This window comes from Cornus florida, unplaced genomic scaffold, assembly GCF_030987335.1.
Source record: "Cornus florida cultivar Cherokee Brave unplaced genomic scaffold, ASM3098733v1 CherokeeBrave_3.0.0_Hap2_Chr05, whole genome shotgun sequence".
Classification (NCBI taxonomy): domain Eukaryota; kingdom Viridiplantae; phylum Streptophyta; class Magnoliopsida; order Cornales; family Cornaceae; genus Cornus; species Cornus florida.
The window spans coordinates 97,741,246-97,859,649 of NW_026775575.1; the positions used below are offsets into that span (position 1 = coordinate 97,741,246).

A 118,404-nucleotide genomic window follows, 5' to 3' on the forward strand; every position below is an offset into this window, starting at 1 on the left:
CAGAGGGAAAGGTCCTTCCCTTTTGGTCCGGTTGTTGGCGAGGAGGGATTTGGACCCCCAACACCATGGTAGGCAGCCACCTGTTATAATCGTCTTAAGTACAGGCCCAACCATCTCAAATGGATCTGTTCTAGTTGTTTTATTTTCCTAACAATTATATCATGATATTATACTACAAAAATGCTGGTTTAAAATGTTAAATATATGTTGTACACATGTCCAAGAGTATCTGAGAAGTAATCGGTATGTGGGGTGAAATTAAAACATTTATTTCAAGTAATGGATTTCTTTAAGAAGTATTGAACACAAATAAGCCTACCCAGGAGCATCCGCGTACGAGACATATAATATATTAATATGACTCCCTTTCAAAAGTATACATGCTTAATAGGATGTAATGGATATGCAACTACATCTCTAGTATCAAATCTATTATATTCGTTAATAGTACACCAAGACATCAGTATAAGTTCGCACACAAACACAAAGGAACCACGCACATTTTCTTAATTACTGAAGAAATAATGCCCAAAATTTTGAAAAATCCAAATCAAATTACTGGAACACTTGCTGAATCTTGAGAATAACAATCCCAATTATACAAAGCCACACAAGACCTGATAAGATAGATCAGTCATTTAACTTTCCAGAACAAAAAATATAAAATATCCTGAAGACCACAAGCTTCAGCACTACACGAGGTAACCATTTTGTCCCTCATCCTCTGATCTTGATTGCGAACAACTTCGCTACCTAAAACTTTGTTCCAACCGAAAGGGGTTGGTTGGGGGGACAGTATGAAGTCTGCTGTCTTAAATCTTAAAATGAGGAGAAAATTCTCACCTTCCATCAATCACAAGATCTTACCTGAATCACTTAGTAATGCAAAGTGCCAAAATATGGAAAAAGATAGTTCAAATTTACCATGACTCACTCATTGACAATTGAAAACTTCCTGCTGAATCCGAGACCACTTAATCCGAAGGACTTCAACATCTCGTTGCCTGTCATATGGACATTTTAAGGTAAGCATATTGATTTCAAAGAAACCCACGTCTACTTCAAGAAAGAGTGATTAAGATGTAGGAAAACAATCTCTAGAAATTTTAGGATGTCAAACAGCTACAGAAGGTTATAAATATCAATGTCTGTCTTCTTCCAGGATTACATTGAAAAAGTAAAATTCTCAACATGTGGTGGATCCATTCAAGTCATATCCTCTATTGCTCATTCAGTATAATCCATGGCAAGCTTTACATTTCCAATTGGCTATCCCACTCCAACTTACAACATTGAGATAGATAGCTTATAGATAAATGGATGGATAGACGTGCGCGCGCGTGTACACATGCATATCTAATGACACTACTATATGTTATGAAAATCTAAAACTCTAACAAAAGAGTCTGAAATTTACTTTTATGCATCTATTTGGTCAGTTATGTTACATTAAATAGGAATCTGATGTTATTTTAGTTGTAGTAGTAAATACAGATATGTAGTTGCTTTGATGGCCATGGCCCCAGAACATTCTTCAGATGTAGGCACCTATGTCACCTTTTAGCGGGTTACAAAGCTGGATGTTTCATTAATATGATAAGTGTACAAAAGTAGCTCAATTTCACGTATAATTTCAAAGTCAGTCAGTAGGATTGCTGCTAATTATACTTCTTCTAAATGACATTTGTTTTTGGCTTATTCATGTGAAAAATAAAGGGGGAATTCGGAATTGACTGCAATATTGATGAAAAAGCAAAGGAGGGTGCAGATCTCTCATTGGCCACTGCTCATAGAAAGTTCAGGAATCGTTTGAAAGATCATTTTAACAAGTACGAGACAGAAGAGAGTGCACGCCGCAACCCACATCCTCGTGTACTTTACGAGGACTGGCAAATCATGTGCGATAGGTGGATGACAGACAAATTTCAGGTTAATATAGACTACCTAGTTACTTGTTTTTTTTTTAAATGTTTCTTTCTTTTCCTCATTTTTTTATTTTTTAAATTACATTGTAGGAAATTAGTGCTAGAAACAAAGAAAACAGGGGAAATGTAGAAATGTTACATTCTGCTGGGTCAAAGTCTTTTGCCAAAATTCATTATGAGTTGGTAATATATAACACAATACTTTATTTTTATTTGTGTATTTTGTTCTCATTCTACAACCATACCTTGTAATGTATTAAAAAAATAAAAAAATTACAGAAAGAAGCTGATGAAGATGATGAACATAGCGATGAAGACAATGAACATCATCTCGAAGGACCTGCCATCAAAATGTACAAGAAAACACATTACAAGGAAGATGGTGGATGGATTCATGATGATGCTCGCAAAACATATGTAAGTTATGATTTTTTTACCCCATAGAAATAATTGTCGGGTTTTAAGAACACTTTAATGTATATGTTTCAAAAGCAAAGAACTTTAATGTATCTGAGTTTACTTTATGTAGTTAATTCTATTTTTCTTTCTACTCTTTTTCCATCCATCCAATAACTTTAGGGGATTCAATATATATATATATATATATATATATATATATATATATATATTTACCCCAAATGGTAAGCTTGCAATTATGTGACTAAGAACACAAATAACATCATTTTTTCATATAATGCCTACAGTATTTATTTCTGGAGTCCGGTCTCATTATGTGAAAATCATCTTTTTCATGTGCTGGTGTGCTTAATTTGCTTATATGTGTTATGTTTCTTTTGTTGTTTGTTTCATTTTAAAGGAAGTGAGTTTGTTGAGATTACCTTATAAGATTTTGATTTTATTAGGTAATTGCCCGATGAAGACTTTTAACACTTGTATAATTATAGTTGCAACATTTCATGCTACTGTCCCCAACTTTTTGTATGGAGCACACTAAACAAATTATTATTGATGTCTTTCCAAATTAATCATGAACTTTGGGGATAATGCATGAATAATAGATCTTGAATATAGAGCTGTCATTGAGAAAAATATGTAGTAGAGTGAAAATATAATCTTCTCGCGTTTTGACAAGATAAACACAAAGGTTGTACTCTAAACCTAACCTTTGAACTTATTTTTTACTAATCTTACCTATTTTTCTTTATGCCTCTGTAGGATTATATATATATATATATATATATATATATGTTGTACCCAATGTTCCAGTTTTAAGGGTTTGTAAGGATTATAAATTATTGTTGCTAGTTGGTTGATTTGCTATATCTTGCTACTTGGAGATAAGCAAACAAAATTTCCCCCTCTAAAGCATGTGATTGTGATAAAGTTTCAGAATATCGAACAGTTAATGTGGCATTCCAAATGGAAATATTCTGGAACACAATTTTATTTCTGTAATATTGGCTGTTTCTTGTCAAATGTCCTATTTTTTGTGAAAGAATATTTGGTTGGAGTTGTTAAATGGCTGTTACTTAGTTGCTCGGATCATCTAGCTAGAACGGTGATTATCCATGTTACTAAGCTCCTTTAACTCTTGCTTTTATATGCGCTGTTGGTTTTGCTTTTCTTTTATAATTGTTTTCGTCTTCTGGGTTTGGGAGGTATGTGATTGATTCTGTTTACGTACTCCAGACTGAATGACATGGTTGAGCTATGAGACAGCCTGGTATGCTGCGTGTACATTAGATTGTTTGCTAATTTGTGTGCCATTTCACTGGAATTCTCTTTTTGTGATGTTTTAATGGCCAAAAGTAATTATTTATTTATTTATTTTTGCTTGAATGGGTTCTCTATGGAATCTTGATGTTGGTAATTCCTACGTACGTAAATGGAGCTTTTGTCTGCATAACTGAAAGAGGATGATAGGAGTTCTGTTGCAGCAAGATGATCAGTCCTAGAGTGCTGGAGAGAAGAGAAACCTATACATTAGAGAATTAGAAAAAAAAGGGAAAGGTTTAATTAGAGAATTAGAAAAAAGGCAATAACAAATTTACCAAAAAAGAACTTTTCTAGGACAAGAAGTGGGGATGAAACTAGAACAACAAAAGCATGTTTAACCCGTCATCTATAATTGTTGGTCTTTAGCTAGCAAAATCTAGTATGAATATGTGCAAATTTGTTGTGATATTTTAGTGGTCCAAGTGTTTGGACACTTTATGGAAATTAATGGTTCGCCTTTATGGGATTTTGATGCAATCATCTTTTATTTTTCATGATGAGTCTGTTTTTTTTCTGGAGTAATTTGGTTATGATGTTAGTTGTTTCTAGAGTAAATTAGATTTGTTTGGGTTGGTTCATCCAGCTGTTGGTCATTGTTAGCAGTCGTAGTTGAAGCAGATGGTTGCATATGATTAGTTTTGGAAGCTTCCTCAAATTTGTATATATGCTGCACTGATTGTATGTAAATTTCCTATAAGAGTTGCGTGTTTCTCTTTGTTTTATATGCGTACTACTGAATTTCAATAGCATGATGTGTATGGAGATGGCTAATAATTGTTCTTCATTTAATTTACTTCATTGATTTTGCAAAATGCAGGAGAAAATGGTGGCCCAATCCTTAGATCCATCTGTTTATGTGGATGGTAATAGTTCAGTCCCGGTGGATGAGCAGATTTTAGTGAACTGTCTTGGAACAGGAAAGGGTACATATTTTCGTGGCTTCGGTTATGGAAAGAAGGCTTCAGCATCCTCAAGTCGTAAGAGGAAGACAAATGCAGAGTGGGAGGCAGAGTTGGAGGCTGAAAGGAGGAACTCTAATAGAGCAGAACAAAAATATGATGAATTGATGGAGTCCGTAAATGAATTGAAGGCAACTGTGAAAGGTATGTTGGAGAATCAAAGGGTGTCTTCTCCTCAATTCATGTTCACACCATTCGGCGGATATCGTCCTGCACTTGGCAGCCCGCAGCAGCAGCAGCCTACTTATGGACCTTTTGGTAGCCTATTAAATAATTCGCAGCCACCAATGTTTGGCCCATTTGGTCTGAATGATGAATGATTCCAACTATGTTATTGATATTTACATATTATGCTATTAGGTACTGATATGACCATAATTGATATCACTTTTTTTTTAAAAAAATTAATGGTTATTAAATTTAACTTTTTTGTATTCATTTTTACTTTACATTTACTGTCTTTATAGTTTTAATGAATATATAAGATATAACAAGCAGGCAAAAAAAGATTTGGACTACTGAAATACTAGCCGGCATACCACTACCATTAAAATAATAATAATAAAATGGAATAATAATAATAATAATAAAATGAAATTCCCAAATACTTAATTGGGACAGAAAAACATCCGTCCCAAATACTTAATTGGGACAGAAAAACAACCGTCCCAAATATTTAGTTGGGACAGAAAAACATCCGTCCCAAATACTTAATTGGGACAGAAAAACATCCGTCCCAAATACTTATTTGGGACGGAAGATTCGCTTCCGTCCCAAATAAGTATTTGGGACGGATTTTTATTCTGTCCCAATTAGTCCGTCCCTAAAACCCTTTTGGGACGCAATTAATTGAGACGGTCACATTAACTGTCCCTAAAAGGTAATAGGGACAATTTTAGTACTTTTAGGGACGATTTTTTTTGTCCCTAATAACTAAAATTCTTGTAGTGAAAGTGCAAGAGAAATTAAATAAAGAAATTGGCGCTCCTGGAAAGGTCACACTTGCAAAAGAAATTGGCGCTCTTGAAGAGGTCACACTTGCAAAAGGAACAACGAAAATGATTAATCAATCTAAATTTTATAAGCTAGCCCCAGAAGATATGTATGCCCCGGAAATGGCATATGCCCCGGAAGTGGCACAAGCCCCTGAAGAGGCACTGGTACCTGAAAATAATGAGATCTCAATAAACTATAGAGAATTGTGGGATAGAAATACAGTTATTATTAACGATATATTCTCCTTTGCAGTTGCTCTTGATATTGTAGGTGATAATGAAGATCCTGAATCTCAAAACATCGAAGAGTGTCGATGTAGAAATGATTGACGAAAATGGAAAGAAGCAATACAGGTAGAGCTAAACTCATTGGCAAAACGTGAAGTATTTGGACCTATAGTCCAGACACCTGAAGATGTCATGCCTGTAAGGTACAAATGGGTATTTGTAAGGAAATATAATGAGAAAAATGAAATTGTAAGATACAAAGCCTGACTTGTAGCCCAAGGTTTCTCGCAGAGACCTGGTATTGATTATGAAGAGACATACTCTCTTGTGATGGATGCAATCACATTTCGCTTCTTGATCAGTTTGACAGTCTCAGAAGGACTGGATATGCGTCTGATGGACATGGTTACAGCTTATTTATATAGATCACTAGATAGTGATATATATATATGAAAATCCCTGAAGGATTTAAAATGCCTGAAGCAAATAGCTTGAAACCACGTACCATGTATTCCATCAAGTTACAACGATCCTTGTACGGATTGAAACAATCCGGACGCATGTGGTACAATCGACTCAGCGAATATTTACTCAAAGAAGGATATGTGAATAATCAAGTTTGTCTATGCATTTTCATCAAGAAATCAAAATCTGGATTTGCCATTATAGCTGTATATGTTGATGATCTAAATCTTGTGGGAACTCCTGAAGAGCTTACCACAACTGCTAATTATTTAAAGAAAGAATTTGAAATGAAAGATCTTGGTAGAACAAAATTTTGTTTCGGCCTGCAGATCGAACATTTACCAAGTGGAATTCTTGTCTATCAGTCAACATACACTGAAAAAGTTCTGAAGCGCTTTTATATAGATAAAGCTCACCCCTTGAGTTCTCCAATGATTGTCCGATCACTTGATGTTAAGAAAGATCATTTTCGTCCTCTGGAAGAAGGCGAAGAAGTTCTTGGTTCTGAAGTACCATATCTTAGTGCAATCGGTGCTTTAATGTACCTTGCAAATTGTACCAGACCTGATATAGCATTTGCAGTCAACTTACTAGCACGGTATAGTTCTGCACCAACTCGAAGACATTGGAATGGGGTCAAACACATTATACGTTACCTTCGGGGAACGACTGATATGGGATTGTTTTATTCAAGACAATTAAAGCCCCAATTGATCGAATATGCAGATGCAGGTTATCTTTCTGACCCACATACAGCCCGATCACAAACAGGGTACTTGTTTACTTGTGGTGGTACTGCTATATCATGGCAATCTATGAAACAGACCATGACTACAACTTCCTCAAATCACTCTGAGATACTCGTAATTCATGAAGCAGGTAGAGAGTGTGTTTGGTTGAGATCTGTTATACAACATATTCGAGAATCATGTGGACTCTCCTCAATCAAAGATAGTCCAACAATATTATATGAAGATAATACAGCATGTATTGCACAGGTAAGAGGAGGATACATAAAAAGTGACAGAATCAAGCACATTTCACCAAAATTCTTTTCCACACACGAGCTCCAGAAGAGCCGTGATATTGATGTTAGGCAGATACGCTCGAGTGATAATCTAGCAGATTTATTCACTAAAGCGCTTCCAACTACAACATTCAAGAAGCTAGTGCACAACATTGGAATGCGTCAACTAAAGGATCTTCAGGGTTGAACTAATGAGGGGGAGCAATTGATCGAAGAGGTGTTGGCATACTGTACTCTTTTTCCTTCGTCCAGGTTTTATCCCACTGGGTTTTCCTGGCAAGGTTTTAATGAGGTAGTTTTAACCTATGCAATACCATTTTCAATGACACAAGGATATTATACTATTTTTCCTTCGCTGGGTTTTTATCCCACTGGGTTTTTCCTAGCAAGATTTTAACGAGGCATATTCTTAGTGTAGTATAGTGGATCCCAAGGGAGAGTGTTGTGAACGTGGGCTCCACACCTTGCATCATTGCTTACATCATCTCTTGGAGTAGTGAGCAAGTTTATTGCATTGGCTTATACTGGAAGCTAACCCACGAATTGAATGCCTATAAATAGGCATCATGTGTATGAACTGAAGGGGTAATAAGAAATGATCTCTCTTTCTCTCATTGCACAAGTTAATTTACATTTCTATATTACTGATTACTCAATAGATAGACATATATATTCATCACAAAAAGAAGTTTTAGAGCTCACCAAGTATCTTCTATGTTTACTAGAAGGTTTCAAAAAATGAAAAAAATTAAAATAAAATAAAATTTAACATTGGAATTTAAGTGAGTGGACTAAAAGGTCAAATGGTTGAAAATCATATAAAATTGATAAGAACTTAGTTCAATAGTTTTGTTTTTTTTTTTTTATTTTTTTTTTTATGATGCAAGAACCCTCACAATCATTGGCTCTCTGAACTTATAGTTGTCAGGTAAACTCTCGTAATTGCCCATAAGGTACATTTATCGGTTAAATCCGAATTCACTCTCTTAGTGAGAGTCGAATACAATACCTTCTCTTATGTGTGAAACTCTTATGTTCAGCTCCTAAATCATTAGAATTAGCCCGTACATAGTAACCTAATTTAATAGTTCACCATTCAATTCAGAATACTACCCACCATAATCCTTGGAATCGTGTCACAAAATGATACAAAACAGATCTTAAAATATTCAACACAATAAAGTTGATAACAGGTAAACGGTTGTCCATAAACCAGTCAAACAGGCACAGATGATATAACATGTTAAATACCATATGTTTAAAAGCTTACTTTTAACAATGGGCTAACCTAAAAGGACTACTCAGTACCACACCCAATAAAAGGACTGGTCACTTGTGGGATTCCTCACATCTATTTGTTAATCACAAGATCATTATTATTAAAGTATCAATTGAAACATCTTCTTAGGACGTTGGAGCGCGATTAAAAGATTACAGTGCCTTTATATAACTAAAAAAATGTGAACAACAAAGTAAATATAAAATGACTAAAATATCTAACCCTAAGTATAAAAGATAGAGGTGTGATATACCCAAAACGTAAACATTAAGGGTATTTTTCTCACTTTGCCCTTGAAATCAATAAGGTTTTGGAGCACCGAGAGACCATGAAAAAAGAGAGAATTTAGGAGTAGAGAGAGAGAGAGAAGCCAAAGAAAGAGGGAGATGGGTTTATAAATAGAGAGGGAAATGTAATTTATAAGTATATAAAATGGTATGAGGGGCATTTTGAAGAGAGCAAAAGGGTGTTTTAGAAATTTTATAACTTAAAATAGTCAAGCATATGACTTCTTAAAGTCATTTTCTGACATAATATAATATAGACATTAAGTCATTTTTTGCCATATTCTACGAACTTAACAGACTTATATACCCAAAATAAAGAATAAGGGTGTTATTTCTCCAAAATGTAATCATAAAGGTGTTTTTCTCACTTTGCCTTTAATTAAATATAGTTGAATAATATCTTCATCCTAATAATCAATCTCTAATTATGACATTGTGCATGGTTGACATGAATTTGAGGCTGATTGAAATTAGAATGTAAGTTTTACTAAACTAAGAATATGATTAGATTGTAAAGTAGTATATCAAAAGTTGAAAAATATAAAAAAGAGAACAATTTATTGTTCACAAACATAGAAAACATTACAAAGCAGATCTTAATAGTATGTTATATATCTGACTTTTTATGGAAGTCCTTTTATATGTCACAAAAACGCTTGACGAGAATGAAATATTATTAAAAGAATGACATTTTTAAGGCTGGTTCTTCTATTTCCACTACAGTAGTGAAGCATAAACAACAAACTCATATTGTAAACATAACAAGATAGAACAGTTGGCACCAGAGCTATAGAGGAGGAGTCTGCAAAGTCCCAAAACAAAATTCCTAATAGCTTAAGATTAACCGCTGCTTTGTTCTTAACACAACAAATTAGCGAGCACTACTAAGTCCTAAAAAAAAACAGGTATATACCAAAAAAAATACCAATCCTTTATCTCTTCTCAACTGTCCAATTGTTATTATATATATACATCACAACTACCCTTCAATCATGTCTCCAACCATAACCATGAAACATTGCATAGGCCAGACAATCGTGAAAACCAACACAAACAGTACTCTCTCTCTATATATATGTGTGGTGTTGATGCAATTATAGAGAGCACTAGCATTATCTATTATGGAAAACAAATTGTTGCCAAACATGGCTTTCATTTTCACACTCACTTTCATTTGCATGTATAATTTATATCCCACCATGGGTCATGGAGTGGGATATTTCTCATCATTAATGACGGTAGAGAATGATGCAAATGAGCAAAGCAATTTAGAAATATACATTGTTCACCTAAAGCTGCCCGAAGGCCGAGATTTTTCTCAATCAGAAGACTTGGAGAGCTGGTATCAGTCCTTCTTGCCAGCTACCACGACAAGCTCGAATGAACCCTCGTCGCGGATGGTTCACTCATATCGTAACGTGATCACTGGATTTGCTGCAAGACTGTCACTAGATGAAGTGAAAGCCATGGAAAAGAAGGATGGGTTTGTATCAGCTCGGCCCCAGAAAGTACTGCCTCTACACACAACTCATAGCCCAAACTTCTTGGGTTTGAACCGGAATTTAGGGTTTTGGAATAGCTCAAATTATGGGAAGGGTGTCATAATTGGACTTTTGGACACTGGAATCACCCCTAACCATCCCTCATTTAGCGACCAAGGAATGGGTCCTCCTCCTCCTAAATGGAAAGGCAAGTGTGAAAGTGGGATATCATGTAATAACAAGCTCATCGGTGCCAGGAACTTCCTCAGTGGACAGACACCCGAGCCGCCACTCGACAAAGGTGGTCACGGCACACACACCGCGAGCACAGCTGCCGGGAACTTCGTGGAAGGTGCCAATCTGTTCGGCCAGGCCAATGGCACAGCAGTTGGCATGGCGCCTCTCGCTCATTTAGCCATCTACAAAGTATGCGCAGGGGGTTGTCCCGAGAGCGCAATATTGGCAGGAATGGACACTGCTGTTGAGGATGGAGTGGACGTGCTTTCTCTCTCCCTCGGGGGGCCATCTTTACCTTTCTATTCTGACATAATTGCCCTAGGAGCATTTGGTGCAATCCAAAAGGGCATTTTTGTCAGTTGCGCCGCTGGTAACTCAGGCCCGTTTAATACTTCATTATCAAATGAGGCACCATGGATTCTAACGGTTGGAGCAAGTACTATTGATAGAAGCATAGTGGCAACTGCAGTACTTGGAAACGAGGAGACATTCGACGGTCAGTCCCTATTCCAGCCAAGCAATTTCCCACCAGAGTTATTGCCTCTTGTTTACCCTAGCATCAATGGCACTGCATCGTGCAGTAGCGAAGCACTGAACAACAGTGACGTAACAGGAAAAATAGTGTTGTGTGAGAGAGGTAGTGGCCAAACAGTGAAGGATGCGGGCGGTGCTGCCATGATACTCATGAACCAGCAGACATCCGGCTATATAACCTTTCCTAGAATGTATGTTCTTCCAGCAACGCAGGTGAGTTATGATGCAGGAATGAAGATCAAAGCCTATATAAACTCATCCTCAACGCCTACTGCTACTATCTTGTTCAAAGGAACTGTAATTGGAGTAAAGTCTGCTCCTATGGTTTCCTTTTTTTCATCCAGAGGTCCTAGCTTTGCAAGCCCTGGAATTTTGAAACCAGACATTATTGGTCCCGGTGTGAACATTTTAGCTGCATGGCCGTTCTCTATTGAAAACAATACCAACACAACATCAACATTTAACATCATCTCTGGCACATCAATGTCTTGTCCTCATTTGAGTGGCATTGCAGCATTGCTCAAAAGCGCACACCCGGATTGGTCACCGGCTGCCATTAAGTCAGCGATCATGACCACTGCTGATCACTATAACCTTGATGACAAGCCCATTGTGGACGAGAGAATGCTTCCAGCTGACGTCTTCGCGACTGGGGCGGGCCATGTGAACCCATCAAAAGCGAGTGATCCAGGACTTGTGTATGACCTCAAACCGGATGATTACATACCTTACTTATGTGGTCTGGGTTACACAGACAAACAGGTTGGAATCATCTTACAACGCACAGTAAACTGCTCTGAAGAGTCAAGTATACCGGAAGCTCAGCTAAATTATCCTTCATTTTCAGTTGTGCTCGGGTTTAATGCTAGTACATACACGAGGACAGTGACAAATGTGGGTGAGGCTAGTTCATCCTACACTGTTGACATTGTCTCACCTCCTGGCGTTTATGTGACTGTCAACCCCATTAGGCTCGACTTCACTCAGGTCAACCAGCAGATGACATATAGTGTGACATTTACTCGATCAACTGTCAATGATACCCCCAAAATTGTTCAACCATTTCTGCAATGGGTCTCTACTACGCATGTTGTTAGAAGTCCGATCACGGTTAAGTTGGAGTGAGAAAGTTGAAGTGGTTCCGGCAAACACATGGGTAACAATTTGTTTGAGCACGGTGACTTTGTGATGTGAACTGTCTGAAGTTTCCTGGCCAATCAAACTGTTATACATATATTAATGAAGGAACAAGCAACCTCGTCACTTGAATTGTCAATACAAGTGGACTTCAGCAAAATTACGTACTATTTTTCTTTTTGGCTTGAATAATGGAATAATCGGGCAAGCTTTCATTCGACTTGAGGATCCGAGTTCTATAATTTATCCCTTGGTTAGACATCATTAATTACAAATTTCATTTTATGCATGGGTAGGTGTTTGTCTTCAATATGAGATTTGCTTACTGAGAACTAAGGAGGTGTTGGTATCAAGGACTTGTGCTCTTAGAACCAACAAGCATCTTTTTTTATTATTATTATTATTTTTCCCACTGCTCTTTCACCTACACTAATACTGATGTTTAATAGCTACCAAATAATGTACCCTAAAATTACCTTCCCAAGCTTGTATAATATTATTAAGTTAGGTGCATATAATTTGAGGGGTAAATAACAAACTAAAGCTATTATAAAATTTTCTCTTGTTGCAGTCACTTATTCTATCTGTGGATTAGTCGATTCAAAAAAGAAGTTTTGGAGCTCAACGGATATCTTCTATCCGTGGATTGGATTGGACGTCTTCAGCTAGTGGAATGGATCTCTGTTTTCAGGTTTTGGGACTCCTTTTTTTTCTTTTTTTTCTTTTTTACATTTTCATATAAAAAAAAAATAATAATAAAAAAAAAGAAAGTTTACCCGTGAAATTTAAGTGAATGGACTAGAAGGACAAATGGTTTAAAAGCTTATAACTGAAATAACTTAAAATAGTATGTTATACATCTTATTATTTTTATGAAAGTCCTTATTATATGTCAATAGTATGTATATATCTGATTTTTAAAGTAGTACTCGCCATATGTCACAAAAAAATGGTTGACGAAAACGAAATATTATTAAAGAATGGTCCTCTCAAAAAATTTATAGGTATATATCTGTTTGTTCCTAAACAACAAACAAATTTTGGGCCCCCGGCGGGCTAGCAGTGATGATGGGGCTTGGGACTGCCACACAGGATGCCAGGGTTCGAGTCCTCTACCAAGCCTCTAGTTTCGTCGACTTACCCGGTATTGCAGCTGTGGGGCAGGCTGTCGTATCCCCAGTTTGGTGCTTCAGGGTGGGGTCCGTAAAGGTCGTGTCTTAGGGAGTTCTAGGTTATCAAAAAAAAAAAAAAAAAAACAAACTCATTTTGTAAACATAACATGATAGAACAGAGTGGCACCAGAGCTAATAGAGTCGGCTTCAAAGTCCGAAAACAAATTTTCAAATAGCTTAAGAGTAACCGTCATTTTGTTCTAAACAGCATAGATTAGCGGGTACTACACAGTGACCCTTCACTCACATCTCCAACCATAAGTAAGAAACTTTGCAGATGTCGGCCATCGTGAAAACCAACACAAACATTACTCTCTTTATATATGTGTTGTTGGTGGTGTAGTTACAGAGAGCACCAGCATTCTCTATTCTTTTACTATCATGGAAAACAAGAGGGGTGAAATGTTGCCAAACATGGCTTTCATTTACACAATCACTCTCACTTGCATGTTTAATTTCCACCCCACCATGGCTCATGGAGTAGGATATTTCCCATCAGTAACGACTGTGGAGAATGAAAGTGAGCCAAAAAGCAATGTGAATGAGCAAAGTAAATTAGAAACATACATTGTTCACCTAAAACTGCCCGAAAGCCGAGTTTTTTTCTCAATCAGAAGACTGGGGGAGCTGGTATCAGTCATTCTTGCCAGCTAGCACCACAAGCTCAAATGAACCCTCGTCACTGATGTATTTGCATCGGCTTAGCCCAGAAAGTATTGCCTTTACACACAACTCACAGCCCTAACTTCTTGGGTTTGCACCAAAATTTAGGATTTTGACCAACGGCTAGTGGTCTAGCAGTATCAACCTCTTACTTCCCAAAGGAAAATCAAGGGTTTAAGTCTCAAAAGAGACGTGTGTGTGTGAGTACCAATAAGTAAAAAAAATAATTTAGGGTTTTGGAATGGCTCAAATTATGGGAAGGGTATCCTAATTGGAGTTTTGGACACTGGAATTACCCTGAACCATCCCTCATTCAACGACGAAGGAATGACACCTCTTCCTAAATAGAAAGGTAAGTGTGAAAATGGGATATCATGTAATAACAAACTCATCGGTGCCAGGACCTTCTTCAGTGGACCGTCGCCGCTTGACAATGGGGGTCACAGCACAAACGCCGCAAGCACAGCTGCCGAGAACTTTATGGAAGGTGCCAATGTGTTCGGCCAGGCCAGTGGCACTGCGGTTGGCATGGTGCCTCTCGCTCATTTAGCCATCTACAAGGTATGCACCTGGCATGTTCCGAAAGCGCAATATTGGCAGTAATGGACTCAGTTGTTGAGGATGGAGTGAATGTGCTTTCTCTCTCCTTCAACAGAGCATCTTCTCCTTTCTATTCTGACAGTATTGCCCTATAAGCATTTGGTGCAATCCAAAAGGGCATTTTTGTAAGCTGTTTCCCGGTAACTCTGGCCCGGTGAATGCTTCATTATCAAATGAAGCACCATGGATTCTAACTGTTGAGCAAGTACTATTGACATAATCATAAAAGCAACAGCAGTACTTGGAAACGAGGAGGCATTCGATGGTGAGTCCCTATTACAGCCAAGCAATTTCCCACCGAAGTTATTGCCCCTTGTTTACCCGGCATGATTGGCATATGGGCAATGCATGGTGCAGTCGCGGATCACTGAACAACGTGACAGGAAAAATAGTTTTGTGTGAGGAAGGTGGTGGCATAGAAAAAATTGCCAAAGGCCAAGCAGTGAAAGATGCAGGTGGCGCCGTCATGATACTCATGAACGAGCAGCCAGATGGCTATAGTACCTTTCCCAATGTTCATGTTCTTCCAGCAATGCATGTGAGTTACGTACAATGCGGGAATGAAGATTGAAGCCTATATATACTCATCTTAAACGTCTGCTGCTACTATCGTGTTCAAAGAAACTGTAATTGGAGTAAAGTCTGCCCCTATGGTTACTTTATTCTCATCCAGAAGTCCTAGCTTGGCAAGCCCTGGAATTTTGAAACCTGACATTATTGGTCCTGGGTAAGTATTTTAGCTGCATGGCCGTTCTCTGTTGAATACACTACCAACACAATATCCACACTTTAACATCATATCTGGCACATCAATGGCTTGTCTTCATCTCAGTGGCGTCGCGGCATTACTGAAAATCACTCTCCCAGATTGGTCACTGGCTGCCATTAAATCAGCTATCATGACTACTGCTGATCACTATAACCTCAAAGACAAGCCCATTGTGGATGAGAGAATGCTATCAGCTGACATCTTCGCGACCGGGGCAGGCTATGTGAACTCATCAAAAGCAAGTGATACGGAGCTTGTGTATGACCCTCAAACCGAATGATTACATACCTTACTTGTGTGGTTTGGGCTACACAAACAAAGAGGTTAGAATCATCGCACAACGCGCATTGAACTTGTAACAACCCTAAACTGATGCCAATTTAAAAAAAATTCAGCATGACCTTTGCTAAAAAAGGGCCTACGCCAACCTGCTTAAATGCATAAAAAAATACAATGGCCTCTCTTGAACCTTCAAAATTTATCTAACCTTTCCGAATTCACGGCAAAATGTACCACATTACACAGATATAACCATTACTAATTTCTCAAAGATATAACATCATCCTCCCATTCAACATAAGCATTTACAGAGTCTCAATTTATATCAAAAGTAATCAAGTATCTTAGTTAAGTTACATAGCCATGATTTGCAAAAATGAATACCTTTTTCCACAGTTTGTGACTTCACAAAAGATTAACTAATACGCAAAAGGTGCCAAAATAGATCTCTAGTCCTCTTCATGGTTGAGAAGGATCGACATCCACTATTTCCTTTTTCGGCCCTGAAAAATGTCAAATAAAAGGAGGTGAGCAATTTGCTCAGTAGGTGGTGCCTAAGACACATCTCTTATAACCCCATGAATCCAAACAATGAATAGGACAATAGGGAACGGGATCATACTAAGTTGAGGGAAGTCACAAAATCTAATTTTATTTTATTTTATTTTTTAAAGTTCAAAACAAGCAAATGCCGTGCCATGGATGCAATGCCATGTATGTCACTCCCCATTTTCAAAATCATTCATCACTTTTCAAATTATTAATATAACCCGTCCGTTGGTGACTCTGCAGCGACACAAGAGAAGGATTGGTTACTGTCTCTAACCCTTGGTACCTCTGCGGCGTCATTTGGGCCTAGCTAACTCAACCACGCTAAGGTATTTTCCTTTAATTCTCTCTAGGTTACATTAACACATCGGCTCTTTGGTGACTCCGCAACGACCGGGTTTTCTCAAAATTATTTAATCAAAACTTCTTCCCAAAGTTTTCCTTTTTTTCATTTCAAACAAATTATTCCCATTTTCCTCCCAATGCTTATGCATGGATGTGTCATGCCATACATGTGTATTCATCATTCTTCAACAATTTTAACTTAAACTACACAAGAAAATTTCACATGCTCTCACATAACATTTCTAGCAAATTAACAACATAATGAGCATGGAAAAATTAATACTTAAACATGTTTTCCATCCAAATAAAGTATACACATAATTACATGCTTCATATACACAAAGTAATACACATAATTACATATTTCATATACACATTTCTAGCAAGTTAACACCCAATAGACATAAAGAATCAACACTTAGGCATGTTTTCTATGTAAATCAACAGATACACATCGTTGCATGCTTTATATACACAATTAAATCATTTAAGAGACAACTAACTCAAATTAAGCATGCATAACAACAATTTTAATAGAAAAACTCACAAAGGTGCAAGAAAGTGGGAATTAGAGACTCCTACCTCCAAAAATGATAAAAACCCCCGAATTGAGCCGTAGAATTTCGAAAATCCTATGGTTGGCCAAATGATGAATTGCTTACATCAATGTGTAGATATTGATGTGTTTTCCGTTTTGCCCAAACGGCACCAAAAATCTCCAAAATGATTGAGAAGTAATCAAAGATTGAAGTTTTGAAATGAAAAAGAAAAATAGAAAAACAGAGAGGAAAAAGGGAAGCAACCGCGGGGAAAGAGAAAGAAGCTGAGGTCTGGTAATGACCTCTTTGGCTTATTACATAAAATGTAATAAGGTGGGTCCTACTCAATTTAAAATATCTTTTCTTTTTCCTTTTTTTTTTTTTTTTTCTACCACCAATATATACATACATATATACATAATAATTCACAACCACACAAAACATATAAAATAAAATAAATGAGGTGCAACTGGACCCAAACAAAACTCCCGTACGCAACAATTCCGGTAGCGGGTCCCACACGGGACTTTTCGAATGGAAAAACTAAAAAATGCCGAAATAGCAACCCTTACATTTCAAAGAGTCCTGAACTCAATGAAATGCCCCAATCAATTCCCGGATACACCTGACACACCCCATGGTGTCCGGCACGTAAAACAAGAAAAGACAGAAATACCCTCGAAAAATCTAAAAATTCCAAAAAATGAAAATTGGCAAAAATCGAAAACATTACATTCTACCCTCCTTAAAAGATTTCGTCCTCGAAATCTACCCTCCTTAAAGAAGGAGACCCACAGCCACACCTTCCCGAGAAACACTTCATAAGATCACAAGACTACGAACTCGCCATCCTTATTGTCTCTGACAGTGGACATCAATGGGTAATCACATACCACTACCACTAAAACACAATGTTCACCGCCCTATGAGGGTACTCATCACTCATAACATTAGAACACAAGACTAGCTAGTATGCCCTACGCTATACCACGACTCAAAAAGGACATCGGTCCACTCTACACTGCCACAAAAGGCTCCAAAGCCCGATAGAAGAACGGTCACCAGATCACCGAATAAGACAACATCCAACCTCAGCTCATCCTTCAAAGGACACACTAAATCCCAATTTTATACATCTCTGTTAGACCAAGTACTCGTTATCTAACACGTAACTACACCATTACATAATCACACCAACGACTACTAATCGCACTTTACGATGATCACTATACTTATCAACCTCAAGATGACCAAACAACAATTATTCCAATAACTGCATAAACATTAGTCACCAAATTAGTAAAACGCACCATCCTGTACCCAGGACACAAATCCTTAAAACAAGATCTTCAATAATCAATGATCATACCACAAACCTTTTATCGGATACTTGGTGCTACCTAACACACCTCATCACCCGAGATCGACCACCTGAATTCACACTATTATACCGACACAACGCGCAAAACCATGCTCTCACCGTCACTAACAAGTCAGAATAATCCTTGAACTTTGACCCGACATTGTGCTAAAGATGGACTGACTCGGGAGAAATGGTTAGCCAGGACATTCTCATCATCGATTTGATCTCAACATAGACATCGTTCCTGTCCTCAATTCTAAACCTCAAACACAACCCCACATAGTTCTCAAAGTAACCACGAGATCCACTCACTATCCATCCATCGCTATACGGAACCTCAACAACTATGCAATTACATAACAACTCTAAAAATCCCAATCATGCCTTAATCACACAATCATAACAAACTAAAAGCGACACGACACCAAACGTCATAATCAACCAGTATAAGGATCTTTAATCTATTCTAAACACCGATCCATGGTAGACGACTCCATAACATCATTCGGTTCAATTCCTACTTCCTCATAACACACAATACGACTGTCTCATGTCTGAAACCTCAAAACCAAGGTCAATCATTCCTACAGTTCTTCAACAGAATCCCATAATCACGCTCTAGTTGCAAAACATTCAAACAATACCAACATTTGTCCTCAAGACAAATGTTGGAATCAATCACTTCTACAAATACATGAGTCACATCACATCACCTAATTATCCTCAAGCTACGATTCACGGCATATTTCCTAGCCATCACCGCTAGTACTAAACATCGAAAACACAACCCCTATTCAACAACCCATGCCTCACATCCTACCAGCCAAACCACTCTCAAAATAAACACTACAAAAACTCAAGACTCCACCTCCCTCCGTGGGAATGAGTCGACCTATACAACCAAACCTTACCGGTGAACTCTAACAACATAACTAACTACACACAGGCCCGTCCACCCACTGGCGCGCACAACTCTTAAACGGAGAACAAGACTCATGACAAACGACGGCCTTGCCAAGACTAGAACAACGGAAAAGGGTAACAAACCCCACTCTCACAAGAGTCTGATGACTCACACCTAAATGCACCCGACAACCTGTCACACGCTACTCATCGTTCATCCAACCATAGACACCCAATCTCTCCTGAGATGAAATGAACTCCTTATACACAAGGAGAAGAACTAACTTGGAAGCACATATGAGACCACGAACACCAATCTAAGCGACCTCGCCATTAACAGACTGTCCGACACAATCAACACAGAAACCTAGCCACACTTCTCCGCAATACTATGCTAACTGAAACCAATCAGATAAAAGCACTAACGCCCTCAACATACTAACACTAGTAACCATCACTGTACGTTGGACACCGCGTCCCATCCTACCCAATAATCTCTCAATGAGAAACTCTATGAAATACAACGACACATAATCATTTGTTCCACCTCTACCCTTTGAAGGCAACGTTGGCTCAATCACTGTGTACACAAAACCCGTGACCTTAATCACAACGACCCACTGACTTGTCAAAAGAAAAGGGTGCTTATCTGGCAACGTCGTCCTTATTGGCTCTAATGACCAAACCGTCCACAATCGCCTCAACTGGCGTACAATCCATCACCTACCTGACAACACACAATAAACAACTCGTAATTTCTAAACCGCATTTGGATCATACCTTAAACCACTCTGATCATCAGCACTAAGCATCACACTACAACACCATAACACTTCTACTGCCACTCATTCCAACCACAATTCTATCCTACCATCCCACCGTACCATCAAGCCACTACTAAAGGATTTTTCCTCGAATATCCTTGTGATAACATCATCGTAACAAAAGAACAAGCATTACTCTCGATACTCCCCACAACGATCACTGCATACTACTAGAAAAGAACCTCAATACGACAATACCATACCGATAAATCCTCAAAACAAAAATGAGCATAAGGCCCATAATGCTCAACACCCAATTATTACCTCAATACCATCAATGATGTCATTAATCATTAACGCTTAACCGACAACTTAATCTACTCGTTCTAAGGCTGTCTACATGCCTAAATGAGAAAACCTCATACTTTAGGTTCAACGTCACTACCTCCCTTCATCAATGTTCCTTAGAACACTATTGACCTCGACAAAATCAAATGGCCTACCAACTAAACCTACAAGATCAACCTCATTCCACTCATTTTTATTATCAGTCTACCTTTCCGGATCCTCAAACACCAAGTACTATCTCTTGATACATCAGACACAATTGAAATACAACTTGAATCCACATCTTTCAAATTCTAAAACATAATTCATTTGATAACACCATACTCACCAGCTATCACTTCATCCATAAACAACCAAGCACTCCAATGACTCCATACTACCTGCCTTATAGTGCAATCCTACTATACAGAACTAAAACTAACCACTATACATCACCTCGAGACTCTCTAGACAACCGTACTAACCCAGAACTCCGCTCATCGACCGAGCCATGCAATCGACTCACCGAGAGTCAATTACCCATAGCACACTCTTGTAGTTCTCCAATACAAGGATCACCCCTCAATAAACCAGTCTCCGTGACAGCCTGAACCAACATGTTTCCTAGACCATACCAAATGATTCATATCTACAACTCACAAACTACATTTGTGACTTAAACAATCTCTATCACACCTACCACGTCTGGTTCGTTAAGAACCTCCGCACTAAACTGTGACCCAAGTCACTAACACTAACTTTCTATAGTCATACCAAAACCCTCACTCGCACACCTGACCTCCACAGTCACTAGAACCCATACACCAAAGCATGAAACTCTCACACAACGCAATTACGATGCCTTGAAATGCAACCCGTTCGAAGTCGTGCTCTAAGCACCACACAAAATGCAACAAGAGGATAAAAAATAGCTACAAACCAAATAGCTCAATCCATGAGCTAAAACACCAAGCCATCCGTTCGATAAGAACTGACACCCAACTACCCTGGAGCAACCGAGCTCCTCGCTAACTCAGGTCAAAACTCACACAACCATCCCATACTCGACCGCATAAACACATAAAAATATAGATATACACGTATACAAAATGGACGAAACCACAATACCATGCTCATTACTTGTCACATTAACATAAAAGAAAATTGCACGGACCGTGCCTACTTCTCGCCACTATCGTATATCTCATACTTTCCGCCCCATCATATATGGCATGCTTACAATTAACATAAATACTTTATTTACATGTATCACAATTTAAACATGTCTGCACTTAGCAAATAGGCATGCCTTTCAAAACAATAAACATTTAAATAGGTAACAAGTAAGCATGCTTCTTAAACAGTTAAGCACTTTAACACATGCACATAAACGATGCAAGTCAACTCTCTACCCCTTCAAGGTAAGCCACTACCCGTCATCCGAAAGGTATTCGAACCTAAAACTCTAATACTAAATTTGTAACGACCGTAAACTGATGCCAATTTAAAAAATAAAAAAATAAAAAAAATAAAAAATAAAAAAATTAGTATGACCTTTGCTAAAAAGGGGCCTACGCTAACCTGCTTAAATGCATAAAAAAAATGCAATGGCCTCTCTTGGACCTTCAAAATTTATTTAACATTTCCGAATTCACGGCAAAATGTACCACATTACACATATATAACCATTACTAATTTCTCAAAGATATAACATCATCCTCTCATTCAACATAAGCATTTACATAGTCTTAATTTACATCGAAAGTAATCAAGTATCTTAGTTAAGTTACATGGCCATGATTTGCAAAAATGAATACATTTTTCCATAGTTTGTGACTTTACAAAAGATTAACTAATACGCAAAAGGTGCCAAAATAGATCTCTAGTCCTCTTCATGGTTGAGATGGATCGGCATCCACTATTTTCTTTTCTGGCCCTGAAAAATGTTAAATAAAATGAAGTGAGCAATTTACTCAGTAAGTGGTGCCTAAGACACACCTCTTGTAACCCCGTGAATCCAAACAATGAATAGGACAAAATCTAATTTTATTATTATTATTTTTTTTCAAGTTTAAAACAAGCAAATGCCATGCCATGGATGCAATGCCATGTATGTCACTCCCCATTTTCAAAATCATTCATCACTTTTCAAACTGTTAATATAACCCGTCCGTTGGTGACTCCACAGCAACACGAGAGAAGGATTGGCTACTGTCCCTGACCCTTGGTACCTCTGCGGCATCATTTGGGCCCAGCTAGCTCAACCACATTAAGGTATTTTCCCCTAGTTCTCTCTAGGTTAATTAACACACCGGCCTTTTGGTGACTCCGCAGCGACCGGGTTTTCTCAAAATCATTTAATCAAAACTTCTTCCCAAAGTTTTCCTTTTTTCATTTCAAACAAATTATTCCCATTTTCCTCCCAATGCTCATGCATGGATGTGTTATGCCATACATGTGTATTCATCATTCTTCAACAATTTTAACTTAAACTACACACAAAAATTTCACATGCTCTCACATAACATTTCTAGCAAATTAACGACATAATGAGTATGGAAAAATTAACACTTAAACATACTTTCCACCCAAATAAAGTAATACACATAATTATATGTTTCATATACACAAAGTAATACACATAATTGTATGTTTCAAATACATATTTCTAGTAAGTTAATACCCAATACACATAAGGAATCAACACTTAGGCATGTTTTCTATGTAAATCAACAAATATACATCGTTGCATGCTTTATATACACAATTAAATCATTTAAGAGACAACTAACTCAAATTAAGCATGCATAACAACAATTTTAATAGAAAAACTCACAAAGGTGCAAGAAAGTGGGAATTAGAGACCCCTACCTCTAAAAATGAGAAAACCCCCAAATTGAGCCCTAGAATTTTGAAAATCCTATGGTTGGCCAAATGATGAATTGCTTACATCAATGTGTAGATCTTGATGTACTCTCAGTTTTGCCGCAAACAGTACCAAAAATCTCCAAATGATTGAGAAGTAATCAAAGATTGAAGTTATGAAATGAAAAAGAAAAATAGAAAAACAGAGAGGAAAAAGGGAAGCAACCGCGGGGAGAGAGAAAGAAGCTAAGGTCTGGTAACGACCTCTTTGGTTTATTACATAAAATGTAATAAGGTGGGTCCCACTCAATTTAAAATATCTTTTCTTTTTCCTTTTTTTTTTTTTTTTTTTCTACCAACAATATATATATATACATACATATGTATATATATATATACATAATAATTCGCAACCACACAAAACATAAAAAATAAAATAAAATAAATGAGGTGCAACTGGACCCAAACAAAACTCCCATACGCAACAATTTCGGTAGCGGGTCCCACACGGGACTTTTCGGTCCGAAAAACTAAAAAATGTCAAAATAGCAACCCTTGCATTTCAAAGAGTCCTGAACTCAATAAAATGCCCCAATAAACTCTCGGATACACCTGACACACCCCACGATATCCGACACGTAAAACGAGAAAAGACGAAAAGACCCTCGAAAAATCTAAAAATTCCAAAAAATGAAAAATGGCAAAAATCGGAAACATTACAGAACTGCTCTGAAGAGTCAAGTATACCGGAAGCGCAGCTAAATTATCCTTCATTTTCAGTTGTGCTCGGGTCTAATGCTAGGACATACACAAGGATAGTGATAAATGTGGGAAACGCTAGTTCATCCTACACTTATAGACATTGTTTCACCTCCTGGTGTATATATAACTATCAACCCTACTAGGCTCGACTTCAGTGAGGTCAACCAGCAGATGGCATATAGTGTGACATTTACCCAATCAACTGTCCGAGATGATAGCCCCAAAATTATTCAAGCATTTCTACAATGGGTTTCTGCTAAGCATGTTGTTAGAAGTTCGATCACGGTTAAGTTGGAGTGAGAAAGTGAAAGTGGTTCTGGCAAACAATTACGTAGGCCCAAAATTTTCTAAAGCGTAACCATTTGTTTGAGCATTGTGATTTTGTGATGTGAACTGTCTGAAGTTTCCTGGCCAATCATTCTCATTAGGGAAAACCAACATTTAGAAAATTAAAGTATTGTTATACATATATTAATTAAGGAACAAGCAACCTCATCACTTAAATTGTCAATTCAAATGGACTTTATCAAAATAACGTACTATTTTTCTTTGTTTACTTGATTAATCGAATGGTCTAGCAAGCTTTCATTTGACTTGAAGACCCTGAGTTCTATAATTTGTCTCCAATTAGACATTTATGTATTCATGAGTCAATCACCACATTGATTAGATAATCAATAATATGTTAGACATGATTAATTACAAGTTTTATATGTTAAGACTCATGGTAGTGTGGAATCTGATAAATACTCTACAATTTAGTCCAACTTCATGAATACAACTTGTTATATTGGGTATTTAGTTATTTTTCATACTTATTATGTTATTCTAGTGCACGAGGGCATGGAATATATTCATTCTAAATCCCTTGTATTGTGGGCAGTTTTTCGAACATAGTGAAATTCCTATTAACTCGTGGGTCTTATTCTAATTTTTGGGTGAGCCACGTAAATCTGTATTTTGATGTGTTTGATCTATTTTTCTTTTCATTTTCGCAATATAAACAATCATTAAAACTTAGGGAGGTTGCATATAAGGAATGTTATTGGTAATGGGTTGCATACTGTAACAACCCACTCTACCACATGGTATGATATTGTCCGCTTTGGGCCTGAGCCCGCACGGTTTTGCTTTTCGGCTTTACCCCAAAAGGCCTCATACCAATTGGAGGTGACACACTTACATATAAGTACTTCACCTTTCCTCTACCCAGGCGATGTGGGACTGTGCACCCGTAGCTTGCCAGTGTGGTAGCCTGACAGTGTCTCTCGCACCCGCCCACGGCACACCCGCCCACAGGGTCATCACAATCACCCCCCCTTTGGGGCCCAACGTCCTCGTTGGCCACACTTCCGGCTGGGTCAGGCTCTGATACCATTTGTAACAACCCACTCTACCACATGGTATGATATTGTCCGCTTTGGGCCTGAGCCCGCACGGTTTTGCTTTTCGGCTTTACCCCAAAAGGCCTCATACCAATTGGAGGTGACACACTTACATATAAGTACTTCACCTTTCCTCTACCCAGGCGATGTGGGACTGTGCACCCGTAGCTTGCCAGTGTGGTAGCCTGACAGTGTCTCTCGCACCCGCCCACGGCACACCCGCCCACAGGGTCATCACACATACCTCCTTGTGATTTTTGGAATAATATTTGGTAGTTTAAAGGCTTCATTTATTCCTTGGCACTCCTCCTTTATATTGTGGCTGGCTTTGGAAGGGAGGCTGAAAACTCAAATATAAACGTCTGAAATATGATCTGATTGATTTCATGAGTTGGGTATTATACACACAAAATTTAGGACCACAAGCATCTTTTCTTTTCTTTTTTTCCCACCGCTCTTTCACTTACACTAGAACAGTAGAACTGATGTTTTATAGCTACTAAATAATATACCCTACAATTACCTACCTAAGCTTGAATAATATTATTAAGATGGGTGCATATAATTTTAGGGGTAAATAACAAACTAAAGCTATTACCAAAATTTCTCAGTTAGAGACTTGCAGTCACTTATTCTATGTGGAGGGAGAGGAATAATAGGCTGCAGTACAATAACTACAGAGACATTTAGTCAATTCAAACAGAAGTTTTGGAGCTCAACAGGTATCTTCTATGTTCACTAGGAATTTTAAAAAATGTTAAAAAAAAAAATTAAAAAAAAAAGGTCTCAAAGCTCAGCAAACCACGTATTTTTGGCTTAAACCACTTTCTCACTCGTGAGTTCAATAGTTCTCCATTCAATTCACAGGACATGAATACAAATACTAGCTTCATATCCACAGATTAGTGTCAAAATCATAAAAACGGTTCCATAAATAAAAATAAAAAAATCAACTAAGTAATACAATAAAGTTGATAACTGCTAAATGGTTGTCCATAAACCAATCAAACAGACATATGACATGTTAAATACCGTGTTTAAAAGCTTAATGTTACAATAGGCTAACCTAAAAGGACTACTCAGTGCCACACCCAACAAAAGGACTGGTTAGTTGTGGGATCCCTCACACCTATTAGTTAATCATAAGATCATTACTATTAAAGAAATAATTGAAACATCTTCTTGCCTCAACATATTGCAGTGAGTTAATAAATCACAATTCAAGTGAGACACATTTACAGAATAAAGTACCTATTCTCGGTTCCATATGAATCTCAATACGATTAAAAATTGTGCATGATTATGAGATGGTGCATCGTAGACATGAATTTGAGGCTGATTGAAATTAGAATGTAAGTTTTACAAAACTAAGAATATGATTAGATTGTATTGTATAACAAAAGTTGAAAAATATAAAAAAGAGAACAATTTGAAAAATATAAAAAAGAGAACAATTTCATTATTGTTCACAAACATAGAAAACATTACACTGAAGATCTTAATAGTATATTATAATCTGACTTTTTATGAAAGTCCTCTTATATGTCATAAAAACACTTGACGAAAATGAAAAATTATTAAAGAATGACCCTATTCGCGCGGTTTTTACGCCGGTCGATGGACTCTTGCGGGCGCGCCAAAGTATTTGTATAAAACACCCAAAATTATGAAATGAACACCAGCCTATCCCTTTTTCCGATGGCTGACTTTCAGACGAATGTGTGGGAGAGAGATTATTAAGAACTCCTAGCAAAGTTCTTTTATGCCTTGATGCAAGGAATTTTTATCTAGGTGCTAAAAGAAATAAAAATGCAATGACTGAAGAAAATTTGAATGAAAAGGGCTGAATTAAAATAGACTGTAAAGAAAATGGCTGAATGAAAATGAATGACAAGAATTTAATCGATTGCCATTGAATTGAAAACACTTTGAATTGAAATATGCATAATTAAAACTGACAGAATGGAAATTGACTGAAAGAAATGCAGTAAAACAAAATACAATGGCAAGAATTTAATCAATTGCCAACAAAATACAATGACAAGAGTTTAATCAATTGCCATTGGATTGAAAACATTTTGAATTAAAATAGCATAATTAAAACTGGCAGAATGGAAATTGCATGGAAAGTGAAGGAATGAAAGCAAAATGCAGTGGCAAGAATTTAATTGATTGCCATTGAATTGAAAACATTTTGAATTGAAATAGCGTAATTAAAGCATTGCAAAAGAAGAGTAAGCTACTGGAACTTAAATTCTTTGAATGAAAATTGCCATAAAGAAATTGATAAAATGACGTAGAGTCAACTGAATAAGAAGTTCATATTTTGTGAGTGGTGCAGGACAAATTGGAATAGGATTACAACTTTCCTATTTATAGAATTTTTCTCTCAACTTATTTTCCTAATTTCTTGCTAAAATATCTCCTTCCTTGATTTTCTCTCCTTTGTAATTCAAATTGGGTTTGATGTTGACTAGGTCTCTTTCTTCAAATGAACTTCCCCTCTCCAGCTATAATATACGAATTCATCTCCATCATGGCTTTCCCTTTGAATTAGTCAAAACCCATATTCCTTATTTGCCTTAAGTCTGCAAATATGCTATGAAGTAGTCAACTATCTATTGCTAAAATTCAGCAACCTTCCATTTAGCTTGGCAACCAAACAATATATCAAATATAATTCCATGGGTCACCTCCTTTTTCTCCAATAATTTCCATATAGCCAATCCTCATGGTGCCATGTCGAAAATATTTGTCACCTTGTCATTGGTCCACATCATCGCTGAGATGGCTGCCAAGTTTTGGTGCCAACAGACCCCTCTAAAATTTTGTTGGTATATATCTGTTTGTTCCTAAACAAGATACTCTTTTTGTTAAGTCAACACAATAGAACAGAGTGGCACCGGAGCTAATAGAGGATTCTCCAAAGTCCCAAATCAAATTTTCAAAGAGCTTAAGAATGACCACCATTTTGTTCTTAACAACATCGATTAGCGGGAACTACTATATCCTAATCCAAAAATCTCGTTTCTATCTTTCTTGTCAACTGTCCAGTTGTTATTTTATGTATAAATTACAACTACCATCCACTCATGTCTCCAACCATAACTATGAAACTTTGCAGAAGCCGGCCGTCGTGAAAACCAACACAAACAGCACTCTCTATATTTGTGTGTGTGTGTGTGTGTATATATATATATATATATATATATGTTAGTGGTGGTATAGAGAGCATTAGCATTCTCTATTTCTTTTACTATCATGAAAAACAAGAGGTGTGGAATGTTGCCAAACATGGCCATCATTTTCACCCTCACCCTCATTTGTATGTCTAATTTTTTTCCCACCATAGCTTTTGAAATTGGATATTTCTCATCAGTAATGACGATAAAGAAAGAAAGTGAGCCAAAAAGCGATGCAAATGAACAAAGCAATCTAAAAACATACATTATTCACGTAAAGCTGCCCGATGGCTGAGTTTTCTCCGAGTCAGAAGATTTAGGGAGCTAGTATCACTCATTCTTGCCAGCTAGCACAGTAAGCTCGAATGAGCCCAAATCAAGGATGGTTCATTCATATCGTCACGTGATCACTGGTTTCACAGCAAGACTATCACGAGAGGAGGAGAAAGCCATGGAAAAGAAGGATGGGTTTGTATTGGCTCGACCCCATAAAGTACTGCCTCTACACACAGCTCATAACCCTAACTTCTTGGGTTTGCACTGAAATTTAGGGGTTTGGAATGGCTCAAATTATGGGAAGGGTGTCGTTATTGGTGTTTTGGACACCGGAATTACCCCGAACCATCCGTCATTTAGCGACGAAGGAATGGCTCCACCGCCTTCTAAATGGAAAGGCAAGTGTGAAAATGGGAAATCATGTAATAACAAGCTCATTGGTGCGAGGAATTTCCTCAGTGGATTGACACCCCAGCCGCCACTCAACTATGCAGGTCACGGCACGCATACCGCGAGCACGGCTGCTGGGAACTTCGTGGAAGGTGCCAATGTGTTCAAACAGGCCAATGGCACTGCGATTGGCATGACACCTCTTGCTCATATGGCCATCTACAAAGTCTGCAGCGAGGGTTGCCTGGACAGTGCAATATTGGCAGCAATGGACACTGCTATTGAGGATGAAGTGGATGTGTTTTCTCTTTCCCCTGGGGGATTGTCTCTTCATTTCTACGATGACAGCATTGCCCTAGGAGCATTTGGTGCAATGCAAAAGGGCATTTTTGTTAGCTGCTCCGCTGGTAACTTTGGCCAAGATAATCCTTCATTATCAAATGAGGCACAATGGATTCTAACGGTTGGAGCAAGTACTATTAACAGAAGCATAATCGCAACAGCAGTACTTGGAAACGATGAAGCATTCGACGATGAGTCCCTATTCTAGCCAAACAATTTCCCACCGGAGTTATTGCCCCTTGTTTACCCTGGCATGAATGGCAATGTGGATACTGCCTCATGCCATCCCGGATTACTGAACGACACTGACATGACAGGAAAAATAGTGTTGTGTGAGACAGGTGGTGGCATTGGAAGAATTGCCAAAGGCCAAACAGTGAAGGATGTCGGTGGCGTCGCTATGATACTCATGAATGAGCAGCCAGATGGTTATAGTACCTTTGCCAATGCACATGTTCTTCCAGCAACACATGTGAGTCACGATATAGGAATGAAGATCAAAGCCTATATAAATTCGTCCCCAACGCCTACTGCTACTATCTTATTCAAAGGAACTGTAATTGGAGTAAAGTCTGCTCCTATGGTTACTTCATTCTCATCCAGAGGTCCAAGCTTGGCAAGCCTCGGAATTTTGAAACCGGACATTATTGGACCCGGTGTGAGAATTCTAGCTGCATGGTCGTTCTGTTGAAAACAAACCAACACAATATCCACATTTAACATCATCTCTGGCACATCAATGTCTTGTCCTCATCTTAGTGGCATCGCGACATTGCTGAAAAGCATATACCCAGATTGGTCACCGGCTGCCATTGAGTCCGCAATAATGACTACTGTTGATCAGTATAACCTCGAAAACAATCCCATTGTCGATGAGAGAATGCTTCTAACTGACATCTTTGCAACCGGGGCAGGCCATGTCAACCCATCAAGAGCGAGTGATCCGGGGCTCGTGTATGACCTCAAACCGGACGATTACATACCTTACTTGTGTGGTTTGGGTTACACATATAAAGAGGTTGGAATCATCACATAATGCCCACTAAACTGCTCTAAAGAGTCGAGTATACCAGAAGCACAGCTAAATTATCCTTCATTTTCAGTTGTGCTCGAGTCTTATGCTAAGTTATACACGAGGACAGTGACAAATGTGGGAGAGGCTAGTTCATCCTAAACTGTTGATATTGTTCCACCTCCTAGTGTTTATGTGAGTGGCAGTCCCTCTAGGCTCGACTTCACTGAGGTCAACCAACAGATGACAAATAGTGTGTCATTTTGTAACATTTATGGCATGTTATATATATATATATATATATATATATATATATATATATATATATATATATAATGTTGATTAAATTATACATTTTGTAAATTGTAAAAGTTGGTGGACCCACTCTTGTCAATTACTATCACATGTGACAAAAAGGCATTTACAGACCCATCTTTTTTTCCTCAACCAGTTTTCTGTCTCGCCAGTTCTCTCTCCCGCTGCTTGTTTTCTTTTTTTCTTTTGCAACCTTCAACTTTTGATTAGTCCTTCATCTCTTAGTGTTTTTAAGTGCCATTTGAGGCAAAACGAAGCCTACGACGAGCTCTACGCGGTTGTACCAATAATTTTAGTTTTGGTGCTCATTTGTGCATTCGAGTTTAGAAACACACTTTCAAGGGTTTTGTTCAATTTAGAGGTAAGGGCTCTTAATCCATGTTTTTCTTGCTCCATTGTGAATTATATCTCTCTTGGTGTGACAAACATGTTTAATTTGGAAGTTAATTGTTTCAATGATTATATAAATGATGTTTAGGAAAATTCATTATGAATATGAGTTGAAAAGCATGCTTAGAGGTTGTCTTGTTGTGTTTAATGTGTTGATAATTTATTTGGAGATGTTGAACATGATGTATGCTTAATTTTATGGTGTAAAATTCTATGTTGTCTTGTTGTGTTTAATGTGTTGATAATTCATTTGGAGATGTTAAATATGATGTATGCTTAATTGTGTGGTGTAAAATTCTAAATGCCATAATATTGAAAGCATGGGACATATATACATGTACATACCATTGGGTTTGCATGAAATAGGAGAATTTACTTGAAAGAAAAAGGGAAATTTTGGGAAAAGAGTTTTCACGAAATGGTTTTATGAAAACGCGGTCGCCGCGAGGGTACCAAAGGGCCAAAGTGTTAATATAGCTTAGAGGGGACTAGGGAGTCGCCCTAGCGTGGTTGAGCTAGCTGGGCCCCATAATGACGCCGCGGGGGTACCAAGGGTCAGGGACACTAGCCAATCCTCCTCTCGTGCCGCTGCGGGGTCACCAAAGGGCGGGTTGTATTAACAGTTTGAAAGTGATGGTTTTGAAATGTGAAAATGGGGAGCGACATCGGCATGCATTTGCATTCTATGTCATTGCATTGTTTGCAATTGAGTTTGGTTGAAATGTTGTATTATCCCGACATTGTATGATCCCTATTCCTATTGATTTATTCTTTGTATGGATTCACAAGGACACAAGATACGTATCTTAAGTGCTACCTACTGAGCTTTATGCTCACCCTATTATTTAATAATTTTTTTTAGGAAACGGGAAAGAAGTGGCGGATGACTTTCCACCACAGACCTAATTTAGATTAAAAGACTTCTTTTTGCTATTTTTGTATTAAGTCCCATATTTTTGTAAAATCTTAGCTTGTTATATTTGGTATAGAGATTTGTGAACTTTTGTTATTGTAACTATATTTTGGGACTGTAATTATGATAATTTAGATTAAACGGTATGTAGATGTTCCATCATGAGATGAGCCATGTTGAGATATAATGAACAGATGGATGGGATGTTGGAGTATGTTAATTGTATTATGTGTTGGGACAGGTTGGAGGTGTTTTGAAAGGCCAGGAAGGGCCATCGCGTTTTTTTTTTATATTATTTGAGCAGGTGGTTGTAGTCCCCTTTTTAGGGGAGGTCATGCCAAATTTTTTTTTAAAAAAAATGGTATCAGTTTAGGGTCGTTACAAATTTGGTATCAGAACCTTGGTTCGAAAACCATTAGGACGACGGGTAGAAGCCTACATAGAGGTTGCATAGGAAGTCATTCGCATAGTTTATGTGATTAATTGTTAAAGTGTTTTGCTATGTGCAAAAACATGCTTAACTGTTTACATGCTTACGTGTTTATGTGCTTATTTGTTTATATTAATGTGTTCATTGCCTAGTCTTGCATGCTAAGTGTTAGTATAACATCCTTTTATGTTGAGTTGTTCACGGTTGGACCTTAGTGTTATCGTTATTGAATTATTTTCTTTGTTTTATAGAACGATGTCACGGAGTGAGGAAACCAGGGAAGTTGGCCCTAGACCGACTAGGGGTGATGTTGGCAAGAGCTCCAGCTCCAATCCAGAGGAGCTAAATGATGAGGACACACTTCTTAGAGATTTGATTCCCCCAAGAGTTGTCCCCATAAGGAGGGATAATGTTGAAGCACCCGTAGAAGTGGGTGAAGGTTTTGTGGCGCTGAAGTTGAATCGTTTGTTGCAAAATGCCGTGAGGGCAACGATTGCTGCTCAGCCGCAGTCGGTACCACAACATGTAGTCCAGATAGAGGAGACGCCAGCTCAGAAGCGTCTCAAGATCATTAAGGGGTTTTCCCAGTTAATGCCAGTTATGTTTGAAGGCGGTGCGGATCCAATGGTAGCAGATGACTACCTGGATCAAGTTGAGACTCAACTAATTTCAATGGATGTGACGGAGGATCATTTGAAGATCATCCTAGCTACTTCTAAGTTTGCTAAGGATGCCAAACTATGGTGGAAGTCGGTTACGAGCCAATACAAGGTGGAGGAGATGAGTTGGGATAAGTTCAAGGAATTGTTTTATGAAAAGTATTTTCCGATTTCTAAAAGATGGGAGCTAAAGGACTAGTTTCATAACCTTATCCAGGGCAATATGTTGGTGGCGGAATATGAGAACAAGTTTACTTCACTTTTTCGCTTTGCTCCAGAAATGGTGAGAGATGAAGTTGACAACACTCGGAAGTTTGTTTCCAGTTTTAATGATCGAAAGAGACTGTTGATCACAACACAGTTCATTAAGGTTTATTCTGAAGCAGTGGAAAGGGCTTTAATGCTGGAGGCTGACATTAAAGATAAGGATGCGAGAAGAGAACAGTGGAAGCAAAAAAGGGGTGCAGGGCCATCTTCAAAAGGATCTTCTTGGAAAAGGAACAGGGGCGGTCCATCTCAGTTTCAGGGGCAGCAGTCTGCACGATCCGCTCCTACCACTCCTTTGCCAGCTGGGTCTGATAGGAGTGGAGTTATTTGTTTTCAGTGACAGCAGCCTGGACATTATAAGTCCAGATGTCCTATGAACTCGACCACAGTTTCTGCGCCATCAAGAGCTTGTTATGGGTGTGGCCAGCAGGGCCATCTGATCCGGGATTGTCCTACTTGAGGAGCAGGCACCGGTAGTGGCAGGGGGTCACAGCAGAGGCCGTCATAATCGGCTACAGTTCAGTCAGGTTTCAGACCGCCACTACCACAGCCTGCCATGTCTTCTCAGGGTTTACGGCCAGTTAGAAGGGATACTTCTACTATGTCAGTGCAGCAGTCAGGCGTTCAGGTTAGCAGTCCTCAGGCTCAGGCACCACAGGGACGTGTTTTTGCATTTACTCAGGCCGATGCATCTTCTGGTCCATCAGTTCTTCGAGGTATATTTCTAGTGTTTGGTTGTTGGGCCCGTGTTTTGTTTAACTATGGTGCATCTCATTCCTTTATATCATCATCATTTACACTTGCATCGGGGTTAGAGGTCAGTTTCATCGATCGGGCATTGTATGTTGATACGCCAGTTGGGGTTTCAGTGTCTTTGAGCCGAGTTATGAGGGATTGTTCCATTGTGATAGCTGGACGAACTTTTGTGTTTGACCTTATCCTCCTGAAGATGACCAGCTTTGATGTCATTCTCGGGATGGATTGGTTAGCTTCATTTCGTGCCACGATCGACTGTTTTAGAGGTAGAGTTACAGTTTGCACTTCTGAGGGAGATTGTTTCTTTTTCGTGGGAGATCGAAGTGATTCCCACATTTCATCATTTTATGGAGTTCGTGGACGGAGTCGTTATGATTATTTCTTGGCTAGTCTTCTAACCGAAGAAGATGATATTGTGAAAGAGAGTTACCCTATAGTTGTTCGCAATTTTCTGGATGTGTTTCTAGATGATTTGACAGATTTGCCTCCATACCGAGAAGTAGAGTTTACTACTGATTTGATGCCCGGTACCGCGCCGATTTCTATGGCACCATATCGTATGGCACCAGTTAAATTGGAAGAATTGAAGAAGCAGCTTGATGATTTGAGGATGAAAGGTTTTATCAGACCAAGTGTGTCGCCGTGGGGCGACCGGTCTTGTTTGCTAAGAAGAAAGATGGTTCTTTGAGGTTGTGCATTGATTACCAGAAGTTGAATCATGCCACCATCAAGAGCAAGTATCCTTTGCCAAGGATAGATGATTTATTTGATCAGTTGAGGGGAGCCAGTTGTTTCTCGAAGATTGAATTGAGGTCTGCCTATTATCAGTTGCGGGTTAGGGATGAGGATATCTCGAAGACAGCATTCCCTACACGGTATGGACACTATGAGTTCCTTGTTATGCCTTTTAGCTTGACTAATGCGTCAGCGGTATTCATGGACTTAATGAACCGCGTCTTTCACGATTACTTGGACCAGTTTGTGGTAGTTTTCGTGGATGACATTCTTGTGTACTCACGGACTCGAGAGGAGCACGAGGTCCATTTAAGTATTGTTTTACAGATTTTGCGGGAGCACCGATTGTATGCCAAATATGAAAAATGTGAGTTTTGGTTACAGGAGGTTAAATTTTTGGGGCATGTTGTTTCAGAAGGTGGAGTGTCAGTGGATCCATCAAAAGTTGAAGCAGTTTTGAATTTGGAGCAACCCAAGAATGTGTTTGAGATCTGCAGTTTTCTTGGTTTAGCGGGTTACTATCGGAGATTTGTGAAGGATTTCTCCCGTTTGGCACCTCCTATGACCCATTTGACCCAAAAAGGGATCAAGTTTGTCTAGAATGAAGCTTGTGAGTTATCTTTTCAAGAGTTGAAGACAAGATTGACTACAGCTCCAGTGTTGGTGATACCTGAGCGTGGCTTGGGTTATGTGATTTATTGTGATACTTCACGTGATGGTTTGGGATGTGTGTTGATGCAGGATGGTAGAGTAGTAACTTATGGGTCTCGACAGTTGAAGAGTCACAAGCTTAACTACCCTACTCATGATGTGGAGTTAGCGGCAATTGTATTTGCCTTGAAGTGTTGGAGACATTACTTGTATGGTGAGAGATTCGAGGTGTACTCGGATCATAAAAGTCTCAAGTACCTTTTCTCCCAAAAAGACTTGAACAACAGACAGAGGCGATTGGTTAAATTTTTGGAAGATTACAATTTTGACTTGCAGTATCATCCGGGGCAAGGCAAATGTGGTAGCAGATGCCTTAAGCCGGAAATCTCATGGAACTTTGGCTAGTCTGGCCATTCGGAAGTGGAAGATGTTTGAAGATTTAGCAGAGATGGGATTACAGTGTTTTGATGGTGATGTTTACAATGAGTCGGCATTCTTATTTATTCTTATGGCTCAGCCCACTCTTATCAGACGAGTACTGATTGAGTCGCAGAGATAGGATCCGGATTTGGATGTTAATCACGCTTTGATCTCCAGTGGTAAGATAGTGAAAGATTGGGCCTTGCATGTAGATGGGGGTCTACGGTTCAGGGGCTTGTTGGTAGTTTCCACAGGTTGTCGTGAGGACATCTTACGGGAGTTTCATACTTCCCGTTTTGCAGTTCATCCAGGTGGTACCAAAACGTATCACAATTTGAGACGTCAATATTGGTGGAACGGGATGAAGAAAGATGTTGCACAGTTTGTGGCTAGATGCCTTACCTGTCAACAGGTAAAGGCCGAGCATCAGAGACCAGCTAGTTTGTTGTAACCATTACCTGTAGCGCAATGGAAATGGGAGCATATTGCTATGGATTTTGTGACATGTCTTCCAAGGTCATGGAGAGGCAATGAAGCCGTATGGGTCATCGTTGATAGATTGACCAAAACGGCTCACTTTTTGCCTATTAAGGTAACAGATGATGCAGAGAAGCTTGGTGTACTCTATATGAAGGAGATTGTAAGGTTACATGGAGTTCCAGTAACCATTGTCTCAGATAGGGATGTCAAGTTCACTTCGAAGTTCTGTGAAGAACTTCAAGCAGGGTTTGGTTCAGCATTGCATCTTAGTACGGCATTCCATCCACAGACAGACGGCCAGTCGGAGCGTATTATCCAGATCTTGGATGATATGCTTCGGGCATGTGTGTTTGACTTGGGTGGTAGTTGGGAGGATCACCTTCCACTTATTGAGTTTGCCTACAACAATAGTTATCAGGCGAGCATTCAGATGGCTCCATTTAAGGCGTTGTATAGTAGACCTTGTAGGTCTCCTGTATGTTGGACTGAGGTGGGGGAGACAGGCGCCTTAGGACCCGACATAGTACTTGAGACTACCGAGAAAATTAAGCTAATAAGACAAAGGTTGCTCACAGCTCAGAGTCGACAGAAGAGCTATGCGGATAGGCGAAGATGACCGCTATCTTTTAAGGTAGGAGACCATGTTTTTCTGCTGGTTTCTCCACGGAAAAGATTGATGAGATTCGGGAAAAGTGGCAAGTTGTCGCCACGATTCATTGGACTGTTTGAAATTTTGGACCGTGTAGGAGAGGTTGCCTATAGACTTGCTTTGCCACCACAGGTGGACAAAGTTCACAATGTTTTCCATGTATCGATGTTATGGAAGTACGAGTCGGATCCATCTCACATTTTGAGTTGGGTTGATGTGGACATTGATGAGAATGTTTCCTACGAGGAAGGAGTTCAGATTCTTGACACACAACAGAAGGTGTTGAGGAACAAGACGATACTAATGGTAAAAGTACTTTGGAGACACCACGGAGTCGAGGAATCTACTTGGGAGCTTGAACAGGAGGTTCGCTCCAAGTATCCAGAGTTGTTTTCTTCCTCGGGTATGTCTTGATTTCGGGGACGAAATCTTTTAAAGTTGGGGAGAATGTAACATTTATGGCATGTTATATATATATATATATATATATATATATATATATATATATATATATATATATAATGTTGATTAAATTATACATTTTGTAAATTGTAAAAGTTAGTGGACCCACTCTTGTCAATTACTATCACATGTGACAAAAAGGCATTTACAGACCCATCTTTTTTTCCTCAACCAGTTTTCTCTCTCGGCAGTTCTCTCTCCCGCTGCTTGTTTTCTTTTTTTCTTTTACAACCTTCAACTTTTGATTAGTCCCTCATCTCTTAGTGTTTTTAAGTGCCATTTGAGGCAAAACGAAGCCCACGACGAGCTCGAAGCCCACGATGAGCTCTACGTGGTTGTACCAACAATTTTAGTTTTGGTGCTCATTTGTGCATTCGAGTTTAAAGACCCACTTTCAAGGGTTTTGTTCAATTTAGAGGTAGGGGCACTTAATCCATGTTTTTCTTGCTCCATTGTGAATTATATCTCTCTTGTTGTGACAAGCATGTTTAATTTGGAAGTTAATTATTTCAATAATTATATAAATGATGTTTAGGAAAATTCATGATTATGAATATGAGTTGAAAAGCATGCTTAGAGGTTGTCTTGTTGTGTTTAATGTGTTAATAATTCATTTGGAGATGTTGAACATGATGTATACTTAATTTTGTGGTGTAAAATTCTGTGTTGTCTTGTTGTGTTTAATGTGTTGATAATTCATTTGGAGATGTTGAATATGATGTATGCTTAATTGTGTGGTATAAAATTCTAAATGCCATAATATTGAAAGCATGGGACATATATACATGTACATACCATTGGGTTTGCATGAAATGGGAGAATTTACTTGAAAGAAAAAGGGAAATTTTGGGAAAAGAGTTTTTACGAAATGGTTTTATGAAAACCCGGTCGCCGCGAGGGTACCAAAGGATCGGAGTGTTAATATAGCCTAGAGGGGACTAGGGAGTCGCCCTAGCGTGGTTGAGCTAGCTGGGCCCATAATGACGCCGCGGGGATACCAAGGGTCAGGGACACTAGCCAATCCTCCTCTCGTGCCGCTGCGGGGTCACCAAAGGGTGGGTTGTATTAACAGTTTAAAAGTGATGGTTTTGAATGTGAAAATGGGGAGTGACATCGGCATGCATTTGCATTCCATGTCATTGCATTGTTTGCAATTGAGTTTGGTTGAAATGTTGTATTATCCCGACATTATATGATCCCCATTCCTATTGATCTATTCTTTGTATGGATTCACAAGGACACAAGATGCGTGTCTTAAGTGCTACCTACTGAGCTTTATGCTCACCCTATTATTTAATAATTTTTTTAGGGAAACGGGAAAGAAGTGGCGGATGACTTTCCACCACAGGCCTAATTTGGATTAGAAGACTTCTTTTTGCTATTTTTGTATTAAGTCCCATATTTTTGTAAAATCTTAGTTTGTTATATATGGTATAGAGATTTGTAAACTCTTGTTATTGTAACTATATTTTGGGACTGTAGTTATGATAATTTGGATTAAATGGTATGTAGATGTTCCACCATGAGATGAGCCATGTTGAGGTATAATGAACGAATGGATGGGATGTTGGAGTATGTTAATTGTATTATGTGTTGGGATAGGTTAGAGGTGTTTTGAAAGGCCAGGAAGGGCCATTGCGTTTTTTTAATTATTTGAGCACGTGGTTGTAGTCCCCTTTTTAGGAGAGGTCATGCCAAAAAAAATTTTAAAAATGGTATCAGTTTAGGGTCGTTACACATTTGGCCGAGCATCTGGCTACGGTGATAGCCCTAATATAATTCAAGGATTTCTGCAATGGGTTTCTGCTAAGCATGTTGTTAGAAGTCCAATCACGGTTAAGTTTGAGTGAGAAGGTGGAAGTGGTTCCGGCAAACAAGAAGGCTCAAGATTTTCTAAAGCTTAACAATTTGTTTGAGCATTGTTATTTGACAAAATTACTGAAATTGGTAATCAAATCAATTGACTAAAGAATTGGAAATACACTCTTATATATACATCCGAATAATGCTATTCTAGGAAGCTAATAAAAACTGATCCCTAGAAATCAGGGATTGCAATAACTAATAAATCTCTAGCTATTAACAGCCTGTAGCCTGTAAATCTCTAGCTATTAACAGCAGCCTGTACACAACCAATAAATCCCTAGCTATTAACAGCCTGTACACAACTAATAAATCTTATTTTCCCACACTCCCCCTCAAGCTGGTGAATGGATGTCATCCATTCCAAGCTTGCTGGTTATTCTCTGAAAAATGGTACAAGGCAATCCTTTGGTAATTACGTCTGCTAGCTGTTCTCCAATATAAACAAAAGGAGTACAAATGAGGCCACTATCCAACTTCTCTTTAATAAAATGCCTATCCACTTCAATGTGTTTTGTGCGGTCATGTTGCACAGGATTGTGTGCAATATTGATGGCTGATTTATTATCACATTAAAGCTTCATTGGACCTTCCCATCTGACTCTCAAATCTTCTAGGATTATCCTTAGCCATAGTAGTTCACATATCCCGAGTGCCATCGTTTTAAATTCAGCTTCTTCGCTGGACCTTGCAACCACATTCTGTTTTTTGCTTCTCCAAGTAACGAGATTACCACCAAGGAAGGTGCAATAGCCCGAGGTTGATCTTCTGTCAATCACGGATCCTGCATAATCTGCATCTGTGTAGGCTTCAAGAGTCAGTCCTTTCCTTTTCTTAAACAGAATTCCTCTTCTTGGCGTACTCTTCAAGTACTGCAGAATTCTATACACAGCTTTGAGATGTGATTCTTTAGGATTGTGCATGAATTGACTCACAACACTCACAGCATAAGCTATATCTGGCCTGGTATGTGACAAATAAATTAACTTCCCCACAAGTCTCTGAAAAGAGCCTTCATCCACGGCCATGTCTTCTGGAGCATCACAAAGTTTGTGGTTTGACTCCATAAGTGTCTCAACTGGCTTACATCCCAGCTTGCCTGTATCAGTAAATAAGTCTAACACATATTTTTGTTGTGATATAAAAATCCCTTGCCGAGAGTGGGCTACTTCAATACCAAGAAAGTACTTTAGTTTTCCTAGCTCTTTGATCTCGAATTCCTTCACTAACTATTTCTTCAAACTCTCAATTCCTTCCAAGTCATCTCCTGTTACTATGATGTCATCCACATAGACCAACAATACTGTCACTCCCCCTGATGCTGAGTGTTTTACAAACAATGTATGATCACCTTGACTTTGCTTATATCCCATACTCACCATCACTTTGGTAAATCTCCCAAACCAAGCTCTTGGGGATTGTTTCAATCCATACAAAGCTTTTTAAAGCTTGCATACCATTCATTCCTTTTCATTTGAGCCAAACCCAGGCGGAATCTCCATATATATCTCCTCCTTAAGATCGCCATGTAAGAAGGCGTTCTTGACATCAAATTGCTGTAATCTCCAGCCAAAATTTGCAGCCACTGATAACAGAATTCTCACAGTATTCATCTTAGCAACTGGAGCAAAAGTCTCAAGATAATCTATACCGTAGGTTTGTGTATACCCTTTGGTAACTAATCTTACCTTATACCTTTCCAAAGAGCCATCTGAGTTGTATTTGGTTGTGAACACCCATTTACACCTAACCGGCTTCTTCCCTCTAGGCAGTCTCACCAAGTCTCAAGTCTTGTTTTTCTCAAGTGGTTCTATTTCAACCTTCATAGCATTTTCCCAATTCTCATTTCCTAATGCATCAGATAAAGTTTTGGGAATAGGGACTGTATTTAAGCTAGTAAGAAAGGCCCTATGGTTATGAGAAAGATTCTTATATGACATGAATAGATAAAGAGGGTGTTTGGTACAAGTTCGAGTTCCTTTTCTATTTGCAATAAGGACATCATAATCATTTTGTTCAGAGGTTTCATTAGTGTTATCATTGGGTTGAGTAATTACCTCGACATTGTCAGTAACAGATTTTGGTGATTGAACTTGCACAGGTTGAGAGATTGGTACTCTTTTCCTTGAGTAAATCTGCAATGGATGAGTAGAGTCTCGAGTTTGATTCCCATGTAACACTCCTTGTGATTTGGGTGTATGAGGCTCGGCTTCTAATCGTGTGTTTGGCTCGGACTGTATGTTTGGGAGTATGTTTGACTCGGATTGATGAGAGATAAGGGCTGGAAACTCAAGGAGAAAAAAATCCTTATCCTTATCTTCTATGAAGGATATCTTCCCTTGAAGATAAGGACCGTTAAAGTACTGGTCTTGTTCGACAAAAGTAACATCAGCAGACACATAAAATCTCCTTGTCGGAGGATGATAGCATTTGTAGCCCTTTTGGGTGGAGGAATAACCAAGAAAGACACATTTGAGAGCTCGAGGATCAAGTTTTCCCCTGTTTTGAGAATGCACATGAACAAAGGCAACACAACCAAATATCTTTGGAACAAGATTATTAGATGCGTTAAAATTGGGAAAGAACTGTGTAAGGACCTGCATTGGACTTTTAAAACCAAGGACTCTTGTAGGAAGCCGATTGATGAGATGAGCAGCGGTTAAAACAACCTCCCCCCCAGTGTTGTTTTGGAACAAGAAAGCTCTTGTAATATCAAGAAGGTGGCCATTCTTTCGTTCGGCCACCCCATTTTGTTGAGGTGTGCTAACACAAGAGGATTCATGTATTATGCCCTATTTTTGGAAATACGGAGAGAGAATTTGATTAAAGTAGTCCTTAGCATTGTTAAATCGGAATCTCTTTATCACCACACCAAACTGAGTTTTGACCATATTGAAAAAAATTGGAAACACAGAACTCACATCCGATTTATTTTTTAACAGAAAAATCCAAGACAAACGAGTGCAATCATCAATAAATGAGACAAACCACCTTGCCCCAGAAATATTAGTAACAGTGGAAGGTCCCCAAATGTCACTGTGAATCAAGGTAAATGGAACAGAAGTTCTTTTATTGCTGATTTGAAAAGAAGTACGTTTGTGCTTTGCAAGTTCACATACGTCGCAATGAAAATTTTCAATGGATAAACTTTTGAACAATGAAGGAAACATTATTTTGAGAACACTAAATGATGGGTGACCAAGACGAAGGTGTTGAAGCTATATCTTATCTTTATTGGATTTGAATGACTCGGAAAGAAATGATAATGGTGACAAACGCTCAACTCTATTTTGTCCATTTGATTCTTCAAGGTAGTATAGACCATCCCTCTCCCTAACATGTCCAATCATCCTATTCGTGCCCTGTTCCTGAAATATACAATGGAGAGGATAAAATGTCACACTGCAATTAGAATATGTAGTGAGTTTCTAGATTGACACAAGATTGGTGCATAGTTTTGGGACATAGAGGACATTCTTAAGTGTAAGGTGATCATTCAAAAAAATATCTCCTTGACCAGCCACGGTTGTCACTGAACCATCAGCTATTATTATTTTCCTATTGCTAGGACAAGGGGTATATGAAATAAATTTTTTTGAGGAATGGGTCATGTGATCTGTAACTCCTGCGTCAATGACCCAGGAGCTTGAGGAGACTATATCCGAAGCACTAAAAACATGAAAAGAGGGGGAAGGAGAGGAAATACCTGAGAACACCAAAGAACAAGTACCTGCTGTAGACGGTTTCTCCAACGTTCCCAATAGGCTCCTTAATTTCTCTATCTCTTCTTTATTGAATTCAGCAGATGGGATTGAAAGATTGTCTTCACTGTTGGATTGTGTGGTTGCCACACGTGCCTGTCCCTGTCCTCTTGGCTGTCCACTCTTTTCTGACCAAGCTTTGTTCACAATTTGACGCTTGCCATGGAGCTTCCAACACTTCTCCTTAGTATGGCGGGATTTTTTACAGTATGTACACCACAGAGAATCCTTGTTGAATGGTTTTGACATATCAATTCGCCCATTGCCTTATCCAAAACGCTGTTCGGAGCCATAATTCTTCATAGCCGTGTTTTTTGACACCAAGGCCGAACTCTCTACTGTGTGAGTTTCAATCATAACACCCATTCTTCCTTCCTCAGCAAGAACAATTGCAATTGCCTCATTTAAGGTTAGCAGATCTTCTTTTCCAAGTATTTGTACTCTTACAGCATCAAATTCAATGTTTAAACCTGCAAGAAAATCATAAATTATGTCCTTTTCAACAAACCTCTTGATGATGGCTGCATCTTCACTGCACTTCATCTGAATGCAATGATAATGATCCATCTCCTGCCATAGACCCTTCAAGAGGTTGGAATATTCGGTGACTGACCGATTACCCTGTTTGGTAGCAGAGATTTTGGTCTTGATCTCATAGATCTGTGCAGCATCACGTACTTTGGAATAGGTCTGCTTAACTGCTTCCCATATCTCTTTGGCCGTGCTCAAAAACATACAAGTGTCGCTGATTTCTGGTAACATAGAGTTCCATAACCATGACATAACCATAAATTCTTGTTCATCCCAAGCATCAAACTTAGGATCCTCCTTCTCTGGACCATTACCAAGCAAGTGGCTTAGTTTCCCTCTTCCTTTCAAGAACGTGCGGACCATTTGAGACCATTTCAGATAATTTTTCCCGTTCAACCTATACGCTGCCTGAATATTCTGCAATTCTCTTGTTGGGAGAAAGCCGTTGCTTCCAGTTACAGGAATCTCTGAAGTGTTGCTGGTTTCAGTAGTTGCTGACATGATTTAGAGAGAGAGATGGAATCCACATGTTTGATAACACTGGATTTTCACAGAACAAAAACACTAGGAAAAAAGAATTAGCAAAGAAGGCCAAGAGAATATGATTACCCAGAAAACGAGCCTAGAGCTCTGATACCATGACAAAATTACTGAAATTGGTAATCAAATCAATTGATTAAAGAATTGGGAATACACTATTATATATACATCAGAATAATGCTATTCTAGGAAACTAATAAAAACTGATCCCTAGAAATCAGGGATTGCAATAACTAATAAATCTCTAACTATTAACAGCCTGTAGCCTGTAAATCTCTAGCTATTACCAACAGCCTGTACACAACCAATAAATCCCTAGCTATTAACAGTCTGTACACAACTAATAAATCTTATTTTCCCACATTATTTTGTGATGTGAACTGTCTGTCTGAAGTTTCCAGGGCAATCAAGCTGATTAGGGAAAACCCAACATTTGGAAAATTAAACTGTTACACTAAAGGGCATTCAGGTCATAATTATGAAAGAGAGTTGAAGGTGTATGGTCTTTTTATAATTAGATCATTGTGTTTTTCAAAGCTATATAATAATTAAGGAACAAGCAATTTCATCACTTGAATTGTCAATGCAAATGGATTTTATTATTAATTGGATGATCAGGCAAGCTTTCATTTGACTTGAACAGACTAAGTTCTATAATTTATCTCCAACTAGAGATTTAGTAGCAAATTAGAAATAAAAAAAAAAAATCAACACTAGAAATGGGCTGCATTACATACCTCTTTGGGACTTTTGGCTTCTAGAAAGTATCATTGTTGACTCGGGTCTTGGGAAAGATGCTAGGGTTGACAGAATTGCTGGATGGAGGCATTGGTCCAGCCTCCAGGAACCGCACTGCTTTCTAACATCCCTCAAAACTTGAAACCAATTCAATATAATATAGCTTCATTAATGTGGCAACACAGTAGGCCTCAAGGTCCCCTGTTTCTTTGCATAATATTTTATTGTTTAAAAGCTCTATTCATAGGCACTTCTTCCTTTATATGGAGGCTGGCTTTGGAAGGGAGACTGAATACTCAGGATAAACTTGAGAAATATGATCTGATTGATTCCATGAGTTTTTTGTGTACATTACTCACAGAAAATACCATCTCTCAGCTTGATATACCATCATCTCTCCCTTCTCCATGTCCCAGCAGGAATGACAAGTACAGATGGGTACCTTCTCCTACTGGAGACTTCACCATCAGCCACACAATCAAAGCAACCCACCTTCACAAACTACTGTCCCGTGGTCACTGACTCACACTTCACCTCATCTGGTTCAATCCTAGCAATAATTTCATTTTGTGGGTGTCTATTCACAAAAACTCCCATGGATCGTTGACCTATGAGGAACAGGCAATTGGATAATCTTTGCCCCTTCTGTTCGCATGTCATTGAATCCCACGACTATCTTTTCTTCAAATGTTCTTTTGTTTGGGCCCATTTGGTCATTTATTCAAACACGTTGTGCCCTTTTACATCCTTCCCTCCTCTTGGACTGTGTTGGTTGCTTGGGCAGCTCAACACTGGAAGAACCGAGTCAGCAATTACAGAGCTTCAATCTGCAAACGTTGGAGCATTGAGAGGACCTTTCCCTAGTACGAGAGGACCGGGAAGGACGCACCTCTGGTGTACCAGTTATTGTGCTCACAGTAAACGCTGGGACTCAGCTACTACTGTCTACAACATTTGGTGGAGCTGCCGTGTGTCATACACCGACCTCCTTGGCCACCGGACAGATCGGATTAACTTTCCTCTCATTTAATACTAATATTATTATGTTGGTGCATATAATTTGAGTTGTCTATGTTATTTGCCTCCTGATGTAAAGCATGCAATGCTTCATTACATTTTATATACCTTTTCCAGTTTTTGTTCTTTGGGTATGCCCCCGAATAGGCGATTATACATGGTTTTGTTTTTATAAAATTATCCTTACTTTAAAAATAAAAAATAAAAAATAAGAAAAAGTGAATGAGTTAAATGGTCAAATGATTTAAATTCATATAAAATTGGTGGAGCCCAATTCGATCAATGGTTCTCCATTCAACTTACATGAGAAATGAATACAAATGTTCAGAAGTTTTATGTCAACTAAAATTATCCTTAGATTTGTGTCATAAAATCATACAAAACATGTTAGTAACCGTACAGGCTGGGGGGCGTAAACCAATCAAATAGACATAGCTATGGCATGTTAAATACCATTTACCAAGGGGATTTTTAGTCACCAAAAAACGTTTGCGTTTTTATTTTAACCCAAAATAAAAATAACATTTTTATTGTAGAGTATTTTGAATAGTAATTAGAATCCTGTTTGATAACGTTTATTTGTTGCAAGATCTTTGAAAGCAAAAATATGAAAATATGTTTGGTAAAAAAAATGTTATAAGTTTGAAAAATATAATGGCAAGTATAAAAATGTCATTTTAGAACTTTTCACAAAAATAAAATAAAATTTGATACTGTTCATCGCTACCGTATTTGTTGTTACGTTATAGAAATATGTAAATAACCGAACTGGTCTTTCGACTTTGGGTCACTATTCACGAAGCGTTTTGACACCGTACAAAACAAAATACAGTATTATTTACCAAACTTGTTGCCCCCTAAAACACTGCTACAGTAACCAGCCCGCAACAAAAGCACAGAAACAAAAACGCCAACCAAACATGACCCAAAAAGCTTAATTGTTAAAAAACACTTTCTTTTTAAAAATTGTAACTGAAAAAATAGAAACAGCTTGCACTAGCTAATATCATTCCTATTAAATAATTAATTGAAACAACTTCTTGCATCAACATATAGCAGTAGATTAATTGATAACAATTCTCAGTTCCATATAAATCCCAATATGATTGAACTTGTACCGCAACTGGTTTAGAAAAGAAGAAGATCGGGTCCAGAGTACCTTCTCTCTCTCATATAGACCTTTTCCTAGTTTAAGATTACCAAATATGAATTTGAGACTGATTGAAATTAGAACGTAAGTTTTACAAAACTAAGAATATGATGATTAGATTGTAAAGTAGATCAAAAGCTGAAAAATATCAAAAAGAGAACAAATTCGTTATTGTTCACAAACATATTAAACATTACGCTAAAGATCTTAATACTATGTTATATATATATCTTATTTTTAACGATAGTCCTCTTATGTATTGACGCTCCCTAAAATTTTGTTGGTATATATCTGTTTGTTCCTAAACAGCAAACTCTTTTTGTAACCAAGCATAATAGAACAGGGTGGCACCAGAGCTACTAGGGGAGTCTCCAAAGTTAAACAAATTTTCAAATAGCTTAAGATTAACCGCCATTTTGTTCCTAACAGCATAGATTATCGGGTACTACTATGTCAGAGTTTCTTTCTCTCTTGTCAACTGTCCAGTTGTTATTTTATGCAATAGATCACGAGGACGCGTCACTCATGTCTCCAACCATACTATGAAACTTTGCAGACACCGGCCATTGCGAAAACCAACACAAACAGTAGTCGCTCTATATATATGTGTGTGTGTGTTATAGTTGGTGTAGTTATAGAGAGCGGTAGCATTCTCTATTTCTTTTACTATCATGGCGAACAAGAGGTGTGGATTGTTGCCAAACATGGCCATCATTCTCACACTCACCCTCATTTGCATGTTTAATTTCTATCCCACCATGGCTCATGGAATAGGATATTTCTCATCGGTAATGAATGTAGAGAGTGAAAGTGAGCCGAAAAGCAATGCAAATGAGCAAAGCAATCTAGAAACATACATTGTTCTGCTAAAGCAGCCAGATGGCCGAGTTTTTTCTGAATCAGAAGACTTAGAAAGCTGGTATCAGTCATTCTTGCCAGCTAGCACGGCAAGCTCGAATGAGCCCTCGTCACGGATGGTTCACTTGTATCGTAACGTGGTCACTGGTTTTGCTGCAAGACTGTCACTGGACGAAGTGAAAACCATGGAAAAGAAGGATGGGTTTGTATCAGCTTGGCCCCAGAAAGTATTGCCTCTACACACAACTCATAGCCCTAATTTCTTGGGTTTGCACCAAAACTTAGGGTTCTGGAATGGCTCAAATTATGGGAAGGGTGTCATAGTTGGAGTTTTGGACACCGGAATTACCCCAAACCATCCCTCATTTAGCGATGAAGGAATGGCTCCTCCACCTTCTAAATGGAAAGGCAAGTGTGAAAATGGGATATCATGTAATAACAAGCTCATCGGTGCCAGGAATTTCGTCAGCAGATCGACACCCGAGCCGCCACTCGACGATGAAGGTCACGGCACACACACTGCGAGCACGGCTGCCGGGAACTTCGTGGAAGGTGCCAATGTGTTCGGCCAGGCCAATGGCACTGCAGTTGGCATGGCACCTCGCGCTCATTTAGCCATCTACAAAGTGTGCGGCGCGGGTTGTTCCGAGAGTGCAATATTGGCAGCAATGGACACTGCTGTTGAGGACGAAGTGGACGTGCTTTCTCTCTCCCTTGGAGGAGGATCTTCTCCTTTCTACGCTGACGGCATTGCCCTAGGAGCATTTGGTGCAATGCAAAAGGGAATTTTTGTCAGCTGCTCCGCCGGCAACTCTGGTCCAGTCAATGCTTCATTGTCAAATGAGGCACCATGGATCCTAACAGTTGGAGCAAGTACTATTGACAGAATCATAAAAGCAACAGCAGTACTTGGAAACCAAGAGGCATTCGATGGTGAATCCCTATTCCAGCCAAGCACTTTACCACCGGAGTTATTTCCCCTTGTTTACCCTGGCATGAATGGTGATATGGACGCTGCATCATGCAGTCCCGGATCACTAAACAACACTGACGTGACAGGAAAAGTAGTGTTGTGTGAGAGAGGTGGCGGGATAGCAAGAATTGACAAAGGCCAAACAGTGAAGGATGCTGGTGGCGCCGCCATGATACTCATGAACCAGCAGCCAGATGGCTACAGTACCTTAGCTGATGCACATGTTCTTCCGGCAACACATGTGAGTTATGATGCAGGAATGAAGATCAAAGCCTATATAAACTCGTCCCCATCACCTATTGCCAGTATCTTTTTCAAAGGAACTATCATTGGAATAAAAAAGGCTCCCATGGTTACTTCATTTTCATCCAGAGGTCCCAGCTTGGAAAGTCCAGGCATTTTGAAACCGGACATTATCGGTCCTGGTGTGAGCATTCTAGCTGCATGGGCATTCTCTGTTGAAAACAATACCAACGCAATATCAACATTTAACGTCATCTCTGGCACCTCAATGTCTTGTCCTCATCTCAGTGGCATTGCTGCGTTGGTCAAAAGTGTGCACCCAGATTGGTCACCTGCTGCCATTAAGTCAGCCATCATGACTACTGCTGATCAGTATAACCTCGAAAACAAGCTCATTGTGGATGAGAGAATGCTTGTAGCTGACATCTTCGCAACCGGGGCAGGCCATGTGAACCCATCAAAAGCGGGTGATCCGGGGCTTGTGTATGACCTCAAACCGGATGATTACATACCTTACTTATGTGGTTTGGGTTACACAGACAAAGAGGTTGGAATCATCGCACAACGCCCACTGAACTGCTCTGAAGAATCGAGTATACCAGAAGCGCAGCTAAATTACCCTTCATTTTCAGTTGTACTCGGGCCTAATGAGAGGACATACACGAGGACAGTGACAAATGTGGGTGAGGCTAGTTCATCCTACAGTGTTGAAATTCTTCCACCTCCTGGTGTTTATGTGACTGTCAAGCCTCATAAGCTCGACTTCACTGAGGTCAACCAGCAAATGACATATAGCGTGACATTTAGCCAATCAACTGTGCAAGATAGCCCCACTGTTCTTCAAGGATTTCTACAATGGGTTTCTGTTACTCGTGTTGTTAGAAGTCCAATCACAGTCAAGTTTGAGTGAGAAGGTGGAAGTGGTTTCTGCAAATAAGTAGGCTCAAGATTTTCTAAAGCCTAACAATTTGTTTCAGCATTGTGATTTTGTGAAGTGAACTGCCTGAATAACATATATTGTGTCGGATGACTAATTATCCGCATTCAATTGTCTTTATCTGCATTCAATTGTTTTGAACGATTGAGGACAGGAAGAAATAGTTCAAATTGATCATATGAACATTTAGGAACTTTGTATGATTTATGACATTCAATATAAAAGTATTCCGCAATATTTAGAGCAAAGAATTTTTTTTTCTTCCTCCGGTAGGTCAGTGGAAACAATTTAATGAATTTATGTTGCATTGTGTTTACATTTTTGATAAGTTCATGACAGGAAATATCACAGGAAGTGTTACACTTTCTTTTTGTACTTTTTAGCTCTCAGTGCAAAGTGATTGGGTTTGTTGAAAAGCTCTCTATGTTTCTATCGTCAAGACTCCTAACCAATACAAAACTAACAATGGGAGAATTAACAAATCATGGAGGGATGGATGCAGAGCCGGCGGAAGTGTGGCAAGCTGAGAAATACCTATAGTTGCAAAGCTTTCTATGTATGTGAGAAGTACAGTGTTATCACCAATATAACACACACACACACAGTAGTTTTTTGCTTGAAGTAAGCTGATCCAGCTGCAGCAGTCATTTTAAGTGCTAGGTAGGACATGAGGTTGAAATTGAAATAGGATATGAGAAAACAAGCGGCCATTATTCCCCTCTCCGAAGGAGAGCTGAGAATTCAAGTTCCATTGCGAGTTTTGGACATGCCACTTGTTTAGAGAGGATTACAAAATTGATTAATTTTAAAATTTTATCTAAAAAACATAGAAACTACTGTTGGTAGTCATGCATGCCCTACCTAATATCATTCCTATTACAGAATTAAGTGAAACAACTTCTTGCATCAACATATAGCAGTGGATTAATTGATAACAATTCAAGTCGGATACATTTGCAGATTAAAGTACCTCTTCTAAATTCCATATGAATCTCAATATAATTCAACTTATACTGCAACTGGTGTAGAAAACTACAAGATTGGGGCTAGAGTACCTTCCTTCTCTCATAGACCTTTTCCTAGGTTAAGATTACCAAATATGGATGAACAATATCTTCATCCTAGTACTTAATCCCTAATTAAAAACTTCCAGCCACCTTTAAAAATTGTGGATGATATGAGATGGTGCAGGGTACACATGAATTAGAGACTCATTGAACTTAGAATGTAAGTGTAACGACTCAAAACTAATACTTTTAAAAAAAAAAAAAAAAATTCGGCACGACCTCCCCTAAAAATAGGCCTATCACAACCTGTTTAATTGCATTTTTAACCTGTCATGGCTCAAATTCCGAATTCACGGCAACAAAAGATAATGATACAACCTACTAATCTAGACAATGCTTCAAGTTAGGATTATCCTTCCATTCATTAACAAGTTACATATCATCAAGTTCGCATCCCATATGTCATCAAGTATCATAAGTGTATTACATGATCATGGTTCTTCAAAAGAAATTTACATCATTACACCTTTGGAATTTTACAAAAATGAGGGATGAACAAAGGAGTAGTCTATTACAAAATAACAAGGAAAATGCTCCTCTAGCAACTTTCAAAGTTGGGGTGGATTGTCGTCCACCGGTTCTTTTCCAAGACCTGAAAAAAATGTATAAATAGTAGGGTGAGCTATATGCTCAGTAGGTGACACTTAAGACACAATTCTTGTGTCCTAGTGAATCCAAATAAAGCATAGGCCAATGGGAGATTGGGGACATGCATTGAAGGGGAAAAACAATTACAAGTACAAGTCAAATTCAATCACACACAAATGCAAATGGAGTGAGATGCAATGCATGCTAATGTCACTCCCCGTTTTCATTCTCAAAACCATCACTTTCAAACGTTAATACAGCCCGCCCTTTGGTAACCCCGCCGCGACACGAGAGGAGGATTGGCTAGTGTCCCTGACCCTTGGTAACCCTGCGGCGTCATTATGGGGCCCAGCTAGCTCAACCACACTAGGGCGACTCCCTAGTCCCCTCTAGGCTATATTAACCTCCGGCCCGTTGGTAGCCCCGCAGCGACCGGGTTTCGCATAAAATCATTTCATCAAAAACACTTTCCCGAAATTTCCCGTTTTTGAAGTAAATCAATTCTTTCCCTTTTCCTGCCCAATGTTAATGCATGAATACCTCAATGACATACACAAGTTCATCATTCCATACTTTATCCAATTTAAGCAACATGGCATAATTCGCAAGAATAATCAAGAAAGTCATAACATGCTTATACATAACAAGTTCTAGCACAATGAACATATATAATCAAGTCCTAAACATGCTTCACATAGAACAATCAACAAATATAGTCACACAACTAACATATATGCATACATATCAACAATTCTCTAGATTTTAAACAACTAATCAAATTAAACAACAATTAGAGGCAATTAACTCACTAAGGTACAAGATTTCATGAATTAAGAGCCCCTACCTCAGGATTGCACCAAAACCCTAGAAAATGGGTCCTCAAATTCGAGCTCCAAGGAAGACTCAAAACCGGAAATTGATGGTATGGATGTATAGAGCTTGACACGAGCTTCGTTTTGCCTCAAACGGAACCTAATTCCAACAAGAAATGAGTGAGAAATCTAACCTCAAAGTTGAAACCAAAAATAAGAGAAAAATGAGCTTACGGGTTGAGAGAGAGATGCACGAAGAGAGAGAAAGGAAATCAGGAAAATGAGACCAACTTTATGGTCTTGACCCTTTTCTAAAGTGTCTTGTGGGCCCCACCATTAAATTATTTTTCTTTTACTTTTATATTACACTACACACACACAATAAATACACAGACATCACATTCTCCCCAACTTATAAGGATTTTGTCCCCGAAATCAAGACATACCTGAGGAAGAAAACAACGCTGGGTACTTGGACCGAACCTCCTGTTCAAGCTCCCAAGTAGCCTCCTCGACTCCGTGGTGTCTCCAAAGGACTTTCACCATTGGTATCGTCTTGTTCCTCAACACCTTCTGCTGTGTGTCAAGAATCTGAACTGGTCCTTCCTCGTAGGAAACATCCTCATCAATATCCACATCAACCCAACTCAAAATGTGAGATGGATCCGGCTCGTACTTTCGTAACATCGATACATAAAAGACATTGTGAACTCTGTCCATCTGCGGTGGTAAAACAAGTCTGTAGGCAACCTCTCCTACCCGATCCAAAATCTCGAATGGTCCAATAAATCGTGGCGATAACTTGCCACTCTTCCCAAATCTCATCAACCCCTTCCGTGGAGAAACCCGTAGAAAAACGTGGTCTCCCACCTCAAAGGATAACGGTCGTCTCCGCTTATCCGCATAGCTCTTCTGTCGGCTCTGAGCTGTAAGTAACCTCTGTCTTATCAACTTAATCTTTTCAGTAGTCTCGAGTACAATGTCGGGTCCTAAGGCGGCTGTCTCACCTACCTCAATCCAACAAACAAGAGACCTACAAGGTCTACCATACAACTCCTCAAATGGAGCCATCTGGATACTCGCTTGATAACTGTTGTTGTAGGCAAACTCAATAAGTGGAAGGTGATCCTCCCAACTACCTCCCAAATCAAGTACACATGCCCGAAGCATATCCTCCAAAATCTGGATAGTACGCTCCGACTGACCGTCCGTCTGTGGATGGAATGACGTACTAAGATGCAACGCTGAACCAAACGCTGCTTGAAGTCCTTCCCAGAACTTCGAAGTGAACTTAGCATCCCTATCTGACACAATGGTTACAGGAACTCCATGCAACCTTACAATCTCCTTCACATAAAGAACACCAAGCTTCTCTGCATCATCTGTTGCCTTAATAGGCATAAAGTGAGCCGTCTTGGTCAATCTGTCAATGATGACCCATACGGCCTCATTGCCCCTTCTTGACCTTGGAAAACCTGTCACAAAATCCATAACAATATGCTCCCATTTCCATTGCGCTACAGGTAATGGTTGCAACAAACCTGCTGGCCTCTGATGCTCGGCCTTCACCTGCTGACAGGTAAGGCATCTAGCCATAAACTGTGCAACATCATTCTTCATCCCGCTCCACCAATACTGACGTCTCAAATTGTGATACATTTTAGTACCACCTAGATGAACTGCAAAACGGGAAGTGTGAAACTCCCGTAGGACATCCTCACGACAAACTGTGGGAACCACCAACAAACCCCTGAACCGTAGACCCCCATCTGCATGCAAGGCCCAATCTTTCACTGTCCCACCACTAGAGATCAAAGCGTGGATGGCATCTAAGTCCGGGTCCTGTCTCTGTGACTCAATCACTCGTACAACAAGAGTAGGCTGAGCTACAAGACTAAATAAGAATGCCGACTCACTGTAACCATCATCATCAAAACACTGTAATCCCATCTCTGCCAGATCTTCAAGCATCTTCCACTTCCGAATAGCTAAACTGGCCAAAGTTCCACGAGATTTTCGGCTTAAGGCATCAGCTACAACATTTGCCTTGCCCGGATGATACTGCAAGTCAAAATTGTAGTCCTCCAAGAATTCGACCCATCGCCTCTGCCTGTTGTTCAAGTCCTTTTGGGAGAAAAGGTACTTGAGACTTTTGTGATCTGAAAATACCTCGAATCTCTCACCATACAAATAGTGTCTCCAACACTTCAAGGCAAACACAACTGCCGCTAACTCCAGATCATGAGTAAGGTAGTTAAGCTCGTGAGTCTTCAACTGTCGAGACCCATAAGCCACTACTCTACCATCCTGCATCAACACATATCCCAACCCGTCACGTGAAGCATCACAATAGATCACATAACCCAAGCCACGCTCAGGTATCACCAACACTGGAGCTGTAGTCAATCTCGTCTTCAACTCCTGAAAAGATGAATCACAGGCCTCATTCCAGACAAACTTGACCCCTTTCCGGGTCAAACGGGTCATAGGAGCTGCCAAACGGAAGAAATCCTTCACAAATCTCCGATAGTAACCCGCTAAACCAAGGAAACTGCGGATCTCAAACACATTCTTGGGTCGCTTCCAAGTCAAAACTGCTTCAACCTTTGATGGATCAACTGATACTCCACCTTCTGAAACAACATGCCCCAAAAACTTCACCTCCTGTAGCCAAAACTCACATTTCTCGTATTTGGCATACAATCGGTGCTCCCGCAAAATCTGTAAAACAATACTCAAATGGACCTCGTGATCTTCCCGAGTCCGTGAGTACACAAGAATGTCATCCACGAAAACTACCACAAACTGGTTCAAGTAATCGTGAAAGACGCGGTTCATCAAGTCCATGAATGCCGCTGGCGCATTAGTCAAGCCAAAAATCATAACAAGGAACTCATAGTGTCCATACCGTGTACGGAATGCTGTCTTCGGGATATCCTCATCCCTAACCCGCAACTGATAATAGCCAGACCTCAAGTCAATCTTCGAGAAACAACTGGCTCCCCTCAACTGATCAAATAAATCATCTATCCTTGGCAAAGGATACTTGTTCTTGATGGTGGCATGATTCAACTTCCGATAATCAATGCACAACCTCAAAAATCCATCTTTCTTCTTAGCAAATAAGACCGGTGCGCCCCACGGTGACACACTCGGTCGGATGAAACCTTTCATCCTCAAATCATCAAGCTGCCTCTTCAATTCTTCCAATTCAACTGGGGCCATTCGATATGGTGCCATAGAAATCGGCGCGGTACCTGGCATCAAATCAATAGAGAACTCCACTTCTCGGTGTGGAGGCAACTCTGTCAAATCTTCCGAAAACACGTCCAGAAAATCACAAACGACCGCAGGATAATCCTCTTTCCCAACATCATCTTCTTCGGCTATAAGGCTAGCCAAGAAGTAATCACCATGACTTCGTCCACGAACTCCATAAAACAATGAAATGTGGGAATCACTCCGATCTCCCACGAAAAAGAAACAGTCTCCCTCGGGAGTGCAAACTGTAACCCTTCCTCTGTAACAGTTGATCGTGGCATGAAATGAAGCCAACCAATCCATCCCGAGAATGACATCAAAGCTAGTCATCTCCAGGAGGATAAGGTCAAACACGAAAGTCCGCCCGACTATCACAATAGGACACTCCCGCACAATTCGGCTCAAAGACACTGAAACCCCAACTGGCGTATCAACACTCAACGCCCGTTCCAAGAAACTAACTTCCAACCCCGATGCAAGTGCAAATGATGATGAAATGGAAGAATGAGATGCACCAGAGTCAAACAAAACACGGGCCCAACAACCAAACACTGGAAATATACCTCGAAGAACTGATGGTCCAGAAGATGCATCGGTCTGTGCAAGTGCAAAAACACGTCCCTGTGGTACCTGTGCCTGAGGACTGCCAACCTGAAAACCTGACTGCTGCACTGACATAGTAGGAGTATCCCTCCTAACTGACCGTGAACCCTGTGAAGACATAGTAGGCTGTGGTGGTGGTCGTCTGAAACCTGACTGAACTGTAGCCGATTGTGACGGCCTCTGCTGTGACCCTCTGCCACTAGTGGTGCCTGCTCTCTGACTCGGACAATCACGAATCAAGTGACCCTGCTGGCCACACCCATAACAAGCCTTCGGAGCTGACGAAACTGAAGACGATCTCATCGGACAACTGGACTTGTAATGTCCGGGCTGCTGACACTGATAACAAACAACTGCACTCCTGTCAGATCCAGTTGGCATAGGAGTGGTAGGAGCAGAACTTGTAGACTGTTGCCCGTGAAACTGAGATGGACTGCCCCTGTTCCTTTTCCAAGAAGATCCCTCTGAGGATGGCCCTGCACCCCTCTTTTGCTTCAATTGCTCTCTTCTTGCATCCTTCTCTCTATTGTCAGCCTCCAGCATCAAAGCCCTTTCCACTGCTTCGGAGTAAACCTTAATAAACTGTGCCGTGATCAACGGCCTCATTCGATCATTAAGACCCGAGACAAACTTCCGAGTCTTGTTAGCTTCATCTCTCACCACTTCTGGAGCAAAACGGGAGAGTGAGGTGAACTTGTTCTCATACTCCGCCACTGACATGTTCCCTTGAATAAGATTATGAAACTGGTCTTGTAACTCCCATCTTTTGGAAAGCGAAAAATACTTCTCATAAAACAGCTCCTTGAACCTGTCCCAACTCATCTCTTCAATCTTGTACTGGTTGGTGATCGACTTCCACCAAACCTTGGCATCCATAGCAAACTTATAAGTTGCTAGGATGATCTTCAAGTGATCCTCTGTCACATCCATTGAGGTCAACTGAGTTTCGACTTGATCCATGTAGTTGTCGGCTACCATTGGGTCCGCACCGCCCTCAAACATAACCGGCATCAGCTGAGAAAACCCCTTAATGATCTTGAGACGCTTCTGAGCTGGAGTCTCCTCAACTTGAACTGTAGGTTGTGGTACCAACTGCGGCTGAGCAACAATAGTTGCTCTCACGGCATTTTGCAACAAACGATTAAACTCCAGTGCCACAGAACCTTCACCCACTTCTACGGGTACGGGTGTTTCAACATTCTCTCTTCTTGGGGGAACAGCTCTTGGGGGAATCAAGTCCCTAAGAAGCATGTTCTCATCAACTGGCTCCGCCGGATTGAAGCTAGAGCTCTCGCCAACATCGCCCCTTGTTGGCCTAGGGCCAACTTCTCTAGGTTCCTCACGCCGTGACATCGTGCTATAAAACGAGAAAACGATTCAGAAATATGACACTAAGACTGTGGACGACTCAACAAGAATTGATACCGTACAACACTTAGCATGCAAGACTATGCAAGAAACATTTTAACATAAATAAGTAAGCAGTAAGCACATAGGCAGTTAAGCATGCTCATTTAGTAAGATACCACGTAGCAAGTAGTCAAGTAAACAATACAAACAACATCCCATGCGACTCTATGTAGGCCTCTACCCGTCGTCCTAAAGGTTTTCGAACCTTTGCTCTGATACCAAATTTGTAACGACTCAAAACTAATACTTTTTAAACAAAAAAAAAAAAAAATTCGGCATAACCTCCCCTAAAAATAGGCCTATCACAACCTGTTTAATTGCATTTTTAACTTGTCATGGCTCAAATTCCGAATTCACGGCAACAAAAGATAATGATACAACCTACTAATCTAGACAATGCTTCAAGCTAGGATTATCCTTCCATTCATCAACAAGTTACATATCATCAAGTTCGCATCCCATATGTCATCAAGTATCATAAGTGTATTACATGATCATGGTTCTTCAAAAGAAATTTACATCATTACACCTTTGGAATTTTACAAAAATGAGGGATGAACAAAGGAGTAGTCTATTACAAAATAACAAGGAAAATGCTCCTCTAGCAACTTTCAAAGTTGGGGTGGATTGTCGTCCACCGGTTCTTTTCCAAGACCTGAAAAAAATGTATAAATAGTAGGGTGAGCTATATGCTCAGTAGGTGACACTTAAGACACAATTCTTGTCCTAGTGAATCCAAATAAAGCATAGGCCAATGGGAGATTGGGGACATGCATTGAAGGGGAAAAACAATTACAAGTACAAGTCAAATTCAATCACACACAAATGCAAATGGAGTGAGATGCAATGCATGCTAATGTCACTCCCCGTTTTCATTCTCAAAACCATCACTTTCAAACGTTAATACAACCCGCCCTTTGGTAACCCCGCCGCGACACGAGAGGAGGATTGGCTAGTGTCCCTGACCCTTGGTAACCCCGCGGCATTATTATGGGGCCTAGCTAGCTCAACCACACTAGGGCGACTCCCTAGTCCCCTCTAGGCTATATTAACCTCCGGCCCGTTGGTAGCCCCGCAGCGACCGGGTTTCGCATAAAATCATTTCATCAAAAACACTTTCCTGAAATTTCCCGTTTTTGAAGTAAATCAATTCTTTCCCTTTTCCTGCCCAATGTTAATGCATGAATACCTCAATGACATACACAAGTTCATCATTCCATACTTTATCCAATTTAAGCAACATGGCATAATTCGCAAGAATAATCAAGAAAGTCATAACATGCTTATACATAACAAGTTCTAGCACAATGAACATATATAATCAAGTCCTAAACATGCTTCACATAGAACAATCAACAAATATAGTCACACAACTAACATATATGCATACATATCAACAATTCTCTAGATTTTAAACAACTAATCAAATTAAACAACAATTAGAGGCAATTAACTCACTAAGGTACAAGATTTCATGAATTAAGAGCCCCTACCTCAGGATTGCACCAAAACCCTAGAAAATGGGTCCTCAAATTCGAGCTCCAAGGAAGACTCAAAACCGAAAATTGATGGTATGGATGTATAGAGCTTGACACGAGCTTCGTTTTGCCTCAAACGGAACCTAATTCCAACAAGAAATGAGTGAGAAATCTAACCTCAAAGTTGAAACCAAAAATAAGAGAAAAATGAGCTTACGGGTTGAGAGAGAGATGCACGAAGAGAGAGAAAGGAAATCAGGAAAATGAGACCAACTTTATGGTCTTGACCCTTTTCTAAAGTGCCTTGTGGACCCCACCATTAAATTATTTTTCTTTTACTTTTATATTACACTACACACACACAATAAATACACAGACATCACAGTAAGTTTTACAAAACTAAGAATATGATTAGATTGTAAAGTAGATCAAAAGATGAAAAATATCAAAAAGAGAACAATTTTGTTATTGTTCACAAACATAGAACACATTACACAGAAGATCTTAATAGTATGTTACATATCTGATTTTTTTTATGAAAGTCATCTTATATGTCAAAAAAAATGCTTGACGTGAATGAAATATTATTAAAGAATGACCCTCTCTGAAAAAACATTAGTATATATCTATTTTGTAAACTCAACATAATAAAACAGTGTAGCACCAGAGCTAATACTTAATAGAGGAGTCTCCAAAGTCCCAAAACAACATTTCAAATAGCTTAAGATTAACCGCTTTTTTGTTCTTAACAGAACAGATTAGCGGGTATTACCAAGTCCTAATTCAAAAATCTCATTCCTTTAACTCTTGTCAACCGTCCACTTCTTATTTTATGTATACATCAAGATGACCCTTCAATCATCTCTGCAACCATAACTATGAAACTTTGCAAACGCCGGCAATCGTGAAAACCAACACAAACAGTACTCTCTCTATGTATACTTGTGTTGTTGTTGGTGTAGTTATAGAGAGCACTAGCATTCTCTATTTCTTTTACTATCATGGGAAACAAGAGGTGTGGATTGTTGCCAAACATGGCCATCATTCTCGCACTCACCCTCATTTGCATGTTTAATTTCTATCCCACCATGGCTCATGGGATGGGATATTTCTCATCGGTAATGAATGTAGAGAATGGAAGTGTGCCGAAAAGCAATGCAAATGAGCAAAGCAATCTAGAAACATACATTGTTCTCCTAAAGCAGCCAGAAGGGCGAGTTTTTTCTGAATCAGAAGACTTAGAAAGCAGGTATTAGTCATTCTTGCCCGCTAGCACCGCAAGCTCGAACGAGCCCTATTCACGGATGGTTCACTCATATCATAACGTGGTCACTGGTTTCGTAAGACTGTCACTGGACGAAGTGAAAGCCATAGAAAAGAAAGGATGGGTTTGTATCGGCTTGGCCCCAGAAAGTATTGCCTCTACACACAACTCATAGCCCTAATTTCTTGGGTTTGCACCAAAATTTAGGGTTTTGGAATGGCTCAAATTATGGGAAGGGTGTCATAGTTGGGGTTTTGGACATCGGAATTACCCCGAACCATCCCTCATTTAGCGACGAAGGAATGGCTCCTCCGCCTTCTAAATAGAAAGGCAAGTGTGAAACTGGGATATCATGTAATAACAAGCTCATTGGTGCCAAGAATTTCCTCGGTGGATCCACGGCTAAGCCACCACTAGACGATGAAGGTCACGGCACACACACTGCAAGCACAGCTACCGAAAACTTCGTGGAAGGTGTCTATGTGTTCGGCCGGGTCAATGGCGCTGCGGTTGGCATGGCGCCTCTCGCTCATTTAGCCATCTACAAAGCATGCACTGGGCTTTGTCCTGAACGTGCCATATTGGCAGCAATGGACACTGCCGTTGCAGACGGAGTGGACGTGTTTTCTCTCTCCATCGGGGGAGGGTCTACTCCTTTCTACGCAGACAGCATTGCACTAGGAGCATTTGGTGCAATGCAGAAGGGGATTTTTGTCAGCTGCTCCGCCAATAACTCTGGCCCGCTTCATGCTACATTATCAAATGAAGCACCATGGATTCTAACAATTGGAGCAAGTACTATTGACAGAATCATAAAAGCAACAGCAGTACTTGGAAGCGAGGAGGCATTCAACGGTGAGTCCCTATTCCAGCCAAGCAATTTCCCACCAGAATTATTGCCCCTTGTTTACCCCGGCATGAATGGCAATGTGGACACTGCGTGGTGCAGTCCCGAATCACTGAACAACACTAATGTGACAGGAAAAGTAGTGTTGTGTGAGAGAGGTGGTGGCATAGGAAGAATTGCCAAAGGCCAAACAGTGAAGGATGCTGGGGCGCCACCATGATACTAATGAATCAGCAGCCAGACGGCTATAGTACCTTAGCCGATACACATGTTCTTCCGGCAACACGTGAGTTACGATGCAGGAATGAAGATCAAAGCCTAAATAAACTCATCCCCGTCACCTATTGCTACTATCTTTTTCAAAGGAACTGTCATTGGAGTAAAAAATGCTCCTATGGTTACTTCATTTTCGTCCAGAGGTCCCAGCTTGGAAATTCCCGGCATTTTGAAAGCAGACATTATTGGTCCTGGTGTGAGCATTCTAGCTGCATGGCCATTCTCAGTTGAAAACAATACCAAAACAATATCAACATTTAATGTCATCTCTGGCACCTCAATGTCATGCCCTCGTCTTAGTGGCATCGCTGCGTTGCTCAAAAGCGCGCACCCAGATTGGTCACCAGCAGCTATTAAGTCAGCCATCATGACTACTGCTGATGAGTATAACCTTGAAAACAAGCCCATTATGGGTGAGAGAGTGCTTCCAGCTGACATGTTCGCTACCGGGGCAGGCCCTGTGAACCCATCAAAAGCGGGTGATCCGGGGCTTGTTTATGACCTCAAACCAGATGATTACATACCATACTTACGTGGTTCGGGTTATACAGACAAAGAGGTGGGAATCATCGCACAACGCCCACTGAACTGCTCTGAAGAGTCGAGTATACCAGAAGCACAGCTAAATTATTGAAGATGCAAGATTTCACTTCTTCTCTCTTTTCCTATCTCTCTCTCTCTCTAGAATTTTTTCTCCCCCCTTTTCCACCTGGCTTGGTCTATTTATAGGCCATCACCCTTATTGCTGTTAACTGATTACATTGGGCCTATATTCAAAAGTTTTCTTCCTTTTGGGCTTGATCTTCCAATGGGCTTGACCTTCCTCGGTGGATCCCCCAGGTTCGGCCCATTCCGGGGCGCTTTGGCATGGATCCTACTTTAATCGTTTGACCCAATCCCGTTCCAGCGAACTATATCCGGCCCATGCCACTTGCTGCATCCTCAACTGCCCCCATAATTACCCCTTATTGATTAGGGGGTAATTATTAGAGGCTGCTAATGATAACCTGACGGCTCGAGAAGATCGCGTGGGAGAATGGACGGTTAGATTTAGGGGTCGGCGTTTCGAGATTCAAAAAAGACAACTTATCGCTTTCCTGACTCCTCGGCCCTTGGGCTCACCTTGTCTTTATAAGCTTCCTTGATTCTCCATCGATCCTCTTTACCATCTCCATCTCACCTTCTGCTGTTTGAATCCTCTCCGGCGATCTCTTGCGAAAGATCCTCTTTCCAGTGGCTTTGCAATACTTTCTGCCATTTTCACTCTCTAAGGTTAGTTTCATTTGCATTTTTCTTTTGGAAGACTTCTTTCTCCTCCCCGGAATCTTCATTCACTCTCACCATGACAGTAGATCTAGATGTTCTTCGCATGAAACTTCACCTCCCTGACGATGTAGAAATTAGAAACTGCCCCCGAGAAGTGAATATTAAAACCGGTGCTGGCCTTCTTCCCGGCGAGGTCCTATTTTCACTCCTCCATCTTAATCTCCTTAGGTTTCCTTTGCATCCTTTCTTTTGCTATGTTTTCAACAAGCTAAATCTTTCCCCTTTGCAAGTAAACCCCAATTTCCTTAGGATTTTATCTGTTATGCTACTCCTGATTCGTGACAGAGGTCTGGATCTGGACCTCGTAGATCTTCTCCTCTGTTACAAGGTCAGCAAGATCAGAACTGATGAACCGTTTTACCACTTTTTCCCATTTGAGAAGAGGTCCATCTGCACGGATAAAATCAAATCCGAGAAAGGCTGGAGGAAAAATATTATTGGGGTTAGGGGAGCCTGGTTCTCTCCAGCTGCGGAGGATTCCCCTATCCCGAGAGCTTTTGGAGAGTGCTCTGTCTCTTTTTACAAGAAATATAAAAACCATAAAAGTGACTGTCCTTGCAAGATTTGCATTCCTCGTTTTTGTACTTTCTTGTGCCATTCCTTAGGCATTCCTTGTGATGATTTGAGCTACAGTGTGTGCAGGGATAGGGATAACTACCTGAAGCGGTACGTTCTTACCAACGTTCCCTCCTATTCGGACCTCCTCACCTCAGACAATCTCCTCGATATCTCAGTCCTCGGTAAGACAATGAGCCAACTTCAGATCCCTTCCTTCGGCAGGAAGAAAACTGCTCCCAGGCCTGCTATCACCCCTGCATCAAATTCCTCACCGGCTTCAGCATCTTCCTCCGCTACCCTTTCTGATACCACTCCTTCCACCGATCCATCCGTGACGGCTGCTGACCCGGTCGCTAACACAGCGACTACCAGTCCGAACGTTATCCCTTCTGTCAACAATCCTCCTGGTTCTACTACTGCTGCCGCACGGGAAAAGGTCAGAGGAAAAAGGCATCAACCTGACAGTGCCCTCAGCATAGACGACGTTCCCTTGTCTCAGAGGGTTAGGCCCTCTGGGCCGAATGTGATACCCCTGGCGAGACCTCCTCAAACTAGGCCCCCTACCCCTTCTGGGCATGCCTCTGGTTCAGGAACGGCGCCATGGAGCCCTCGCTTCATTCGAACAAACAGATCGTCTGTAAAACCAACCGAGACCATGTTCAAAGATGGTCAGACCGCAATGGCTTACTACAGGAGTATGTGGACTCCCAAGGACATCGAGGTAGCCAAAGGTCTGTCTCAGAGGGAGGTGTTCAGCCGATTTCCCTTATCCTCCATGGAGGTAACTTATGCCCCTTAGTCAATAAATCTTTACACACTCTTTACACTTTTTTTCTTCTAACCATCTGCTCAGCTTAACCAGTTGTCCTGTATATCTCTACAGACCTTGTACGGGATGATGGCTATGCAGAAACAAGTTGAGCATGTGAATGCCAAGGTCCGCGCGCTTTCTGACAGCCTTAATGCAGCGAACAAGGAGAACGATGATTTGGCTGCTCAGAAGACCGGGTTGATGGTTCAGCTTGGTAAGATTAAAAAAGAGAGGGATTCGCTGAGGAAGGAGACTGACTCTCTTTAGGATGAGAGGAATGCTCTGCAGCTTGAAAAGAGCGTCTGGCACACCGAGCGGGAATCCCTTAAGGCTGAGAAGGAAGAACTGCTACGCCTTCTGAGTGATGAGCAATCTGCTCGGATGGCCTTTGAGAAAAGGGCCTTGGACGAGCGCAACGCTTTACTTGATACCATCAGTAGGGTAAACGGCGGTATGCTAGCTCTGCATGCTCGGTTTTCTAGAGTTGGAGCCCTCAGATATGCTCAAGGGTTCCGAGAGGGTTACGCCGATCGCGTTCCGAATGAGGGTCAGACTGGTTCTACCCCTGATAATGTTGATAAAGAACTGGATATTGACCCTCCCGGTGTTTATACCGATCCAGACTCCACCGCTGCCGAGGGCATATTTGATGAATGTCAGGAGATTGCGTCTTCTCGGATCACTCCTACTCCTCCTGCTGCTCTGACTTTGGACATTCTTCTTCTGTCCACCTTGACTCCATCTGCTGTTATTGCTGAAGATAACCCTCAGCAGAATGATTCTTCCAACGCTGTTGAGGGTAGGACTCAACAGAACGATTCTGTCATTCATCTCAACTCTCCACCTCGTGAGGATGGCGACACCACCAATAATGAGGAGACAGCCCAACATCATCAAGAGGCTGACGAGGCAAACGCCTCTTAGTTAGAACTCCTTTTTTTTTTTTTTTTTTTTTTAAATGTACTGACTTTGGTATATCCGCCATCTTTACACCTCATTTTTTTGTAACTCTCTGAACTTTATTAATGAGATGGCCGACTTTTGATCAAACTTTTTATGTAAACTCCCTTTTTTTTTTTTTTTGGCAAGTGTTTGGCGTTCGGCCCATAGTGCCAGCTGCCACTTACTTTGCTCAGACGCCTGGCGTTCGGCTAGAATGCCACTTGCCACTTGGCCCTCTATTTTTCTTAGCAAGTATTTGGCGTTCGGCTCATAGTGCCAGCTGCCACTTACTTTGCCCAGACGCCTAGCGTTCGGCTAGAATGCCACTTGCCACTTAGCCTTTAATTTTTCTTAGCAAGTGTTTGGCGTTCGGCTCATAGTGCCAGCTGCCACTTACTTTGCTTAGGTGCCTGGCGCTCGGCTGGAATGCCACTTGCCACTTAACCTTTTATTTTTCTTAGCAAGTATTTGGCGTTCAGCTCATAGTGCTAGCTGGCACTTACTTTGTTTAGGTGCCTGGCGCTCGGCTGGAATGCCACTTGCCACTTGGCCTTTTATTTTTCTTAACAAGTATTTGGCATTCGGCTCATAGTGCCAGCTGCCACTTACTTTGCTTAGGTGCCTGGCGCTCGGCTGGAATGCCACTTGCCACTTGGCCTTTTATTTTTCTTAGCAAGTGTTTGGCGTTCGGCTCATAGTGCCAGCTGCCACTTACTTTGCTTAGCCTTTTAAAGAGGAGTGTAATCTTTATAAATCTCAGAAACTTATACATTCGACTGTTTTCAATTTAAAATGAACAAAATTCAGTATTGAATCTCAACTTTTTATTGATAATACCTCTTCAGAGAAGTAGCATTCCAAGGCTTGTTAACCAGCCTTCCGGCCATGGTTTCTAAGGTATATGCCCCTTTTCCTATGGCCTCTGCAATTCTGTATGGGCCTTCCCATGGTGGCATCATCTTTTTGACTATCCCCACCTTTTTCAGAACCAGATCACCTGGCCTAAAGTCTCTGTGCTTTACTTTCCTGTTATGGCTGTTCGTAAGCGTCTGCTGGTAAGATGCGAGCCTTACCGCCGCTGCGTCTCTTTTTTCTTCCAGCAAATCGAGGTTAAACCTTAACATACTGTCATTATGCTCACGGTTCCATGCCAAGCTTCGAACAGTCGGAACTAAGTGTTCGACTGGTATAACTGCCTCGGTTCCATACGCCATGGTGAATGGGCTTTCTCCGGTCGGTCGTCTAGGGGTCGTTCTGTAGGCCCATAGGACGTTCGGCAGTTCATCTAACCACCTTCCTTTCCTTTCCTCTAGTTTCTTCTTGATACAAGTAAAGATTGTTCTATTTGTAATTTCCGCCTATCCATTGGCCTGTGGGTGACTTACTGCCGCCAGCTTTTAATTAATTCCATATTCCTCCAACAGCTCTTTTACTTGCTTACTGTCAAGGTTGGTACCATTATCTATGACGATTGACCTCGGAACACCAAACCGGCAAATAATATTACTCCAAATGAATCGTCTCACATGAGTTTGAGTAACGCTCGGATATGGCTTTGCTTCCACCCACTTAGTAAAGTAGTCTGTAGCCAGTAGCACGTACTTGTTCTGAGCTCTGGCAGTTGGTAGAGGACCAATTACATCCATCCCCTATTGTGCGAAAGGCCATGGTGTGGCCATTACATGCAAGTCTTCAGGTGGTTGGTGAATCAGTGGTCCGAACCTTTGGCACTTATCGCACCTTCTGGACAATTCTTCCGAATCTCGCGACATGTTAGGCCAGAAGTACCCTTGAGCCATTGCTTTGTGTGCTAATGATCTCCCCCCTGAGTGGTTTCCACATACGCCTTCATGAATAGCTCGTAATATTTGCCGAGCCTCTGTGGGGGTAACACACTTTAAGTACGGTCCGGAAAAAGATCTTCTGTATAACTGGTTATGCACTACGGCGTACTTCGCAGCATTCGCTTTGATTTTCCTAGCCTCATCTCTTTGTTCAGGCAGAGTACCATCTCGGATGTAAGTTATGATCGGATCAATCCAACTTGGCTCATATGGAACAACATTCACTTGCCAAGGATCCGAGCCTGAAGGTTCTTCGAAAATGGATGGCTGGTTTAATATTCCAACTGGAATCACCCTTGCCAATGTTTCTCCAGAACCCGAGGCACTACATGTTAGCCTGTCGGCATCTTCGTTATACTCCCTCGGAATTTGAATGAATTCAATTTTTTCAAAGTTCTTCGCATCCCGCATAACAGCAGAACGATATGCTTCCATCGTTTCACCCTTGGTTTCATACTCACCCCTCACCTGCCGAACGATTAACTGTGAGTCACTAAAAACATTCAAATTCCTGACCTTAAGTTCCTTGGCAAGCTTTATTCCTGCCAGCAACGCTTCATACTCTGCCTCATTGTTCGTGGCTGCGAATTCAAGCCGAAGCGCTTGGCTTAAGGCTGTACCTTCTGGCGTCTGTAGTTTGATCCAAATACCTGCACCCATCTGATTCGAGGATCCATCGACGAAGAGTTTCCATAAGCAACTACCAAGATCCTCCTCCACGTCCTCTGAATCACATTCTAGTAAAAAATCTGCCACCGCTTGCCCTTTGACTGCTGTTCTAGGTTCGTATGCGATATCAAATGAGCTTAACTCTATGGCCCACTTCGTCATTCTTCCAGAGAGATCTGGTTTGTGCAGGATTATTCTGATAGGGAAAGTGGTTAGAACGATGATAGGATGGGATTCAAAATAATGCCTGAGCTTTCTTTTCGCATGCACTAGCGAGGGTATCACCCGCTCTGCCTTTGAATAACGTCTTTCGGCCTCAGTCATTGTCTTGCTAACATAGAACACTGGATATTGCCTCCCTTCTGCGTAGCGGATCAGAACGCCACTTGTCGCGATGCTGGATACTCCGAGATATAAAAACAGCTTTTCGCCCGATTCCGGAGATGACAGTACCGGAAGGTTCTGCATATATTTTTTCAGAACAGTTAACGCTAAGCGCTGTTCATCCCCCCAAACCTGCCTGCCGTGGTTCCGTATTGTGTCAAAAAATGGTTTGCATCGATCTGACAATTTGGAAATGAAACGGCTCAGTGCAGCAATCCGTCCCGTAAGTGTTTGCACTTCTTTAATTGTCGTCGGCTCGGCATTCTTAGTCAGAGCATCTGCTTGGGCAGGGCTTGCCTCGATGCCTCTGAGATTAACCACGTGCCCTAGGAATTGGCCTAAACTTACACCGAACGAGCACTTGGTCGGATTGAGCTTCATTCCATATCGCCTCAACACATCAAACACGTCTCGAAGATGCTGCACATGATCAGCTTTCTTCTTACTTTTGACCACCATATCATCAATGTAAGCCTCCACTGTCTTCCCTATTTGTTCCTTAAAAGTCTTGCTAATAAGTCTTTGATAAGTTGCTCTGGCGTTCTTCAGTCCGAATGGCATAACTTTGTAGCAATACGTCCCGCGTTCGGTAACGAAAGAAGTTTTTTCTTCATCAGCGGGGTCCATGGGGATCTGATTATAACCTGAATAAGCATCTAAAAAAGTCAAGCGTTCATATCCAGTAGTTGCATCCACCATTTGATCAATCTTTGGCAGCGGGAAGCTATCCTTCGGACAGGCTTTGTTTAAATTGGTAAAATCAATGCAGACGCGCCATTTCCCATTTTTCTTCTGCACAACGACCACATTCGATAGCCAGTCGGGGTAGTACACTTCTCTCACAAACCCCACATCAAGTAGCTTGTCAACCTCCTCGGCAATAATTCGGTTGCGCTCGGGGGCAAACCGTCGCTGCTTCTGCTTTACAGGTTTTGCATTGGGGTTAACGTTCAAGGAGTGACAAGATACCAAAGGATCGATCCCTAGCATGTTTAGGTGACTCCATGCAAACACATCTGCGTTTTGAGACAAAAAATCAACTAATTCCTGCTTTTCCTCCTCAACGAGTCGTTCCCCTACTCTGGTTGTCCGTTCCGGTCGGAACTGATCGATCTGCACATCAAACAGGGGTTCTTCAGTCAAGCCTACTGGTTCCTCCTCCCCATTCTGCTTGGAGGGAGGCTCCTGTAATTGCTATCTCGGACTTATTGAACAAATGGGAGCTTTCCCCTTTCCGGCATGTTTCAGCGTTACAGAGTAACATTCTTTAGCTGCAACTTAGTCTCCATGAATGTCAATCACTTTGGTTCCGTCTGGCCCCAGGCATCTCATTACCTGATGCAGAGTGGAAGGAACACCTTGAACTCTGTGGATCCACCCTCTGCCCATCAGAAGATTGTAAGAGGGATGAATTTCAACAACCACAAAGGTTTCCGTCAAAACCCTCTCAGCAGCATGTACCGCTACCTCCACCGTGCCGACGGGCTCCACTTGCTTTCCATCAAACCCTAATAGTGGATTCTCGGTGGATTTCAGCCGATCCTGTTTAATCTCGAGCCGATCAAATGTATCTCTTGGCATGATGTTCGCACTACTTCCAGGGTCAATTAGAACTCTGCGCACCAAGCATTTGGCCACTGTCAAACTTACGACCAGCGGGTCCTCATGAGGGATCTGAACACGCAACAAGTCTGTTACGTCAAACTTTATCTGCGTTGATGCGCTCTGTTGGTGCAGAGTGTTTACACTGCCTATCCTTCTCTTCATCCGTGCCTGGCGAAGGCTTGTTCGAAGCAGTTCATCTGATTCCTCGGCAGGTTCTGGCCGACCGTGAATTACATTAATTACGCGAACTGGTTGCGTGTTGTGAGAATTCGACTTCTGATTCCTCTTCATATGCTCCATTGGTCGGTTCTGCTCCACTGCTGGTCCTTGAATATAACTTGCGAACTCCCCTCTGGCTATCAGCATCTCTACCTGTCTCCTTAGGTTCCTGCATTCGTTAGTCTGGTGGCCAAAATCAGAATGAAATGCACAGTGCTTAGACTGATCCCTCTGTTCGAGAGGTTGTCTGATTGTTAAAGGAGGTCGGAACTTATCTTTATTTTCTTGGTATAGTCTCGCTAGGGTAACTTTCAATGGAGTAACCAACTCTTCCTCTCTGGGCCTCTTCTCAGATTTCCACGAGGAGCGTTGCGGCTGAACCTGTTTTTGCCTGATCTTTGCTTTGGTTTTTTCTTCCGTGGATATAACGGATGTCTTCCGAGCGTTTGCCGCCTCTTCTTCTTCCAAGCGCACAAATCCATCGGCTCTTTCGTTAAGTTCATCCATAGTCCTCGGCGTGTTCACCACCAAGCTTGTGTGGAATGGGGTGCCACGGTTCATGGCCAGTATGAATGCTTGAACTGCCGTTGAAGGGTGACATTCAATGACCATGCTCTTGGTAAGGTTAAACCTGGTTAGGAAAGCCTGGAGACGCTCTTCAGCATGTTGCTTCATTGTGAATAGGCTCGAAATATCTTTCGTTGGACGCTTGTTTCCATAGTATTGGCTTATGAACCAATCACACAAGCTTCGAAAACTATCCACTGAACCCCTCGGCAGGTTCTTGAACCAATTCAGAGCTGGTCCGGCCAGACTCGTAGGAAAGCACTTGCACATCAAAGAGTCATTCTCAGTGTTTAGAGCCATTTTCAGCTGGATGTGATACACGTGATCGATCGGATCAGTCGTTCCGTCGAACAGAATGAAAACGGGCATGGAAAATTTCCTCGGACTCGGAGCATTCAGAATCTCATCGGTGAACGGTGAATCAACCGTTCGAGCTGCTGAACGGAGTGCTTCATTTTCCCTCTGGAACCCTGTGGCTGCTCTCTGGTCTACTGATCTCCTCTCTGAGCTGTGATAGTCGAACGTTGTCATGGAAGGCCGATAGGTCGGATCGAATGATCTGTCCTCAACAAAGTCTTTGCGCCATGGAGGCATAGCTTTCTGACGAATCAACTCTGTTGCTTCACCTCGGCTGAGCGTTTCTTGATGTGGATCAAAAGTCATTGCTTCATTTCGCCTGATCTGCTCGCGCCGTGGATCTACGTGAGTTGATCCTTCACGATCATCAATACGACGAAGATTTGGTGGCAAACCGTCTCGCCGGATTTCCTCGCGATGAGGATCTACTAGATTGTTTCCAACCTCCTCACCGTGATGTGCTGCATCAGTACGTGCACCTTCTTCTCCTACCGGGAGTGGTCGTGGAATTACTGGAGCTTCTTGACGCTGCATTTCAGTCCTTATATCTGCATTTTCTCTCCAGAGAGCTTCGATCATGTTCATCAACTCATCAAGTTTCACTTGCTGGACGTTCTCAACCGTATTAGAGTTGTCACCCCCTATCATGATTCCGGATCGAAGCAAAGGCATGAATTACGAACTCCGAAACAGATCTAGGCGTTACCGATGCAAACTCCGTTAGATCTGGGCTTAACTTCACCGAATCGTGATCACTGTTTGCTAGATCTGAACTTTTCTAGCTTCAAACTCATCGGATCTGACTGCAATTGAGCAAATCACAATTGCGTCATTCCGAAGCAAATGCCTCAGAATCCACAATAAGCAAGAATTCTCTCTGAACAAACTACAATCTCACTGATCTGGATTCAACTTCCAGAAACCACACTGCGTACTCACAAACTCGATTGAACTAATATGGTACTGATCGGGCTCGAATTGATCTTCGTCCTCGATTCCCACAGACGGCGCCAATTGAAGATACAAGATTTCACTTCTTCTCTCTTTTCCTATCTCTCTCTCTCTCTAGAATTTTTTCTCCCCCCTTTTCCACCTGTCTTGGTCTATTATTGCTGTTAACTGATTACATTGGGCCTATATTCAAAAGTTTTCTTCCTTCTGGGCTTGATCTTCCAATGGGCTTGACCTTTCTCGGTGGATCCCCCAGGTTCGGCCCATTCCAGGGCGCTTTGGCATGGATCCTACTTTAATCGTTTGACCCGATCCCGTTCCAGCGAACTATATCCGGCCCATGCCACTTGCTGCATCCTCAATTATCCTTCATTTTCAGTTGTGCTCGGGCCTAATGAGAGTACATACACAAGGACAGTGACAAATGTGGGTGAGGCTAGTTCATCCTACAGTGTTGAAATTATTCCACCTCCAGGTGTTTATGTGACTGTGAAGCCTAATAGGCTTGACTTCACCGAGGTCAACTAGCAGATGACATATAGTGTGACATTTAGCCTATCAACTGTGCAAGGTAGCCCCTCTATTATTCAAGGATTTCTGCAATGGGTTTCTGCTAAGCGTGTTGTTAAAAGTCCAATCAACGTTATGTTTGAGTGAGAAGGTAGAAGTGGTTCCAGAAAACAAGTAGGGCCAAGATATTTTTAAGAGTAACAATTTGTTTCAGTATTGTGATTTTGTGATGTGAAATGTGAATTACATATATTGTATTGAATAACTGATTATCTGCATTCAATTGTCTTAAACGATTGAGAACGACGAGAAAATAATTCAAATTGATCATTTGAACTTTGCGAACTTTGATTGATTTATGAAATTCTATATAAAAGGATTGTCCTCAATATTTAAACTGAAAGCTGAGAAGGTATAGCTAGTTGGGTGACCTTTGAACCCAAGTGTGTCTGATGTTAAATTCGTTGAAGTGGTTGCATGAGTATTCATCTAAATGAAGGGGGGGAAATGAGGAGAGTATTTTTTTTGATAATTAAGAGAGAGTAGTTTTAACTTGAGAAGAGCTGATCTAGCTCCAACTGTCATTCTAGAAGGAAGGACTAGGACAAAATAAAAAAGTTAAAATCTTATGAGATTGAATAGAACATAATAGGAAAGGCAATATATCCTTTCCTTCTCCCTCCAATTTACCATTCATTTTTTTTTTTTTTCATTTTTGTATTAGTGTTAAATTCTCACCCTAACTCCTTAAGCTGCTATGAAATCCAAAACACCATAAAATCCCTAATACTATGTGTGAAAGCACTGAATCAGCGCCTTGAATTTGGGATTGGAAGAAGATTAGTTCAAAATTTATATCAAATTTTCTCCAATCCCAAATCCAAGATGCAGATTTGGTGCCGCCAAACATAGCATTAAGACCTTTGAGGGGGCAAGGACAAGCCACTTGGCTACAGAGGATTACAAAATTGATTAATTCTTTTAAGCTATGTTTAAAATATGACAGCAGACATTCTTCTAGTCTCAAAAGACACCTACACCAGTATGAGAGTAATATTTTGTTTACAATTAATTGTGTTATTTACTGAATAGATTAAGCTAGCAGACATTTCCAAGTGTTAATTTAAAAATAAGAAAACAAGCCGTCCTTCAAAACTTCCAATAAGACCTCTTCTATTTACAGGGTAGTGCCGTCTTGTGGGAAGAACCATTTTTTTCCATCCAAGAATAACATTGTTCTGCAACGGAGAGATTAAAGTCTTTCACAAGCATCTTAACCTGAAAATTTGTTAAAATCCAATTAAACAATCGCGCCTGCAACAGTCCTAGAAGCAAATTTCACAAAGAACTTCCATAATTCACATGGCAGCAACAATAGTTCAACTGTCCGTTTTAGGTTGAAATTCATAGAACCATTTCCTTCAAAGAGAAAAATTACAAGCAGTTAATAGGGACCATCTTGACTGAAAGTTCACACTAGCCAAAAGAGCTTCCAATACTTTCTTCGCCAAATAAGTTACCAGACCTCGAGTCCTGTTCAAAGGATTGAAGTACAAATTAACTCCAAACCCAAACAAGCTTGTACGGATTGGTAGAACTTCCCAATACAAGTTGCCCCTTTTCTTTTTGTTTTTGTTTTGATAAGTAAAATTTTATTAAGAATGCGCTTAAAAGGGGAGCGAAACCCAAAAACAAAACAAAAGGCTAAGGAGCGCCTCAAGCCTTCAAAGAGGGCCAAAAAAACAATAATCTCCTCAACAAATCTATAATCTCTGTGAAACCCAACAAAAAAGAGTGAAAATAATGGATAACTTAAGCATAGAAATAAGCTTCTCCATTCCATTGAAATAACGCCGATTTCTCTCGAGCCAAATGCATCACCAAATACAAAGAGCCGTAGCCCTCCAAGCGTCCAGAATGAGAGCCCCCAATACAAGTTGTTCCTTATGCACTCCACAACTCAAAACCCTCAAAATTGGACATCCAAAGATGAACCTATATATTAATTTTTATGTCTAAATCTACAAACAGTGCACAAAATTGGACATCCAAAGATGAACTTTTGACTCTTATGTCATCTTGGTGAAGCACTTGAGGGGATGGTGTGAGTCCATAAAACCATGCCAATGACAAAATTCACTTCAAGTTCTGGAAAATTTTCCATCTATGCAACTGTTACCAGAAAGGAACACGCCAGCAAAACATTGTTGCCTGAGCTATTTGATGCAACCGTTAAAATCTTCCATGTGAACGTTAAATGGCATGCAACCAAACATCTCCAAGTAAAAATCATGTCATCGACATATGGATAAGGAATTTCAATTAGAAGAAAATCACTATTCGAAAGAAAAATCAGAAAAATATGGTATATTGGATATTAGTCAAAAGTTCTCTAAATAACTCAACATAGTTTCCTAATTACAGGTGCAGGACTAAGTCAATTCCTGTTGCTCGGCTGGGTATATAATCCTGACCTTTCCTGATGTAGCATGTAATATTAGGGTCCTACTGTGTGGAGTAGTGGTTGTCTCCATACCAGATGTCGAATCCAGGGGAAAATTGATGACAGTTCAAAAGATGAAAGAAACTCAAAAAGGGTATTTAACCATTTTGATCTTTTACCTCTACCAGTAACAATCACTGCTGATATTGCCACTTTATTACCAATCACAGCATGCTACATCTCAGTACAAGCACAAAATCCACAAAAACGATCGGCAAAATGCTCCTGGTTTTGGTCATATCATCAGTCAAATTGGTCATCTTATTATATAGAAACAGACAAGAACAGAAGAACAATTTAAAATACATCATCCTTTAAAATATCCATTAACATATGGCCATTGCCGTCTTAAGAGTATACGGCATCAATTTAAACAAATCCTCAAGGCCATACCATTATGCTTTTTTAACAACACTTCAATTAACACTTTGCATAAAATCACATGGAGATGCCGGCCATCTTTCCAACATAACCCCCCTTTATATATCTTGGTGCAACTACCAAATACAAAAGCAAAAGGAACTCCACATAGCTTCCCGCCTTTTTCTTGATGAAGTGTAAATCATTACCAAACATGGCTATCATCCCACTCCTCACTCTCATTTTTATGTTTAATTTATCTCCTCAGTCTGCCAAGGGAAGTGAATTTCCATCTACAGTTGAAATAAATGAGGTTAGCAAATTACAAACTTACATCATCCACGTAAAGCAACAAGAGGGAAAAGTTTCCACCCTATCTGACGAGCTAAAGAGCTACCATCAGTCATTTCTGCCTTTTGGTACTGCAGCCTCAGACAATCAACAACGGTTGATTTATTCATACCGACATGTGATCAGCGGTTTCGCTGCAAGACTGAATGAGGAGGAAGTGGAAGCAATGAAAAAGAAGGATGGATTTGTTTCAGCAAGTCCTGGGAGGATGGTACGGTTGCAGACAACACATACACCCGCCTTCTTGGGATTGCACCAGGAAATGGGGTTCTGGAAAGAATCAAATTTTGGGAAGGGTGTAATAATTGGAGTGCTGGACACTGGGGTACTGCCTAGCCACCCCTCTTTTAGTGGTGATGGAATGCCATCACCTCCTGCTAAATGGAAGGGGAAGTGTGAGTTCAATGCATCATATTGCAACAATAAACTTATTGGTGCAAAGTCATTTGATATTGCAGCCAAGGCCAACACGCGAGTGCAAGCTGAGCCACCACTTGATGATGATGGGCATGGGACCCATACAGCAAGCACAGCTGCAGGAGGCTTTGTCAAGAATGCTGATGCACTAGGAAATGCCAATGGCACAGCAGTCGGGATGGCGCCTTATGCTCATTTGGCAATTTACAAAGTGTGCTTTGGACCAGATTGTGCGGATGTCGATATTTTAGCAGGGCTTGATGCTGCTATTGATGATGGTGTTGATGTGCTCTCGATCTCTCTCGGTGGAGATTCAGTTCCATTTTTTGAGGACAACATTGCAGTAGGTGGATTTGCAGCAATTCAAAAAGGAATATTTGTAAGCTGTGCAGCAGGAAACTTTGGCCCTTTCAATAGCAGTCTATCAAATGAGGCACCATGGATTCTAACTGTTGGAGCGAGCACTCTTGATAGAGTCATCAGAACCACAACAATGTTAGGAAACGGGGAAGAATTTGATGGTGAGTCCTTGTTCCAACCAAGCGATTTCCCACCAACATTATTGCCTCTGGTTTATGCTGGCATGAATGGCAATTCAGATGCTGCATTGTGCGGTCCTGGATCGTTTAATAACACTGATGTGAAAGGAAAGGTAGTCTTGTGTGAGAGAGGTGGCGGGATAGCAAGAATTGCCAAAGGCCAAACAGTGAAGGACGCCGGTGGTGCCGCCATGATTCTCATGAATGAGGAGCCTGATGGCTTTAGTACGGAAGCCGACGCCCATGTTCTTCCTGCGACGCATCTGAGTTTTGCTGCAGGACTGAAGATCAAAGCCTATATAAACTCAACTTCAATGCCTACAGCTACAATCTTGTTTAAAGGAACTGTCATTGGAGTAGATTATGCTCCTAGTGTTACTTCCTTCTCGTCAAGAGGTCCTAGCTTGGCAAGCCCAGGCATTTTGAAACCGGACATTATCGGTCCTGGTGTGAGCATTCTAGCTGCATGGCCATTCCCTCTTGAAAACAATACCAATACAAAATCAACATTTAACGTAATTTCGGGCACCTCAATGTCATGTCCTCATCTCAGTGGCATTGCGGCATTGCTCAAAAGTGCACACCCATATTGGTCGCCAGCAGCCATTAAGTCTGCGATCATGACCACTACTGATCTGCTAAACCTTGACAACAAAGCCATTGTCGATCAAACTATGCTTCCAGCTGACGTCTTAGCCACTGGTGCAGGTCATGTAAACCCATCAAGAGCCAATAATCCAGGGCTCATATATGACATCAAACCTGATGATTACATACCTTACTTATGTGGTTTGGGTTACACAGACCAAGAGGTGGGGGTAATCGCACACCGTACAGTGAAGTGTGCCAAAGAGTCAAGCATACCCGAAGCACAGCTAAATTATCCTTCATTTTCTATTGCACTTGGACCTAGTGATCAGACATACATGAGGACAGTGACAAATGTTGGCGAGGCTACATCATCCTACACTGTTGAGATTATTCCACCACCTGGCGTTGATGTGAGTGTCAAGCCCGATAAACTCGACTTCAACGAGGTGAACCAGAAGATGACATATCAAGTGACATTTAGCAAATCAAATGCTAGAATAAAGACCCCCTTTACTCAAGGATTTCTAAAATGGGTGTCTGCTAAGCACTTTGTTAGAAGCCCAATCTCTGTTAAGCTGGCATAATGAAAAGGTGCCAGAGGTTCTGGGAAAGAAGTAAACTTAAGTTTCCTAAACCAAAAAAGAAGCCCAATCTGTGCTTAGTTGGAGTAAAGAAAAGGTGGCAGAGATTCTGGCAAACAAGTAGTTTTTAAATTTCCGAGACCAAAAATATTTACTTTGACATCATGATTGTGTAATGCGAACTGTTGTCTGAATTGCATACACTGTCTTGAATAACTAATTGTCTGAATTGGAGCCTTGAATGAATGAAAACAACAAAAAATTGCGCAAATAGATCACATGGACGTTTGCTAACTTTGATAAATGAAAATCAATTGAAAAAGGGATGTTCACAATATTTAGAACAAAAAATTATCTATGTTGCATTATGTATCAATTTTTTGTCATTTCATGGCTGCAAATATCAAAAAAGGTAAATGATAGACAAATTTTTACTTTCACTTTTTACCTTGACTTAACTTGTCATGATTTGTTGTAAAGCTCTCCATGTTTGGATTCAAATACCCAAGCATAGAAAACAAATTAAATTTTGTTATTGAAAAATAGGGTTCCGAAAGACCTATTCAGCCCTCCCCTCTTGGTGTACTTGGGACACAGTCACACAGTGCAATTTAACGTATCAGAGCCAGGGATTCTATTGAGAGAGAGAGAGAGAGAGAGAGAGAGAGAGAGAGAGGTTTCTATTATGCAATTCAATTTTCAAGTCCAAGAGTTGTATACTTTTAGGAAATATATATCAACAACCATGAATTAGAATGAGGTAGGACATGGTCTAAGGCAATGCGAATGAATTTTTGTATATGTCTCTCTCTTTTTTGCGTGTTCAGCTAGGAACTTAAACTCCTTCCCAAACTTTCATACTAACTGCATAACTGAAAATATTCACAACATTTAAGCACATATAGAAAACATATCTTTGTAAACTAGCTAAAACAATAGAAACCACCACCTTCGCTTCAAAGCACCAAACTTGTCTGTTAATGATTGGATAAGTTCTGTTCCAAGATTTCTTTATTGAAATCCAATGTTTACCACTCACTTCAAGAAATAACAATGTCTTATTTAGGGCAAAAAGAATGTTAGTTAAGGTCATAAGAGTTTTATTGGCATGATGAATCCTGGAAAGCAACTCCTAATTTCAAATTCTAGTAGTTAGAAATATTTATCTAAAATTTGAAGAAGGCATTTGAAGGATGATAAAAGCAAAAACAACGCGAACAGCAAATCCAAATTCAATGTGGTCATCCCCATAGTATTCAAATCGCTTGATTACAATGAGGGTGCCCTTATCTTCTAACAAGCTCTCCCATTCACTTGGCATAATTTTGGGTGGGAAAGGAAACCATGCACACCCCAGATTATCACATTATTACCAAAATTGGTCCTTCTAGCATAAATTGAGCTCATAACTTTGATCAAGTGTCGTTACGGCTACATGGAATTGCAGCATTGGAATTGGAATTTGTAGAATTGAAGAAATTTTTGATGTAATTTTAAACTAAATTTTTCTTCAATTTCACTCATTTCAATTTAAAAACGCCAATTCACCAATTTCAATTCCAAGACTCTAATTCCACGTTAAAAAAAGCTTATTCATTGGAATTTGGAGCAAAGTACCTAATCCTATGACTTGCAACGACTTTAGGAATCTAATCTCACATAATCGACCGGAAAGCTCACAGAAGTTCACATTGTAATTTGTATTTGTGGGTCATGCTAAAAAAAAATTCCTCTTTTTTTACTTTTTTATTATTTATTTTTTCTCAATTTCTAATAAGAATATGCTAATGGTTACCATGTGAGATGCATAACAGTTTACATAAAGCTACAAAATCTAAATCCAATGCATCAGAAAGAAAACTACCCAAATAAATTAAAGTTTTAATCCCAGAGAAGGAAGAATTATAGTCTCATTTTCAGTTAAAAACTTTCTGGGTAAATTTTCCCAAAATAAAAGTAAGAATAATTATAATACCAGGGCACTTACGTTTTCCTTGGGCTTGCGGATGATCCTCTAGCTTCGATATTCGTTAGTCTGCAGTGCCACTTATCTTATAAGAAACCCCACCACCGTTTTTCCATTACTGTACCAAATTACTACTAATATATGTGTGTGCATATATATATATATGTCGCACACGCGGAATTATAGAAGAAGACTTTGAACAGGCCCAACAGGACGGGCTTGAGTTGGGTTTAGAAGAGAATGAGCCATTGTCCAATGTTTTTATTTTGATAACTGGGACCCAATCCAATGTTGTTTGGGCCAGACTTAGCTTGAAACCTTGAACATCAACTTTTTATTTGAAAGTCACCCCTTGATTGAAATTACCATTCTACACCCATGGTTCAAGTTGGATTTTGCAAATGTGGTGACTTGGGGGTTGGTTTGATGTAGACAACTCAAAAAATTTCTCTTATTGAGAAAGTGAATTTTGCTGTAAAATTTCATATTCTTCCCGCAACAAAATAGCATTTTATTTTTATTACTTTTCCTTCTTAATATTACTCGTATTTCTTTTGAAGCCTTGTGTTGCTTTTATTCAATTAACCATTGCGAGTTTGGTACCGTAATTTTAAGGTCACAATAAAGCAACTTTATCATTGCGTTAAGGCTTTTAATTTCATGATCCTTTTATCTTCCTTTGAGATTTAAGTATGGAGTTTAAAGGTGTAATCTTATTGCAATCTGTCGGGCCGGGGAATTTGATGGTTTGGACATAGGTAAAAATTTGATTTAAATGTGGTCCAATTGGGTGTGAAAATATTCGAATTTAATTTAGTTTGCTTATAGGGTGAGTTGAGAAGTGCAATTGGGTAAAGGCATTCCCTTAAGTCGTGTGAAAATTCATATTCGACTCACCCCATCCTCCCCTCTCCCTCCTTGTCAGGTAAAAAATATATATGTATAGTTCACTCATAATTTGTGTATCATTTCTAAATTGCAATTTTAAAGATCAAGGAATTTGGTGTTTTTTGGATAGAATGAAATTAGATATGAAACGTGTTTAATATCATTTTAGTTTGCTTATAATTTAGATTTTGTTGTGATGGCAATAAATTGTCGGAATTGATGTGCTTGGCTGTACCAAATTATGATTGTTTTTTTGCTTAATTAACCATTATAATAAGAAGACAATTTTGTTGTGAAGAAAATAATTCGTCAGAAATGATGTGCTTAGGTGTAATCAATTATGATTAAATTTTTGTTGAAAGTTTAGGAAAAGTTGTCCTTAATACTGTTTAAATAGTTAACTTTTATTAAATTATTAGTCAATAACAAATGTCGTCAGCATTTTTCTCTCAAGTAACACAAGAATTAAGCCATTTTTGTCTACAGCAAGTGAGGGGGACAATTCCCCCTCCCCCTCTGAATTTTTAACTTTTTATTAATATACCATGCTATTTTTTCTTTTTTTTTTTTAATATATACTCCTAAAATATTGTTAACTTCCTTAAATTATTACAAAATTTCAACCTTTCTCCCTCCTTACCTAAAGTTCTAGGTCCATCTCAGTCTACAGTAAAAAGTTTACAATTTTTAATTCCATTATCTTATGAATAAACAATTCGCAACAATTTATTTTCCCCAATTAACTAACCTTTAATTTATAATTTTTCATTTTAGAAAGCAATTAGCAACAATATTAACTAACAAGTGTCATCACTAAATCATATTCACCCTCAAGTTTATTCCATTTAATGGTATTGGACACATAAATTCTATTTTGTATTACTTTTTTTTACAAGTCTATGTCTCCAATTTTTTATTCTCTTTGTTTCTTACTAAACGTGTAGACAAATATTTTATTTATTGCTGGTACATCAACAAGTCTACATTGTACATGACCCTAACTCTTAATTCTACTTCCAAAATACACTCCAAGACTTCCTAGTTTCCAACTCATTCATCTCCTCATTCTCAATGTCTCATTATTCTTGTTTCTTTGTTAATCATCAATATTCTGCTCCACATTGTAAGAAATAACCATCTTATAAAATTTTGCTTTTAACTTACTTAATATTTGGCTAACTTGTCTACATTTTGTTTAATCCACTCAAATTTTACTTATTAGATTATTTGTGGGATAAAAGGGTTTGACAAATTTTGTTGTTTATGATTAAAATTTAAGACTTTATAATTTATTACTTTTTGACAAGGAAATTATGCCTAGCAGTATTAGATCTTTACTTTCTAAAGGGAAGTCAGGGGTTCAAGTCTCAATAAAGGTATGTGTGTGTGAGCATCATTAAAAAAAAAAAAAAAAAAAAAAATTATGCCTTATGAGTTATGATTGCTAATAATTTCAACTTCTTCCCAAATTAAGTGGTCTATGTGTTAATTAATATATGGAAAAACAAATTTTAATTATTTTTTATCAAAACACTAATTATGGTCTGATTGTTGGTTGCCTATTGGTCTTCTTTGTAAAATGGCCACTTGAAATGGCCTGTTAGTTCTCTCCCTTCTATGATGGAGATACATTCGGACGGAATTCCTCTTTGTTTCAAGAAAGGATCCCATGAACAGTGTTAAAATTCTATGAACGGTGTTGATAGGGAGTTAGAAAGTCGAACTGATAAGGGTCACGTCCCCACTCATTGTGATCCTTTTGAATCTATTCCATTACCTGGACTCTAAATCATTTTCCTTTCATAAAACCCTTCTCCGTCAAGGAAGCATCAACACCATTAGACCTTCAAGGAGCAACATTGATTCGCACCACATAATTAGGTTCAAAGGATATACAAGGATGTTTATTTAGAAAGCTGCCTTTTTTTTTTCTTTTTCTTTCTTTTTTTTTTTTTTTTGTAGAATTAACACAAATTGAAACTCTTAATTTAGTACCCAATCTTCTTGAATTGTCCTGTTACTTGCAGAATTTGAGACTCTTTGGGTGGATCAATGCCCTAATAGTTCTATCCAAGCAATCAAACCTCAAGAGCAAAACTCTAAAATGCCAAGTGAACATTACAGGACTCTGCTGGCTACTGGTTAATTACTACTACTAGTGCTTATAAGTCACTACATTTGGGTGGAGAGGAATACCAGACTCCATATATTTTAAACCTTTTAAGGATGTGGTCTGTATTCAAAACTTAACATGGTAAGTTTACTGCTATTAGTAACAATGACTGCTGATATTGCCACTTTATTACCAATCACAAAATGCTACATCTCAATACAAACACAAAAACAATGACTGCTGATATTGCCACTTTATTACCAATCACAACATGTTACATCTCAATACAAACACAAAATCCACAAAAAGGATGGCCAAATGAAGATTATTGCACATGATATCATCAGTCAAATTGATCATTTTATTATATAGACTCTCAGACAAGAACAGGAGGACAATTAACAATACATCATCCTTTAAACAATCCATTAGAATATGGCCATTGCCGTCTGAAGAGTGTGGCTTCAATTTAAACAAATCCTGATGGACCATACCATTATGCTTTTTTTAGCTACACTTCAATCAAAACACTTGCATAAAATGACATGGAGACGCCGGCCATCTTTCCAACATAACCCCCCTTCATATATATCTTGGTGCAACTACCAATTACAAAAGCACAAAGAACTCCACATAGCTTCCCTCCTGCTTCTTGATGAAGTGTAAATCATTACCAAACATGGCTATCATCCCACTCCTCACTCTCGTCTTTATGTTTAACTTGTCTCCTCAGTCTGCCAAGGGAAGTGAATTTCCATCTGCAGTTGAAATAACAGATAATAGCAAGTTACAAACTTACATCATCCATGTAAAGCAGCCAGACGGAAAAGTTTCCGCTCAATCTGAGGAGCTAAAGAGCTACCATCAGTCATTTCTGCCTTTTGGCGCTGCAGCCTCAGAGAATCAACAACGGTTGATTTATTCATACCGACATGTGATCAGCGGTTTTGCAGCAAGACTGAATGAGGAGGAAGTGGAAGCAATGAAAAAGAAGGATGGGTTTCTTTCAGCAAGTCCTGGGAGGATGGTCCAGTTGCAGACAACACATACACCCCACTTCTTGGGATTGCATCAGGAAATGGGGTTCTGGAAAGAATCAAATTTTGGGAAGGGTGTAATTATTGGAGTGCTGGATACTGGGGTACTGCCTAGCCATCCCTCTTTTAGTGGTGATGGAATGCCGCCACCTCCTGCTAAATGGAAGGGGAAGTGTGAGTTCAAGGCATCCTACTGTAACAATAAACTCATTGGTGCAAGGTCATTCAACATTGCAGCCAAGGGCAACATGCGAGTGTATGCTGAGCCACCACTTGATGATGATGGACATGGGACCCATACAGCAAGCACAGCTGCGGGAGGCTTTGTCAAGAATGCTGATGTACTAGGAAATGCCAATGGCACAGCAGTTGGGATGGCGCCTTATGCTCATTTGGCAATTTACAAAGTGTGCTTTGGACCAGATTGTGCAGATATCGATATTTTAGCAGGGCTTGACGCTGCTATTGATGATGGTGTTGATGTACTCTCGCTCTCTCTCGGTGGAGGTTCAATTATGTTTTCTGATGACAACATTGCAATAGGTGCATTTGCAGCAATTCAAAATGGAATATTTGTAAGCTGTTCAGCAGGAAACTCGGGCCCTGTCAATAGCAGTCTATCAAATGAGGCACCGTGGATTCTAACCGTAGGAGCAAGCACTCTTGATAGAGTCATCGGAGCAACAGCAAAGTTAGGAAACAGGGAAGAATTTGATGGCGAGTCCTTGTTCCAGCCGAGCGATTTCCCACCAACATTATTGGCTCTGGTTTATGCTGGCATGAATGGCGATTCATATGCTGCATCGTGCAGCCCTGGATCGCTTGATAGTAATGATGTAAAAGGAAAGGTAGTCTTGTGCGAGAGAGGTGGGGGAATAGCAAGAATTGACAAAGGCCAAACAGTGAAGGACGCTGGTGGTGCCGCCATGATTCTCATGAATGAGGAGCCTGATGGCTTTAGTACGTTAGCCGATGCCCATGTTCTTCCTGCTGCACATGTGAGTTATGCTGCAGGACTGAAGATCAAAGCCTATATAAATTCAACTTCAATGCCTACAGCTACAATCTTGTTTAAAGGAACTGCCATTGGAGTAGATTATGCTCCCATGGTTTCTTCCTTCTCGTCGAGAGGTCCCAGCTTGGCAAGCCCAGGCATTTTGAAACCGGACATCATTGGTCCTGGTGTGAGCATTCTAGCTGCATGGCCATTCCCTCTTTTAAACAATACCAATACAGAATCAACATTTAATGTAATTTCTGGCACCTCAATGTCATGTCCTCATCTCAGTGGCATTGCAGCATTGCTCAAAAGTGCACACCGTCATTGGTCGCCAGCTGCCATCAAGTCTGCGATCATGACCACTGCGGATCAGCTAAACCTTGATAACAAACCCATTGTTGATCAAACTTTGCTTCCAGCTGACATCTTAGCCACTGGTGCAGGTCATGTAAACCCATCAAAAGCAAATAATCCAGGACTTGTATATGACATCAAACCTGATGATTACATATCTTACTTATGTGGTTTGGGTTACACAGACCGAGAGGTGGGGATAATCGCGAGCCGTTTAGTGGAGTGTGCCAAAGAGTCGAGCATACCTGAAGCACAGCTAAATTATCCTTCATTTTCTATTGCACTTGGACCTAGTGATCAGACATACACGAGGACTGTGACAAATGTTGGTGAGGCTACTTCATCCTACACTGTTGAGATTATCCCACCACCTGGCGTTGATGTGAGTGTCAAGCCCGATAAACTTGACTTCTCCAAGGTGAACCAGCAGATGACATATCAAGTGACATTTAGCAAATCAAATGCTAGTAGAAAGACCCCCTTTACTCAAGGTTTTCTAAAATGGGTGTCTTCTAAGAACGTTGTTAGAAGCCCAATCTCTGTTAAGCTGGCATAATGAAAAGATGCCAGAGGTTCTGGAAAAGAAGTAAACATAAATTTCCTAAACCAAAAAAGAAGCCCAATCTGTGCTTAGTTGGAGTAAAGAAAAGGTGGCAGAGGTTCTGGCAAAGTGGCAAACCAAAAAAAAATACATTGACATCGTGATTGTGTAATGTGAACTGTCTGAAGTGCAAGCCTTGTCTTGTATAACTATTTGTCTGAATTGAAGTCTTGAATGAATGAAAACAACAGAAAAATTATGTGAATTGATCACATGGACGTTTGGGAACTTTGATAGATTAAATTCTACTTTAAAGGGGATGTCCACACTAGTTAGAACAAAAAATATATATGTTGCATTGTATAACAATTTTTTGTCATTTCACGGCTTCAAATATCAAAAAGGTATATGATGACAATTTTTTACTTTCACTTTTTACCTTGACTTAACTCATCATGATTTGTTCTAAAGCTCTCTATGTTTGTATTCAAATAACCAAGCCTAGAAGACAAATTAAAATTCAAAAAGTTGTTATTGACAGATAGGATTCCATAAGACCTATTCACCCCTCCCTTCTAGGTTTACTTGGGACACAGTGCACTTTGACATATCAGAGCCTTGGGTTCAATTAGGGGAGAGAGAGAGAGAGTAAAGGGTTCTATTATGCAATTCAAGTTTCAAGTCTAAGAATTGTATTCTTTGAGAAGAGATATACCACAACCATGAATTAGAATGAGGTACGACATGGTTTAAGGCAATGCAAGTGAATTTGTTCATATGTCTTCTTCTTCTTCTTCTTTTTGTTTTTTGTTTCGTGTGTGTGAGAGTTCAGCTAGGAACTTAAACTCTTTCCCAAACTTTCATACTAACTTCGTAACTGAAAATATCCACACCATTTAAGTACATATCAAACAACATGTGTTTGTAAACTAGCTAAAACCATAGAAATCACCATTTACGCTTCGAAGCACCAAACTTCGTTTGCTTATTTGGTTGGATAAGTTCTGTTTCAAGATTTCTACTGAAATCAAATTTTAACCACTCACTTCAAGAACTAACAATGTCTTATTTGTTTCAAGATTTCTCTACTAAAAAATGAAATCAAATTTTAACCACTTACTTCAAGAACTAACAATGTCTTATTTAGAGCAAAAAGAATGTGACTTAAGGTCTTGACTCCTAACCACATGATATGATATTGTTCACTTTGGACCCGAGCTCACACGATTTTATTCTTGAGTTTCACCTCAAAAGGCTTCATGCCATTTGGAGATAGCGCGCACTAGCATATATAAGCAATTCACCTTCACCTTCGCCTTAACCAGGTGATGTAGGATTGTGCAACCTATAGCTTACCCAGTGTGATAGTCTGCCAGTGCCTCACACCCGCCCACGCACACCCGCCCCCAAGGTCGCCACAAGCAACCCCGAGGGGCCAAACGTTCCTGTTGGCCACACTTCCAGCTGAGTTCCGGCTTGAATACCACTTGTAACAATTCACTCCACCACATGATATGATATTGCCCGCTTCGGGCCGAGCCCACACGGTTTGTTCTTGAGTTTTACCCCAAAAAGTCTTATTGATGGCATGATTGAATTGTAAGAGTTTTGATGGTATGATTGAATTCTGAAAAGTTACTCCTAAATTTGAATTCTAGTAGTTAGAAGGCAATGTATTTATCTAAAACTTAAGGATGTTTGCTACAATAAGCATTCGAAGGGTGATAATAGCAAACACAACGTCAACAGAAAATCCAAATTCAATGTGATCATCCCCTTCAGTATTCAAATCGCTCAATTACAATAAGTATAAGGGCGCCCTTATCTTCGAACAAGCTCTGTCATTCACTCGGCCTAATTTTGGGTGTGAAAGAAACCATGCGCAGCTCAGATTATCACATTATTAACCCAAAATTGGTCCTTTTAGCATCAATTGAGCCCAAAACTTTGATCCATGTGTCTTTACTTGAACAGAGTATAGAGAAAGCTCATTCATTGGAATTTGAAGCAAGGTACCTAATCCTATGACTTGCAATGATTTTAGCAATCTAATCTCAGATAATCGTCCGGAAAGCTCACAGAAACTCAAATTATCGGTCATGCTAAAAAATTCCTGTTTATATATATATATATATATATATATAATTTAATTTTTTTCAATTTCTAATAATGATATGCTAAGAACAAAAAAATGTAAGATGCATAACAATTACCATAAAGCTACCAAATCCAAATCCAATGCATCAGAAAGAAAAGTAACCAATTAAACAAAAGCTTTAATCCCAGAGTAGGAAGAATTGTAGTCTCATTTTCAGTTTAAAATTTTCCGGGTAAGATTCTAGAAAAGTTACAAAATGGGAAAAAACTGAAAATAATAATAATTATAATAACAGGGCGCTTAAGTTTACCTTGAGCTTGATGTTGAGGCGAAGCAAAGCCTATAAAAATCGCCATCATCCTTTAGCTTCGATATACACAATTAGTCTGTGTCCACTGATCTTGTAAGTCGTACTTAACCCACCACCGTTTCCCATTACTATATTACATAGTGAGAAATAATGAAGACAAGAAGACAAAGGCCCACGATTACTCCAGACCCAATCCAATATTGTTTGGGCCAGACTTGACTTGGCTCGAAAATTATTCAAAGGTTTTGAAAATGTGTTTTGAAATTTAGCTATGATGGGCAGTCCCGAATTTTGAAGTGTCCAACGTGGCCGAGTGGCAGTCCAAAATATCACATGAAGTATTTAGAACTTTGGATGCATCGACCGAGGTGATGCGAGTCTCCTCTCACATTGTCATACGGATCCAGGGGTGGGCTCAAGCCCACCCCCAAAAAAAAAAATATTTATTATACCAAATTTTAGCCCAGTAAAAAAAAAAAAAAAAAATTATTACTACTATTAACCCACCCAAAAAAATATTAGCCCACCCCGATTCGCCCTTGTTGCATGTGTTTAAATTAGGATGATGTGTAGAGACTATGAAAAGTAGCCTAGTGATACTCCTTTGTCTTATTTTTTTAATTATAAATTTTTAGGAAACCCCCTTGAAGTATTGGTCATTTGCAACCCTCCTGAACTACAATTTACCCCCTTGAACTATTAAATTTTTGCAATTAACCCCCAATGTGACATCTCTGGCCAATTGATTATAACGAAAATAGTGAAAGACAATTTTACCCCTATATAAAACTACGTCGTTTCACTAAAAATTTCAACAACCGTCATTTGCTGAACAGCTCCTATTAGACATCTTCGGTCGTTGATAAAGAAGACGTTATATCTATATATCGATCTCCATCTCCACCTCTATTGCAACTATCGACCGTTACAAGTCATCGGCAGCGGCGGCCGTAAATATATGCAACAAAACCCACCGGCAGCCAAATTGCTCACCACCACCATTTCGCTCCCCAACCACCAATAACAAATACCATATTTCGGCAAATTAACCACCACCACAACTTGTGTCGTCACCACTGCCATCCTCACCCACAACCACTACATTAGACCACCATCGTGGCGGTCGCTACAAATCGTTTAGGTAAATGACCACCACATCTACACAACAAAACCACCACAGTCAAATTGGCGTCGCCACCACATTTGCACAGCAAAACCAAACACAGCCAAATCGGCGTCGTCATCATTGTAATATTTTTTTTTTTTTGCCATTTTTCATTTTCTGAAATTTTCTGATTTTTTTTTTCGGGTTTACTTTCGTTTTGTCTCGTTTTGCGTGCCAAAAACCGTGGGCTGTGCCGAGTGTGTCAGAGTGTTGATTAGGGCATTTTCTTAAATTAAGGACTCTTGGAAATGTATTGGTTGCCATTTCGACTTTTTTTTTTTTTTTTCGGGCCGAGAAGTTCCAAGTGGGACCCATTACTGGGGTCGTTATGCAAGGGGGTTGTGTCACGGGTCCATTGCATTTCATGTATTGTTCTTTTGTGCATAAGTTAATTATTTAAATGCTTATTGTGATTGTAAAATGAATTGTTATATATATATATATGTTAAATGTATTATTTGTTGCCGTGGGCCCCACAGGGGCTTTAGTCATTGTAATGGGTCATTACAAACTTGACTTTCTTTCTCTCTCCACGCGGTTGCCTTCTCTCTTCCTCCGCTTTTTATTTTTCTTTTTTCATTTCACAATTTCAAGCTTCAATTATTCTCTCATCTTTTAGAGTTTTTTTGGTGCCGTTTGCGGCAAAACGGAGAGCACGGCGAGATCTACTCATTGATGTAAGCAATTTATCATTTGGTGCATCCTATGAATTTTGAATTTAGGACCCATTTTGGGGGTTTTTGCATCTTAAGAGGTGGAAGTCTCTAATCCATAATCTTCTTGTACTTTTGTGAATTATCTTGCATAAATTGTTACCTAGCATGTTTAATTTGTATAAATTCTTGCAAAAAATTACTTAAATGTTGTATATGGAATGTTTAATTATGTGTTGAATATTGTGTTGTGATTGAGCATTCTTGTATGGACTACAATTCATGTTTTATAAGCTTATCATGCTAGATTATTGTTGAATGAAAGCATGTACATATATTTTTTTATTATTTACTTGTAAAGCATGCTATGCGGTTTAAGTTGAATTAATTGTATGAAAATGAGTATTGGCATGGTATGAAAAGGCATAATGCATTTCATGCATAACCATTGGGCAAGGAAAATGGAAAAGTTATTTTGAAATGGAATGAAAAAAGTTTTGGGAAAAAGTTTTGAAAGGGTTTGCGAAAATCCGGCCGCCTAGGAGTTGCCTAGGGACCGCGGAGTTAGTGAGGCCTAGAGGGAATTGAGGAGATTTTCCTAACGTGGTTAAGTTACCTAGGCCCCAAATGATGCCATGGAGTTATCATGGGTCAGGGACAGTTAACCAATCCTTCTTGCGTGCCGCCATGGAGTTGCTAAGGGACGGGTTACACTAACGGTTTGGAAATGATGACGGAAAAAGTTTTGAAAATGGGGAGCGATATTACATGACATTGCATTCCATAGCATGGCATGGTTCGTTTATAATTTGGATTATTGTTATTGATGTTGTGGTTATATTTTTTTTTTCCGAAAATGGCATGATCCTGGTTCTTTTTCCTATTCCTTGTTTAGATTTACGGGGTCACAAGAGGTATGTCTTAGGCACCTCCTACTGAGCCATTGTGCTCACCCCTTTATTATTAATATTTTTCAGAACACGGAAAGGAGCTGGTGGACGATCATCCACCATAAGATTAGACGGGATTAGAGATTTATATTTTGCTATTTTTTTTTTAGAACTTTAATATTTTGTAAATGTAAATCTCGACTATTCTGTAAAACTTTAGTATAATTTGTATAATGTTGTAAATTATGGACTTTTGATTTCAGCTGTATTTCATGGACTGTAAATTGACGTAATTAGAATATGTTTCTTGTAAAGAAGTATGGGACTAGGTAGTGGACTGGCGCTTCTATGTTTTTTTTCGAATGAATTGGAGGAACGAGACTCTTTTTATATGTATATTGTTGTTTTGAGAATGTTTTATATTATTTGCATTGTACGTTGGGACATGAAGGATTAGTTTATAGCCAAGTGAGGCCATTACACTTTTTTTTATGCATTTCAACATGTTGTGGTAGGACCTTTTTTAGCAGACGTCATGCCGAATTTTTTTTTTTTTAATTATTTTATTTATTTATTATTATTATTTTTTTTATGACTGGTATCATTTTAGGATCGTTATAAATTTGGTATCAAAGCGATGGTTCGAAAACCATTAGGATGATGGGTAGAGGCCTACCTAGGATTGTGTGGGAAGTCAATTGTATTGTTTATGTGCCTATGTGTTAAAGTGTTTGTTATTTGAGAAGTATGCTTATTTGCTTAATTGTTTATGTGTTTACGATTTTAAAAAGCATGCTTACCTGTTAAGTGTTCGCATGTTTATTTGTTTAAATGCCATGGCTATGTATACGTAATAATTATGTGATAATAATTGAAAGCATGTTTCGTATGATATTGTGACGGTTATTTAAGCAAGGTGTATGCAAGTATTTTTTTTTAAAAGGAAAGACGGGGTGTTTAAATTTTAAATAAAGAGACACGATTGTATCATGGTATGGGGTGCATTTATTATATATTTATGTTTATGTGCGTGTATATGGTTGAGTATGGGATGGTTGCTAGTACGGTAGAATACTTGTTGCGATATAGATAGTTGTGTAAGTTTTGACTTGAGTAGGCAAGGAGCTTAGTTGCTCCAGGGTTGTTTGGGTGCCAGTTGTTGTCGAACTAATGGCGTGGGTTTCTAGCTCATGGATTGAGCTATTTGGTGTATTGTAACACCCCCACATTTTTCACGCATAAGTTGATCAGGCTTATACACGAAAAACGAGGGATATAAAAAATAATTGGCAATATACAAGCATGGAATACAAAATGATGATAATAAAAGAATTTAGACAGGAAAGGAATACTAAATAATACAACATCCATCCATCCTTTATTTAATACAGTACTCCATTACAACTTGGAAATCCTATGTCAAAGATCCCTAAATATAAACCTGAGAGTTCAACGTCAAAAGTAAATAAAAACTGAAACTGAAGTAATACATAAAACTTCTACCCTGAACTGGATCGTAAGAGTAGATGAGTTCGGATGGTGGTCCCTCACTGCTAACCTCAACCTTGGAACGGGTACTGACCATATCCTGAAACAACAACAATGGTGGGTCAACCCCACGAGCAAGTCCTTTCTACTATGACCCAAATCAGAGAATCAAATAAATTAATCATTATGAATCGGATGAGTATTATATCTGTATACATCCTAAGGGAACTATCCAATGTATAACATGACCTCAACTAGAATAGACGGTGATCACTTAGACTCACACTAGGTGGTTAAGTGTCGCCTTTCCCTACCCGGGAAATCAGCTATTATACATGGTGCACGGTACTGACAACACAGACTATAACGAACTACACAGTGATAACACCTCTCAAAGTACTGATGAATATACTGAGTATATAAATTAGGCAACACATGCCAATAATATTACTAAATATACTGAGCATGTCAATTAGGCAACACATGCCAATAATATTAAACCACATACCCCGACAGCCACACATCTGTCTATAGCAACGAATGCATAAGGTATAAATGAGTCGAAACTTATTAGCCAGCTCACATGGTTCTATAGGGCAACACATCCATATAAAATAAATGCGACATAATTAAAACAGTCCATTTATTCTCTGAAATGCACACAGCATAATAATCATGGTTTATATATGATTAACAGTATAAACATCCCATAATATAACATGGATAATTTATATGACTAAAACCATGGCATTATTTAATTTCAAAGCAATGATTAATACCATTTAATAAAATAATAACACCATCTATATTTAACAATGTCGTTAAATAAATCACATTAATATCCGTACTGTAAACGAGCCAATAAATGCTTAGAAAAGACTAATCGGCCATAAGAATAATTAACGGGTATTAAAATAATAATTTCGTGGCCCGCTAAACCCGTAAATACCAACCCAGTACCTAAAAATCCAAGTTTAAGGTTCTGGAATTTACAAAACAGGACCTAGGGGTATTCTGGTAATTTCCAGCAGCTGACAGGGCCCTTCACGCGCCCCCACGCGCCGCCCTAAGCTTCCCCACGCGCAGCCCTATGTTTTCCACTCTCTCACGTGCGCACACGCGCCTCTACGCGCGTCTGGCATCAGCCACGCGCGCGTAATAGTCACTTGCTGACGCGGCGACTCCTGGTTCGCTCCTGCATCCGCTTCCTATAGGCGCGTCACACCGGATTATCTCACCCTATCTTCCCTCCATCCAACGCTTACAGATCCGGGTGTACCGCGGTAACATGGACCGCAGTGCACCGGATCAATCGCTCCTGTTAATGGCCCAGATGCGCGCGCATACCCTCCTATGGTGCGCCGCATCACACCGGATCACTCCGGTCATCTCCCCCATTGCTGGCGACCGGAAAACTCGCCGAAAGGTCGCCGGAAATTGCAGAAAAGCCCCGGAAAAATCTAGAAAATTCTAGAAAAATCCCTAAAGCCTTATTTAATTATTTTCAGCCATTATTAATTTCATAGGATATTAAATAAATATATACCGTCCTATATAATTAAAATTTCATTAATTTAATAAACTAAAATTAATAATTTATTAACCTCCTAACCTGGTCTCTATGCATAAAAATAAACTAAGCAATTAATTTATTAATTCAAAGGGGAAAAGTAGATAATAACTTGCCTTTTTGGATTTAAAATAAATCCGCCGGTTGCGCGTAGTCAGGTAAATTTCTCCTACACCGGTCCAAGCTCCTTTCTTTCTCTCTCTTCCTTTCCACACTTTTACAATGGCTCACTAAAAGTTATAACTTTTTCTAACTCCCTTCCATTCCTTCTAAGGTAGGCTAGCTAATTTATATACAATTTATATAATATAAATATTACAAATATTTAATTTTGCATTTAACTAACCACATTCCCAACCATATGACTTCAAGTCTTACCCATAAACATTAATGAAATCCTATCCTAATCTCTAATTTCATCATGACTTATGATTTAATACTATTATTATTATTATTATTCTTATTATTATAATTATTATTATTATATTATTATTATTATTATATTATTATTATATTATTATTATATTATTATTATTATTAATAATAATAAACTATTATAATTATTATTATTAAATAAGAATACATTATATCATCATAATACTTTATAACACAAATATAATACTTTAATTAACTAATAATGCTTAATTAAACATAATCAACAAATAAAATTATTATTAATAATATATGCACCATTAAATGAACTCAATATAAGAATGGTAAAGAAATCTACACATTAATTAATTCAAATAAACTAAACTCTTTAATAAAATACGAGGTATTACATGTATAGTCATTTTAATCTTTTTTTTGCATTTTGTGCGGTGCTTAAAGCACGACTTTAGAACGGGTTCATATTTCATGGCATGGTGTCTTTGTTGTGTGTGAGTTCCATGCACCGGTGGATGGTTTACTATGATCGTGGAGGTCAGATGTGCGAATGAAGGTTTCGAGGGAGAAAGATATGACCTTGGGAGGTTAGTGTTTGTGACTTAGGTCACGGTTTGGTGCGGAGGTTCTTTTCGAATCGGTCGTGGTAGGTGTAACAGAGGTTGTTTGAGTCACGAATGTAGTCTATGGGTTGTAGATGTGTATTGCGGTTGTTCTGGTACGGTTTAAGGAAGTGTGTTGGTTATGGTTGGTTGAGAGGTAATTCTCATTCCAGGAAACTACAGGAATGTGTCGCTGGTAATCGACTCATGGTAAGTTGATTGCATGGCTCGGTCGATGAGTGGGTTTCTGGGTTGTCACGGTTGTCGAGAGAGTCTCGAGGTGGTGTTTAGTGGTTAGTTTTAACTATGTAGTGCAGGGTTGCGCGATAAAGCTGGTAGTATGGGGTCACTGAAGTGTTGGTTGTTTGAGGATCCGAAGAAGTAGACTAATAATTAGAAGATTGGGACGAGGGTGATCTCGTAGGTCTAGTTGGTAACCCCATTCGACTTTTGTTGGGCCAAGGGTGTTTTGAGGAACGGTGAAGAGGGGAGGTAGTGATGTTGAACCTAGGGTATGAGGTTTTCTTATTTAGATGCGTAGATTGTTTAGAAAAGGTGGTTTGAGTAGCCGGTTAAGCGTTAATGATTGATGTCATCATTGATGGTTTTAAGGTGACTGTTGGGTGTTGAGCATTTTAGTTTTTGTGTTCATTTTTCCTTTGGGGATTTGTCGGCATGGCATTACTGTATGGAGGTTCTTTTCTGGCAGCAAGTAGTGGTTACTGTGGGGAGTATAGAGAAAGGGGTATACTCTCTTGTTGTGATGGTGTCATCCTAGGGATGCTTGAAGGGAGATCGTTTGGTGAGACGTGAGTTTGAGTTATTATTCGAGGATGGTGGTAGTTGAGGCATTGTGACGTGATGTCTTTGTATGGATGAGCAGAATGGTTTAGGGTATGATCAGATGGTGGATTGGAGAGTATGTGTTATTTACCTTATGTTATCAGGTAGGTGATGGGGGTTGTACATCAGTCGAGGTGATGGTGAACAGGTTAGTCTTTAAAGCCAATGAGAGCAGTGTTGCCATATAGGCATCTTTTTCTTTTGGAAAGTCAGTGGGTTATTGTGACTGAGGTCACGGGTCTTGTGCGCACGGTGATTAAAGCAGTGTCGCTTGAAAAGGTAAAGATGGAATGGGTAATCTAATGTCATTGTATAGCATAGAGTTTGTCATTTGGGAGTTATAGGTTCCAGATGGAACGGGACGTGATGTCCAACGTACTGTGATCGTTCCTAATGTTAGTACGTTGTGAGCACTTGGTGCTCTTACCTGATTGGTTTTGGTTAGCATGGGTATCGCGGTGTATCGTATGCGAAGTTTCTGTATGGATAGTGTATGACGGTCCGTTAGTGGCGAGGTCGCCTGGAATTGAGTTCGTAGTTCCGTATGTGTTTCCAGTTGATTTTCTCCTTGTGGGTTGATGAGCACTGAAAAGTACACTTTTAAACCCCTTAAGCTTGAGTATTCTAGGACCTTTATCTATCTTATTTACCCGTTTTAGTACTTATTTGTGTTTTTGTCTATTTCAGGTCAATAATGTTTAAATAGGCTAAAAATGGTTTCTTAAGCCCTTTTTGGAGTCAAATTAAGTCTTAGTGAGGATCCGGAGCAAAAGGAGGCTGATTTGGAGCAAAAAGAAGCTGATCCTGAAAAGCTGCCAAGTTTGATCGATCCAACATTTTTTCTGATCGATCCAACTTCTCTGATCGATCCAACTTCTTCTCTGATCGATCCAACATTGCTGGCAGCGAGCTGTCTTATTTCCGTGCGCGCCCAAAAGTCCACCAACCACATAGTACGGGATTAGATATTTTTGGGACTATATTTCTGACTTAGTGACTAAGAAAAGGACCTTCTATATAAAAGGAAGAGACCCATTTGTAAATAAGCTTTTTATCATTTTATTTTTTTTTACATTGTATTTTTTATTTCTCTCTCTGCCAAAGTTAGAGATTAGGGTTAGAAGAATAGAGGGAAGTGGAGGCTCATCTCAAGAACACATCTTTAGACCCACTCTCTCTCCATCTCTAGAGCTTCAAAGAAGAAGAAGAGGAAGAAGATGATGGAGTTATGTTTGGAGCTTGATTCCATGACCACATCTTCCTCCTCCATGATTGGCTAGATCTACACTTAGGGCTTGGATGAGCCCTAAGTTTTGTGTAATCTAAACCCTTGTATTTCTATTTTTGGGGATTTATATATATTGTTGTAATTAGTGTTCTAGCCTTGTGAATTTCATGAATCTTGGTATATTTCTATGATTTCTATGGTTTAATTCTTCCTATTAATTCTCTAGTTTATTTGCATGTCTATGTGTGATTAAATTATGAATTATTTCTTACATGATTCATATGGATTAATTCTTTCTATTGATTCTCTATTTGATTACATGTTGTCTTATATGTGATTATTTGGGAATTAATCTCTACACTAGATTATCTATGTTGGTTGCATGTCTATGTGTGATTAATTAAGGATTTAGTGATGGCTAAGCATGGGTTTTCATTGAATGGGTTTGTCAATTAATTAGATGGTTTATACTTATGCTTGATGGGTTGCTCTACAATTTAATTCATACTTATAGGTAGGTAGACAATCTATGATTGCTTAGATATTCTATGGCTTATTATTGCAAATTCCATGATTCTCTAGATTGATGCGTGCTACAATTATTACTACTTAGATGGGTCATGCTTAAACTAGATAGGCTGTGCTACAATTAGTTTAGGCAAGACAATTCATGCTTAAATTAGATGGTCCATGCTTAATATTGCAATTGGTAGTCGCATTTTGTTCACAACAATGTATTCCCCATTAATGGAAAGCAAGTGGTTAATTACACGAACTTAGTGGTGATTCCAACACCCTAAGTCCTCTCTTCTCATCTCTTAAATCCCTATCTCTCATTAGTTTTATCTCACTTTCATTTTAATTAATTGAATTTTAGTGTAATCAAACAATCAATCTCTCTTTGCAATCATTTGGTACATTAGAGTCGAAATTAAATTCCAACACGTATAATCCCTTAGGACGATCCCTACTCGCCCTAACTATATTTATAGTGAAAGATAGTAGTGGCTTCTATAAATGTAAAACTCTTGTCCCTCGCCTTAATACACACTCTTAAGCTTATGGTAGGACGACGACCATAATTTTTGGCGCCGTTGCCCGGGATTAACGGTTTTGTTGGAATTAAACTAGACAATAGTGTTCATTTGATTGCTTCTATTTTTATTTTATTTTCCGTTGCATATTCTTTTTTCTTGCTCTCATTATTATTTGTTCAATTAAGTACTTGACTACAAGGAAGGCGAACTTTGGAACTTGAAGCAATCATTAGAGGTTAAAGCTAAATTTGGAGTTGAAGTGCTAAAGGACCGTTGTGAGCAATTCTTGGAACTCTTGTATTTTAATTGTTTCACTTCTTTGCATGCTTGTGATAGCCCTTGTTGAGGCTCATTTTATTGCTTAAATTTTTGTCCAAGCATAGGCCCTTGTTGAGGCCATTATTTGTTGTATTTGGGTTTTAATTGTGAATGGAGGAATTGTTTTGGGGGGAAATTATATCCCTCCACCTTATGCTCCTCCATCATGTTTTAATCCTTATGAGATTGAATCCAATTCATTTCATGCATCATCTTATTACGAACTTGATCAATCATTTAATCCTTCTTTTGACTATTGCCCTCCACCACCATTTTATGATGAACCAACTCAACCACCTTCTAGGTACTCACCCGGATTTGAAGAAAAAGTGTTAGTTTCACTTGATGTGCATATTTCACAAACTCCACTTATTAATTCTCATTCTCAAACTTTAGCCAAGCTTGAAACTCAAGTTGAGTAAATTGCAAGTACTCTTTCTCGTCAAAAGGAGAAGGAATAGGCCAAAGAAAAAATGGCAAGAACTTCAATGTATATAGATGAGGATGATGAGAGTGAAGAGGATGAAACAAGTGAGCTAATGTGTGATACCCCTTGAGATCAGGTCCAGCACGAGCCCGAGGGATATCAGACAATTAATATGTTATAGCGAACACAGAATACAAAATGAATTTAAGAAATAATAATAAGCTGAAGGAATACTAAATTAAAAATCCTCAAATATAAATATTTAAACTTTGACAATCCAAACTTCATAAGTTTACAATTCGGGAATCCATCTCCAGTGGACCCCTAATAAAAATCCAAACCAAACGAAAATAAATAACTGAAGATAAAAGCCCAAATCGAATATCTGGAAAGAAGTCCTACATCGTCGGTAGAATAAAAGATCGTCTCTGCTCAGCTCAAACAAGCTCTAAGACCTCAAACATCCAATACCTGAAAAATAATAAGTGGGTCAGGCCCACTAGCAAGTTCTATACTACTACTACCCAAGCAGAGACCCGATACACATGTACATCCTAACCAATCCAATAATAACTAAATAATCCGTAGATACATATATATATATATATATAATCACACTACAGGACTCTCACTGGACTACAGGCCCGTCTCAACCTGACTAGTAGGTACCGCGCAAAACGCACCTGAGGTGGGCATGACTACCTAAACCTAACAGGGTACACATCCAACCATCATAGCCAGCTATGCATCCCAATGCATATATGCTCCCTAGCCAACGACTCTGAGACTCAGGCTCATATCGTGGCACCATAAAAATATATTTAAAATCCGTTCCAAACCAAAAGTGTCACTCAACTATTTAGTGATCTGACACAAAATACAGGTAGGACTTAACTTTTGTAGTTAATCCATCCTTTAATCCAGAGTAGGTAGGACTAAGCGTTTTTGAGCTAATCCCCCTAGTATGACACCGTCCCATACCGGTGCATAAGATCCATCCATCTAGTGTTGATAATATAAAAGAGAATAGACATAACCATTCTGTAGCCTACAATAAGCATAATAATAATATTATTAGAATTAAATACTTACTTGTAATTACTCCAAAACATCCCCTAAGTTGTTACAAAACAATTCTTTGTAAACACTCATTAGCTTCTAATTAAGCATTATCTGAATTTACGTTAGTTGACATGTTAACTCTCATACCACTATTACATGATTTAAACATGAAATTCCTAATTCAATTGCTAAATTAAAAAAAATAAGCAATTTGAATAGTCTGTATTAAAATCGTCACACAAATTTCCTTATGTGCTCCCGACCGTTCCTACCATAGTTTCTTATGGTAGATTATGAATTACTAGGCCCTATGAAAATTTAACAAGGGTTTATACATTCTTGAGTACCCCTAGAACAGCTCTTTTTTCCATCTGGAGCGTTAAAAATTTCACTACTTAAGTATCCAAAAATTGAACATACATTTTAACATATGTATACGTCAATTTGTCCATTATAAATATATAATCATTCTGTAATCTAATATGCTTACATTTGAATTACAGAAACATGATCAAACAATATCTTCATTCCCAGATAATTAGCAACCCGTAAGGTTATGCACTTTAAATCCTCTACTTTAAAAAAACAGTCAACAAGTTTACTTCAAACAATAACAGTTTAATCTACTGATTTCTTTGTGATTTATTATGTAATATCACACCCTCAGAACTTTTAATAAGACTTAGATGCTACTAAAACATCCATGTGTAACTCCCAATGGCTTCTGAAAATACCCAATTCTGAGTCCCGTAGCCAAAACTAGCACTGAAAAACGAAAAATCAAAAAAACTTGGAGGAGCAGGCTCCACACAAGGTGGAGCCGCCTCCACCTTTTAGTAGAGCCGCCTCCACACAAAGTGAAGGCGCCTTTTCAGCCACAAGAGCCGGCTCTACTTTGCTCTACCTTTTAATGAGCCTGCTCTTCTTGAAAAAGAGCAGGCTCCTCCCCTGTGCGACATCTTTTCCAGCTCCGGCGGTGTCCGGCTATGTGGATCCTCCAAACCAAGTTTATTACTGATTAAAACTAAGTCATAGGGTGTTCTAAAGTTGATTAAATCCATTACTTATGAATCAAAACCCTATGGAAAAATAATTACGCAAAACAGTTTCTAAGTGGATTAAAACCCATACAAGAACACATACTGTTTCAGGTATCTAGCCCTGCGACCAAGAATAATCTTAAGATTTCCCACCATGTTTTAGAACTATTAAAATTCTTAATCCATCAATTGACATCATTAAAATCATGAATTAAGTAAAACAAAACAGTAAAACAAACAACACTGTAAAACGAACAATTTAACAGTTCATAAGCATATGTTTATTAAACAATGCAAGCATGCGAACCAGGTTTATTTTAATCCTTATTTCATCCTGAGATTGTGTTAGGGATGCAAAGAACACAGGTCAAAGAGGTAGAGCTAGTTATAAAACTTGCCTGTGAGACTCGGTTCAGAAATCTCAGCGTATTTCTTCTAAGTTTTCCCGGCGCCCCTTTGGTTTTCCTTCTCTCTGTTTCTTCTGTCTCCACAACGTGGTTAGGGTTCTAAACCCTTGACAGCCTTATACAGATATATTTATAGGTTTATAAGTTTACACAAAACCCTAGTTTAATTTAAACCCTACACTAAATCCTTAGTCGGCCCATATGAAACCAAATTAATGTTTAATTATGTCGGCTACATACGTGACGTCTAAAACCAAAACCCTAATTAATCCTACTAACATAAAACTCTATTTATAGAAAATCCATTTATACTAAATTAAAACATTTAACAACTAATTCAATATCTAGAAAAATAATTAACTCTATTTAAAGAAAAACAATTACGTCCAATAATTAAAACCCAATTAAATAAACAATTACATAAAAACAATTAAAATAAAACAACCAAACAAAACAAGTCATTTAAATAATTCACAATTAAATCAACAAATTCACAACTAAATCAATAAAACATAATTTAAATAATTAAATAAATTCCAGAATTATCCTTGTTAAATTAGGGGTATTACATTCTTCCCCCCTAACAACAGGAATTTCGTCCTCGGAATTCGCTCTTACCTTCTTCCCGTAATTCAGGAAACTGCGAGCGAATGATATCCTCCCGTTCCCAAGTAGACTCAGCCTCAGTGTGATGACTCCACTGGATATGAACTCAAAGAAATAACCTTATTACGAAGGATTTGATCCCAACGGTCGACAATACGACCCGGTGGCTCCAAATAAGTTGCATCTGGCTGCAACTCAAACTCCCCAACATCGATATGCTGATACCGATCTTCATCTCGCAGAAATTTCCGCAACATTGAAACATGGAACACATTATGTATGCGATCCAAATTATCCGGCAATGCCAACCTATAAAATATAGCTCCAACTCAATCCGTAATCATGAATGGACCGACAAATCGCGGAGACAACTTCCCTTTTTTCCCAAAGCGCATTACACCTTTCAGAGGAGACACTTTGAGTAGAACCTGATCCCAACCTGAAACTCCAAAGCACGAGTGCGACGATCCGCATAACTCTTCTGCCTACTCTGAGCAGTACACATGCGATCCCTAATAAGAGCTATCTTCTCAGAAGTATCCTAGATGAATTCAGGACCCAAGAATCTGCTCTCACCAACCTCCATCCAACAAACAGGCGATCGACATAGTCGGCCGTATAATGCCTCAAATGGTGCCATTCCAATAGTCTTCTGAAAACTATTGTTATAAGAAACTCCACAAGCGATAAGTAATCCTCCCAGTGGCCCTTGAAATCAAGAACATACAACCGAGGCATATCTTCCATGATCTAATTCACTCGCTTAGTCTGTCCATTAGTCTGAGGATGATAAGCAGTACTAAGTTGTAATTCTGTTCCCAAAGCCTGCTGAACACTCTTCTAGAACCCTGACACAAAGCTTGATTCCCTGTCCGATATAATAGACAAAGGTATGCCATGCAACTTCACAATCTCAAAAATGTACAGTCTTGCCAACTACTCCGAAGTGTAATTAGTGCGAATAGGCAAGAAATGAGTTTTTTCTGGATGATGCTGTATAGAGAAGTGATAGCCTTTCACAAACTCTAACCATCTGCGCTGTCTCATAATCAACTCCCGCTGAGTGAACAAATATTACAAACTCTTGTGATCGCTAAATAATCTGAAGGACTCACCCAACAGATAATGCCTCCAAATACGTAAGGCAAAGACCACAGCTGCCAACTCTATATTATGTGTTGAATAATTAAGCTCGTGAGGCTTAAGCTTCCGAGATCCAGACGAAATCGGTCGCTCCTCCTGCATCAAAACATATCCAAGACACTGCAAAGAAGCATCCATGTAAACCAGATACTCTATTCCACTCTGTGGAGTAGACAAAACCGGTGCAGAAGTCAACTTAGTCTTTAGCTCCTCAAAAGTTTTCTGACAATGTTCATCCCACACGAACCGTTTACCCTTCTTAGTCAGATGAGTGAGTGGTCCTGCTATCCAATGATACAATAGTCCCCACCACCGTTTCCTACTCTATCCAAACAAATAGGTGCTAATATCCCCGTTAAAATGTGGTATAACAACGACGTAAACATCCGGACTAGGTATGGTAACCACAATAGACCCATCCAAAAACAAATAACTTGAGCATGGTAGTGATAACCAATCCATCCCAAGTATTCCGTCATAAGTGTGCATGTCCAGGACAAAAGATTGACTAGAAATCTGAGTCTGCCAATATCTAGTGTCACAGGCACATCACTCCCATGAAAAAAAATGGCAATATTATCCAACAATATAGAAATATCCTGAGGTCTACTGCATATGTGTACCACCAACCAATCCGTGAGAATCCTATGTCTCGTAATACTCCGTAGTGCAAAACACATAAGGTAAAACGAAATACTTCACAATCGTCCCATTTTAGATTTTTATTCTATCCTGGGAATTCCTCCTTCTAAACCAAACCTACCACATCGACTTACACAAGTTCGTTTATAAACTTCTTGGTAATCGTCATGTCTCAACATAATGTATTTACAAGCAACTATTTGCTTGCCTGTTCTACAAACCCCAACCACTCCACTCGGATAATCATCTATTAATACCACAAAATCATCCCAATATAGTTTAATAAAAATCATAAATACCACAAAAATACTATCACACAACACATTTTAAAAATAGCTAAAACCGCTAGTTCACTTTATTAAAAACTTTTCCAAACCATAATTGTCAACCATAAATCGTAAGATAATCTTTAGCATACATCTAGTGTACGTGTTTAAATCCATACCACACCTTTAATAAAAACTCCTCTATTTCTAACAACCAAAAAAAACATTCTTAAAAGAGCCATCCTCCTTGTGGTTTGATACCCTCCTGCTGGGACGTCTCGATACCTCATCGTCTAGGACACTGCCTAGCAGTGTGACCGTACTCTCCACAAGTATAGCAAGTACCCCTAAAAGTACCAAACGGCCTCCTCTGCTGGTTAGACCGTAATTGATCCCGCTCTGCCTGTGGTACCCCATTCTGTTGTCTCTGGGCTAACTCAGGACATTGGTTGGATGTATGCCCATCTTCTCTGCAGCCAGAACAATGAACTTTAACCACATTCTGCACCACTGGTACTACTTCAAGTGTTTGTTGCACATCTAACTGACTCTGAAGTGCCGCTGCTACGCCTGCAGCTACAGCCTGAGCAATGATGTACACTAACTGAGGAGAATACTCTGGATTCCTGCCCTGATTGTAGGCCTGATGCTGAGCCTCTTGAGTATACTGAACTTCCTCATGCTCTATCTGCAACTGACCATCTTTGTAATACCCCTAGTTTAAAAAGGATATTCCTGGGTTTTTAATTTTATTATTTAACTGCATTTTATTTGATTATGTGTGATTAGTTCTGGGTTTTAATTTTATTATTTAACTGCATTTTATTTGATTATGTGTGATTAGTTGTGGGTTTTTAATTTTATTATTTAACTGCATTTTATTTGATTATGTGTGATTAGTTGAATTAATTGATTAAATTATTTTGTTTTCTTTTATTAAATTGTTTTAAATTAAATTGTTTTATGATGTTGTATTTGACTTAATTGATAATTGGGTTTATTTAATTAAATTGGTTTAAATTAGGATTGTGTTTTCTGTATATTCACGTATTAGCCGACATAGGTTATAACTTAGGTTATTCTTGGGCCGACTAAGTGTTGCATTAGGGCTCAAATTATACAAGGATTAGGGTTGGACTACTATGCCTATATATATGACCTTATGTGGGTTTAGAGTTTGAGGAAAAATACATAAACCTCTATTCCCGTATACAGTGATACAAAGAGTTGTGAGAGCAGAGAAACAGAGAGGGAACTTGAGTATTATACAGAGAGGTTCAAGGAAGGTTGGACGGGGTGTTTTTTGGGTTGAACCAAGAGCGTCGAAGGAGTAAGACAGTAGTCGATGATGTTGACAGACAATTCAGAGACGGAGGTTTAGAGTTTCAAAGTCTGAAACTCAAGGCAAGTCTCTGTTCCACTCTATCTCTTTAATCTGTGTTCTGTACATGCTTAGAAAGACTCCAGGGATTAAACCAACATTAAAATGGATTAAATAAATGTTTAAATTTATCTTGAATGCATGTTTAAACTGTAATAAATCTCGTGAACCAAACTGGTGTAAGTTCTTAAAGTTTCTGTGATTTGTTGCATGCCGTTCTTGAGTTTAAGCTTGGTTTAATTGGGATTATTGTTGTATGTCGGGGGCTTTCAAATAAATCTGGGACATTAAATAAACACCAGAATAGGAGTTTAAAATACTACAGAGGCTCTGGACTTCGCCGGAGGCGAAGAAGACGAACGGGTTAGGGGATGCGACTCTTAAAAGAGGAGAGCCGGCTCACTAAAAGGGTAGAGCCAGCTCTAGGACTTGTAGAGCCGGCTCTTCATGGGGTAGAGCCGGCTCCACATGAAGTGGAGGCGGCTCCACTAAGGGGGGAGCCGGCTCCAACCCCTTTTCTTGAGGTTTTGCGTGGTTCTGGGTCCGGTTTGGCCTGTAGGAAGGTTTCTAGGTTGGTTCAGGGAATGTGGATGATCTGTATAATTATTCCAGAGATGTATAAACTGTTGGGAAGCATGTTGATGATATTATGTTGAGGTATGCACAAAGATAAGGTTCAACATTAAACTTGTTTGGGAAACAGTGGATGAAAGGATTGAAACTAGTATATTGTTCTTACTATTTTCTGAAACAATTGGGGTTCTTTGTCTAAATTAAAGACATTAAACATGTCTTAACTATGTACAAGTATATAGTTATTTATCCGGAAACATAAATCTATTTAGCTAGAATTAATTGATGATTACCTTTTTCCGTTGATTGCATTAATTATGCTTCGTTTGGAGGAATTAAATGTGCAGTTTTATTTCATGTATTTAAATGACTGGAATTGAGATTCTAAAATTGTTATTGGATGCATAATTTAGTTATACACATGTTAAACTGTAATTATGCAAATTTTGGAGTATGGTTGATTAGTATCTGATACTGTTTCCATCAATTGTGTTAACTGGATGAGCTAAATGTACAGTCTTTTCATTTATATCAAGAACTGTAATGGGATATCTAAATCTTATATGGGATGCATAAATTGGTTGTGTACATGCTAAACTATATTTATGTTTATTCTGGGATGTGGTTAATAAGAAATTTTACGGTGTTATTAACTACGAAAACTGGAGGATGGTATGCGCCGATATGGGACGGTGTCATACTAGGTACGGATTAGTTCAGGCACTAAGCCTTACCTAAATTTGGATTAAGGTATGGATTAATCATAAAGATTAAGTCCATCACCAACATATGTCATATCAATTGTGAATTGAATGATCTACTATGGTTTCAGGATGGATTTGTTATACATATATCATACCACTACACAGATGGATGGTATTATGTATTAGGAGGAGTACGGACTATATATATATATATTATATGGTGTCGTGGTATGAGCTTGAGTCTCATGACCATGGTTAGGGCGCGTATATCGCCTAGGATGGATAACTGGACATAGGTGTTGTTCCCTGGTAGGTCTAGGTACTCATGCCTACCTTAGGGTGCGTATTTGCATGTTGCCTTCTATTCAGGCTGAGACAAACCTATTGGATTAGCGAGCGTCCTATAGTGTGTATTATATACTTATATGGAGTACTCTAGTTATTGTTGAGTCTTCCTAGGATGTATCTGCGTATCGGATTACTGTTTGGATTGTAGTAGATCAGGACTTGCATGTGGGCCTGACCCACTTCTTTATTTTTCAGGTGTTCGTTAGTTCCAGGGTTAGAGCTTGGACGTGCAGAGCAGATACAGATATTCATTCCTCTAACAATGTAGGAATCTCCTTTATGTTAGCTTTGGTCTTTATTTCTATTATTTTCAGTTCCGGTTTGAGAATCTTTAATAAGGGGTCCAATGGATGGATTTCCAAGTTGTAAACCTATGGGGTTTGGATTTAACGGATTTTAAATAATTATATTATTTTAAGGATTTTCAATTAGCATTCTTTCAGCTTATTATTTTTAATTCTTATTGTATCTTGTATTCTGTGTTCGATTACATATTAATTGTTTGACATCCCTCGGGTTTGGGCCTGGGCCTGATCAACCCGTGTCTCGGATCCGAGGGGTATCACAATCTTCCTCCTGTAACCTAGGCACTTGCTGCTCTTTCCCCATTTGCCGATGTCGCAGGCATTCTTGCTGCCTACGTGCCAGTCTCCTTAGTCGACTGTTCATGTTCTGTCCTCTACTAGCGTAACCATACTGTTAACATAGAAAAACAGACATCAATACGATTGTAAACAGACCGTAAAGGAATTCAACGAATCCTAATCTTAAAGCTCTAAACAAGAGAGATCGCTACGCGGAAGACTTATTCAATAGAATCCTAGAGACACTTGAACCTAGAGTGCTCTGATACCAACTATGGTACCCCTCGAATCCGAGACACGGGTTGATCAGGTCCGGCCCGAGCCCGAGGGATATCAGACAATTAATATGTTATAGCGAACACAGAATACAAAATGAATTTAAAAAATAATAATAAGCTGAAGGAATACTAAATTAAAAATCCTCAAATATAAATATTTAAACTCTGACAATCCAAACTTCATAAGTTTACAACTCGGGAATCCATCTCTAGTGGACCCCTAATAAAAATCCAAACCGAACGAAAATAAATAACTGAAGATAAAAGCCCAAATCGAATATCTGGAAAGAAGTCATACATCGTCGGTAGAATGAAAGATCATCTCTGCTCAGCTCGAACAAGCTCTAAGCCCTCAAACATCCAATACCTGAAAAATAATAAGTGGGTCAGGCTCACTAGCAAGTTCTATATTACTACTACCCAAGCAGAGACCCGATACGCATGTACATCATAACCAATCCAACAATAACTAAATAGTCCGTAGATAAATATATATATAATCACACTACAGGACTCTCACTGGACTACAGGCCCGTCTCAACCTAATTAGTAGGCACCATGCAAAACGCACCTGAGGTGGGCATGACTACCTAGACCTAGCAGGGTATACATCCAACCATTATAGCCAGCTATGCATCCCAATGCATATATGCTCCCTAACCAACGACTCTGAGACTCAGGCTCATATCGTGGCACCATAAAAATATATTTAAAATCCGTTCCAAACCAAAAGTGTCACTCAACTATTTAGTGATCTGACACAAAATTCAGGTAGGACGTAACTTTTGTAGTTAATCCATCCCTTAATCCAGAGTAGGTAGGACTTAACGTTTTTGAGCTAATCCCCCTAGTATGACACCGTCCCATACCGGTGCATACGATCCATCCATCTAGTGTTGATAATATAAAAGACAGTAAACATTTCAATATCAACCAATCCATAACAAGTATAACGCCATCCATCCAATTGTTGATAATATCATTGACATTAAATATCAACACATCCAATATAAGCATAACCAGAATCTATAATTAGTATGCTTGTTCATTCCATCCAGTATTTAATTCTCTAACAAATTTAAAATGCAGAGAATAGACATAACCATTCTGTAGCCTACAATAAGCATAATAATAATATTATTAGAATTAAATAGTTACTTGTAACTACTCCAAAACATCCCCTAAGTTGTTACAAAACAATTCTTTGTAAACACTTATTAGCTTCTAATTAAGCATTATCTGAATTTACGTTAGTTGACATGTTAACTCTCATACCACTATTACATGATTTAAACATGAAATTCCTAATTCAATTGCTAAATGAAAAAAAATAAGCAACTTGAATAGTCTGTATTAAAATCGTCACACAAATTTCCTTATGTGCTCCCGACCGTTCCTACCATAGTTTCTTATGGTAGATTATGAATTACCAGGCCCTTTGAAAATTTAACAAGGGTTTATACATTCTTGAGTACCCCTAGAACAGCTCCTTTTTCCATCTGGAGCGTTAAAAATTTCACTACTTAAGTATCCAAAAATTGAACATACATTTTAACATATGTACATGTCAATTTGTCCATTATAAATATATAATCATTCTGTAATCTAATATGCTTACATTTGAATTACAGAAACATGATCAAACAATATCTTCATTCCCAGATAATTAGCAACCCGTAAGGTTATGAACTTTAAATCCTGTACTTTAAAAAAACAGTCAACAAGTTTACTTCAAACAATAACGGTTGAATCTACAAATTTCTTTGTGATTTATTATGTAATATCACGCCCTCAGAACTTTTAATAAGACTTAGATGCTACTAAAACATCCATGTGTAACTCCCAATGGCTTCTGAAAATACCCAATTCTGAGTCCCGTAGCCAAAACTAGCACTGAAAAACGAAAAATCAAAAAAACTTGGAGGAGCAAGCTCTACACAAGGTGGAGCCGCCTCCACCTTTTAGTAGAGCCGCCTCCACACAAAGTGGAGGCGCCTCTTCAGCCACAAGAGCCGGCTCTACTCAAGGTAGAGCCTGCTCTACCTTTTAATGAGCCTGCTCTTCTTGAAAAAGAGTAGGCTCCTCCCCTGTGCGACATCTTTTCCAGCTCCGGCGGTGTCCGGCTATGTGGATCCTCCAAACCAAGTTTATTACTGATTAAAACTAAGTCATAGGGTGTTCTAAAGTTGATTAAATCCATTACTTATGAATCAAAACCCTATGGAAAAATAATTACGCAAAACAGTTTCTAAGTGGATTAAAACCCATACAAGAACACATACTGTTTCAGGTATCTAGCCCTGCGACCCAGAATAATCTTAAGATTTCCCACCATGTTTTAGAACTATTAAAATTCTTAATCCATCAATTGACATCATTAAAATCATGAATTAAGTAACAAAACAGTAAAACAAACAACACTGTAAAACGAACAATTTAACAGTTTATAAGCATATGCTTATTAAACAATGCAAACAAGCGAACCAGGTTTATTTTAATCCTTATTTCATCCTGAGATTGTGTTAGGGATGTAAAGAACACAGGTCAAAGAGGTAGAGCTAGTCATAAAACTTGTCTGTGAGACTCGATTCAGAAATCTCAGCGTCTTTCTTCTAAGTTTTCCCGGCGCCCCTTTGGTTTTCCTTCTCTCTGTTCTGTCTCCACAACGTGGTTAGGGTTCTAAACCCTTGACAGCCTTATACAGATATATTTATAGGTTTATAAGTTTACACAAAACCCTAATTTAATTTAAAACCTACACTAAATCCTTAGTCGGCCCATATGAAACCAAATTAATGTTTAATTATGTCGGCTACATACGTGACGTCTAAAACCAAAACCCTAATTAATCCTACTAACATAAAACTCTATTTATACTAAATTAAATCATTTCACAACTAATTCAATATCAAGAAAAATAATTAACTCTATTTAAAGAAAAACAATTACGTCCAATAATTAAAACCCAATTAAATAAACAATTACATAAAAACAATTAAAATAAAACAACCAAACAAAACAAGTCATTTAAATAATTCACAATTAAATCAACAAATTCACAACTAAATCAATAAAACATAATTTAAATAATTAAATAAATTTCAGAATTATCCTTGTTAAATTAGGGGTATTACATAATGCCTAGCACTCTATCTTGTATAAAGGAAGAAGTGGCACGTGCGTTAGTGACTAATCCAATAGAGCATAACATGATTAATGAGGACTTTTCTTGTTTTGATTATGATTTTATCTATGACCTTACTACTTTAGAGAGTGAGAAGATGTTGACCACATTTGAGGTAGGAGAGGAGGATGGGGAACTCGTTGAAGAGGGCCTTCCTTCTATTATCTCTAATGACCCTCTTGAGACTTGTCTTTTTGAAATGTATAAAAATTGTGGTCTTGACTTTGAAAGCTCCAAAAATGAAATAAACTCTCTAATGAACTCCTTAGCTAATTTGGAAGGTGAGGAGATGGTTATTTTTGAGGAAGAGAAGAAGGATGAAGAGAAGGTGTTTCTTGATATTCCAAATGAGTCTTTGAAAGACATTGACTTGCCAATTCACATAGGAAGTGATTCTTTGAATACACTTCAAGAGCATAAAATGAGGCAAGCATAACCATGATTGATTTTGTTTTCAAGACCGTGGATGAAAGGAACAATATCGTCTATTTTATTTCTTTTCAAGTCATTCTTTTGGAGGATGATTTTATTGTTGTAAGTGGGACATTAAATGAGAAAAGTGAAAAGAGAATCAATAAGGATGTTTCATATCCAGTTTTTGATTCTTTTGATTAGTGAGTTGGCCCAACGTCTTACTAGAGACGTTAAACACTAGTATTTGTAGAGTTTCACAACTCTATTTCTCCCTCATTTCTTTTTGTTTTTCATTTCTTGCAAAGTCTAGATATTGGCTTTGGGTTCATATGCATTTCAAGGAACTATGATAAGGATTGCATGCACTTTCATGTCATAATTGAGCATTTGGCACAAGTTCGATCGATCTCAAATTGGAGTTCGATTGATCGAACTGTGGATTGCACTCAACACTTAGAAAAAATTTCGCCCTGCATCCACCTGCATCCAAATCACCTCTCTGTCCAATCGATCGAAATTCATTCCTAGATCGATCTGAACTCTTCGATTGATCTAATTTCAAAATTCGATCGATCTTGAGTTTTGACACTTCGAAAAATTTTGAGCCTTCTTTTAATCCAAAAATGTCAACTCTCGGGATCTCCATTTGAGCATGTTTTCACATGTTCGATCAATCAAAAATATTCCTAGATTGATCTGAAGTTCCTTGATCGATCCAACTACATCATTGGATCGATTTCAAGTTCCAGCACTTAGAAAATTTCTGAACCCAGAAAACCTGCATATTTCACCTTTTTGTCAGATCGATCGAGCATTTTGTGAGATCGATCGAACATCTCTGCAGGTTTTGAAAATTTATTTTTATTTTTGTTTATATTTCAAAAATTCCAAAAATATTTCTTTTATTTTATTTAGTTTATTTTATTTTATTTTTCATTAAAAAAAAATTCCAAAAATATTTTGTTTAACTTTAATTTCTAATTTTTCTTAATTTATAATTTTTAATTTCAAAAAATAAAATAAAAAAATAAAATTTTTTCTTTGTATTCTTTATTTTCTTGCATTTTTATTTCTTGCCTTTTTATTTTTGTTTGTGTACATATTTGCTTTTTCTAAAAATAAAAAAAAGAGACGGTTTTTCAAAGAAGCATTTCGTCTTGCTAGAGACGTTAAACTTAGCACCCATTTTGCATATTTCTTGTATTTTTCATTTCTCTTTGCATGTTTTCACATATAAAAAAAATAAATATAAAAATATAAAATAAAAAAAAAATTTGCATCCTTTATTTCCTTGCATTTTCATTTCTTGCATGTTTATTTGTTTTATTTTTGTGTGTGTGTACATACTTGTTATGTCTTTAAAAAAAAAAAAAAAATGAAGAAAGAAAAAGTAAGAAAATTTTGTATATACTTGTATTGTATATATTATTTTTTATTTCTTACATTATACATATTCTTTCATTGCATTGTACATACTTCTTTATTTTTACTTTTGCATTTTGTTCATGCATTTTATTCTTTATTTTTCTTGCATTTTGTATATATTTGTTTTCATAAAAAATATATATATAAAAAGATTCACCATTGTGCCCTTATGAGTAGTCATGCATACCTTATGATTTATATTGGGCTTGATCTCATATCTCTCTTTCATCTTGTGATATATTGCCTTAGAATGTTTGATTATTCTTATCCTATTTGATATTTGATGTGAGTTTGTTAGTGTGGTTATTAAAGTAGGTTGTTGATTTCAAGTTTGGGGGAGACGTCTTTCAAATTGGATCATTGTCGGGCTTCATGTTTTCACCACCATGGTATACTCTTTACATCTTTTCCATTGTTCTCATTGCACATTGAGGACAATGTGTGGTTTAAGTTTGGGGGTAAGGTGTCTTTGTTGCATTCTACTTAAAGTTGAACTTTAAATACATGATTGAGATTGGAGATCCATGTTAGCTATGATTTTGATCTTTTGAGGACTATATTGCTTAAAATTTAAAAATTGCTTGACTTGAGAGTCCAATACTCCTTGTATGCCTTGTGGATGCCATTTAGAAGTAAATTTTTTTGAAAAATTGATATATTGCTTACACTTGTGGTCCACATCATTCTGATTTTTTGATTGTTTTGAGATTCATTCTAGAATTCTACACTAGCACAGGCGCACACTAGCATTCATTTGTGGGGTACATGCTTTGTTGATTATTGAATTGGTTATATCCCAATTGAGCTAGTAGTGCATTGAAAGCTTTCATTCTTGATAAAGGTGGATAACAACTCCTTTTCACTAAGTAGCCGGGATTCTAACCTCATCAAACATTGAACTTCTCGCGCCGAAAGGTAGAGAGCCCAAACTCTAGGTTAATAATTGAACTTGCTTTAAAAAATAAATAAATAAATAAGAAGAAGAAGTTGCAAAAGCAATAAAAAAAAAAAAAAAAAAAAAAAAAAAAAAAGTGAGAACTTCTCCCAAAAGGTAAGAAGTGGGAAATGATTAGATAGAGGTTGTCTTGATTTGTAGCCTAATTGATTTGAGCTTGTAAGTCCGTAGGGGTGTTTGAACGCCTAATGCCCTAAAGCCGTCTGGTTTGAAGTCATTGACCTAACGCTCAACCTCATGAATCGCTAAAAACCTTAATAGATCAATACATTGCACTATGCTTCCATGTTTGATCCTCTAAAAAAAAAAAAAAAATGATTAGTGAAAAGAATAAGCGCACCTAGAACAATAAAGCTTTTATAAAAGGTCCACTTTTTGTCTTGATGATCGGTACTAGATTTGTGTGCTAGTTTGAGGGTAAGGATGTGATTAATTCTTTAGTTGGCTAGGATAGCAACACGTTGATGCTGGATCACTCAAAAAGGATTCTAGAGTTGTTTTGATTTGCATGATCATTTTCTTGATGTGTGGAGGACCATACTTGCTTGTTTGATGTTGAGATTTTAGGAGATTGCTTGGAAATAGTTGAAAAATTGCATACTTGAGGTAGTTTTCTCCCAATGCTTGTTTGCAATATTGGTACCTCTTTTGAAAGAATAAGCTTAATGTTTGGGGGTATCATTTCTGGAAACCCTCACGAGACTTCACTCGTCCACTAGGGGTAACCTAGGGGTTTAAAAGACTTGTTGCATATGCTAAATGCAATCGTGTTCCCTACGAAAGTGGCGCTATCCATTTATTGCTTTCTAGTTATAGTTGTTTAGTTGTTCAATTCATTTCTTTACTTCATAATTCATTGCTAGGGACTAGCAATATTTAAGTTTGGGGGTGTGATGAGCGCTGAAAAGTACACTTTTAAACCCCTTAAGCTTGAGTATTATAGGACCTTTATCTATCTTATTTACCCGTTTTAGTACTTATTTGTGTTTTTGTCTATTTCAGGTCAATAATGTTAAAATGGGCTAAAAATGGTTTCTTAAGGCCTTTTTGGAGTCAAACTAAGTCTTAGTGAGGATCCGGAGCAAAATAAGGCTGATTTGGAGCAAAAAGAGGCTGATCCTGAAAAGCTGCCAAGTCTGATCGATCCAATTTTTTCTTTGATCGATCCAACTTCTCTGATCGATCCAACTTCTTCTTTGATCGATCCAACTTTTTCTCTAATCGATCCAACTTCTCTGATCGATCCAACTTTTTCTCTGATCGATCGAACATTGCTGGCAGCGAGTTGTCTTATTCCCGTGTGCGCCCAAAAGTCCACCAATCACATAGTACGGGATTAGATATTTTCGGGGCTATATTCCTGACTTAATGACTAAGAAAAGGACCATCTATATAAAGGGAAGAGACCCATTTGTAAATAAGTTTTTTATCATTTTATTTTTTTTTACATTGTATTTTTTATTTCTCTCTCTAGCAAAGTTAGAGATTATGGTTAGAAGAATAGAAGGAAGTGGAGGCTCATCTTAAGAACACATCTCTAGACCCACTCTCTCTCCATCTCTAGAGCTTCAAAGAAGAAGAAGAAAAGGAGGAAGAAGAAGATGGAGCTATGTTTGGAGCTTGATTCCATGACCACATCTTCCTCCTCCATGATTGGCTAGATCTACACTTAGGGCTTGGATGAGCCCTAAGTCTTGTGTAATCTAAACCCTTGTATTTCTATTTTTGGGGATTTATATATATTGTTGTGATTAGTGTTCTAGCCTTATGAATTTCATGAATCTTGGTATATTTCTATGATTTCTATGGTTTAATTCTTCCTATTAATTCTCTAGTTTATTTACATGTCTATGTGTGATTAAATTAGGAATTATTTCTTACATGATTCATATGGATCAATTCTTTCTATTGATTCTCTATTTTAATTACATGTTGTCTTATGTGTGATTATTTGGGGAATTGATTTCTACACTAGATTCTCTATGTTGGTTGCATGTCTATATGTGATTAATTAAGGATTTAGTGATGGCTAAGCATGGGTTTTCATTGAATGGGTTTGTTAATTAATTAGATGGTTTATATTTATGCTTGATGGGTTGTTTTACAATTTAATTCATGCTTGTAGGTAAGTAGACAATCTATGATTGCTTAGATATTTCATGGCTTATTATTGCAAATTCCATGATTCTCTAAATTGATGTGTGCTACAATTATTGCTACTTAGATGGGTCATGCTTAAACTAGATGGATTGTGCTACAATTAGTTTAGGTAAGACAATTAATGCTTCAATTAGATGGTCCATACTTAATATTGCAATTGGTAGTCGCATTTTGTTCACAACAATGTATTCCCCATTAATGAAAAGCAAGTGGTTAATTACACAAGCTTAGTGGTGATTCCAACACCCTAAGTCCTCTCTTCTCATCCCTTAAATCCCTATCTCTCACTAGTTTACTTTAATTACATTTTATTTAATTGATTTCTAGTTTAATCAAACAATCAATCTCTCTTTGCAATCTTGTGATACGCTATAGTTGAAGTTAAATTCCAATACGTATAATCTCTTGTGATGATCCTTTCTCACTCAAACTACATAGTATAGGTGTTAAGCGGTTTATAAATTTAAAGTATGATGCCCACTTGACACTAATTTCCAAACTCAAAGTGTTGTGCATTATTTTGTGCACACGCTCGGGTCGCATCATAGTTTTTGGCGCCGTTGCCGGGGATTAACGGTTTTGTTGGAATTAAACTAGACAATAGTATTCATTTGATTGCTTCTATTTTTATTTTATTTTCCATTGTATATTCTTTTTTCTTGCTCTCATTATTATTTGTTCAATTAAGTACTTGACTACAAGGAAGGCGAACTTTGGAACTTGAAGCAATCATTAGAGGTTAAAGCTAAATTTGGAGTTGAAGTGCTAAAGGACCGTTGTGAGCAATTCTTGGAACTCTTGTATTTTAATTGTTTCACTTCTTTGCATGCTTGTGATAGCCCTTGTTGAGGCTCATTTTATTGCTTAAATTTTTGTCCAAGCATAGGCCCTTGTTGAGGCCATTATTTGTTGCATTTAGGTTTTAATTATGAATGGATGAATTATTTGATTCAAGTTTGGGGGGAAATTATATCCCTTCACCTTATGTCCCTCCACCATATTTTGATCCTTATGAGGTTGAGTCCAATTCATTTCAACATGCATCATCTTATCATGGACTTGATCACTCATTTAATCCTTCTTATAACTATTGCCCTCCACCACCATTGTATGATGAACCAATTTCACCATCTTCTAGGTACTCACCCGGATTTGAAGAAAAAGTGTTAGCTTTACTTGATGTGCATATTTCACAAGCTCTACTTATTAATTCTCATTCTCAAACTTTAGCCAAGCTTATAGCTCAAGTTGAGCAGATTGCAAGTACTCTTTCTCGTCAAGAGGAGGAGGAAGAAGCAAATGAAAAAATGGCAAGAACTTCAATGTATATAGATGAGGATGATGAGAGTGAAGAGGAAGAAGTAGCAAGTGAGCTAATGCCTAGCACTCTATCTTGTATAGAGGAGGAAGTGGCAAGTGAGTTAGTAGTCAATCCAATAAAGCATAACATGATTAATGAGGACTTTCCTTACATTGATTATGATTTTATCTTTGACATGGCTACTTTAGAGAGTGATGAGATGTTGACCACACTTGAGGTAGGAGAGAAGAGGGAGGAACTTGTTGAAGAGGGCCTTCCTTCTATTATCTCTAATGACCCTCTTGAGACTTGTCTTTTTGAAATGTATAAAAATTGTGGTCTTGACTATGAAAGCTCCAAAAATGAAATAAACTCTCTAATGGACTCCTTAGCTAACTTGGAAGGTGAGAAGATTGTTATTTTTGAGGAAGAGAAGAAGGATGAAGAGAAGGTGTTTCTTGATATTCCAAATGAGTCTTTGAAAGACATTGACTTGCCAATTCACATAGGAAGTGATTCTTTGAATACACTTCAAGAGCACAAAAATGAGGCAAGCATAACCATGATTTATTTTGTTTTCAAGACCGTGGATGAAAGGAACAATATCATCTCTTTTATTTCTTTTCAAGTCATTCTTTTGGAGGATGATTTTATTGTTGTAAGTGGGACATTAAATGAGAAAAGTGAAAAGAGGATCAATAAGGATGTTTCATATCCAGTTTTTGATTCTTTTGATTAGTGAGTTAGTCCAACGTCTTGCTAGAGACGTTAAACATTAGTAACTCTATTCCTCCCTCATTTCTTTTTGTC

At 38.9% G+C, this 118,404-nt stretch overlaps 5 protein-coding genes, 3 long non-coding RNA genes and 3 pseudogenes across 8 annotated transcripts; 7 read left to right on the plus strand and 4 right to left on the minus strand.

The window, feature by feature from the left end:
* Nucleotides 1–10,134: 10,134 nt before the first annotated feature.
* Nucleotides 10,135–12,279, plus strand: LOC132310387 (subtilisin-like protease). Its single transcript, XM_059808565.1, has one exon. The coding sequence runs from the start codon at nucleotides 10,135–10,137 to the stop codon at nucleotides 12,277–12,279; it is 2,145 nt and encodes a 714-aa protein (XP_059664548.1).
* Nucleotides 12,280–13,931: 1,652 nt separating this feature from the next.
* LOC132309818 (subtilisin-like protease) lies at nucleotides 13,932–24,491 on the plus strand (annotated as a pseudogene).
* LOC132307840 (uncharacterized) lies at nucleotides 22,260–24,098 on the minus strand. The gene is made up of 2 exons (XR_009482325.1): nucleotides 23,436–24,098; nucleotides 22,260–22,500 (listed from the first exon to the last, which is right to left on the minus strand). It is a non-coding gene; the product is annotated as an uncharacterized LOC132307840 (long non-coding RNA).
* A 4,346-nt stretch (nucleotides 24,492–28,837) lies between the features above and the next one.
* LOC132309819 (subtilisin-like protease) lies at nucleotides 28,838–36,453 on the plus strand (annotated as a pseudogene).
* Nucleotides 36,454–42,796: 6,343 nt separating this feature from the next.
* Nucleotides 42,797–46,740, minus strand: LOC132307839 (uncharacterized). The gene is made up of 2 exons (XM_059805708.1): nucleotides 43,475–46,740; nucleotides 42,797–43,136 (listed from the first exon to the last, which is right to left on the minus strand). The coding sequence occupies exon 1, from the start codon at nucleotides 44,559–44,561 to the stop codon at nucleotides 43,797–43,799; it is 765 nt and encodes a 254-aa protein (XP_059661691.1). The 5' UTR covers nucleotides 44,562–46,740; the 3' UTR covers nucleotides 42,797–43,136; nucleotides 43,475–43,796.
* A 1,592-nt stretch (nucleotides 46,741–48,332) lies between these two features.
* Nucleotides 48,333–50,489, plus strand: LOC132307837 (subtilisin-like protease). The gene has a single exon (XM_059805707.1). It carries the CDS (start codon nucleotides 48,480–48,482, stop codon nucleotides 50,487–50,489), a length of 2,010 nt encoding a protein of 669 aa, XP_059661690.1. The 5' UTR covers nucleotides 48,333–48,479.
* A 1,473-nt stretch (nucleotides 50,490–51,962) lies between these two features.
* On the minus strand, nucleotides 51,963–53,167 carry LOC132310388 (uncharacterized). The gene is made up of 2 exons (XR_009482600.1): nucleotides 53,016–53,167; nucleotides 51,963–52,175 (listed from the first exon to the last, which is right to left on the minus strand). It is a non-coding gene; the product is annotated as an uncharacterized LOC132310388 (long non-coding RNA).
* Nucleotides 53,168–60,823: 7,656 nt separating this feature from the next.
* On the plus strand, nucleotides 60,824–73,012 carry LOC132309820 (subtilisin-like protease; annotated as a pseudogene).
* An 840-nt stretch (nucleotides 73,013–73,852) lies between these two features.
* On the minus strand, nucleotides 73,853–80,368 carry LOC132307842 (uncharacterized). The gene is made up of 2 exons (XR_009482326.1): nucleotides 80,195–80,368; nucleotides 73,853–74,143 (listed from the first exon to the last, which is right to left on the minus strand). It is a non-coding gene; the product is annotated as an uncharacterized LOC132307842 (long non-coding RNA).
* Nucleotides 75,757–78,210, plus strand: LOC132307841 (subtilisin-like protease 4). The gene has a single exon (XM_059805709.1). It carries the CDS (start codon nucleotides 75,919–75,921, stop codon nucleotides 78,208–78,210), a length of 2,292 nt encoding a protein of 763 aa, XP_059661692.1. The 5' UTR covers nucleotides 75,757–75,918.
* Nucleotides 80,369–83,642: 3,274 nt separating the features above from the next.
* LOC132307843 (subtilisin-like protease 4) lies at nucleotides 83,643–86,121 on the plus strand. The gene has a single exon (XM_059805711.1). The coding sequence runs from the start codon at nucleotides 83,830–83,832 to the stop codon at nucleotides 86,119–86,121; it is 2,292 nt and encodes a 763-aa protein (XP_059661694.1). The 5' UTR covers nucleotides 83,643–83,829.
* Nucleotides 86,122–118,404: the final 32,283 nt, after the last annotated feature.

What these genes read in the sequence shown, in the direction of transcription:
- LOC132307841 (XM_059805709.1), top strand. Translation starts at nt 75,919, where the DNA reads ATGAAGTGTAAATCATTACCAAACATGGCTATCATCCCACTCCTCACT.
- LOC132307843 (XM_059805711.1), top strand. Translation starts at nt 83,830, where the DNA reads ATGAAGTGTAAATCATTACCAAACATGGCTATCATCCCACTCCTCACT.
- LOC132307837 (XM_059805707.1), top strand. Translation starts at nt 48,480, where the DNA reads ATGGTTCACTTGTATCGTAACGTGGTCACTGGTTTTGCTGCAAGACTG.
- LOC132307839 (XM_059805708.1), bottom strand. Translation starts at nt 44,561, where the DNA reads ATGTCAGCAACTACTGAAACCAGCAACACTTCAGAGATTCCTGTAACT.
- LOC132310387 (XM_059808565.1), top strand. Translation starts at nt 10,135, where the DNA reads ATGACGGTAGAGAATGATGCAAATGAGCAAAGCAATTTAGAAATATAC.